Genomic DNA, 122,004 nt, shown 5'->3' with positions numbered 1-122,004 from the left:
ATGTGAGGAGAGATTAATAAGACTGGGACTTTTCACCTTGGAAAAGAGAGGACTAGGGGGATTTGATAGAGGTCTATAAAATCATGACTGGTGTGGAGAAAGTAAATAAGGAAGTGTTATTTACTCCAAATAACACAAAAGCTAGGGGGCACCAAATGAAATGAACAGGCAGCAGTTTTAAAATGAACGCAAGGACGTATTTTTCACACAGTGCACAGTCAACCTGTGGAACTCCTTGCCAGAGGATGTTGTGAAGGCCAAGACTATAACAGGGTTCAAAAAAGAATTAGATAAGTTCATAGAGGACAGGTCCATCAAAGGCTATTAGCCATGATGGGCAGGGATTGCTGTTTGCCAGAAGCTGGAAATGGGTGGTGGGATGGATCACTTGATGTTTACCTGTGTTGTTCATTCCCTTTGAAGCATCTGGGATTGGTCACTGTTGGAAGATAGGATACTAAGCTAGATGGACTATTGGTCTGACCCACTATGCTCGTTCTTATGTTCTATATACACTGGTGGACATGGACCTGAGCTAGATTGCCATCAGGGGGTCCAGATCCATGCTTTTCAGCCTTGGCTTATATGTGCGCATTTGAGACTTAAGATGAGGCACAGAATATCCTCATAGGGGAGGGACCAGCTTTCCTCCTCGGCCTCCAGCTCTAATTTCCTTGGTTCTATGAGAGGGAATATTCTGTTCAGACTCTGTAGGCGGTACCTAAAGCAAAATGCAGCGCTTGGGCTCTGTTGTGTTAGGCAATGCTCATTGTACACTCAGGTTGGGGCAAACTGTGTTTAAACACCTTTGGGTTGCCACTGAGCTTAATCATGTGGCATATATGTGGGTAGGGTTTTGTTCTTTGTGTGTCTCTGTGACCCCCCCCCCCCCCCCGCCCCACTTTGTGAGGCCAGTTTTCTGTGACCGGCCTAGCTTCTGGGGCAATCGGATGAAATAACGGCCTCCCCCGTTGTTTCATTGAAAGCTCAGATACCATTATGCCTCGGACTGCGAGTCTGACACTGATTTAACCATCCAGCTCCATGTTCCATGGAGCCTAAACATCAGTGCAAAAGATTAGGGAATCTCTCTGCCAAGGTTTGTTTATGGTGTACTCCATCTCTTTCTCTGTGTATCTGGTATCCTGGTATCTGGCACTGACTGGGGTCACACATCTTTATCGGGAGCAGCCCCAGGCAGTGTTACCAGCAGCAGTGACCCATTACAGCTCAGCCCTCGCCACGTTTGGCTTGTTTAAAAAATGGTTAAAACTAAAGATAGATTCAATTTCTAGCCAACAGGACAAAGCCTTGAAAATGTAACCAAAGAGGGAGGGAGCTTGGAAAATGATCTGACCAACCTGTTGCACCATGGGCCACTCAGACTTCGAGGACAGCTGAGGACTTAAATCTTCCAGCACCAAAAGGACAGACCCTTCCCACTGGAGCTAATGGAGGAGCTCATAAGAATCTAAGAAAGGCTATACTGAGTCAGAGCAATGGTCCATCTAGCCCAGTGTCCTGTCTTCTAACAGTGGACAGTGCAAGATGCTTCAGAGGGAATGAACAGAACAGGGTAATTTTGAGTGATCCATCCCATCGCCCAGTCTCAGCTTCTGGCAGTCAGAGGGTTGGGGACATCTGGTGCATGGGGTTGCATCTCAGATCATCTTGGCTAATAGCCATTGATGGATCGATCCTCCATGAAGATATCTAATTCTTTTTTTTTTAAAACCCAGTTCTACTTTTGGCCGTCACAACATCCCCTGGCAATGAGTTCCACAGGCTGACTGTGCATTGTGTGAAGAAGTCCTTCCTATGTTTGTTTTAAACCTACTCCTTATCCATTTCATTCGGTGACCCGTGGTTCGTGTGCTATCTCCGTTAGCCATTAGCAGTATAAGCCATATGACATGCAGTTGAACAGTTCTCTTTGCATCCAGTATTACACACGGTCGTTCCTCAGTGCACTGAATCGTTTATGGAAGGGCACCTGAGCGATCAGGTTTTTTCCAGCTGTAGTTTGCATTCTGCAATACAATCTGGACCATGAAAATCTGTTTCACTGTGAAATGAGGGGGAGGGCACCAGATGCATAATTAGCAGAAACTATCTGTGCCAAATCCCCAGAGCTACTTATCAGTTTAACAGAGAATTCTCCTAAGGCCTAATTAGGTTTCCCAAAAAGAAATTCACTGTTTATTTTAAAAATGTGCTTAATTGGGTATTAGCATTAGCAACAGGCTGAAGCATATGTGTGCGTGTGTGTGTCATTTACTTCCCTGGAAGTTTTTTTTTCCTTATTTTTGTAAAGCAAATATTTGCCAGAGCATATGTTCCCTTTTCTACTGTAAACACCAATGGGCCATAAAACGAAACCTGACATTTCAGCAAATACCGAATAGGGCTATGGGTGCAAATGCAGAGGCCGTTTTGGTTTATGCAAATTGTCATTGAGTGTTTTTTGGATGCCCCTGAGTTCTGTGGCTGAATGGGGCTGGTTTGGACCCTTTACTGTAAAACCAAAAAGCTATGATTTCTTGCTGAACCCATCAGTTAGTGGTTGACTTATGCTCTAGAGCAGGAAAGTTTAGATCCCTATTCTAAATGGTTTATTTCTTAATCTTATCACATATTTATAGATGTCCTTATTATCTATATGAATGTTTTACAGTCTACTAAGCTCTTGGTCTCAATTCTGTCTTGTAGCAGTATGTTCCATAGGCTAATTAGTTTTTGAAAAGTGTTTTCTTTTGCCTTTGTCTTGCATTGAGTGTCCACATCTTCTTCTATTGAGAAAGGGTAAACAGAAGTATCTAATTTACCATCTGCCCATTTCACTATCTTGTATACCTCTAATATGTTCACCCTTATTTAATCTCTTTTCTACACTAAACAATTCTAGAGCTGCTTATCCAGATGTCATTGGCCTGATATGTTAACCAATGGAGATTTCTTTACTTCCAGTAATAGGGGCTTATAATTTTGGAGTACAAATAGTTTTGCTTTTTTGAGGGCTATAAATCTTACTTCTTTTTAAAATTAAATGAACAAAAATAGACATTAGATTATCTTTGAAACTGACAAAAATGCCATTCTAAACAAAGTTTGTGAATCTCAGATGACACATGCCATGTGCCCCTGCTTAATGTCTTTGCTTAGTGTTGCATTCTGTCCACTGTCTGTCCATCTACCTGGACAATAGGATTATGCATTGGCACTGAAGTGAAGCATATCTGCAGGATCAGGAGCTTTAAACCATTAACTCTATTAGGTGGGGATCTTCTTTTCATGCTTTTTTTTTTCTTTTGCAAAGCACCTGCCTTTTTGTGCCTAGTAGCTACATAATGCCTCCTCTGTGAAGATGCTGAGTGGCAGCAGAGTGTAACCTTCTGAGTCTTCCTGGATATGTGTATAGTGAAAAATACCCCTTGCAAAATGAAGCTGGGAAATGTCACCATTTCATAAAGCTGCTCCAGTTTTGCACAGAGGAAAACAAGTTAGTTCTGCTGAGTTTCATAAACAAGACATGCTCATGACGAGTATCCAGTTCTAATATCTGTGCCAGCACGGGGCCGGGAACGAGTCACGCCTGGGGAGTTTATCGTTTCCACATGGGCCAAAGCTTTGTACGTCACAACTAATTAGGATTGTTTCCTAGCAGTCAGCTATTAGAGGGGAACAGTCTCTCAAATGAAGCAGTGGAAACCCCATCACTTGAACACGTAATGTGGAGAGGCAGCCTCTGAGGTGGGCTAAATATGTCCTGATTTGTCTCTAATGTCTCTGGTGGCTCTCAGGCCGGCTTCCCACGATGCAGGGGGCACAGTCAATGGCTCCAGCATAGAACACGTTGCCTCCATTAAAAGACTGTACTTGTTCCCTCTGTGCTTCTGGACGTGCTGCTTCTGATCTGCAAAGCCCCGTGTGGGTTGGGCCTTGGTTAGCTGGCGCTTTCCCCGCATGCCAACATGGCAGCCTCGGTCATCTGGAATGTGTCCGCTCACCATCCCAGATCAAATGTCTGGGGCTGGAGACAATTTGTTTAGTGGAGGGCCATTGCTCTGGAACTTGCTTCCCCAGCTAGTTCACCAGCAGCTGTGTCAGTTAGCCTTCAGGGCACGGTGTACCGTCCTGAGGAGTGTGTGTGGGTGGAACCTGCAATAGTTTATCGGCAAGCGTCTTCCAATAGACATGAGGACATCCATGGCTGTCTATTTTCATGGCTTTTAGCTCTGAGACTACGTGATGAGTACATTTATAAATGAACTAAAACTAACTATCTGCAGTGCAACACGCCGTAGCCTCTTCATATGCAGTGCAAGCCAACCTGGTTAGCAGAGTCAAATAGTTACAAAAGAAAAGCACAGGGCGTGGAAATGAAGAGGGACAGGCGAAGAAGGGAGGGTTGTGGTGGTTTGTGAGATGTGAAGAAAGACGGGCTTGATGATGATACAGGAAGGCAGTTCCAGGTGGCAGAAAGAAGGCACTTGCACTAACTACTGGAGAGAAAGGAGGAGAAATCCATGTGTAGTAATAGCCTGGGAGGTAACTATGATCTGGTTAGCACAGGCAAGGATCTCCAGGTTGGTATTTACAGTAGGGGTCCTTGTGTGACTTAGGTCTAAAGCATTCATGAAGAAATTCTGAGGCTTTATCTACACTACAAAGTTTTGCCAGCATAGCTCTGTCGGTGAGGATTGTGAAAAAACCACATTCCCCCTAGCTGACATAGCTAGTCCAGCAAACCCCCCAGTGCAGATGCAACTATGCAGATAGAAGAGTCCTTCTATGGGCTTAGCTAATGTAAATGGTGGAGCTATGATGGCAGACCTCCTTCTGTCGGCTTAGTTGCATATTGACTAGGAGTCTCTGCTGGCATATCTATACCGGCCAGCGCTCCATAGTGTGGACAAGTGATGTGCTACAGCTAAGTAGACTGCCCCCTTAAAGTACTGCTCCCCCTGAAGGGAATTCTCTCAAGGATCCCAGTCCTCTTTGGAAAGTCACAGCCAAACTCCAGGCTTTTATACTTTGCCCACTGCCTGAAATCTGAGCACCTAGGGAATGAATTGAGGCGGAACCTGAGACACAGTGATTAGGTGTTGCACATCATCACCTGGGTAAGTGGCAGGCCTGGGAAGAGAGCCCTGGTCTTCTGAGTGCCAGCCCTGTGGTCAGTGCATTGTGCCATGCTGCTTCCTATTGAATGGAGTTTCTTGTTTACATTTAATTACGCCGTCAAAACAGCGGTAGTAATCACACCATTTTTTTCTCCCTATCCCACTGGCTGCAAATTAGCTCTGTAAAGCCAGGCTGACGTTTCTCCCAGATGCCCTAAATTTAGCAGTTGTTTCCAGACAGTCCCTTAGGAGCATTTCCAGCAGTGTGAGGGCGTGAAATCCCTACCGAAGGTTTACCTTACAGCACGGCTCCTCTTCCCAACTACCCCTGATCTTACCTGATCCAAGATACCCAGAGCAGACAAACAAACCTACAGACTCCCCCAGACAGGCACTCATTACTGAACCAAACAGTGGAGGAAGATGGGGCATGATGGCTTTGATCACTGGCAATCTCCCAGCAGCCCCCACTTACAGAGAAATCATTAGGGAAAGCGCTCGCTTACTCGCCAACTCAGAAGAGCAACACAAGTCAGAGCTGAGCCTCCAATGGCTGTTGACTGTCAGCATCCCAGCTGGTATATAGTGATGATGAAAGCGGACCTAAAAAATGACAGGAACCGATCCGGGCAGCTGTACTGCTGTTTGATATGTCACTGGTCAGTGGAAGCATCCCACGCCTACATTTCACCAGATCTGCAGCAGGCAGAGCTGATAAATTTAAGCACACCCCTGGTGATGAATGTGTCTGGCCTCTGCGGGGTGGGGGGTGGGAATACGTGGTGCACCCGATTGTTGGTTCATTCTACTGGCCGAAGAGGAGACTTGCTGTTTGAGCTCCATAGCGAGATGTAGTTTGGGTTCTGACGGTATCAAGACGGTCCCAAGCCACCAAGTCTGGCTCTGGATCCAAATTGCCTCAAAGTTCAGTGGTGCTAGGAGCCGGGGCATTGGTTGCGTCGGTGGTGTGCGTCCTCACCAGGAGCGCGTGTGTCGATTGTGTTGTCAGTGTGGACAGTTGCAAGCCAGCAACAGTCGATGTAAGCAACGCAGCATCCACACTGAGACTGCATCGACCCAACTACATCGACCGTGCCTCTGCGCCGTGTGGGGAGGCGGTGTTGCTAAATCGGCGTAGAGGGGCACTGACGTTGGCAGGAGCCATATTTAAGTGGACACACTTCCACAGCAAGGGCGCCGCACGGCAGTTCACAGCGACCTAACCGTGGCGTGTAGACCAGGCCCATGTACAGCGTTCAGGGTAAGTACCCTCTGGACCTAACCAGTTCCGTTAGACATGGGAAATACGGCTTGGTTTGCTGCCATGTCTTGGTGATGCAGGTGTCATTTTGTGTGTGTGTGTGCGTGTGAGTGTGAGAGGAAGGGATATTACAGAGTGCCTGACTTAGCAGGAGGAGAAACACTTTAACTCTGGTCTTGATTTCCTTTTAAATCTATTTGCTCTTTTGCTTCGTGCTGTATCTCCTCAGGAAATTTCTCCTGGGCATTACAAGCGCGACCGCAGCACAGCTCTGGCGCGGCAGCTGCGCCGTTGTAGTGCAGGCACTCAACAGCGAGGGAAGGGGAGGATCTGGCCGGGCTGCAGGGACGCGTGGCAGGGCTGCCAGGTGTGTGAGCATCACGTGCGATGCCTGACACTCAGCAGCCCCGCCCTGTGCCAGCTAACACGACCTCAGCATGTCACGGCATACTCCATGGGCCCGCCTGGCTGCTGCTGTTGCTGCTCCTTCCTTGCCCTGCTGCTTCTAATCCCTCCCCAACCCCACTGTCCAATTCCCAATGCCTCCTCCTGGCTTCTCACCCCCCTCCCTCCTCCTTGCTCAGAAAAACGTCTTCGTGCCCTGAGGATATCTCTCCTGCCGCAGACAAGCACACCATGAATACTCAGATAAATGTCCGGCAGTGAAAGGGTAAATATTGCGGGCTTCCAATCTCTTGCCCTAAGGACTGATTAATGCCAAGGTTGTTGCATTAAAGCTGTCGCTATTTCCCCTTAACGTTGCACGGCGGAAGAGTCTCCCACGCTGTGATCTGCGCGGCCTGTCATACGCTCTGCAAAACAGACTGGGCCCAGAGAGCAGGGCCGGATTTATGGGCAGGTGCCCCAGGCGACTGGGCCCAGGTGCAGGGCATGGGGGACGCCGGGCTCAGGGTGCTGTTTTTGTTGTTAGTGACAAAAGGGAAAATAGAAGGTTTGAAGTAAAACATTTCAGGCATTCCCTATGTGGATTCATTTTTCACCAGCTGTCTAGAACGTTCTGGACCTTTGTGGAATTTTGTGGAACCTTCCAGACTTTCTGAGAAGTACATTTTCCTCGAACCTCCTAGCATGTTGTCACCCGTGCCCCCACGGGTATATAAGGGGTGGGGACGTCACCAATCAGTCTGTGAGATATAACAGTGAAATGAAGTGACGTGAGATCCCAGCTGTGATAGCGTGGACCTTGTTTCACTGTGTAATTGTGAAAGTGTACTTGTGTGTTTGCGAGGGCAAAGGTGAGCAAAAGCAACTTTTTGAACTAAAGGACTAGGGTTCATATTCTGAGGCTGTCACTGACTGTAACACCATTTAATACTGGTCCATCCAATGTTGGTGCACAGCTCCATTTCGTGATGTTAGTACATTTCAGATATTCTTAAAATTAAAAAGTTTCTATAGGCTTAGAGGAAATTAATTTTTTTATTTGCATACATTATACATAAGGCATGACTAAATATAGCTTTACAGATCCTAGCGTGCACATTTATCATCTTGTATGACAGGGATAAATCATGTATGCAAATTGTGCATAAACGTTGTGCAATGGGCTACAAATGCAATAAAAATAAGGTATTCTAAAGTTCAACAAAAAAGGGAGGGGGCTCCACAGAAGACACTCCTTGCCCGGAGCACCATTTGATGTAGGGTTGGCCCTGCCAGAGACTTTGCTCTTCCAGACGGTGAGCAACCTGGGAGCTCAGACATTGGCTTTCGGAACATAAGAACGGCCAGACTGGGTCAGACCAATGGTCCATCTAGCCCAGTCTCTTGTCTTCCGACAATGGCCAATGCCAGGGGCTTCAGAGGGAATGAACAGAACAGGGAATCATCAAGTGATCCCTCCCGTCACCCATTCCCAGCTCCTGGCAAACAGCAATCCCTGCCCGTCCTGGCTAATAGCCATTGATAGACCTATCCTCCATGAACTTACCTGGTTCTTTTTTTGAACCCCCTTACACTCTGGCAAGGAGTTCCACAGGCTGACTGTGCATTCTGTGAAGAAATACTTCCTTCTGTTCGTTTTCAACTTGCTGCCGGTTAATTTCATTTGGTGACCCCTGGTTCTTGTGTTGTGAGAAGGAGTCTATAACTCTTCCTTGTTGTCTTTCTCCACGCCCGTCATGATTTTATAGCCCACTCTCAGACCCCCCTTAGTCGTCTCTGTTCCAACTTGAAAAGTCCCAGGCTTATTAATGTCTCCCCATATGGAAGCTTTTCCATGCCCCTAATCATTTTTGTTGCCCTTTTCTGTACTTTTTTCAATTCCGATATATCTTTTTTTGAGGTGGGGGTGACCAGATCTGCACGCAGTATTTAAGATGTGGGCATACCGTGGATTTATAAAGAGGCAATACGATAGTTTCTGTCTGATTATCTATCCCTTTCCTAATGATTCCCAACATTCTGGGGTGCTGGGCAATCACAGCACCCACCGACTTCATCCAGAGTGCGGGGGCTGCTCAGCATCTCTGCAGACCAGGCTGCTGGCGGGGGGGGAGGGGGTGAATGCCGGGGCATCTTTTCTGTTCCTGGGTCCTTTGGTTCTAACTGGCCCTGTTGCAGGGATGCTGCGCCACAGGCTTTGCTCTCCAGAAGGGTTCTTAGTAGGGATGGGCCCAAGCTGCACAAGGACCCAAACTTCAGGAGTCCTGGGATCTGAGTGATGGGTTTTCCCTAATGTGGCTTTAGTTACATCCCCTCTCGGGACGGGGGAGGGGTTCTATGTCTGCGGCTCCCTTCCCCCGCATCCCGCCCCGGACTGCTCACTCTCTATAGCCCATAGTCTATGCCCTCACCTTCCATGAGTGTGTACTGGTATGGCTGACACACTGGTCTCCCCCAGGGCATGGCATCCTCTCAGAGGTGTGGGGTCCCCAAGACGGGCCCTGCGGCTGGAGGTGAGCTCCTGGTGTTGGCGAGGTGTCTCTGCACCCAGTGAATGAGGGGGTAGAAGTGGTGTGTAAGCCTGCCGTCTGCCACCCCCGGGTCTCCCCAGCACAGCCAGGCCTCAGAAGCCAGAGCTTCTCCTGGCCTGTGCTGACTCTCGCTGTTCTTATGGGGGCTAATCTCCTTGACTGGGTTGCAAGCCTCATTGGCTGGCAACGCTAGGGGACTCCCGCAGCCCATGCCCCAGGCCAGCACCTCTCTGGGGTTAGCCATGGACTCAGCCCCCTCCCCCGATCCTTCTGTTCTCGGGGGCATTGCTAGCTCCTCTGCATGGTCCAGTCGAGGACTTTCAGCAGGCCAATAGATCTGCTGAGAGATTTGTACCATGCAGCTAATCTGTGGGTCAGTCTCTGGGCTCTCGGATCACAGCAGGGGTGTCTCTTACTCTGCAGAGAAACTCTTGCTGCCTACCCCCGCTCCTGGCCACCCGAAGCAGGGGGCCTACAAAGAACAGCTTGTTTCATGCGCCGTCTCTTATCCGGCCCATTTCATTTCTTCCCCATGGTTCGATCATCAGCTGGAGCCCACATGAGTGCCGCTTTCCTGGCATTCCACATCCTCAGTGCCTTCGCTCGGCAAAGCAGTCCCTGAGCACCATCTTTTGGAGAGCGTTATGTAGTGCAGCTGAGAGGATCTTCAACCAATGTATTGAATTAGTTGCACTAATGCAATTGATAAATGAAACATTGGGGAAATACTTCATACTGCATGTAGGTCGCACTAACAAGCTGGGGGAGCTGTAAGGAACAAGCTGACACTGGCTGTGAGAGGACTTTCATGACTGACTAGGTCTCTTACACGGCTAACTTCTAGAGCAGAGGTTCTCAAACTTGTTTTGTTGACGGACCCCCCCCTTTTCAAACGCAGTGTTAATCACGGACCCCCCAACTGAGAAAGTGATTAACAAAAGTATATGTGTACTTCATATAAACGTTCTTGTAGTAATACTTTTTAAGAAAAAGAGTACTTACAGATGTCAGTTGAGATGGGTGTGCCATCTTCTTATTGCAGAGTCTATCTACCCTTGGTCTGATGGTTGACGAGCACACGCGTAAATCATTCTCCACTTCCAGTTGGGACCTGAACTTTGTCTTCATAGGTGTCATGGCAGAGAATGATGCTTCACATGTGTATATTTTGTTGGGAAAGGTAGCAACACGTTCATTGCTTCTGTAACTAGAACTGGATACGCCGCAGAAACTGTTGGCCAAAACCGGCGTGGTGTCTGAAACTTTATTTTCAGTATGCAGTCACAGAATAGTTCGAGCAACTTCTGTTCTGCTTTTCCACTCAAATGGCAAGATGACATAGCAAAAGTTGAGAACGGATCCCAGATCCAATTGTATTCCTCCGTGTCTTTAATTTTAAAGTAAACACTCTGCCAAAGTTGAAAGGTGAGCAACAATCCCGTCTCTCGCACCGTCAATTGTCATGCTGTTTGTATCCAGAAATTCTGTACGTAGCAGAAACATATATGAGATGCCACTGCTCAATCTAGCGTTCCAAATCGCTGCGTTCTTCTGAAATGCTGCCATCTTGTCACTCATCTCAAGTATGGCTGTATTGCCTCCTTGTGTGGACAGGTTCAGCGCATACACCGAGTTAAAAACGGTCTGCGAGGTATGCAAGCTTCGCCATCCATATCGGGTCAGAAACGTTTGCGGCGATCTTGGGATTGTGCACAGAAAGAAAACCCAGCAGCTTTTTGCAAAGCTCAGAAACTCTTTCCAGTACGCTGCCACGAGACAGCCAATGCACTTCAGTATGAAACAATAATTTTGTCATGTCCTGCACCCATTTCTAAACACAGCTTTGCAAACAGGCGTGAATTCAAAGGCCAGGACTTTACAGAATTCGCAAAAGTCACAGCTGCATTTAGCACATCATGTAATTCGGGTTCCATTTGCCTTGATGCAACGGCCTAGTGATGCAATGTACAGTGTGTTACAATTGCCTGTGGGTTTATAGCTCATATTCTTGCTACAACATCACTCCTATTGCTTGTCATAGCAGCAGCACCATCCATGCAAACAACACCACGCTGCTCCCACTTCAGCGATTCAGCTTTCATGAAATCATCCAATAATTTGAACGTTTCCTGATCTGTGGTCCGTTCTGCTAACTCCTGACAAAAGAGAAAATCTTCCAAAATTTTCCCCCAGCCAAACATAACAAACAAAAACTAATAATTGTGCTGCATTACAGTTGTCTCACCAAAGATGAATTACAAACTGTTCACAGGTACGTAGCCTTTCAGTTAGTTGGCATTTTACTTCATTTGATGAAAGCTCTTCAATTCTCCTACTAACTGTGTTGTTAGAAATTGACATGGCTTTAAGTTTCTTTGCTGCATCTTCACTTACCATCACTTGGCCTATTTCTATAGCAGCTGGAAGAATCAGTTCTTCTCCAATGGTATGGGATTTTTTATTCTCTGCACTCTGAAGCGCTGTTAAGAGAATTTTTCAGAGCCTTTTCTGGAACCAGTGCTATGTTTGTCATTTGAGTTTTCTGTCAATTGTCTTCTTCTTTCTTTCATCAAAAAAAGTCACTGAATTTATCTTTATACTCCAAACGCCTTGTTAGATGTCGTTTCAGTTTTGCAGGTTTCATTGCTTTGTTTGATAGGATTTGTAAGCACACAACACATTGTGGTTGTCCATCATTAAATTCCATAAAAACCAAAATCAATATAACTTTCATCAAACTTTCTGTTCTTCATTCATTTCTTACTACTTGACTCTGCATTGTCCATGGGTTCAGCACAACTAGCAGTACTAGTATTACGACGTTTTCAATGTAATTTGCTCACACACTGCAAAAAAATATTCCACTCCCACCTACCAAATACATCTCAGTTGTTAAAAAAACAGATGTCACTTCTGATTTGCTTTCATGAAGCAGTGTGATATTTTACGTTGACGCTTATGCAATCTGAGTATTACAGCATTGTTCATGCACCGTGGAATATGTTGTGTAAACAGAAATAGTAGATTTGTCAGTTTTAACTGTTAGGCAATGCAGATGTGCAGTGAGATTACTTTAAAAAAATTGTGTAATATTTTGCAGACCCCCTGCGCAGTTTCTAAGGACCCCTTAAGACTCCCCAATTTGAGAACCGCTGTTAAATCTAAAGAGGCTCCCACAGGTACCTATTACAGCCATGTTAATTGGATTAAAGTGACTGAATACTGCCATCTTGTGGCAAATTTATACTGCCGTGAGATCTGGTTACAAAAATGCAAAAAAACGTAGGGTCAAGTCAGGCATGAATTCCACAGGATTTGGATCAAGCTTTTTATTTGCAAAGAAATGATTCTCGTGCTATGTGCTGTTATTCACCGTCTCATCTTGCGCATTATTGCATAATAGTCAGGTAGTGCTGGGCATGTTCATGATTCTGGATGGTTTCACTTATTTGTTCTGGAAGCAAGTTGTTCACTCTTTCCCTCTCACCATTTGTTATTATCCTCTTCATACATTGCAATCACCAGGTCGTGTCCCCAGTCCTGCAGTGAGAGTCATGGGGCTGCCTTGTGCTTGTGCAGAGCCCTGTAGACATTAATGGGATTTCACGTAGGTTCAGGGAACCGACCTCATGGCACTATAGTAACATCAGGACCATGTGAACCAAACAAATGCCATGAATAACTGCAAACAGTTTGCAGGCTGGGGGCTGGGAATGGTTCAGTCAGTCTATTCGGTGCATACCCACCAATAATGACTCCATTCGCGGTAATGGGGAAAGGTTCATATCCCAAGTGAGCCTGGTGCCAATGGAAAGTTCCTCATTCATCACATCTTTGGCTCAGTGAAGGCTATGCAAATAACCCAGCTAGAGATGGGAAGCAAAGCAGCTGACTTCATACATAAAGTGACACTATGAACGCAAATCTGGCACCAACTTGAAATTCTGGAAAGAAGAAACTTTTGTAAAAGCAAAGACCAGTAGAAACGTTTCCACTATCTATCTATCTATCTATCTATCTTGTTGATTTAGATTGTGTTCCGGGCAGGAACTGCCTCTTACTATATGTGTGTGTACTGCAACAAACTCAGTGGGACCCTCATATTTATTGGGGCCTCCAAGGCCGCTGTCATAGAAATACCAATCATCAATCAGGGACAGCTCACTAGGGACCAACCACCTTATCCTGAAAGATGCAATGCACTTGACTCTTCCACTGGAGTCACTGGGAGAGAGGGGTTGTAGTGATCTTGGGGCAACAAACCAGTGAAAGCGAAAGGAAGTAAACTTTTAATAAAACAAACTAGAGAGCGTCAGCAGTGAACTGCCATGTACAGCTACACCGTGCTCTCAACCCCGCCTTCCAGGACACATCTCTAAATTCCTATATTCATAATACTGTCCCTGAGGAGGGAGCGTCTCTAAATTATAATCTTCCACACACATACCTCTGCACAGGTGCTCGGTTCGCGCTGTTGCAATAACTTTGTCTACAAATTTACCTTAACTTCGAGCTCGACTGTGAAAAGACCCTGTGGAGCTAAACTTTACAGGAAGTACCACCTTGGAAGGCTGGACTGAAATCTTCTCTCATGGCACCTGATTGGTCCAGGCACCCTATTTAAACCCAAGAGACATTCCAAGAAGTGTCCATGAAACAAGGTGGACTCCTCTCCTCTTCCCCATAGAGATAGACCTGCCTTTTCACTCAGACTTGTGACCTTGGCTCTGACTCCTTGAATGGAAACATGGAGACTATTTTTCATCTATATGTCTCATCTGGGCTTCCTTAAGCCTCTGACTCCTGGTTCCGGACCCTGGCTTTGACCTTTGGTACTGTTCCTGGCCTCTGACTGCCACTGTTCCAACCATTATGCATGATTGCCAATGCTCTGACCATTGGCCACGACTGTCCAAGCCCTGGTCGTGACAGCAACTTTTTGAAACAGAGGAACTATTTTAAGTATTACTGCTCTACAAAGCAGCAAGGATTTCCTGGAGAGATTTGAAGCCATAAAGCTCTATATGTCGTGGAATGACATCGCACCATCCGTCTATTGGGATGATCCTGCTAGCCCTTCTCCGAAACATCTTGCGTGGCTCACGGTTGGAGATTGGACCCCAGCCTAGCTGGAAGATTGGTCTGTCCTAGAGTGGCAATTTCTATACCCTTGCAAACTGAGACAGGCAAAAGAAGAGTGATAAACATAGGCATGTCCTTAACAGAAGAACTCACTAAGGGATTAATACATTCAGATGAGGCGTGTGGCTGGGGGGAAAAAATCTTTGAAACCTATTGCCGAACACCCTGGGAAGTTGATGCTATTTCTGAAGGGGAAAAAAAAAGCTTTTAAAAATAGAAAGCAATTTCCAAAGACATTTATAGCGAAGAGAACCAGGGGGAGCAAATTCAGGTCAAGTGCATACCGCGTGTTGGCTTTTCAATGAAAAAAAGAAGTTTATGAAAAAATACACACACTGGTGCCCAGGTTGAGGACGTTACTTTGGTTTTTAATCTGTCTCTTCAAGCTTCTTAGGTACCACAGTGATGGGCACAACAAGGATGCTGAGCAATGCACGGACACAAGCAGACCACTTCATAGGCTCCGAGCCTGTCTCTTGTCGCATTGCCTCCTTGTCCCTTCTGCTTGACCAGTGAGGCCAGCTTTGATTACCCTTTAGTATATATCTCCCGCAGCTTTCTTTGTGTTCTCTTCCACTGTTTCCTGCCTTTCATATGGGGATTGCTGTTCCTGGACTGATCCATAAAGCCACTCCCCACCTTCTCTTTCACATCTTTACTCCAGTGTTAAATAAATACAGCAGCATGAGCTGGATCACTGGAAATGTACATTTTTGCTTTGCCTCTGGAAAAATGGGTAAGAACTCTTAACAACTGAAATCATTTTGGCTCAGTGTCCCCATGGGTCTAGCTAGTTGTCTTCCTTCTTGGTGCATCCCTTGAGACACATTTTAGCCACCGTATTATGCAGCAACTCTGCTCACAATGTTTGTTACAATTTTTGTTAGAGGGAAGCTCTCTAATCTCATGTATATTTTATACTCAGATATGATCTCTTTCCCTGAAGTTTCTTTTCAGACAAAGAATGCTTGATAAGGTATTATAACTACTGCCCCGTCTGCTAGCACTGTGCCTGGAGGAATGCCTTCAAAGTATATTGTGCATGGGGATGGAGTCAAGTTGTCTTAAGATAGAACCTAACTTCTGCTGACACTAGCACCCACTGATATTTATTTCCAGTTTCAGGCCTCCCACAAGCAGAGACCAACAATGAAATTATAACCGTAGCCAATTCCATGACTATGGGGATTGTGACCCATCCCTGCCTAGGGAAGCCCACCTGAAAATGCCAAGGTCAGGCTGCAGAAACAGAGCAGATTGTCCCAAACTGGTGGCTAACACTGTAGTTAGATTCACCAGCCAGTCACCAACAGTGCGTCTGATCCCCCACACTGGTTATCAAGAAGTTAAAAACAAGAAGTTACACAGTCCCCTTTATTGTATTTCAGTCTCTGGCCCCCAATTCACAACTAGGTGTAGTAAAGAGACAAGTTATTTAAATTCTATTCTCTCTACCAAAATGTCCTCCTGACCCCCAAGAGTCAGCCACATTGCCAGATGTTTGGATCTTACCCAGCAAATCTTTTAGTAACTAAACTAAAGGTTTACTATAACTACACCGTCCAGATGTGCAGAAAGAATAGCAAATATGGCAGGCGACCAGCTTGGCTTAACAAAGAAATCTTCCGTGAACTTAAACATAAAAAGAAAGCTTACAAGAAGTGGAAGCTTGGCAGATGACCAAGGAGGAGTATAAAAATACTGCTTGAGCATGCAGGAGTGAAATCAGGAAGGCCAAAGCAGAATTGGAGCTGCAGCTAGCAAGGGATGTGAAGGGGAACAAGAAGGGTTTCTACAGGTATATTAGCAACAAGAAGAAGGTCAGGGAAAGTGTGGGCTTCTTACTGAATGGGGGCGGCAATCTAGCAACACATGATGTGGAAAAAGCTAGAGTACTCAAAGTTTTCTTTGCCTCTGTCTTCACAGACAAGGTCAGCTCCCAGACTAGATGATCTCCTGAGGACCCTTCCAACCCTAATCTTCTATGAGTCTATGATTGGGACTCACAGGCATATATCCTCTGGTGCTTTACTGTCAGATTCCCCTATGATCAAGCACAGACTCCTGTTGACTTCAGTGGGCACTGGATGAGGCCTTTCCTGCAGACTCATTTTGACTAATGTACAGCATTATTTTTTAAAAGGCTAAATAGATGAGCTTCTTTCATTCCCTTCAGATCATGCTCTCAAGAACAGAGCCCAAATTCGGCACTGACTTGGATTCCTGGCAAACCCATTGACATCAGTGAGAGAGCATGGAGCTGCGGTTGTGTGTGTCGACGCGGCACAGATTTCGTCCCTTGGAGTGTGCTGAACACCTTCAGCTCCCACTGAAATCAATGGGAACTTTTACCTCAGTGGGAATGGCAGGATCAGGCCGGTCATTCTGGCAGTCCCCCAGGAAGCTGCTCAGATGTGTCCTTGACAACTGTAAAATGGGAACAATAAAATGGGACTGAGTGTGGCTGACACCTGTGGCTAAGCTTTGTTACCAAGAAAGTAGATGAACGTTGTTCCTAGACGTTGAAGTAGCTATGAGTCAAACAGGACATTCCACAGCTGAAGCATTACCAAAAGTTCAGTGTTGTTTTTTGGAATAACCAGCCGCGGAGCGACATTGTTTTAACAGACGGTCGCTAGACTTCGGTTTGTTTTCCCTGCACTATGTGTACGCAGTTGATGTCACGTTGCTGAATGACTTTAGGAGTGTTATTTTAGACAGGGATAAAGAGTCTTGTAATTAATTCCCCACCCCCACTTTTGATTACTAATAAAAATAGAACAGAATTCTGAATCCTGACACCCACACTAGATGGGATAAAACACTGAGCTAATTTAGAAGGGCTCACTTCTTTTACTTGCCGGAACTGGCAATCTAAAGAACTTCGAAGGGAGCTGCTCCTATCCTTCCTGGAAAGTATGGGGTTTGCTCCCCGCTCCATGGGATTCTGACGGGATGTAATTCAGGGCAGGAACTGGCTCTTGGAGTGAGGCCTCTCTTTGTCAGGACTCCATGTTCTGTAGTGGGATGGGATTGCAGAACAGAGGCAGGATGGTGCACGAAGGATGAGAGGACAGTCTTGTGGGTGTCACCAAGGGTTAAACCAAGTGACAAGACAGAGGCCTGGTACGTGCAGTTTCCCCCCCCCTGCAGGGTACAAGTAACTCCAGATGGCTCCTCTCTTTGCTTTATTGCACATCAGAGTAGCGAATGTTGTCAGCCTTTGTTGCTCAAAACCCTCTAATTAAACTAAAATGAAAAAGATTTCTAGATAAGCAGCATGTGGGGAAACCTCTGCATTTCAGTGACTGCTGGAGTCAAAATTTACATCAGGGACCAGCTCATCAGCTGGTGTAAATCTGCATAGATCCATTGACTTCAGTGTAGCTACACTCATTTCCACCAGTCTCACGTCTTGTTACCGGAGGAGACAATTACAGTGTTGTAGTCTTTATGCTAGGGATCCTCACGTTTGTTCTCCAACATCAAATTAAGTAGCCTGGAAAAGTGTCAGAGTCTCAGTATTCTGGAGAATATTTGTGACCACTACAAATAAAAAGCCAGTATTTTAGGCTAGGAACCTCCTGTCATCATGTAAGGCTTGATAAAAAAAACCCATTGAAGTCAATGGGACAACTCCCATTGACTTAAATAGGTTTTGGATTAGCCACGTAATGTGGATGTGATTCATTTTACTGAGCTGTTCCACAGAGGACGAGTTAGAAAGATGCATGTGCGGAGGGGATTCTGTATGATGGGATATTGTAAACAAAGGGATTATTTAGCCTAGCGATGAGTTGATTTGGAGGGACTATTTAATTGCTTTGAATACTCTGGACAAGTTCCTCAACCCCACTGTGCCTCAGTTTCCCCAATGTGTAAAACAGGGATGATTAGTCTTTGAATAGTGCTGTTAAAAAGAGAGGTGTAATATTATTTTTAATCCTGGTACTCTTGCTTTTAAGAGATTGTAAAGACATGGAAATTACTAAAACTGAGCAAACACAAATGGACGCAGGGAACCCTCCCAGGTAACTGATCAGCAAAGGGATTTAGATTCTATATGAGTTTAAGGAGCAAGTTTTAATGAGTCCTTGTTTTATCTGAACTAATACACTTATTGCTACGTGGTCCGGCATTGTGGATATAACTGCTGAACCTCTAGCAGAGATGGCACGAATTCAACAGGGAGCACGCACTTCGGTAGATATTATTTGTGATACGGTAGCACCTACAGGCTGCAGCCAAGATTGGGGTCCCACAGTGCTAGGTGCTGTACAAACACAGAGTCCTTGCCTCTAGTTTACAATCTAGACAAGACAGACTAGAGGTGGGAGAAAGGATTTTCATACTGTTTTACACATGGGGAACTGAAGCACAGACGGATGACAGGTTTGCTACACCCAGAAGGGTTTGCTGGTATAGATATACTGGTGTAGCTATACTGGCAATTCCCCAATGAAGACACAGCTTCTACTGGCAAGAGAGTTCTTTCTTATGGAATAATTTAAACTTTGTTCCCCCAGCAGAGTAAACTAGCTCAGCAAAAGGGGGCGTGGGGTGGGTGCTCTGCATGGAGCGCGAGGGTAGCTACAGAGACTCCTAGACTTTAAGGTCAGAAGGGGTCATTGTGATCATCGAGTCTGACCTCCTGAACATTGCAGGCCACAGAACCTTACCCACCCTCTCCTGTCATAGACCTCTAACCTCTGGCTGAGTTACTGAAGTCCTCAAATCATCATTTAAAGACTTCAAATTACAGAGCATCCACATTTACACTAGTTGAAACCTGCAAGCGACCCATGCCTCATGCTGCAGAGGAAGGCGAAAAACCCCAGGGTCTCTGGCAATCTGACCTGGGGGAAAATTCCTTCCCGACCCCAAATATGGCAATCGCTTAGACCCTGAGCATGTGGGCAAGACCCACCAGGCAGATACCTAGGAAAGAATTCTCTGTAGTAACTCAGAGCCCTCCCCATCCATTGTCCCATCTCCAGCCGTTGGGGGTATGTGCTACTGGCAGTTGTGGATGGGCCACCTGCCATTGTAGGCAGTCCCATCGTACCATCCCTCCATAAACTTATGAAGCTCAGACTTGAAGCTAGTTAGGTTTTTTTGCCCCCACTTCAGCACTTCACTGCTCAGATAGTTAGAAACCTTTGCCTAATTTCGAGCCCAAATTTGTTGATGGCCAGTTAATATCCATTTGGTCTCGGGTCCACATTGGTGCTTAACTTAAATAATTCCTCCCCCTCCCTGGTATTTATCCCTCTGATGTAGTTATAAAGAGAAATCATGTCTCCCCTCAGCCTTCTTTCATTTAGGCTAAAGAGCCATGAGTATCCTTTCATAAGGTGTGTTTCCCATTCCTCAGATCATCCTCGTAGCCTTTTTCTGTACCTGTTCCAGTTTGAATTCATCTTTCTTAAACGTGGGAGACCAGAATTGCACACAGTAGCCCAGATGAGGTCTCCCCAGTGCCTTGTATAATGGCGTTAACACTTCCCTGTCTCGACTGGAAATACCTTGCCTGATGCATCCTAGGACCGCATTAGCCTTTTTTCATCGCATCACATCGATGGCTCATAGTCATCCTGTGATCAACCAAAACACTCAGATCTTTTCTTCCTCTGTCACTTCCAACTGATGCGTCCCCATCTCACAGCAAAAATTCTTGTTGTTAGTCCCTAAATGCATGACCTTGCACTTTGCACTATTAAATTTCATCCCATTTCTATTACTCCAATTTACAAGGTCCTCCAGATCTTCTTGTATGATATTCCAGTCCTCCTCCTATTGGCAGTATAACTTTGTGTCATCCACAAACTTTATTGGCACACTCCCACTTTTTGTGCCAAGGTCAGTAATGAAAATGTTCAGTAAGATTGGTCCCAAGATCCCTGAGGAACTCCACTAGTAATTTCCCTCCAGCCTGACAGTTCACCTTTCAGTATGACCCATTGTAGTCTCCCCTTTAATCAGTTCCTTATCCACTTTTCAACTCTCATATTAATCCCCAGCTTCTCCAATGTAATTAATAATTCCCCATGTGGAATTGTATCAAATGCCTTACTGAAATCCAGATAGATTAGATCTACTGCATTTCCTTTGTCTAAAAAACCAGTTAGCTTCTCAAAAAAGAAGATCAGATTGATGTGGCATGGTCTACCTTTTGTAAAACCATGTTGTATTTTATCCCAATTACCATTAACCTCTATGTCCTTAACTACTTTCTTTTTCAAAATTTGTTCCAAGACCTTGCGTACAGTTGAGGTCAAACTAACAGGCCTGTCGTTTTCTGGATCACTTTCTTCCTCTTTCTTAAAAATCGGACCTATATTAGCAATTCTCTAGTCAGGGGATATGATCCCCAAGTTTACAGATTCATTAAAAATCCTTGCTATTGGGCTTGCAATTTCATGTGCCAGTTCCTTTAATATTCTAGGATGGAGAATATTTGGGCCTTCTGATTTAATCCCATTAAGATGTTTGAGTTTGACTTCCACCTAGGATGTGATAATTTCTACCTCGATATTCTTGTTGTCATTAGCTACCCTGCCACTACTCCTAAGATCTTCATTAGCCTCTTTAAAAACTGAGGCAAAATATCTGGTTAGGTGCTGGGCCATGCCTAGATAATCTTTAATCTCCACCCATCTTCAGTGGTTAGTGATCCCACTTATTCTTTCCTTCTTATTTATATGGCTATAGAACCTTTTACTATTAGTTTTAATTTCCTTTGAAAGGTCCAACTCTGCTTGGCTTTTGGCGGTTCTCACTTTATCCTTACACTTTCTGACCTTCCAGAGGGAGCTTTTCTTGCTGATCCCTCCCTTTTTCCATTCCTTGTGGGCTTTCTGCTTTCCCTTAATAACCTGTTTGAGATGCTTGCTCATCCAGCGTGGTCTGCAGCCCTTCCCTATTACTTTTTAGCACTTGTTTTAGCCCTTGTTTCAGATAGCTTCTGCAGCTTGACTTAGAGGAATTCCAAGCCTCCTCCACATTCGTATCCTTGAGTTCTTCAGTCCAGTCCAGTCCACTTCCCCAACTAATGCCCTTAATTTTTTTTAAATTCACTCTTTTGAAATCAAGGACCCTTGATGATCTATTTTTGTTTCTCCTTCCATTTAGTTTAAACTGAATTAGCTCATGATCATGCAAACCAAGGTTATTCCCTACAACCAGTTTTTCTATGAGGTCCTTATGACTCACCACTATCAAATCTAAATTGGCATCACCTCTTGTGTGTTCAGTGACTATGTGGCGAAGAAATCTGTCAGCTATCACATCCAGGAAAATCTTGGCCCTTCTATTATTAGTAGCACTTGTCCTTCAAGCTATATCTAGGAAGTTAAAGTCTCCCATCATCACAGAGCTCCCAGTAGTATTTATTACATTAAAAACATTAAAGAGGTCTCTATCCATATCAAAATCAGATCCTGGTGGTCTGTAACACTCCCAGGTACTATAGCGGGGAACCTCTAGTAGCTTTCTTCCCCAACATGATTTTGGCCCAAACAGACTCTGTCTTATCCATTCCATCACTTCTAATTACCATCTACTTAATAATTAATATTCAGTGCTACTCCACCACCTTTACCTTTATTTCTGTGTTTCCGGACCAGCACATACCCTTCAGTACTGGTGCTCCAGTCATGACTACTAGTCCACCATATTTTGTTCTCTCTAGAATACCTGGTTTCACGTCCTGCACCAGTAGTTCTAGCTCCTCCATTTTGTTACCCAGGCAGGGGGTGGGGTTTCTGACCTGTCCTAGTAGAAAGTGCGAGCCTGAGACGTGTGGCCTAGTATCACAGGCCGGGTATAAGGCCTGAGCTAAAGTCATAGTTGGGTCTTGCTGTTATAAAGCGAAGCGAGCAGAAGTCAGTCCGTGAACCTGCTGGTAAGTTCACAGAGTCTGGCAAGAACAGAGCTGGCATTGCAAAAACACACACATTCCTAAAGAAGTGCTAGGCACAGCAAGCACCTTCCAGACAGGCGACACCACAGCACCACAATACTAAGCATGGTATAGGCACACTCCCCAAAGATAACCAGAACACATTGACGCCTCTTTTAGACAAGGTCAGGAGGAGCATATGATGGATAGAGATGTTTGGATGTCCAAGGTGAAAGGTGGTATCGGACCACGACAGAGGGATAGTACGTAACTTGTTTGTATAAAAGAGGGTCTCAGAGGGAGTGTCTTTGTCCAGCTGAGTGGGGAATTCCATTGTCACGGGCATACACATCCTAGTGTAACTGTGGAGTCTCAGGGGAGACTGTGCTTCATCAGCAATAAACCTGGCCTGGTGCCTTTGCTACTGAAACAGATCTCTGGTCTTATTGGGCAATTCAGTCATGGTCTGCTGTGTCAGCTATCTGTACAGAGCAGGGACAATATACACACAAAAAGAATACACACACACAGCCAACACCTGACAACACATGGGATGGAGCAGCTGCCGTGGCCCTCTGGGTCCTGCATTTGCCTCCATTGCCCCTGCTTCCTTCCCCACTGGTTCTGCTGCCCTGGAGGAGACTGGAAGTCATCAAAGGACCAGGTCTGCTCAGAGAAGCTCTCTGTGACCAGAATGAGAAAAGAAGCATGTGCTGAAGGAGTGAAGCCCAGGAAAGGGGATCTGGAATCCGGAAAGGACACTGCCCACATCCCAAGGAATGCTTGAGAATGGTGAGGAAACTGAGGCAGGGAATGGGATACAGGTTTTTCTTATTTTGTATGGATCTGTGTATCTCTTGTCCTGTCTAAAATTAGAATCACTGGTATAGAAATCCCTGTGCAAGGCCTGTGTCTTATTGGCTTCAACTTTCACATGGTCCCGAAGGGTTAAACTGTAAACCAGCTAAATCACAGCATGATCTACCTAGGGAGGTGCTCTGGGGAAGATGTGGTTAAGCTACTGGGGAGCCTGGAGTGCAGTTGTGGGGGAGTTCAGTGCTGGTGTGGGGGCCTAAGGCAGCTGGGCTGTGGGGTCCCACTTCTAAAAAGGGGTGCCAGGCAGACTATGCCCAGGGATTGAGACTACCGGCCAAAGAAAGAGACAGTGCCTGGTGCTTACTCAGGCTCAGAGGAACTTAAAGGAAACAGATACTAGGGCATTCAGTATTCCCTGTCACTGTCTTCTGCCAGTTCTTCCCTGGCCTTCCTCGCTTTCTCGCTACTCCCTCAGGTTCCCAGTTCAATGCTTGCTTAGCACGTCTTTCATCTTCCATATGGTGTGGGTATCCCAACAACCTGGGCCTTTCTTCCTGCGTGATATCTTCTCGCATGTCCTACTCTGTCAGCTCCCTTAGTTTCTCATTTGTTATTTTGTCTTTCCATTAAGTGTGTGGTATTCTCCTCCACAATCTGTGCTGGCCAGCCTCCAGTCTCTTTCTGTGGGCTACCGTCAGCACCTAAGGTTCTGCTCCAGACAGTAGCATGCTCAATGCAATCACAGAGCAAATCTCACCTTTAATTTGGTGTGGAGACCTCTGTCAGACCAGATGATGTTGATTCCATGTTAAACTGTCCAGAGCCAACAATCACAGGTGCAGGTTCAGGAAAAAATCCAGTGCCAAGTTAGAAATGGAAGAGGGACCAACAACACCCAATGAAACTAAAGCAGCCATCAAAGGCCTCGAACAGGGGAAAGCTCCTGCGGTTGACAGAAGTAATTAAGTGAATTTCCAGCTGAGTAGCTAACTAAAGTCTGCAATGAAATGTGAGTGAGGAGGATTAATGGGTTACAGATTGTTGTAATTAACCATTAATCCAGTGTCTTTATTCAGTCCATGATTTTTTGGTATATAGCAGAATTATGAATATAAGCTCCCAGGCTCATCTTCTGATGGGGTTGAGCAGGGGTCCTTTGAGGGCTAAGTGGGCAGATATGGAGTGATCATTTTGTGAAAAATGTTCGCCCACGGGTGATTGTTTCTTTTCCTTTTTTTCCTGTGTGAGTTCATTCAGGAGCACAGTGATTGTGGGTGAAACCAGACCTAGTTGCTATTGGGGCATTTAGTGCCCTGGATGATGTGCATGTGTGGGACCCCTGGATCCTGAATGGTGTGTTGTGGGGGATATTGATCATCGCAGCAGTGGAAATATGTCTGCAGGTTTTGCATCTGTTGTTATGGCAGGGTCTGGTGCCACTTTGAGTTGGTGTGTCCTTGTCTATGGGGAGCCATCCTAGTACCCATGGCGGTTTCCATGCTTTGGACAAAGTGTTTGTTTGTTTGAATGTAAATTGTTATGGGTGAGGATGAAATGGATGAGTTGGTTGATGTGTTTGGGGTGTATTTCTGAGCAGCTTGTAGATAGTTGAGGCAGGCAGTGATTCTGTCATTGTGAGAGTTCTTGGTGTATAGGGAATAATATCCCTAGTGGCAAGGATGGTGTTCTGAGGGAAGCTGTTAGTTTTGCAGAGTTTCTAGAGAAAGCTGGTTGTGTCCTGGTGGAAACTGGCCTGTTGTGTGGTGACTGGTTTGAGGACGGTTCCTGTGAGTCCCCATATCGCTGTTCAGTAAAAGTGCTGTGGCCAGATACAGTGGGTCTGCCTTGTTTGTGTATCTTGGGAAGCATGTAGAGGTCCCTGGGCTGGGTTTGTGGGGGATGAGTTTGTAAAGTTTCTCTTGGAGTCATTTGGGGAAAGATTTGATGACACTATACATATGACTAAGTGCAAGAAACCCATAGATCTCCACGCTTGCTTTCACAGATCTAATAACCACCCTTCTAATGGGAAAACCCAGAGGAGGGGGCTTGGGGAAGGAAATCTCTGGGAGGATCCTCATTAGTAGTCAGTGGTACTGGGGCTAAAATTGAGTGTGTACAATAGCTTGCCAGGAACCCAAATGTCATCACATAAATTGCATGAAATGGAGAAGATCATAGATGGAACAATACATGCTCGGACGTGTAGTCTCCTCAGGCTCCATCCTCATATTAAAGATTACAGCAGTTGTGGGTTTAAGAACTACAGGGACTACAAGTTGGTCACTCCCCTTTCTAGCCCATCGACTGGATAGTGAGCTAATAACTCTGGAGCTGGGCTGAGTCTGTGCACAGTGGTAATGTGGCGCATGTCAACATGTGGGTACGTTGCCCTCTGGGGGAAAATGAAACTGCTCCTGCTCTTGGAAGGTGTCTTTCTGAGGCCTTGTGCCAATAGCCTGTGTCTTGCTGAATACAGTGATCTGTCCATGAGGCTGCAAAATCATCCCGTGTGTCCATTTCCGTGCTCGTCATCTAAAAATACCACAAGTGCTGACAGTGGCGCCTTTTGCAGCTCTCTGTTGACCGAGGAGCTGGTGTCTGACGTCTCAAAGTGCAGCAGAGCCATAAAAGTGCCTCGCAAAAGGCCGTAGAGCATTTTGTTAAGACACTTTGTCCTAAACATTGGCCCTTTTCCAGCATAGTAAACCCTTTGGTAATAAGAGAAAGGCTGGTCAGTTTCCCTGCATTTTTGGCATTGTCCATATCACAAGCCTCGCTAAGTCTATTTTCAGACTCTCTGTTGACGTAGGTCCCCCTTGGGACTGAATGGCTGTGGTGGATCCATAGTGATGCGGGTTTTTTTCAGTCCGCAGGCCACTTCATTAGGAATATTTGTTCCTCATTACATCTTTGCTGCCAGCAATAAGCTCTGTGGCGAGCAAGACGCCAAGGTAAAATCAGTACTGCCCACAATGGGAAAAACCCTCCTGGCCGAACCCACCAATAACCCTGTTGCTTGATCCTCGTTTCATTTTGCGGCCCACAAGGAAGGGGTTAAGCACCCACGGCTCACAGGCACAGTCTGAGAAGCACTGGTTTAGGGGATGCGTAGCAAGCCAGGAAATCCCATTACCTCTAGGCTAATGGCTTGAAGCCTGGAAAACTCAGCAGAGTGGGAATCCTTGTCAGCAGTCTGGGTGACCTATGTGAACTGAGCTTGTTGGTCTCAGCCTAATGCTTAAGACCCCTTCCAGCTCCCCTTGAAGTCAACGGGTGTCTTCAATTGACCTCAGAGGGAGTCGGATTTGACCTTAAAGCTGGGATTTCCTAAGGAACCGAGGTGCCCATCACCCATTGCCTTTCAATGGCAGAGGGGGTCCTAGCCTCCCCTTAGCTGCTTTTGAATAATCCCAGCCTGAGTGAATAAGTGCCCCCATCGTAAAGCCGAGGAGCACAGCTGGCACTCATTGGCCTCTTGGTGGGCAATCTCAGCATGGATGAAAGCTGAATGGGCCATGAAGACTGAGCTGGTGTCACAGCCTGCGAGGTGATCTGCTCTAGGATGCAGTTAAATGGCATAGTGGCAGGTGAGGCAGCACAAGCAGGCCTCCATTGTGATGGTACGTGCCAAATCTGTTTTTTAAGGGGGGAGAGGGGAAGAGAGGCCTCCAGGGCGGTCATTGTGGCACCTTTCATTGGCAATAAATCACTCTGAAAACTATATACATAAATAAAATGACTAAAACCAGCTTTTCCTAACCCCGTGGCCAGTTCCCAGGAGCAAAAATAGCTGCAGTGGCCCTCGATGGATGGACTGTAAACCACAAAACGCAGAATGTAAATATAAATAAACAAATGACTGAAATTCTGTCCAAAACACACAAAAGTGTAGTTGTCCCTGGAGCTTCAGCATGGCAGCAGGTCACTCACCTGGCCAGGTAGGTCTGCTGTGTTCAGCAAAGCAGGCGTGCTCTCCTGGGCATTGCTTCCTGTGTGCAATAAGATGCACTGTCCATCCCTTATGTCAGTTATAGACTCATAGATTGCTTAGGCCAGAAGGGACCACCATCATCTAGTCTGGCCTCCTGCATAGCACAGCCCAGAGAAATTCACCCAATAATTCCTGCGTCCTCTGTTTGAGCTAGTGCATGTATATTTTAAAAGACATCATGTCTTGACTTAGACTTCAAGTGGTGGAGAATCTGCACCTACTGCATAGGTAATTTGTTCCAGGGGTTAATAACCCTCACTATTAGAAATTGTGCCTTATTTCTAGTTTAAATTGGTCAAGCTTCAGCTTCCAGCTGCTGGAGCTCATTATGTCTTTTCAGCTAAAGAGCTGTCAGTCAGAAATCTCTTCCCAGATACTAAGAAGTAGCCTTTTTAAAGAGTAGTCTGTGAAGAGACACACTCAATAGACACATGTAACCATCCCACATAAATAGCGGTGTGCTAAAAGATGGATTGTGTTCTAGAAGTCACTGGACAGCTGGGTTCCTGGGTTCTGTTACTGCAGTGACTCTGCCGTTGATGTTACAAGTCCAGAATGGGCTCTTCAATCTGCAGAGAAAGGTATAACACGGTCCATTGACTGGAAGCTGAATTCAGACTGGAAATAAGATGTACATTTTTAACAGTGAGGGTACTTAGCCATGGGAGCAATTTGCCAAAGGTTGTGCTGGGTTCTCCATCAGTAATGATTTTTAAATCAATATTGGATGTTTTTCTAAAAACTATGCCCTAGAAATTATTTTGGGGGAAGTTCTCTGTGATAGACAGGATGTCAGACTAGATGATCACAATGGTCCCTTCTGGCCTTGAAATATATTAATGATAAATTAAACACACATCTGCCATTAAAATAGGTGTGTTTAAATCTCCTAGACTGCTTTGAAAATATCTGCCTTGGCTGCTGGCATTATTGCTAATTCCATTTCACGGAGGTCACCGAACAACTGTTGGATAAGTATAACAGGCTGAGGTTACTGTTAACCAGAGCAGGATTCAAACCAGTGACCTACCTAGAAAAGGCTTTGTAACCTATTACCCACCCTTGAGCGATGGAGCTCAAGCATTGGTTTAGACACATGCTTATCACAATTTTTTTTGCAGAACAGGTTTCCGTCGGAAAATGCAGTTTTGTTGAAACTGAAGCATTTTGTGAGAATGTATTCATTTTGGCAAAAATTTTTATGGGAAAGTATTGAACCAATTCCTTTCGACTTTCTCACTTTGTTTAAAAAAAAGAAGTCAAAACATTTCGTTTTTGACCTAATTGTTCCATTTCATTTCATTTAGACTTTTGCATTATAATATTATTTTAAATATTTTCTTGTGTGTATATATTTAATTAATATTAAGAATTATGACAATGTTTTGACATTATTAAAGCAAAACAGAGTTACCTTAGTGAAATAAAATGTTTTGACGTTGGTGAAATCAATTGATTCTCTGTTATGAGTGTGAAATGAATCGATGTTTCCAAACTGCAAACTTGGAATTTCTATTCCACGGGGACACTGACTTTTTGTCCTGATTTGAGGTGAAAATTATTGGAATTTGCCATGGAAAAGAAATTCCATTTTCCAACCAGCTCTAGTGTAGACAGAATTGTATTTAAAAAAGAAATGAATAATGACGTTGGTCGAATAGCTACCATCAGCTCTTCATTGATGCCACTTAACATTAGAGGTTTTATATCTCTTAGCTGGCAATCAAAAGTCATTTGGAAGGTGAAGATGCTCATCATTTTGGTCTGCTAACACCCAGGATCTGTCCTTTGGACCTTAGTGAGGTAAGACGTCTTTCAGCTATTGCTAGCAGTGGCCAGCAATGAAAAGATGCTTCCCAGTTTCCCTGCCACATTGTGTCACTCCTCAAATGGCAAAAGAACATGATATGTGCTATATGGCCCAATCCTCTGAAGTGCTGATTATCTCTGACGCCTCATTGACATCCGTGGAAGCTGCAGGAGTTTTGCTCTTCACACAGTCAGGCCAACATTTACTAATTTGGCTGACCAATTTACCTGGTTCCATGGCCATTGAAGGCATTAGGAGTCATAGCACTGACTTCCGCAGGCTCTTGGGAACTGAGTGAATTTTGTCTTGTTTTTACCATGTGCAAGCCATGCAACATGTTCAAAGGATAGCCACGAGCCAGCCGCCTTGAGCCCTGACTGAGCAGCTAACAGTATGTAGCCTTCCCAATGGATCAGGTAAAGGAAGTGTTGCACAAATTCTCTAGCAAGGGAAGGTAAAGGGAGCGTGTGAAAGCTGAGATGGGGACATTTTATCTAGGCAAATTCTATGGTACAGAATGATCATTAAGTACATGTGACAATGACAACGTCCTTTATTTTTTTTCAGGACTCTGCAACATTACAAATATTTAACCGAGGGAATAAAAGGGTGTTCCCCTGCTCCCGTTGCATCTAAAATTTCACCCCAAAAGTGGGTAGTAAAATATAGGCTGAATATTAGAAGAAGCCTCTTTAAAAAGGTTGCACCTCTTAATCTTTTTCATCCCTAAAAGCTGTGATTTTTGAACAGCTAAAGCAACGTGGGACCCACTCAGGCTGCGGTTTATCAGTTGCATTGTAAGGACATATTTCTGTCTCACTGGGACAGTGGCTCTCTCTAGAGCTGGTTGGCATATTTGGTTTCCTCCCCCACCTCTCACCTCACACAGAAGAATTCAACTTTTTGGCAAAATGCTTTGACCCAAATCTGAAATATTTCAGTTGTAAAATGCTGCTGTGGTGACTCATGAGTTATAGTTTGGTTGCCCCATGTTTCCATTCTCTCTTATAGGCCAGGCCTCAAGCTGAACTTCATCTCCCATGATGCACTACTGCCATATGACCGCCATGATGTACTACCGTCCTTTACCAAGAGGGGAGATCGTGAGGCTTCATGGGAGATGTAGTCCAGCCACGGAGCCTGATGCATAAACGAGAGTGGGATAATGAACCACCCAAACTACAAGTCCTGTGAAGCACTGTGGTGGCGCGTCACGGTGCATTTCAGTTTTCATACCTTTTCAAGAAAAAATAGAAAATTTCCAAGGAAAGCAGACATTTTCCAAGAAACATTTCATTAACCCAACCCCCTAATTTCCCATCAAACAACAGTTTCAATGGAAAATTTTTCTATCAGACCTAATTCTTAACCTTTATCATACTAAGGTTCCCCTTTTCCACACCAGAACCCCTTCCCCATCCCAGGACCCACATGCCCTCCCGTATTCAACAATATGGGAAGAGCAGGGCTGTCACGGCCCCGGACACCTGTTGGTGATCCTTGGGCTGCATATTCCTGAGTTTAGATCATTTCAGGGTGAAATGTCTTCTTTTCAAACTCCCATCGTATATACCAGCTGGCCAAACTTGTATTGTCTTTTTAGACCATTCTTATGTGGGTGAAAGTATACGAATTAAAAATGTGAACTTAATCACAACCCTTCCTCCCATATTTCAAAAATCATATAAAGCGATGATATTCCACCTTGACAATAACAATGCACCTTTTTATACAGCATTGTGCGTGTATTTGGTACAAAACAAAATATGTGCATTCAATTTTGTAGATCTCACATCAATCCAACGTACCTCGAATAATGGCACAGAAATACTTTGACTAATAAATACATCTGAGGATGAAAAATAGAAATCTATACATTAAAAAAATCCATATGTTGCTAAAGGAAATATACACTTATATACACACTGTAAACAATAGAAATGTAACCAAACGTCAGTCCAGCTTAATGGTGGATAACACCTGGGAGTTTCTGCTGACATAAGTACTGTGGCCGGTCAGTCTTAGCATGAGTTCATCGAAGCAACAAAATACAACAATGCTAAAAGTGACACCAGAAAGCCAGCATAATCAAGGGGAGCTCTTGGACACCAGTGATGCACATGCTTTATGGGCCCGAAGATTGGAAGATTTGGAGATGTTGGGACAGATCGTCACCTGGGCTAACTCAGCATGGCTCCACGGAAGGCAATGGAGCTATGTCGATGGTGTCAGCTGAGTATCTGATCCATTTCCTCACACTGGCAAAGTTAAGAGGAAGGAGGAAAGGTCTCCTCTAAAAGTTCTGCACTTTAGAGAGTCCCCTGCTGATGTCCATTGGTAATGGGATCACAGGGTAATGCACGGGCTCTAGATACCCAGATCACAAGCGTTCTGTCTAGATATCCCTCTCTCCCTGCAAATTGATAGGACGCAGTTCAGGATCTCAGTTCACCATGAGAGGAAGGAAGCTTGGGGTGGTGGACTGTGGTTAGGGGGATGGCTCCGATGCAGCTCCAGGGGCTGCAGGAAGAGGGAGGGCAGGAGGTAATGCAAAGCGAGGTTTCACCTTTCAGGGTAGCCACTTGCAGCTGGAAGATCACAAGTTCTGCAGGTTTCTATCTGTTTAGGTATTTATATGGCCCGCATCACCATAGTTAAGATCTGAGTGCTTTGGGAAGGGGGAGGAGGCCGGAGTAGGGCCAGCTGCAGCTTGTGCTTGGCTCTGTATGTGGGTGTGGGAGGAGGGGTGTCTCCTTGACAGAAAGAGATAGAAGCCATGTGAATTTCAGCTGGTGGAGTCACCCTTCCCCTAGGGGAGTGAGAATGGAGCCCTTACTGCACACAGCATGAGAAGGAGCAGGGGCAGTGGAGGGAGTGGGGTAGTTTGTCTGGGAGGAGGTTAGGCCAGAGCCATATGCTCCTTTTAATCCAAGCACCTAATAACATTTTCCCCTGATCTTAGTGCAAAGGGTTGGGAGCTAGTGTCCTTAGGCTTCACCAACTAATATTTACAGTGCCCTTTGAAAATCGTGAGCTGGGCGTGAACTAAAACCCCTACATCCTAACATGGGGGATGTTCAAATTTGAAGGAAGTGGTTTTTTTTTTAAACTGCATTCAGAGCTACATGTTGCAGTGCAGGCCCATCTCTAGCTTGGATAACGATGATCAGCTGTCATGCTTCAGGGCATAATTACCTGATGGGGTCAGGAAGGACTTTTTTTTCCTGATAGACAATATTACACAGTTGGCTATGTGTATTAAGAGTTATTTTCTCTTTCCTTTTCAACATCAGGTATTGGCCACCACATGGAGACCAGGCTGCGTGGATCATGGGCTTCTATATGGGTTTCTATAGTTTATTGGATAAAATATCCATTTATTACGGGGGACTAAACCTGTGTTGTTTTTTTGTTTGTTTGTTTTGTTTTTTTAACTGGATACATTATAACCCTTCAGAATTCCCACGAGTGTTTTTTCACTCTTCATGATATTTATATGAGCCAAGATATTGGTTGCCTTGGTAGACTGGGATGGTCTCTAGAGAAATTTTGGACTCTAACTATCTGTAAGAAACATTCCAGCCCATTTTCTACCACTGATATAATGCATGTCAATATCAACGGGAGCTTTGTGTGACCATTATGGCTGGACTATGACTCAGTGGGCCTGACTCTGATCTCACTGACTGGTATCCCTCTAATGCAATTCCACTGAATTCACTGGAGTGACTCTAGATTTACACCAGTGCAACCAAGATCGAAATCAGACTCCGAGCAGGTATAAATCAGCATAGCTCCAGGGGACTCCGACTTCAGTGAAGTATGTTGATTTATACCAGAAGAAGATCTGGCTTTTTTTGTTTTATAGATGCTTATTTTCTATTTAGCTAAAATAGTTGGACAAAATCCCCCAAATCATTTAAAGTTTTCTGCATCAATATTTAACCAATGCTAAAATTTGATCTCCAGACTGACCAGGAAGATAGAACTAAATCACCCAAACATGGTCAGCTACAGTTTATTATGTCCCTGCCTGTCCTGAATGTTGTTATAACTTCAATATGTGCTTAGTTAATATGCACACCAATCTTGAATGCAACCAGAACTGCTTCACAGAAGGGCATAATTTAGCAAGACACTGTAAAAGTATTGCACAATGGCCAGTGGTGGAATCCTTTCCTCTGATGGATTCAGCCTGTCTGTACAAAATCAAGCCATCCTTGTTAGTGGAAACTTGCATCCCTGGTTTATATGATGAGCAAAAATGCTGTCTAAATGCACTAGACTGCAGCAAATGGAAGGAATCATCGACCAGCTTTATAGTGAGTGCCCCCATATAATTCTTCTTTATGCTCTATGGCATGTCTAGATATCTAAATTAAAACACCAGGACAGTTTAACAAAACAAAGGAGAGTTGTGGATTTGTTTGCTTGTTTAAGCCTACTTTTGTCTCATCTGCTTCCCTGCAGCTCTGAATAGAAGACAGACGGAGGGAGAATCGGTGAAACTCCCAAGGATTAGGCATTGTAGGCATTCAAGTGATCAGAGGTTCTAAATTCAGATATATGAAATGAGCAAAATGAAACAGAAGAAGCTAATTTAAAAGGTCAGGCAGAAGTGTTAGCAACAAGCTCAGCTCCTTGGGAGGAATATTGAATCAAATGCTTGCCAGGAATGGCTAGACAGCACTGGAAAATCTTCAGTTTATGAGAAAATGTTACAATTTGGGAAATGACAGGATGTGTGTGTGTGTATATATATGTGTGTATGTATTTGTGTGCAAAATATAAATCTACACACACACACACACAGATGGATGTATTCTCATCTCACTGTGTGGGAAGTTACCTGCATAAATTCATTAATATTATCTGAGATTGCCATTAAAGACCACATTTCCATCCTGCCCTTGACTATTTTGGGGAGTGCCATTGATGTCACAGTCCGATTGCACCTGGAGGTCAAGCATTTAGAAGATTAAATGTCCACAATTACCACAACTACTAACTTGGGCACATGATTATAAGCACCTTTTGCCCACTGCTGTCTCTTTCCTCCGCATACAGCAGATCTGGACCAGCTAGCTGTTTCCATACAGCGCCCCACCTGTCCAATGGTTTAGTCCCCCCTTGATGTCAGTGCAGATCTCCCTTTAACATCAACGGAATACCTGCACATGTTGTCTGCAGTAGGAGGAGAAGGGCAGGGTGAATGGACTCTTTACATGCCAATGTCTCTCTGGTATATTTTAGCACAGGCTTTACTGCTATTAGCACAGTGCATCCATTCATGCATGCAAGATCCTTCCCCTTCAATGTATGCCAGAAGCCCTCCCGCTTCTCCTTCCAGAGCTCCTGACAAGCCACCTGCCCTGGATGGATTCCTGCGCCGGTGACCACGCGCCGCTCTGGCTTCGCCTACCTGGCGCTTTCTCATGTGGCTCTGAGCCCAGCTGTGCCCTTAGCCTGGAGGCTCCTGGGCTTGGGGGCTCTGGTCTTTGAATGGCTGCATTGCCCCAGGCGTGCAGGCATGGTTCCCCGATGCTTAGAAAGGCCCGCTCCAACTCATCATCAAAACGTGGCAGTGGGATTCGGCCCCAAACAATTAGCATAAATACTAATTGCAAATTAAAAAGCACCCATCAACTGCAGTGGGAATTCTGAGGGGCACATTGGATCCTGTGCCAAACTTTCAATGTTAACCATTTGCAGGCACTCCTCTTACACTGTTAGAAGACTATTTATTTGATCATTCTCAGCTCTCCCTTTATTTATTGTTACTGCCAGACTCCTACAAGCCAGAAAAAAGAATGCTTTTCCCATTGAGCAGGCCCAATTGGGATCCCCTGGGGAATTTTGCCATGTGGCTTGGCCAGATCGGGCCCAGAATGCTGTCTGCCCCTTGGGATTTCTGAGTGGTATTTGGCAAGCACCTTAGCACGCTCTGAGCACACACTGTAAGGAACCAGACATGGTTCAACAAGAGTGCAGCACTTGATATTGTTGGCTTCCTGCAGGGAAATATTTTGACACACACCAGAACCGGCTGAGCAATCATTCATTGCGTTCCGTGTCAGCTTGACAAGGGTATTGCAATAGTTCAGCTACGACCCGTTCCATACACCGCATCTTGGCATCCAATATATTAGTTTCTTTTTTCTTTTCTTTTTTTTTTACATTTTGTATATTGACTTTCCATTTAAAAACAAAGAGAAAGGAGGACAAAACATAACACCCTATTTTCCTACCACTGCGAGTCGGGCAGCTTGGATTCCCTTCCTGCAAAAGCTTGGATGGAGAAACTGGGTAAACATACTTCAGGCCCCAGCAATGAAAGGCATGTTAGTCTTAATGGGCCAAATTTGCCCCAGGTGGGACTGCGCTGACCTTGGCGGGATTACACCTGGGATGAATTTGGCAACATGCCTCCGCCGTGGAGCGTCTGTTTCCCCGTATCATTATTTGCGCTGGAGAACAGGCCTGAGATGAGACTTTTAGACTCAGATCCAAGCTTTGCCCAAGTCCCCAGGGCGTTTGGATGTAGGCATTGTGGGCCGAGCCCATTTCTAATCTTACCGCAGGTTCTCTGTGGCACCTCCCGGGCTCATCAGCTGCCCGCAATTCAACAGAATAAACACAGGACATACACAGCTGGAGGGGGAAGGGGTTGGCCAACTAATTGGCTGCGTGCAAATATATTACAAAGCATAACACACAGCTCTGTGCTTGGCCACACTGGGTAGCTGCTACTGATAGTGCCCTTTTGGAGGGTCACACATCTTCCTCCACGTAGTCTAGGCCAGTGGTTCTCACCTTTTTGGGCTCAGGACCCACTTGTTAATGTTTATGGCCATTCGTGACGCAGTAAAGAGTTTGGGGGTGGAGGCCCTGGGGTGGTTTTGATCGGATCCTGCCCCCTGGAGGGGGTTGGGTCCTGCCCAGCACTCACCCCACAATGGCGGCTCCTGCTGGTCCTGTGTTGCGGAGCTGGCTGGCCTTGGCTCTCTGCTCCGGGCGTTGTGACCTCTGGGGGTTGCAGCACTGCTCAGGTTTGGCCCCGTCCCCCCACGACTGGACCAAATGTGTGGGAGTGGCGTTGTGCCGTGGCTCACGGCGTTGCAGTGCCACTCACTCAAATTTGGCCGACCCGGATTCCCGTCGTCATGACGACTGGGCCAAACCGGCGTGGTGCTGGAGCCCCGGAGCTTGCAGTGCCTGGAGCAGGGAGGTGAGCCCGGCCAGCCCCGGGGGACAGGAGACACAGAAGCTGCCCCGCCACCCTTTGAGACATACTGGCGCCCCAATTTTGGGTCCCGACCCATGGGTTGAGAAACCCTGCGTTAGGGCCCTGAAGGCCATTGCATCCTCTTGGATGAGGGCTCAATCTGGATGTGTGCATGATGGGAAAAAAAGTCATTGTTACACTTTAGGCCACCTCAAGAGCAAACAAAACAGCAGATTACTGAGGGCCACTGAATGTGACAAGCGGGAACTCCAACCACCATGGACACATTAATCTCAGAGATGGGCCCGAAGGAAACCCTTCATCCCTAACGATGGGGACGTTTGAGACTTGGGCTGAACTTTGCTGCCACCATTTCTCTCTTCTTGTTTGAGAGAGAGAGAGTGAGAGAGGGAGGGAGGAAGAAAACAAGTGCTGGGAGGAGGTGGTGGCAGAAGAACTGTGCATGCCCCATAGCAAAAAGCACAGAGTCATAGAATCATGGAAGATGAGGGTTGGAAGGGACCTCAGGAGGTCATCTAGTCCAACCCCTGCTCAAAGCAGGACTAACCTCAGTTAAATCATCCCAGCCAGGGCTTTGTCAAGCCGGGCCTTCAAAATCTCTAAGGATGGAGATTCCACCACCTCCCTAGGTAACCCATTCCAGTGCTTCATCACCCTCCTAGGGAAACGTGTCTGGCAATGTTTCCTCACTGCTGACACAGAACAACATGGGCTCGGCTAAGGGAGGCTGGCCCTGGCAGTGGGTGCTGGGCAAGGTTCAGGGAGCTTTTCAAAATCAAAGTAAAAGGAGAAGTATATCTCAGATTTGGAGTAGAAAAAAGACCTGCACTTCTCTTTGCTTCAGTGTGTAAGTGAGGATGACCCCCATAGGGGACAGCAGGAATCAGACCCTGGGACCTTCACCATGAGCCCCTACCTTTGAGCTACCAGAACAGCTCTGTCGGCTGTCACTAAGCAGCAGCTGGGGACAGCCTCTGGACGGAGACACGGTCACATGCACCGAGACAGGAGAATTACACTCAGCTTTGGTGCCTTCATGGTGTTGAGCTTTCCAGCTTTGTTTTTAAGGGCAAAAGATTCATTCATGAATTGCACAGCAGTTAGGAGACACCGTCACCCCACTGAAAAACCAGACCTGTTCCCTAGACCTGCCGACCCAGTGCCTCCTTCACCTGGCGATACAGCGGATAAGACTCTGACATTCCTTTGGAGCATTAGTGTTTTCCTTATACTAAGCCCTTATTCCTAGCGCACCCTGCAACCTGAGGGGATGGTGATCACAGACCCTTCTGGTGGCTCATTTTACACCTGGTCCCTCTTTCCAGTCTGCCTGATTAACACACCGATTGTGTCCCACTTGTGTCCCCTCTAGCCACATGTAATGCACATTTAAAAACAAACAAACAGCTGTCCCGGGGCTTTAAATATCCGTTTCTCTGAGCCCGCAGCAGTCTGGTAAATCGTACATTGGATAGTCAATAGCCTCCATGAAGTCGTTAGGGATCCCTATCGAAACGGACTCCACCTCTGTTTTGTAATCTGCCATCACACCCCCTTTGCTGGAGCCGCCCCTTATTTTGTTGGAGAGGTTGTTCATCGTTTCTTTCAGCTGGGTGGAGGATGGTTTTTGGAAAGCCGTGAGCATTTTCCACCCTTTGACGCTTAGCGTTCGCCTCTTAGGGGTTCTTTCCTGGGGGGTGGAGTTCAATATGAACGAGCTATTGAGGGTGGTGATTCTGGGGCCCATGTCCATGTCGGAATCCCGCCCCGAGCTGCTCATGGAGGCGCCTCGCCAGTGGTTGTCGTATACCCTCCAGATGGGCCGCCGCTGTCGGCGGCACTGACACTTCAGCAGCCTGATGAAAGCTCTCTTGAACTCTTTGCTGGAGCAGGGGTAGATGAGGGGGTTCACGCAGCTGTTGAAGTACCCCAGCCAGAAGATGACCTTGAAGACCATGTCGGAGGGCTTCAGGGAAGGGAAGAAGGAACCTTGGAGGAAATTGGAACAAACAAGGTTAGACGAAGGCAATGGGGGACTTGTCCTGCAGGGCGGGATATGAAGCTCCGCAAAGAAGGGCAGACCTGTTTGCAACCCTCCATCAAGCAGGCGTTGCACCATAGACAACAGTTGAGGGTCTGCCTCTCTGTTTCTAGGCCCCATGTTGAGCCGAGACACTGACATCAGTGAGGGATTGCTGAGCATAGGCGGAGCTGGCAGGGCCGGACCCTAGGTGCTGGTACCAGTGCAGTCTAACTGTGCAGGGGATGGGAGCTACGGCATCCACTGCACACCGAGACAGCTCAGCTGAGTGGGAAATGTCTATCTTCCCGGCCCCCCACATGCCTGCCCAACGCCCAACCTGACTGCTCGAGTTGGAGTCTGGGGACAGGACTTGGGCCTAAACCGTTCTTCGCCTAGTTCCATCATTCAACAGGAGACAGGATTAGAAGCCATAAACCAGAGCACGAGGAAACGTTTCCTTACTTAGCTGTAAGTGTGTAAAGCCTAAGCCTCGTCTGGTGTCAAACAGCACAGCTCCGCTGAAGTCAACGACAGCCATGCCCATTTGCGCCAGCTGAGGATTTGGCCCCCAGGATACCATCTTTGAGTGAATGAGGTGTTTCTGGAAAGTATCTGATTGAACAGGCCTGGAATCTGTGTCTTCTAAAGAGAACAGATCTGGCAGCACATCAAACCACCCATTTCCTTGACGCCACCACAGGAGAGCCTCCAAACTCAGGCATAGCTAGAGACTCCTAAACAGTGGGGCAGCTGGGCTGTGAGGGAACTTTATGTGATGCAGACACTTGTTTACTTGGAAGCAAGCTGAGGCCGGCAACCCAGCCCAACCAGGCCACTTGACCACTGCCTTTTGCCCAACGCTGGCAGGGGCTGGATGTGGACTAGTCTCCGGGGGCCGAGCTACCAATCTCCTGAACCAGCCAGTTCCCCAGTGCAGAGTCTTTATTCACACACCTTGGAGGATATCACTCATTTGACCACTTTAACTGCTGAGCTATTGATATCGATGGAAGGACAGTGATCCAGGGCCCAGAACGAGTACTGAGACACTAGGCTATTGCCACGCTAAGTGTGGCGTATGAACCCAGATAGAGACATAGCACAGCTGTGTGACATTGATGGTTTTCCCAATGTTAGAGCAAACCAGAGAGCTAGCCCCCAATGGGACAGCTGATGGCAGTCACCAAAGAGCATTGCAGTGTGCTTGCAAACCATATAAGAGAGCAATTGAAGAAGCAACACTGCAAGGCTTATGGAAGACCCAGTGAAACCAGTGCAGTCAGTTATCAACATGAAGGCAGTTCCCATTTCAAGGCAGATGCAATGCTCATCAATTCTGAGGAAAGACTACTCCGTACCCAGTGTGCATCTATAGGATCTTGCTGACTTTGATGGAGAGCTCTGTCTGGGCTGCTGCTCTTCTCCTGTTTGGAGCGCAGAGACACATGGCTCGTTTATACAATCCTCAGGGTCCTTGCCGCTTGGCGTCTAGCAGCTAGACTGGAAAACAAGTTTTATGAACTATAAATGCATAACTATGTGAGGGAAGTGGGAGAGCGGGTGGTGGTGAGGCGGACTCCTGGCTGCAGATCTGCTACTGACTCATCAGGCCTTTAGGGACCCAGATGAACCCTCTGGATAGAAACTTACCTCACAGGAGTTTGATGAGGCTTAGTTCATTCATGTTTCTAAAGTGCTTTCGGCTCCTTAGATGAATAATGCATTATTAATGCACACGGTTTATTACTACTCCAGAAACCTAGAAAAAGACGTAACTAAGTGCGCAGTTTAGATGTACATAGCCAAAGCCTGAAGTTTTAAATTTTTTTTAAAGTCACGCATGCTCCTTTTTTAACTCTAAGAAGCGATTTACAATAGATGGTGTACTGGGATAATAATTTTGTCCTTCTGTGGGGAGTGGCATAACCCCACCAAATAACTCAAGGAGCTATCGTGTGTGGCTAGTGATACATAACCAAGATGGACTGACCTTCAAAATGCCTATCATATCTGTAAACCGCTGAACTTACTGAAAAAGAAGAGGCAGTCCTACCAGCTAGGAAGTTTATCAGGGAATGAAATTCAAGGTCTACTTGTGAAGTGATGCTAAAACCAATATGATTTAACAGAGAATGAAATCTTTAATACAGAACTTTGAAACCATCCTATAGAGCTGAATGGGGAATAATCAGACTGGACTGGTTTAAAAGCCCACAAAGAGATAGGTTGTCATTATATTCACTTTTCCTTAACAGGCAAGTGCCAGATGCTACCATTAACCAGGCTGTGAGCAGCCGTGCATGCTGCACAGCCAGAAGTGATCTCTCCTGCCCTCCCATCTTTTAGACATCCCAACATCCTAGGCTGCAGACTCCCCATTCGACTGCCATATCCCAGCATGCACCGTACTGTGACATCACAGCTTGGAGTTGACTGTGTGGTTAGGTAATTCCCATGATTACCAAGCCCAAAATTTCAAAAATCATGAATTGGGCCCACAAAATCATGAGATTTAAAAAAACCAAACCAATACATTCAGAGTCCTTTTTATTCACCATCTGACATTTGAGCCCATCGGGTTCCTTTTTCAAATTTTTCTCTCCAACTTGGAGGGCTAGAAGCTTCCTTTTTATTTTGAATGAAAGCTGAGATTCTCACATGATCACGTGACTCCAGAAACTGAGACTTTAAGAAAAACAGTTAATAGTATGAGACCTGGGACCACTGTTTTAACTGCAAATTTATACCTTTGATGTGTGTGTCCCCTTCTGGGATAGGAAAAGGAATTGGGGCACCAAAGTTATCATAGAATCATAGAATCATAGAGTTGGAAGGGAACTCAGGAGGTCATCTAGTCCAACCCCCTGCTCAAAGCAGGACTAACCTCAGCTAAATAATCCTAGCGAGGGTTTTGTCAAGCTGCATCTTAAAAACCTCTAAGGATGGAGATTCCACCACCTCCCTAGGTAACCCATTCCAGTGCTTCACCACCCTCCTAGTGAAAAACTTTTTCCTAATATCCAACCTAGACCTCCCCCCTGCAACTTGAGACCATTGCTCCTTGTTCTGTCATCTACTACCATTGAGAACAGCCTAGCTCCATCCTCCCTGGAACCCCCTTTCAGGTAGTTAAAGGCTGCTATCAAATCCCCCCTCATTCTTCTCTTTTGCAGACTAAACAAGCCTAGTTCCTTCAGCCTCTCCTCATAAGTCTTGTGCTCTAGCCCCCTAATCATTTTTGTTGCCCTCCGCTGGACTATCTCCAACTTCTCCACATCCTTTTTGTAGTGGGGGGCCCAAAACTGGACACAATACTCCAAATGTGGCCTCACCAATGCCGAATAGAGGGGAATAATCACTTCCCGCGATCTGCTGGCAATGCTCCTGCTAATGCAGCCCAATATGCTATTAGCCTTCTTGGCAACCAGGGCACACTGCTGGCTCATATCCAGCTTCTTATCCACTGTTACCCCCAGGTCCTTTTCTGCAGAACTGCTGCCTAGCTCGTCGGTCCCCAGTCTGTAGCTGTGCATGGGATTCTTCTGTCCTAAGTGCAGGACTCTGCACTTGTCCTTGTTGAACCTCATCAGATTTCTTTTGGCCCAATCCTCCAGTTTGTTTAGGTCCTTCTGTATCCTATCCCTACCTTCCAGGGTATCTACCACTCCCCTTAGCTTAGTGTCATCTGCAAACTTGGTGAGGGTGCAATCTTCCCCATCTTCCAGATCATTAATGAAGTTGTTGAACAAAACCGGCCCCAGGACCGACCCCTGGGGCACTCTGCTTGTGACCGGCTGCCAGCTAGACATGGAGCCATTGATCACTACTCGTTGAGCCCTATACTCTAGCCAGTTCTCGATCCATTTTATAGTCCATTCATCCAACCCATACTTTTTTAACTTGCTGATAAGAATACTGTGAGAAACCGTATCAAAAGCTTTGCTAAAGTCAAGGTATATCACGTCCACTGCTTTCCCCATATCCACAGAGCCAGTCACCTCGTCATAGAAAGCAATCAGGTTGGTCAGGCATGACTTTCCCTTTGTGAATCCATGTTGACTGTTCCTGATCACCTTCCTCTCCTCCTCTAATTATGTCTTCTTTACCGTGCCCATTTTATTAAATGGCTGCTTTTATAGGTATCGTGGGCCAGATGTAGACAAGGATGTACACTGGCTTACCAGTGTATACCCTGTACAGAGGCCCTGGAGGTGGAGAGTCCACCAAAAAGAGAATGCAGTGGCACATCACAGCCACAACTTCCCTCCCACTGTGGGGACCAGATGAGGATACAGTCCAGCCTGAAAAGCCTTAGGCGTTGGCTCAGGAGTGGGGCAGGACTTGAAGAGATGCTGATGCAGCACACGGCATCAGAAGCCTTCCTCAGCACAAACTCTGCACAAACAGACCAGGGGTGCAGTCTCGGGGCTGGCATGATTCAGAGAGATGTAATTCCCTGCACCAGCTGCTGTGATTCTGGGCTTCCATCACAGCAGCGCCACTATTTTCTTTTGAATGAGATAGTAATGAAACTTATTGGAGTGATTTTTGGACCTGGAAGGAGTGTGGTACCTGCTCTTGGTTTCCGTTCCCAGCTCTGGCACTGTTCTTGCACAACTCAGTTTACCTTTCGGTGCCTCAGTTTCCCCGTTTGTGAAAGGGACAAAATGGTACGGCCTTTTCTTTGCAGAGTGCGTGGAGATTGAAAGCTATAAAATTGTAACTTGAGTGCTGACTCTTATTCACTCTTTAGCTTTTAAATTTTTTTTCCCAACAAAATATTACCTCTCAGATCTTCCCAGTTATTTTTTGCTCTATTAACTTTAAAAGAAAAGCATTAGCACAAATAAAAAAAATACAGTGCGATGAGCAAGAGACTTAGGATGGCATTGTCACAAGTGCCAAAGGGATTTAGGAACATGAGTTTCATTGCCTTTCAATCCCAACTCAGGTATGCGCTTGTGAGAACCCCACTCTGAATTCATGTAATTAAATTAACCATGAATTTAAAATGAATGGGGTTAGTGTAACATAATCATCCATTTAGACGGATTCAATGAAGCATTAGGCCAGCATCACGCTAATAAATGCAAACAGCCATACCTATTACGGTACGCTTTGTACCTTTGGTTACTAATGGTTTGCTGGACACAAAAGCCCAGGACTTCCCAGCCGTAGCCAGCAGGTGGCGCTGTTGCACACGCAGAGTTCTGCGGCCCACCATTACCCAGAAAAAGCCTGAAATAACTTTCTGACTCAGCCATAATTTCTTTTAATTTTAGCTCTGGATGACAAATCACGACGCTGTGTGACTGAGCGTTAATTTGTATTTGAGTAAATAGCATTAGCTCTAGGTATCATCATTATTTTATCTGCACACATAACCCTGGTGTCACAACTTGGCATGACGCCACAACAATCCAGACACCCAGTGTGGAGGAGAAAACCATCCGTGGCCCAGTGAGGGGCTTCCAGAAACTTTTGCTCAAGGAAAACATCATCGGTAAAACCCAGGGCCCTAATTCAGCAAAGCTCGTAGGCACATGCCTCATTTTAAGCATGTTCTTAAATCCAGCCCTGTTCTGCCCAGAACTTAAGCATACGCTGAAACTGGAAGGATGTGCTTAAATCCCGTTGAAGTCCATGGGAGTTAGGTGCATATGATGTGATGTGATAGGTAAGGTTGGAAGTAAGCCTGCTCTTAAAGTGAAATATGCGCTTAAGATGCAGTTCAGGAAAACACGCCAGCCACATGTTTAAATCTGAGCATGGTTTGATGTCCCCTTGCCCGCAGTGGAACTTACGCATGTGCTTAAAGTTAAGCGTGTGCTTAAGTGATGGCCTGAATAGTGACACTTTCCAGGCCTGGGGCCAAAATGCTGTGCTCAATCTGAGTGAGTGGCATTGTGATCTGGCGCGCGGGGTTGCACTGAGACTCACTTGGATTTGGAGGGGGGTGGGTGTAGAGGTTCATGGGCCGGAGGGGTGGGCTGGTGGTGGTGATGGGGTACCTGAGAGGGGAAGAGGAGGGTCAGGAGGTGAGGGGACAAAACTACGTTTCCTCCCATATACTTTAAAGGGGGCCCAGTCGCCCTGTGAGACACGTTACGGAGACAGAACCTGCAAGCCGTAGACACGGCCTGGATGTGAGGTCCTGGAGAGAGGCCCGAGTGGAAGATAACGCCCAGGTCACAGAGTCCTGAGTGGCAGGCAGGACTGCGGCATTGCCCACAGTGCTGACAGAGAAAAGAGGCAGCAGTCAGGGCTTAGGGGGAAGATTAAGAGCTCCGTTTTAGTCACGTTTAGCTTGAGCTGGTGGCTAGGAGATGTCAGAGAGACAGGCTGAGATTGTAGTTGGGACCGAAGGAGGCAGGCCTGGAGTAGAGGGGTAGAGCTACCCATCATCTGCATTGAGATGGGAGTTGAATCTGTACCTGCAGATGAGATGAGGCGTAGAGGGAGAAGAGAAGGGGACCAAGGACCGAGCCCGGTGAACCCTCCCAGGAAGCTGGAAGAGGACCGAGGAAGAGCCTCTGACGGGCTCGCTGGAGGAATGATTAGCGAGCGCAGAGTCACCAAAGCCCAAGGAAGACAAGGTCTCAAGAGGAAGAGCATGGCCGATGATGTTGAAAGGGGCCGGCAGGCGAAGGAGGGAGTACCGGTTCTGAGCTTTGGCTAGGAAGTGGTCGTTGGTGAGAGCAGGGGCAGTGGAGTGCAAGGAGCCGCAGCCAGACTGGGGAGGGTCTCGGGTGGGACTGGAGGAGAAGAACTCCAGGCAGTGATTGCAGACAGCCCGTTCAATGAGCTTAGAGATGAAAGGCAGAAGGAAGCTGGGGGAAGGAGGGGGTAGCTGATGGCAAGTGAGGCAAGGGTGTTTTGTTCCAAGATGGGGGGGACGTATCTTACGCCTCTGTTGTGAGGAGACCGAGCAAGAGGGCAGTGAGCGGTTAAAGAGAAGGAAGAGTCAAGGAGGGGATGAGAGTGGGCGTGAGGAGATCAGGAGATGGGAAGGGATTAGAGAGAAGAGGACCGCAGATGTGAACCTTCTGTGTTGCTGGCCGGGGAGGAGGAGGAGGGAGTTGTAGGAGGGGGAGGGAAGGCAAACTGGGGGGGAGGGGCGGGGCAGGGCAGGTCACATCATATTTTGTTAATTTTCTCTTGAAAGGAATCAGGGATATCCTGTGCCAAGAGAGAATCAGAGGCAGGAGGAGGGGAAGGTTTGAGGAATGAGTCAAGAGTGGCAAAAAGGCAGCTGGGATCACAGGTGTGAGATTGCTGAGATCATCTACTAGAAATAGGTTCTCCTGCACTTAGCCCGTGTATTTTAAATACATCGTTGGGGGGAGGGGGCACTGGAATCCAAATCCGATCTGAATTTCACAACTGCTTCTCGTCAGGATCGTGCGTGGAAACAAACCGCAGATCTGGACACTCCTAAACTTTGGACGGTTCAAATTCTCGATCGAGACCTACATTTTCCAGCTCAGACCCGGTTCTAATTTTAACATGATTCTGTAGGAGTGGGTTTGTGTGTTTGTCTTTTCAGTACAAAGAGTGGGAGGGCAGCCCAATGCTGAGGCCTGTGTGCTATATGTTGTGGGGTCTATTCCTGACTGTCCCATTGACTTGCCGTGTGACGCTAGGCAGATCACCTGATACCTCCGTGCCTGTTTTCCCACATGCAAAATGGGGATAACAACCTTTATCTACTTCACGGTGGTGTTGTGAAGCTTAATTCAGTGCCGGTGATAAAGTGCAGTGAGCTCTGGAGATGAATGGTGCTGTAGAAGTGCAGAGTGTTCTTATTTAAAAGGAAAAAAAGGAAAAGGAAAAAAAAAAATAAAGCTATGACAAGAAAGAAAAAAGGAGCAGCGCTTTAAAAATGAATTGTGTAACTACTTCTTGAGTCATGCCAGCTAAAAGATCAACTGACGCTTACAATAGCGCATTTTAGAACAAAAATACATACCTATACATTTATCACATATTGGTCTACCGTGGCTACTGCAGCTTATCCTGGGTTTCTGTAGCTGTCTGAAAAGCTGTGCATTTTAAAAGCAGTGTGCGTGTACAATGAAATTTAACACTGGTTTTTTTTTTTAATCCTAGTAGAACTTTGTGTACATATCAAGCCAAGGCGCTCATTAGCATCCCTATTAGTATGCAGATATGCATGCCCCGTAAAGAGATGCATATTAAGTGCATCCATAATTCATCCCACCACTTGCAGTGTGATTACAGAGCTCATATTTTACATCCTTGGCTAGCAAATGTATATACATTTAAGCATTCATCAGTCTTTACATAAATATGGGGAGGCTGTTAGTGAGAAATAATGCAGAGCCTTAGATAAGGCAGAAATATCATGAGTAAGAAAGAACGAGCTCTCTCTAGCTCTCACCCACATAGCCACATGTAGGAGGAGGGCAATCAGGATTGGGTCTATGTTATATAATAGTTACACTGCAGATGCTATTCAGGCATGGTGTGAAAACACTGAATATTGAACACACTCAGGAGCCAGGGTAAACTTTTCATAAGCACTTAAGTGAGTTAAGAGCAATAATCCCATTTTCAAAATGTATTTAAACACTTAAAAGCCAGAATCCCAGCCCATTTCAGTGAACTTTAGTCTCCCAAGCAGCTAATGGCCACTAGCTACCATTGGAGTGAATAAATATCTTTAAAAATTCTGGCCCTTAACTGCCTAAGTCATTTAGGTATTTTTGACATTTTTGCCCCACATCTTGCAATCCTTATACAGTCCTTCAGTTGGAGTTTTGCATGAGTAAGAACTTCAGGATGGGATCCCATTACAACTATGCATCATTATCCCATCCTCCAGTAGCACCCGCCATAAATAAAACTGCAGAACAATTTCCATTAACCCCCCTTGTTTTTATGTGCTCCTAAATCTCTGAGCCATTCTCCTTTGGGGCTAGCATTGTCCATGCTTGGATTGAGCCTGTGGGTGAATTTGGAGCACAAATCCCAGGAGGTGTTTTGGGGGTCAGGAGCGGGTGAGAAAACACATTTGTGTGTGTGTGTAAGTGCACGAGTGCGCCAGCTCCAGGTACATTTCCTACCTGACCTGGGTGCAAGGCCTGTCCTGAGTACGTGCTTTGGGGAGTCTGCGAACATGTGGGCGCAGAACATGGAAGTAACAAATGTTTGAAAATACCCCGTGGTGCATGTGCTGCATTCAGGTATTTGGGCTGATCTGACACAATGGCTGTGATGCACGGCTGTGGGATGGCTACATAGTGAAATGCCCAGAGAAAGGAACTGATTTGAACGTGTAATGGCTTTAAAACCCACAGCACCAACATCCTGTCTCCAAAAGGTGACAGCCCAGCTCCATTCCTTTCCCCAGGTGTGTGGCCTCAGGCATTGGGGCAGTGTGCTCCATAGGACTGCAATGGGACAAATGCGCTCTAGAGAAACTGGGGGGTGCTGCAGTCTGATGGGTTAAAGGGGAAAATATGAGCCAGGGGCTCCAGTCTCATCATCAGCTTTCCTTCTGGCTCCTGGGGGCAGACCCTCGCCTTCTGCTGATCATGGGCTTTTGAGGACACATCATTTGGTCATTCCCAGCCAGGGTACCCCGACTTTCTCACAGGCTGTCTTGTGAGAAACTCAGCTAGTTCTAAACCACAGTTTCCCCCACCCTGTACGGGGAACGCGCCAGCCACTGAATCAGCATGTAGACCCTGCACGGAGGTCTCCCATCCACACACTCACCAGCCCTGCCCCTTCCTATTCTGACTCAATCCCATGGCCTTTGCTCATCCCTCCTCCCTGCCCTCAGTGACTCAGCATGAGGCGCTACCACTGGGTTGTTTTGTGAGTTGCCAGTCCCGGGTTTCAGCGGAAATGACAAATGCACAAATGAAAATGGACTGACTCCAATCCAATTCTGGCCTCCGCTCTGTGGACGCAGCCAGCATCCCTGAGCGGCATTATTCCTCATGCGGTTGGTGAAGGGATGGTCCTTTCAGAAGGACGCTGGTGACAGCACGTCCTGAATAACTGTGGAAGAGAAAGGACACAGTGTCTACGGGCTCAGACACGTGGCGACTGGGGTTCAGAAATGGGTGTTAGCCCCAAACCCAGGGATATTAAAGACATCAAAGAAGGTATCTATCACTGCGTGACTGTGGGCAAATCAGCTCTACCTATCCACCCAGCCCACACCCTTCACCGTGGGATCAAGATGCTCAGATAACGCAGTGATGGGCACAGAATCTAGAGCGGCAGGTCTGAGTACCTGAACTCTCTCTCTATGCCTCAGTTTCCCCAGTGGGGATAATGGCACTTTACCATGCACAGGGGCTTTGTAAAGCAAAGGATGCCCGGGTGGCCAGCACTCTGTATGCTGATGTAGAACCAGTCTATGTGACCCTGCCAGCACAGAGGTGAGATAATGGTCTGGAGGGACTTTAAAGGGACTCTCTTTTCCTTCTGATCTCTCCTCATAAGAGAACAAAGGGACTCTCACGTCTACTAACCCCCTCCAGTTTCCAAGGAGTCTCTCACTCCCTCCCCATCCACCCCACTTTGTCCTGCTGGTCCCTAGTGGACCTGAGCTCCAGACCAGCCTGCATGACATTCGAGTCAAGAATTGGGAGCAGGGGCTGGGAATTGATGAGGGTTTCTGGCGGGGTGGGTGGGTCAAGGGGCCTGACGCTCTGCCTCCTAATTGTCGGGAAACCCTGACTGACCAGGGTCAAGGCTTCACTGCCCACAGGGATGGCAGCATGTACTGGGGTGGTTGTGGTGGTCACTCCTCTGTCATGATGGTGGTAGGGAGCTGCCTTGTCTAGGGCAGCGAGGAACATGTGACGCTGCAGCTGACAGCATGTTTACAGTGATGAGAGCCACGGCTCCGTGGAGCTGGCATCTGAAGTGGCCCAGCACAGGAATTCCTTAAAGACTGTAAATGTCCCAGACACAACTCAGCCCCATAAACAATCTAACAATAACAAACGGCTTCTCTCCTGCCACCAAAAACCCAAGCAAACCATGGCCTTTGCTAGAGGTTTGTAGGAGGTACTTTGCCCGAATTCAGCGCTGTGGTCAGGAGCGAAAACAAGGACAACGTAAATCTTCTCCAGTTACTGTAAGTCCAGAGCCACGGCTAGCTGTTTGTCAATGACCATCATCAGCAGCAATCATCAGCTTTGATCCGCGGATCTCACAGCACTCTGTCAAGGTCAGGAAGCAACTTTATCCCCATTTCACAGATGGGTAGGATGAGTTCAAGCAGACGCTACCACAGCAGCTCAGTGGCAGAGGCCGTAACAGAATTCCAATCTCCTGATTCCCTGATCTTTTCCCTGACCGCTAGCCCACGTTATCCCTGAAGGCAATCCTTTGTGATCTGCAGATTTAGAATATGCCTTGGAACCGTGGGTTCCAACTGCAGCTGGGTCACTGGAAAGCCCTTCATTGCCATATGATTTCCGAGCAGCTTAGCAGGTGTCTTGTTTCCAGATGACACCGTAAAAAAAGAGGGCACGTCAGCTCTGCATGACCATCATAGGATACTCACTGCATGGTAAAAGCAGGGGTTTGCCCCAATATCCTCAGCCAGACTGTCACTTTGCTCTGCTTGTCTTCCACCGGCTGTTAGCATAAAAGCTTTCTCCACTGCAGCTCCTGACGGCCGAAGAGCTGGGTTCAAATCTGCTGCCAGTCACCGATAACAGGGGCAGAGCAGATTCATTTAGCTCCCTGCTGATGCCTGTCCACCACATAAATCCACTGGATGACTGTCCTTCTCTTGGTGTCAGTGGGCGTTGATGGTGCACAACACTTCCCAGGAGGCACTCAGTATCTTGCAGGACTGGGCTTCGAAATCTCTCCATGCCTCAGTTTCCCCATCTATAAAATGGGACTAAGCAGACACACAGGCCTCACAGGTGGAAGCTAAGGCTAAACTGATGAATGCTTCTAAAGCCTGCTGAACTCCTCAGCTGGACAGCATGACAGGTGTGTTCAGGGTCACCATTAGCTCCTCCACAGAGCTGGGCTGTTCCCTGTAGTCCATGTCCTTACACTTCACCCAGCTCATGGGTGATCCTGTTCTTTGACCCTGCACCAACCCAGAACAGTGGCCAGAGATCTCTAGAGTCCTTACTATATGGGCAGAACGATCTGTACAGCGAAGGGGCTTCCAGCAAACTGGACCCCTGTGTAATGGACTGCAGACAGTAGACGGGACAGGCCACGTAAGCTGTGACCGATGCACTGTGGGAGGATAGTGGGAGAACCATACTCCCTGTTGGAGCTGTTCCACCAAGGTCTTCATCCACAGTGGCACTGTGCTGGTGGGGTGGGCCTGGCCCAGTGGAGGACAACTCAGTGGTTAGCCTTGTTCTGAACCCAATGTTGTGATGGATGGTCCACAACTGGGAGCGTGTGTGTGTGTGTGATATATTAGACAGGTACTAGGAGGGCCAAACAGGGTTCAACGTGTCAAATTCCTTTTGGGGAGACAAGGCCATAATGATGGAATAGCACCACCTAGTGATACATCAGTTCCCAGGGCAATGGATGCTGCGGTCACAAATGGGATGAGGTTCAAGTGGAAGAAATTGGTCCGTGAGGACAATGCGCTCCAGAGCTCTTACTCGGGGACAAAGATCTGAAAGGAGCAGCAGATGGGGCCTGGAAAGTTACTGCACCAATAATACCAGGCACTTCTGCAGCACATGCCATCCGAGGGTCTCAAAGCAATATGCTGGCATAACACATTAAGCTTCATTACATCTCTGTGCGTGGAATTAAAGTATTACCCTGATTTTAGCAATGGAAATCCTAATCCACGGAGAAGATGAATGACTCACCCAAGCAAACACAGGAAGAGCCAATTTCACCCCCCACTGTAATGCCATTGACTACATGATGAATGTGCATGTCAATGATGATATGGCCCTAGGTCTGTAAAAGAGCCAGAAATAGAACCAACATTTCTTGGTTTCCAGCTCTGTGGTGTGACCACAAATGCCATCCTTCCTCCTACGAGACATGTCCTTAATCCGCAAGCTTTATCATTCACACACAGAGAAATGACAGTCTTTCACCACATTTTACGATGGACTAGCAAGTGGTAAAAGTGTACTTTTACTAGTGGTAAAAGGGCTCACGTTACAAAGAACAACAGTACATTTACTGGGCCAGCATGAAAAACAGTCATAAATACTGAGAATGAAACTCTAGCTGGCAAAAGCAATTGTGTGATGCCTTGTCCTTGTCTTTATTTGTACACGTGAGTCACTCCGGGTACGGCTACACAACAAAAAAAACCCAAACCTTATGGCAGGGAGTCTCAGAGCCCAGGTCAATTGACTCAGGTTCATAGGGCTCAGGCTGAGGGGCTAAAAATAGCAGCCTAGATGTTTGGACTCAGGCTGGAGCCCAGGCTCTGAGACCTTCCCCCCTCCCGGTGAGTTTCAGAACTCAGGCTCCAGCCTAAGCATGAACGTCTGCACTACCACACTTCTCCCGCAAGCTTGAGTTAGTTGACCCGGGCTCAGATTCGCTGCCATAAGTTGTTTGGGTTTTTTTTTGCTATGTAGACATACCGGAATTGACTAGGTCAGTGTTTCTCAATTAAATTTGGCCACGGAACCCTTTTGAACTCCATAAATAATTGCGGAACCCCCCAAACTCTTAGCAGTCTTCAAATGTTGAAATAAGCAAAGGTCAGCATTTCTCACTTAAATTACACTTACACTGGATACCCTCCGCCGGAAAATCCGAGACATCTTCCCTTTTTCGGCGGCGCGGAGAACAGCTGATCGCGGAACCCTAACAGTGTTCCCGTGGAACCCCAGGGTTCCGCGGAACACCAATTGAGAAACACTGGACTAGGTTAAGTAAGTCACAAGGTATCTGCAAATTGTTAGAGTGGATCTGACGATAGTGGTGAATTAGCCGTTCCCAGAACATAGATTACAATGCCAAAAGGGACCAGCAGCTCATCTAACTTGACCTCTGGTACAAGACAAGACACAGAATTTCAAGCTGTTACTTCTAACTTGAGCCCAATAACTTGCGTTTGGCTAAAGCATCTCTTCCAGAAAGACATCCAGTCTTGATCTGAAGACCTCAAGAGATGGAGAATCAATCATTTCCCTTGTCAGTTGTTCCTGTTGTTAATTGCCCTGACTGGTAAAAACTGGCATTTCCCATTTGAATTTGTCTGATTTTAACTCCCAGGCATTGATTCTTGTTATGCCTTTCTTCCGTAGGTTAAAATGCCCATTAGCATCTGGTGTAGTGCCCCTTTTCTCTACTATGTAGAACCTTGGGGGTCTCATATTGGTACAGCACCTTTCATCCAGCAGGTTCTGCAAACACTTTACTAACGGAGGCCTTTAGAGAGAGACCTGCTGCATGGCCACTAGTAAGAGCTGCACTGCAGACAGGAAGCCATTTGCAGTGCGGAACAGCAACAACTTTATAGACAAACTTATGAACGATACAACACATGCTGTTATTCACATGCCACTAGACAGCAATCCTTGCATATGCTGACTCTATGTACACAGACAGACAGATCCTGCTTTTTGTATGCAACTCTTCTAACAGCCATCAAAGCACTCCGCTGAGCGAGTGACAGCTAAGACGGCAAAGCTGAGCACCTCATTAGCGGGGTGATGACTGTGTTTTGACTCCTGTCTCTCCACATCTCTTGTCTAGCTTGCTCCATGTACCCTGGGCTGGGTAATGACACGCGAGGACTCCGTTCTCATTAAACCCACCTGGCTCGTCTATGAAAGCAACCGTTTACACAGCTACGTCAGCTGCAGGTTAGCACTGCCAGCTCTGTGCACACAGCCTGACTTCCCGTCAGCTCCTTCAACGTCCGCGTCTCCTTCCAAGTTTCATGCAGGTTGCTACATACTCTGTTTTCTCCTGAGTAAGGGGGCAGGCATTTGGAGGCCTTGAGACCTGCTCAGCACAAAGGGCTAAACCTGTCACGTAACCTTGCTTGGTATTCAGACCACGTGAAATTCTGTCGTTTGGACAGTGGGGTGATCAATTTTAGAAATGCCAATATCTTGGCTAGATGAGACCAGTGACGGGCCTCAGTGTGGGGCAATGCTCCCGCAGTGCAGAGTTGTGGTCCCCTGTGCTGTTACGCCATCTTAGCGCTACTTACCTTGTGCATATACATGCAACACCGGCCCTGTGCTGGGTAGGAAGAAGCCTTTAATGAATCATTACTCTGCAGCTGCTGGGTTACTTTTACTTAATGTAGCAACTGGCATGGAATTGGGAGGGAGGAGCCCAGGTTGCAGGAGGGAATAGTTCGGAGGAGGCACTGGGCGGTCAGTCTGTGTGCAGGTGGCTAGATTGCTAGCTGCAATCACTGTAGCATCACTGTAAATGGCTCTCTTAATAAAAAAGCCAGTTTAGTTTACAGTCATGGAGTCCTCTCATGTTCTTACCCAGTATGTGGTATGAGAAACAATGAATAGCAGGAGTCATGCCCAGGAAGACAGTGTACAGCTGAGTGCCTCATATGCATGCTGAGGATCTCCACAGACACGAGCATTGTTTAATGGAGCCAGCCTGCCAGGGACTTGCTATTTTCTTCAACTCTGTGCAGCGGGCCCCGGCTAGCACTTAATCTTAGTTGTGCACACCTGTCCCCCGTGCTCCGACATGCACTGGAGCGCAACCGCCTTGCTGTGAACTGTGTCAACAATTAAAAAGTGTTAAGGCCAAAATGAAAAAAGAATACACGCGGTGCCTGATGCCACACTGCCTTGCCCCTTGTGTTGGCATTGATACTAGGACAAAGGGGGTGCAGAATGCTACAAAGTCAGGATCATCAACCCACTCACTCACAGCAGGGGGAGCCTTTTATACCCACTTGCCATGCATAGTCAGTCACAGATGGTACGTTCTTTCAGGGCAGAGACTGTGCATGGGCAGCTCCTAGCACATTGTGGGTACATACACAATACAAACAACACACAATAACAATAACTTTATGGAACAGTCACAACTGCGTGCAGTAGGGCAGCAGTAGTAATGGCCACGGCCAACTGCAGTATCGCCAACCCCAAAGCATCAAAAAACCATATCAGCCTCCTCCCCCCAAATGATGAGATTGACGGAAAAATCATGAGGTTTAAAAAAAAAAAAAAGTTCTTTTATTTGAGTTCTGATTCTGGGGCATTTTAAGGGTCACATTTTCAAACTTCTCCTCATGCCCAGGAGGATTAGAAACTTTCTTTTTAACTGAAATCCGAGACTCACAGGAAACAGCCTGAGTCAAGGGCCAGATGGGCCTTTAAGAACAATCCTCCGGTCACTAGACTTGTGACAAAATCGTGAGAACTGGCCACCCTGGAAATCTGTGCAAAGGCCTCAGGGCGACTGTTAATCGTGCAGAAAAAACTGGGGCCTCCAAACGAAAACATACTGTGTCTCTTGAGAGCAGAGAACACGCAAGACGACTGCGTTTAGATCCTCTTGTGTTTACAGCTTGCTAAAAGCCGAAGGACTAAAAGAGCGGAAGCCATTGGATGGAACTAGTGCAAGGTAAATATGCACTAGAGAGATTATTATACATTTTTTTGTTTGGATGGTTCATAATTCACCTGCTTGGATGACACTGGGTGAAACCAAAGAGCTTTGAGATTCAAGCACTCAATGGGCTTTACTAACAGGGGGCTTGGGAGATAGGAGCTTCCACCTGCATTCGGGGCTGAATGAACACAAATGATGCATGGTATTCCTAGGAGCCCTTAAGGATGATTCAGAATAAATGAGCCATGCAGGATCTATGCCATCGCAGATGATAGACTGCAGAAAAACAAGAGCCATGGTTTCTGGGATCTGAGTCAATTACCTGATTACTTTGATGTGGTAAACAGCTACAAAATGTCCATATTTCATGCATTTATTACACTGTGTGCCTCTGGCTGGGTATGCATTGTCCCTTTGGATGTGACTTTGTCCACACCTTAGTGGAGGTAGACTGTAATTTGTTTCTCTTGTCTGGGAGTTCTCTCTCCTTCCTTAGGGGTTTTATGATAATGACCTTTACTACTCAAGCATCTGTGTATAGCTTCTAAGCTAGCTTCAGGTTTCTCATGTTGCTCCTGCCTTTTGTTCTGTTGTTTGACTAATACTGACTGCTTTGCTATCTATATAGGTGTGGCTAAGGTTAAATCGCTATTCAGTTGTAGCTGCTGTGAGAGATTTTTATTTGTTAACCCAGTAACCAGCCTATCTTTGACATTTTCATGTTTTGTATTCCTTCAATCACAGTTTTCAGCCAATCTAGGCAGAGCTCTTATAAACTATTCAACCCTTTCCCCTAGTTCTTGAATTCCCTGGTGAAAACATGCTCTTTCATAAACCATATTTCTCTGCGGTATACAGTATGCATCCAATATAGCCCGAACCCTTTCATAGTCATCTTGACTATGTGACTGTTTTCAGTAAAGTGAAAGGATTTAAAGCTATGCTCTGCTTGCTTCCCCATAGCATAAATTAAAGAAGATAGCTGTATATCTCCAGTTTCTTTGTGGCATTTGTGTGCACAGTGAAATCTTGCAAAATACTGCTTCCAGTCTGTCCATTCTGAAAGTTTCTCAGAGCTGAAGTTCTCTGGGGCAATGGTATGATAATGAGATCCTACAACCTTTGTTGCTTTATTTCATCTGCCTGCTCTCTTTGTTGCTGTTTTCCTTCTGTTTCTGTTCTTAGTTTGCTCCTGATACCACGTCATGTTCCTGTACCAGATATGGACTGGTCACAGAGCTTGCTTATACACACCAGATGTGTTCATCAGAAGATCCTTTAATGTTCTGCCAGGAATGGCTGAGGTTAGTTTAAATTAGGTATTTTACATGACATGGCTGAACCGTATAATATAGTTTAACATTCTATTACAACTCAGGAGGATTGACATGGGGTGAGCTCTGGAATCTGACTCGCAGCATCTGACCACAGAATCTGTGTGCACAGGACCGTCTAATATTTTGCAACAACATCTTGGGAGGCTGTAGCTAACTCTAGCGGGAAAGGCAGCATATAGAATCATAAAATCATAGAAGATGAGGGTTGGAAGGGACCTCAAGAGGTCATTTAGTCCAACCCCCTGCTCAAAGCAGGACCAACCCCAACTAAATCATTCCAGCCAGGGCTTTGTCAAGCCTCAGCTTAAAAACCTCTAAGGATGGAGATTCCACCACCTCCCCAGGTAACCCATTCCAGTGCTTCCCCACCCTCCAAATTCAAAGCTGATCAGCAGCAGCAGATGATCAGAATGCAGGGGTTGGGATATGAAATGCACCATGGGGGAATCCACCTTTATGCAGAGGGCCAGCAAAAGGCCCATGAGCCAGTTAAGTCCCATTTAAGCTCAGCTGTGATTCCAATGGTGCATAAACCCTGTTCTGTCTCTCTGCATAGGGGTGAATTTCCCCCCCTGTGATTTGTCAGAACACAGAATAACTTTACCCTTGACAACTGGACTGTTTGCTGCCATGCCGCAGAAAGCGACTTCCATTTCACATATTGCTCTCAGAATTGGTGGGCGAGAGGAAAGAAGGGGTTAAATAGTCTGCCAGCTAGAGCAGCTTCTGCAAAAATAGCCTCTTTTTTTGGCTTCCTTTATCCTCCCCCTGTGCTGGGCGGCTGGGAGTTCCTGATGCTTGTATCGGCTCCCAGTGGCTGACCTTCGCGGCAGCGCCAGATCTAGTTCAGCCAAATCGGCCACGCAATTGGCAGTTGATTGGCAGCTGTACTGCCTTGTGCTGTGATCCTCTTCTATTTCCCAAGCTACACAGCGTGGCGTCAGGGCAGCGCTGGGACCAGCAGTTTAATTCCCCAGATCCTTACTACCCGAGTAGTCAGTCAGCCACACTGGCCTCTTCCAGCTGTTTAGGGGCTTGGGAGAGGAGTGGTCCACCAGCATGAAGCCCTCCCCCACACCATGGTCTTGCTGGCAGTGATCTCTCTCTAGAGATCCCCTACCATTGTATGGGGGAGAAGGTCCATAACCCCTGCTTTCTGTTCCTCTTTTGGGCTCCCAACTTGCTTCCATTGGGCCTTGGACCTGATCTTCAAAGTCATCAGCCCAGCGACATCAGCGACTGCATCATCTTCATCCATGACACCCCCGTAGGCAGCCACATTCCTTGGGGTCATGCTGTTGGCAAAGCCCAGTGAAACAGGAGGAAGCTAGAGATAGAGTGTGCTTGGCTGAGGGGGTCAGACTCAGAGAAGGGCAGACTGATCCAGAGCCTAACCAGCGTTAGGGCCTTTTGCCTGATCCTCCTCTCTGATGAAACAATCCCAACACAACAGGGCCAATGCGGAATTTGAAAAATAATTGAACAAACAATAATAAATAAATACCAGGATGGAAGAAAGTGTGTGTGTATAGGCTGGTGGAGGGGAAACTAGGCTGAATATATATTTAACCAAGCAGAGCCTTTCTTAAACTAGGAAGAGAGAGGAGCAGAAGACCCCATGAGGTCCACTAGAGGCACACCATGCTATCTAAATCACTTGAGAAACGCTTGGATACTCTGATAACAGTTGCAATGGAAAGACTATGAAGCATAGCACTTGGTTTTGTAGGACCAATAAAACGTTGTGCTGTGCCCTGTCAATGGCTTCCTTTGTGCAGCTCCTAACACACTCTACTACCTCCTTCCACATATAACCACTGCTTCTCCGAGAAGACCAGAAGAATCCTGGTTTCAACCGACCTCCATGATAAAATATCACTTGCAATGAAGTTCTCACTCAGCTGCTGCTAGAAATACTGAGAACATTTTCCTTTTAAAGAGAGAGCTTGGGAAATCCTGGGGAAAAGGAAATAAAAGATTCTCAAGCAAGTCATAGAAAAACCTCTGTGTTTACTGGGCCCATCCCAAGACGACTCTTTGTTTTTCCAACTCAGAAGTTCTTTTCTCCTCTCTTGGTTTTCTAAGAATGTGAACTTGGAGAACCCACCCCACCCCCTCTCCTGGCCTGTTTAAATACTTGTAAATATGCAGATTCGATTTGGCTGTAGGAGCGGAGTGTCTGAATCCCACTGGGAACACATGCATTTTTATACACTCTAGGGCCAGATTCTAGCGTCACAAGAGAAGGGTGAGTTCCACCCCCCTCGCCTGCTGGAATGGCTTTCCTGGATGAAATTCACTCAGTGTACATGACCCTATGCCGCACTTCAGCCCTTCACACGGGCTTTCCAGATGTGTAGAGCCTTATGCATGATCTCTGCTCTAGGGTGAATGTTTCCAGAGTACAAAAACAGGTGGAACTATTGAGGCCAGACAATTGCACCTCTGAAACCTATCTCTGGGCTGGGTGTGGGCATGACTGTGGCTCTGAGGCCCGCAGACTGGCTAGCGGCCAGAGACCAGCATCTATAAAAGGACGCATGAGAGGTCACTATAAGCACGTTTCCATCATACCGCCACCAGGGGCTCTCCGTCTACATCAGAATTCAAATGTCGTAACGTCACCACCAGCCACTGTTCCGGGAGCTGTTCAATTCCCCAGCCCCTGCGCCCTCACCATGGCTCTGACTGTAAAAGCCACAGAAGAGCACAAAAATTCTCACCGATGCGGTTGGAGGAAGAGGTATGGGCATTGTGACGTCACAAAGGAAGGCGGAAGCGGGGAGGAGGATCTTTTAGGCTCTGCTAAACCTCTTAGCGGATCCCTGCTGCGTGTGTCCAGGAGTGGTTATTTAGAACCAGCCAAGCAATTCCTCCTTTCTTTACAAACATGGACATGAGCATTCTCCAAAGTGAGCATTAGCTAGTCGCCAAGGTTAAAAGTTCAGCCCTTCCCAAGTTATTCTGTGTGAAAAAATGTATAGCGTTTCCAATCATTTTTTGCGGTGGGAAAAATGTTGGTGGGTTGGTTCCATCCATCCACCCCCACCTTTGCCAACCTTATATAATTCAGAAAAGACAGCACGACTCTTTCCCAAACTGTCAAAAAATATTTGGCTGAGAAAAAGAACTGAAAATGACAGTCCCAGAAGAGAGACAAGGTGATTGAGGTAATATCTTTTATTGGATGAACTTTTGTTGGTGAGACAGACAAGTTTTCGAGCCACACAGAGCTCTTCTTCACGTCTAGGAAGGGAACTTCCAGCGTTGTTGGAGGCCCAGTACAATTTGAGTTGCTTGACCACTGTCCTACAGGTCTAGCATAGCTTCAGTTGCTTGCTTGGCTATTCTGACTCCTGTAGCATGACAGCTTCCAGTTGGCAGAGATGACTAGGACTACTGCGTAACCTTATAGATGTCTCAGTTTCTGCATACCACGGCACATAAGACAAAATACAGATACTGTCTGCTTGCAGCTGCACAGAGATAACGGTGATGGGAACAAGTTATCCTTGAACGTCTGGGGGTACACTGTTTCATTGCCAAGGGGCATACTTTTACACTGCCCCTCCTATCACCAAATGTTGTTTTGATGACCCCAATTATCATGGTGAGAATGGAATATAGTTAAGGGTGAAAACCCAATGTAGGTAATTAGCATATATGATAATGAGTGGAGAGGTAATTAGGTGAAAGCTGTTTATGGAAGGGTATATAAAATCACTACTTAGACAAAGGGGCACACTCCATCAACACCTGACAGGAGGTGCTGCCTGTCGGACCACAGGCCACTGGCTCCCTGGTGGGGCCCCTGAAGAAAGCCGTTCCTGTATACAGCCTTCTGAGTAACTGCTTAGCTCTCCAGGCTTAGTGAGTCTGATATATTGTAGTTCATTTTAGGCTTTGTATTTAACTAGTATGTTTATAGAAAACCTTGCACATTAAACCTTATTGATCTGCAAATTGGATGTACCATGTCTCACTGGTATTCACACTGAACACTAAGCGTCCAGTATCAACAAACATTACAGCAAAATGCAAGGTGGAACAGATTGTCTAGCATAAGTAGTTAGCACGTATTGTAAGGGACCATTCAACATAGACTGGTCCATTAATGCCTCTGCAGTCACAGGACAACAAAGAGGGAGTTAGTGGGTTACACATTGTTGTAATAATCCATAAATCCAGTGTCTCTGTTCAGTTGATGATATTCAGTGTCTAGCAGAGTAATGGATTTAAGATTTCGGGCTTTTACTTTTGAAAGTGTGGTGCTGGTTTCCTTTGAGGATGAGGTCAGATATAGAGTGATCGTTTTGTCAGAAATTATAGACTGACCAGAGACACTGAATTTATGGCTTAGTACAACAATTTACAACAAGGAAACAATGAGACAATATCGATCATCATGATCAGCGATGGTTGCAGTGCACCAGCAGCCTCTCCGTTGTCAAGTTTTTTGTACAGATCTGAAGGAGGATAACAAGGAAGCCTGGAGCTCTGGGGTAAATGGCTCTACAAGGTACAGGGCAACGGGATGCTGTGTCAAGGAGAGTGGTGTTTGGCGGCTGCCATGTGAATCCAGCTGAGGAGCAAGTCTCAGGCCCAAGAGCAAAGTGGAGCTATGTGCCTCGTCAGGCTACAGTCTATTTCTTCCCAGGCACATTAATTTTCAGTCCATGCCCCACCCTTCTGTGCTCTTGAAGAGAAGGGGGTCTAAGCTGCAACAATATTTCTTGGCATGGGCCCATCTCTAATTTAAATGCTTCCTATGTGGTATCTGCCTTCCTCACTCTTGCTTTTCAAGCTGGATAAGCAGGATTTCTTGCCTACTGTGTTCATCAATTAACTATCCTCAGGGTTAGCTAAGGCACCTGTGTTACACTTTCATGTCACTAAGTGTCCTCAATTGTTAATTACTGTTCAAATACTCAAAAAGACTGTCCCCAGACTCTTGAGTCATCAATATTAAATGCCAGATGAATGTGACAATACTTATATTGCAGATAATAAATTAAACATCATATTCTCAGGAAACTACTACTGCCCTTTCTTCTGAAAACAGTCTCCTGTTGCCTCCTTGGTGAGTGACAGCAGAATTCTGTGGCCTTGTAGGTTGGCTTCCCAGAGGAGGAAGATCCATTACATGGAGATTTGCTTTATTTACACACATACACCAGACCTGGAACAGAGGCAGTCACAAATGGCATGCAGGAAATCCCCTCTTTGAGAAATCCCAGCCCATACTCCAGTGCCTGGTTCCCAGGAAGCTAGTCTGTCCCCAAGAATTGTCTCCAGAGATAGAGAAATAACAAACTCTCTGCTATTTGCCACAGCTTCTCTCAAAGGACCATTGCCTAACAAAACTAACAGATCATTTCTTCAAAGACTAAAAACTTGCTTGCACAAGAAGAAAATGAACCTGGAAGACTATGTGTAACAGCACCTGGGGACGCCTGCCATAAAGACTACATTACTAACATATCTGTCCCAATATCACCAATATCACCTCTGTGGTTAGTTTTGTGGAACAATACTTGTATCCTCTAAAACTGCAGGATACTGCAACACCTGGCAAAATGGTATTTCAGGGAAATGCCTTTCAATGCTGGTTCTGTTGACGGACGGATGCTATGACTATTGTTAACTACCTCACAGGAGGATAGAGACTAGAGCAGATTGGGAATTTTCCAACAAAAGATCTTTTGTTAGAAAATTCTGACTTGTCAAAACCAAAACTGTGTGTGGGAAAGGGTGGATTCTGAAAAATCTCCCAAGTCAAAAACAATTTTGGAAGCAAAAAGAGTCAAAATTGCTGAAATTTGATGTTTTGACATTTACAACATGAAGGGTTTCATTTTTTGACCCTTTTTCATTTTGTTTTGACATGTTAGTTAATTTATTCTTTAAAAATGATAAAAAATAAAAAAGGTCAAAAGCAAAATAAAATGTTTCAAAATGATTGAAATGAAATGTTTTGATGGACCCTATCTGACTTTTTTTTCAGATTACTGGTTCATGAAAATTTTTGACTTTTTGTTCCATTTTGGGATAGGAAAAAAATTTGAAATCTCAAAAACCCTTGTGGTATGGGAAAATCCTTTCTTGCCCAGCTCTAGTGGTGATGTTTAAGTAACTAATGTTTGTAAAAGCTTTTTGACATCCACATATGAAAGGCAATACAGATAAAAGGCTAATAGCAACAACCAAAGCATAGAATAATATGTAACAGGTCAAGAATGGGAACAGATGAATAGGCCCAATGAAGAGGACAAACGGAAACTGTTCACCTGGAATACGATGTCCAATTTCAGTGTCCACACTTCAAAAAGGAGGTTAAACAACTGGAATCAATTCAGAAAAGAGCTACAAGATTGAGTCATATGTTGGAAAACCTGTCTTATAGTGACAGACTAAAGAAGCTTGATCTATTTAGCTTATCTAAGAGAAGGTTAAGAGGTAACTTGATCCTGGGCTACGAGTACCTACAAGGACAAAAGATTTCTGAGAGTAGATGGCTTTTTAACATACAACATATATTGAGATACAATGGCTGGAAGTTGAAGCTAGACTGGAAATAAAGCACGCATTTCTAACAGTATGAGTAAATAACCATTGGAACAACTTATCAAGGGATGTGGTACATATAGGATTGCTTGACGTCTTTAAGTCAAGACTGTATAGATGTCTTTCTAAAAGATATGCAACAGCTCATATCACCGGTGCCAGAACTGGGTGGGCCAGGGGGCCATAACCCCCCCACTTTTTAACAAAAGGAACATAAGCGCAGAATTCATGTGTCCTACAGATTCTGTCCCCTGCTCCCGCAGAATAATAAATTCTGATGGGGAGGCACTGCAATTACAGCTTTCGCCCACCAGGGGCTTCTGTGGCACCAGAAGAGAGGGCATCTGGCTCACTGCTAGAGAAGCCAGCTGTAGAGAGGAAGGGGGCCCTTTGGCCTTACCCCCCCCTACTTCTACATACGTTCCGGTGCCCTTGGCTCACACAGAAGTTATGGACTTGGTGTGGAAATTATTGAGTGAAGCTCTTTGGCCTGTGTTATGCAGAAGGTCAGACTAGATGATCAGAATGGTCCCTCCAGGTCTGAAAATACCCGAATGAATCTGGCTTTGGCTGGGGCACTCTCTTTTGCCAGAATTAGCAGAACTGGTACAAATAAGACTTGGAAATTCAAAGAGCTGTTAAAGGTACTTGAGGCAAATAGCAAGGTAGTACAAATCACGCCAGTGCAGGAAACAACTGACGAAATTACTGAAACCTCTATAATTATATATAGCACTACAGCCTCCCACCCGAAGGTCATTCACTTTGTTCTCTTCACAGTACCTACTCTAGAGCGTATTCTGTGTGAGCAAGAAATGCCAATGAATCAAGAGGTTTAATTGCATATAATGAAGGTTTCGGTTGTTGGGGATCATATGAACACTTAGTTAATTAGAATGAGATCTAATATTGGCTTTTGAAATTATGAACTCTGCACTCTCATGTTGAGAGCAAGCAAATATCCTTTGGTTTGCTAAAAATTACCAGCAGTGAACAAACCAAACACCGGAGACATTCTCATGTTCTTCCCCACAAAGCCAACTACTGGATGGATTTTTGTCCATCTTACTTATTCATTCCTCTCAATGCCCACATGCCCTAGATCAAACAGATTTGTACCTCGCCATTGCACTGTGATAATGATCCCCAGGGATGTTTGTCTGGGGCCCGTTTAAGTGTCAGCACTGGGTCACTGACCTTCCTGACTACTCCTGTGTGGCACTATAGACCTGGTGCCGTATCCATGTTCAGGTAAAATTCACCATCGACGTCAATAGGAATTTTGCCTGAATAAGGACAGCAGGACCAGGCTCAATGTGGCATGTAGGGAAGCTGGTGGGAATGTGAGAGCTGAGCATGGTAGGCTGCAGACATCAAGTAGCAGCATCAAGGCTGGGTTACAACTTGATGGGCCTCAGTGGAGAGTAAGGGTCATGCTGCTGGAATGGGGGAAACCAGGCCTTGAGTTGCCTCCCCTCTCCTGTACCATTCCCACAGGGACTTACGGGAGCCTAGCACAGTTTCCTCTCTCTGTGCTCCTGCTTCTGAGGTAGAAGGTGAGGGCTGGTGTGGGAGCTGAAAGGGTTGCAGTGCCCTCATCAGAATGGGCACCCAAGCAGTCACTTATTTTACTTGTGCCGTAGGCCTGTCCTGCGCCCAGGGCCAAGGCAGGAGAGGTGGCTGGGCTACTGAAGCTGTTGACGGGTCCTGAAATCAGTGGAAGATTTGCCTGAGTTAGGATTGCTGAACAGAGCCTTCATGAATTATGTCCTACCCAGTCCATCTCCTCCCTCATCTACTCAGACATGAGCTCTGCCGGTCTGGCCTTACAGCCGATAATGGGAACAAGAATGAACAGCTCATAAATGTCCTCCTCTATCCTTTGGGGCTCACACAATATTTTTCGGCCTCTGTCTCAGAGGGGCCGAGCTTGTGGAATCTGTGCTTGGATCCTGAGGGGAATAGGCTGTTCCCTGCCGTAGCAAGAGACAGAGAGTTCTCCGCCTGCGTCCTTCTCAGGCGGCCTCTTGAGCCTTTGCTGTCGGTCCGCTCCTTGCTGCTGGTGCCGATCGCACACACTAGACAGAGGGGGCAAAGGACACACGCTAGCTCCTGGCCATGGTCAGGTAAGGGAACTCCATCCCAGGCAGCACTGTTGGTGCAAGTATTGGCAAACCCAGCCCATTGCTCAGCAGAGCCGCAACTCTGAACAGGATGGGCTTTGTGGGGTCTTCCCCACACCTCGCCTTCTGATTCTTCTGCTGGAGGAGGGGAATAGGCCTGAAAACAGCCTCCTTCTCTGTTCCCACTTGCAGAGTGGGTCCTTTAAGGTCTTCCCATCTGGTTCCCCTTACCAAACATGGCCTCCCGCTCCTCGCCTCCTGCCAGAAGTGTGTGTGGTGGGGGTGTGAATTGGGCCTTGTGCTGCTCCCTTCTTCACTTCAGCTGCTGATGAAGGCTGGCCGTGGCTGAGGCTACCTCAGGGTCTCAGAGAGCAGTGGCCTGTGCTGAAAGCCAGGCTAGGAATCATATTAACGGAAGTGGGGCTGGAGTAAGATTGTGTGCTGCATTAATAACCTGGGACATGTTGAGATAGGACACTCAGGCCCTGCGGGAGAAGAAGGTCCTAGCATCATTGCTGAGGCACTGGACGTGCCCCCAGCAGGTGGGACAAAGGGCAGGCAGCTGTCAAACGCCGTGGCCCATATTTCTGAACAATATTAAACTCCACGGGCCTGATCCAAAGCCCACTGAAGTCAATGGGAAGCTTTCCTTTGATATCAGTGGTCTCTGGATCAGCCAAACGTGCCTGAACATCCACAATCTCGTCTTTCTCCTTGCTGTGCACCCCATTTTGGAGGAGACGAGATCATATCTAGGGGCGGAATTCATCCATAACATAACTGCACTGGCCTCCGTGGCGTTATGCCGGGGACGTGTTCGGCCCAGCGTCTCACCCTGCCTGCCAAGTAGCTGTGGCTGATGAATGCTTTAATAAACGCGTTCTATTCCAGGCAACCCTGACTACATTGCTTTCCGTGCTGTGGTGCTATTTACAGTGATGTCACACAAAGTGGCCTGCTGACATTTGCATCCGGAAGGAGCGAGACATTCCCTGCTCTCCAAATACTGATAGGGTATCCGTTACAGCATCATTTGTGTGTAACTGGAAGGCAATCAGGGAGTTTGGTCCTTTTGCTGTTTGTGTCTGGCTGATAGAGGGCATGACCCGAGACAGCAGACACAGTGCAGTAATTACACGCTGCAGTCAGACAGTTCTTCTGACTTTTAAAAATTGTTTTTCTAACAGAGGAATGACCTTTTAAAATCACCCAAATGTCTGGGGGCTTCAGACGAACATTGGTTGGACCAAGCCACAGAAGGCACAGGCCAGTCTAGACTTTTCTAAACTTCCAGAGGATATTTGGAACAGCCCGTTAGAGTCAGAGGGACCAGACATAAAGTCCCTATCCGGATGTGAAATTTCCCAAAGTCTGGGTGGTGTTCAGCGCTGAGGAGTTATTTCAGGCTCATTCTCTCAATTTCTTCTTACTTGTTAGCACTATTTAAATACCACCACTCAATGAGGGTCTCTCCACATAGGGAAACTGAGTCACAGAGCTGTTAAGCAACCGACCCAAGTTGATTGAGGGAGTCAGTGTTAAGAATGAGAACTAAAATACAGGTGCTTGTAGTTCCCATCCATGTGCACATATCACTAGAGCACATCTACTACCTAGAAAAAACCTCTACACTTGTCTGCTCACCCTTTATGGAAACCAAATCATCCAGCCTCATCCTTGAGGCTTTTTATTGCATCCTGTCTACGTTGACATGGTGGGCTCTTTTGACGTTTTGGTCACATATTTGGGTGCCCAGATGGGAGCTGAACTCTTTGGGAAATGGCCTTCCTTCCTCTCACTCTTTGTCCATCTTCTCTATTTAAACTGTCAGCAATCCAGATAAACCACCCTCCCAATGAGTTTCCAGTCCCATTTGGATCCTCTCATTGCCACAGTAACACATACAATAATAATAAAATGTGAGGATAGGATATTGCCCTAAATTTGAAGGTAAAATGAATTAATCATAATGTTCCTAAAGGACATGGAGCTGCTTGGAAAATGGAATTTCCATTCTGTGGGATATTTTGACATTTCAAAATTTGTTTTAGCTCTGAATCGGAATGAAAAGGCAAAATTTTTTGCAGAACAGAAATTCCAAAAAATGTTTGATTTGGAAATATCTAATCATTTTGTTTTGATAAGGTAAAATTGTTTGGTTTGTTTTATATTATAACTTTGACATGAAACATTAAATACAAAATATATATTATTAAATATATAAATGTAACGTATTATTAAAAATCAACAATTTAATATAAAATAATACTCAAATCTAAATAATTGAAATGATAAATGATAAAACTGAAATAAAATTGAAACATTACAAATAATTATAGATTCAAACCGAATCACTGAAAATCACTTTGTCCAATTCCTGGAAAGAAAATAGATCTTCTCTGAAAATGGAAAACAGGATTAAAACAAAAAACCCCAAACCTTTCTTTTTACAGTACGAATCTGAGATCATTCCTAACACACAGCCTTAGGTTCTGTTACCACGACTGGAAACCAGAAAGAAAGGCTCCAATAGAAGAAATTGTACAGAAAACCCTTACTGCCCCTTGTGTCAATAGTTTTAAACAGGGTACAAATTACAGACGTAGGGTTGTAATAACCCAGCTCAGAGGTTTGGGTTTGCAGCAGAGCATCTGTAGGTATTCTGTGGAAGAGCCTTGTTTTCCTCAATCAGACACGAGGAACAACTCAACTGCAATAAAGTGATATGGAGACTGGGTGGAGAGGGTCAACCCTTTCTGTATAATCCATCCATCCATGGCTTCAAGAAGCGAATGAGTATTGGTCTCATCCCGTTTAGAGACCAGCTCTGTGAGAAGCCCTGAATTGTCTTGCACCACAAAGGATCAGCTCCCAGAGCCCCATACCAGCCATGCTCCTTTTTTGAAGGCTTTCCCCGGATATATCACTGAGGCCAAGAGCTTAGCAGGATTAAAAAATGAGTTAGACATGCTATGGATAACAAGAATATCCTTTCTCCCCCCCCCCACCCAGCTGTGTCGTGGGAGTGCTTCTTATAGCTGGGATGGGGGCTTAGGACACAAACATCTCCCTCCCACCTCCCTGATCCTGAGCTGGCTGGTCATTGGCATAAACTAGAGCAGCCTGAGAGTTGCTCTAATTTATGTCAGCTGCTGCTAGAGAGAATTCCCCAGGTATTCCAGTAATTGGGGACTGGCTAGGTGTCCAGACATCCCAGCTCTGATCCTTTCCTTGTTTCCTCTTAAGCCAGGCCTCCTATGTCAATGGTTGAAGGGGGAATGGCGAAAGAGCAGCTGTAGTGGCACTATGAAGGGGGAGTCTCCAGTGGCCAGCTAAGCCAGCCCTAGGGCTGCTTTGTGATGCTAGAAGTGCACTGTAGCACTCCATGGGCCAGATGGAGTTTGATGGGGGCAGGTGACAAAAGCCCACAAGTAAGTCAGAAACATGGAGACCTGGGAGAAGGGTTGGAATCTGGGGGGCAGCAAGGGCCATTGCAGTAGGAATAACGGAGAGACAAGAGAGAACATACGGGGGAAATCAAATCAGTATCTTAGATGTCTGTACACTAATGTGAGAAGTATGGGGAATAAGCAGGAAGAACCTGAAATGCTAGTTAATAAACACAACCATGACATAGTTGGCATCATAAAGACTTGGTGGGATAATACACAAGACTGGAATATCGGTAAAGAAGGGTACAGCTTGCTCAGGAAGGACAGGCACATTAAAAAGGGAGGAGATGTTGCCTTACATATTAAAAATACATACACTTGGACGGAGGTTGACATGGAAATAGGAGACAAACTTTCTGAAAGTCTCTGGGTTAGGACAAAACGGGTGAAGAACAAGAGTGATGTCATGGTAGGAGTCTACCTCAGACCCTCTAACCAGGAAGAAGAGGTGGATGTGGCTTTTTTTAAACAACTAACAAAATCATCCAAAGCACAAGACTTGGCGGTGATGGGGGATTTCAACTACCCAGACATCTGTTGGGAAAATAACACAGCTGGGCCCAGATTATCCAACTAGTTCTTGGAATTATTGGAGACAATTTTTTGGAGAAAGGTGGAGAAAGCTGTTAGGGGAGAGGCTGTTCTAGATTTGATTTTGACAAATAGGGAGGAACTGGTTGAAAATTTGAAAGGGGAAGGTACTTTAGGTGAAAATGATCATGAAATGGTAGAGTTCATGATTCTAAGAAATGGTAGGAGTGAAAACAGCACAATAAAGATAATGGATTTCAAGAAGGCAGACTTTAGTAAACTCAGGGAATTGGTAGGTAACATCCCATGGGAAGCAAGTCTAAGGGGAAAACAGTTCAAGAGAGTTGGCAGTTTGTCAAAGAGACATTATTAAGGGCACAAGAGCAAACTATCCTACTGGGTAGGAAAGATAGGAAGTATGGCAAGAGACCACCGTGTCTTAATCAGCAGATCTGCAATGACCTGAAACTCAGAAAAGAGTCCTACAAAAAGTGGAAACTAGGTCAAATTACAAAGGATGAATATAAACGAATAACACAAGTATGTAGGGACAAAATTAGAAAGGCCAGGGCACAAAATGAGATTAAATTAGCTAGAGACTTAAAGGGTAACAAGAAAACATTCTACAAATACATTAGAAGCAAGAGGAAGACCCAGGGGATGGGGTAGGCCCATTACTCAATGAGGGGGGGAAATAACAGAAAATGTGGAAATAGCAGAAGTGCTAAATGACATTTTCGTTTCAGTTTTCACTGATAAGGTTAATAGCAATTGGATGTTTAACATAGTGAATGCCAGCAAAAATGAGGTTGGATATGAGGCTAAAATAGGGAAAGAACAAGTTAAAAATTACTTAGACAAGTTAGATGTCTTCAAGTCACAAGGGCCTGATGGAATACATCCCGTAATACTCAGGGAGCTGACTGAGGAGATACCTGAGCCATTATTAGAAATTTATCTTTGAAAAGTCATGAAAGACGGGAGAGATTCCAGAGGACTGGAAAAGGGCAAATATAGTGCCCATCTAGAAGAAGGGGAATAAGGACAACTCAGGAAATTATAGACCAGTCAGTTGAACTTCAGTCCACAGAAAGATAATGGAACAAATAATTAAGCAATCAATTTGCAAACACATAGAAGATAATAAAGTGGACAGTAACGGTCAGCATGGATTTGTCAAGAACAAATGGTGTCACACCAATCTTATAGCTTTCTTTGACAGGGTGACAAGTCTTGTGGATAGGTCAGAAGTGGTAGATGTGGCATATCTTGACTTTAGCAAGGCTTTTGATACTGTCTTACATGATCTTCTCATAAACAAACTAGGGAGATATAATCTAGATGAAGCTACTATAAGGTGGGTGCAAACTGGCTGGAAAAATTGTTCCCAGAGAGTAGTTATGAGTGGTTCACAGTCAAGTTGGAAGGGCATATTGAGTAGGGTCCCGTAGGGTTCAGTTCTGGGTCCAGTTCTGTTCGATATCTTCATCAATGATTTAGACAATGGCACAGAGAGTACACATAAAGTTTGTGGACTATGCCAAGCTGGGAGGGTTGTAAGTACTTTGGAGGATAGGATTAAAATTCAAAATGATCTGGACAAACTGGAGAAATGGTCTGAAGTAACTGGGATGAAATTCAATAAGGGACAAATGCAAAGTATTCCAGTTAGGAAGGAACCATCAGTTGCACATATACAAAATGGGAACTGACTGCCTAGGAAGGAGTACTGCGGAAAGGGATCTGGGGGTCATAGTGAATCACAAACTAAATATGAGTCAATATTGTCACACTGTTGTAAAAAAAGCAAACATTATTCTGGGATGTATTAGGGAGGTTGTGGCATCTCTCTCACTGGAGATTTTGAAGAGCAGATTAGACAAACACCTGTCAGGGATGGTCTATATAAGGTTTGGTCCTGCCATAAGTGCAGGGGACTGGACTAGATGACCTCGCGAGGTCCCTTCCAGTCCTACGATCCTATGATTCTATTCTATGCTGCACAGGGGTAAATGTATGTAGCTCCATTGATTTCAGCCATGTGCACAAAACCGAGGATCTAGCCCCATCTCTCTCTGTCCCGCGTGTGTGAGGCTGAGGCAGATATCTTGGAATCCCGTGTAGCCAGAGAACGCAGCTAGCACTGCGCCTTTGCTGTTACTGCTGCAGCACTTGCTGCCGTTGCTTTTCTTGGCATTTCTCATGGGTCTTACAGCCAAGACTGCGAGTACATCACAGGCCAAGAACGTCAAACTGACCCCTCCAAACTGGATTTCAGGATGGCTCAAGGATTTCACTTTAAAAGCTGGGTGACCCTCCCGAGATTGTCCACGACCCTCCTTCAGTGGTGGCCAATCAGCATGGGATAGGCTCAAGTCATCTGTTTCCCCCATTATTTCCTAACAAGAGTTTCTGAGTCTGCAGATCTTATCAACTTGTTCTGTAGCCCTGAGCGGTTCTGAGCGTGGGGGCTGCTCCCCAGCCTGATGAATGGGAAAGAACTTTTAAAATTTTACAACAACACTGCATCACAGGCTTGTTGTTAATAAGACTAACATGTGTTGTAGATGGGTCAATTGAATTGTTTAGTGTGGACCAGGCCTCAGATTGTAAACTCGTTCAGGCAGCAACTAACTTTCTGCTCTGCGTTTGTACAGCCCCTTGCACGTAATGGTGGCTGGTCAATGACTGGGATTTCTGGACACTACCATAATACATGTAAATAATAACAATAATACTCTCAAATGATCAGACTTTTCACACTCTCCATTTTCTTGATATTAAATGATCATTGCTAAATTCCTTTTCCTTCTTTCACCTGCTTAGATCATTTTACAATAAATGGTTTGCCACCATTCCAATGCTTGGCTCAACTGTTGGCCTACAGGGCCAAACTGTGCTCTCAGTGACACCAGCGCTGAATGGAGTAAAGTCAATGGAGACACTCCAGATTTACACGGATGTCACAGACAGCAGGATCTGGCAAAATGGGCCGAATCCAAATTCTCATGTTGGTGCAAAAGCTGTAAAGGGACAGCAGCTTGGTCTGCAATGGGGATTAAGTTAAGGAAATGAAATTAAATAATTAAAAAGAAAATCAGGGAAAAACTTCCTAACTGTGAAATTTTCTAAACTGCAGAATAGTCTCCCATGGGAAGTAGTGTAAACCCCATTGCTCGGGATGCATAAAACTGGAAGGAGAATGTAGGGTTAAGAACAAGCCTATGCTGGCAGGATGAGATGGCCTAATCGGTCTTTTCCGTCACTGTTTCTGCAGTTAGAATTTCAACACTTATCGTTATGTTTTAATGAATGAAAAAGAAATACCTGTACTGTAAATACTGTATCACTTTAAGCTACAGTTGGGCTGTGTAAACTAGGCCCAGATCCAGTCAAGTTCAGGGTTCAGGCCAGATCAGGACTTGGATTGTATGGCTCTGAAATCTTGCAGTTTGCTCTTGCAACACTTCCACCACCTTGAATAGCGGAGCTGTCATGAAATCAGCTGTTTGCTTGAGATTTCTCCTTTCTTGGGTTGAAAAGATGCTGGCTGAATTTGAACCAGAACTGGAAAAGGGCGCCGTAGGCGTGTAAGAGTGCATGTGCATCAGCAAATGCATTTTCAAAATGGATTAAACACACCTCAGTCCTTGGTAGATTTGACGTCCCCTGGGCCCGGGTTGCTCCCAAGGGGAAGAGAAAGAAAAGAGATGCAGAAGGGGCACTAAATAAAAAAACAAATCAGGAGAAAAGAAAATTGACTTTCCCAGCTTATATTTCCAACCCACTTGACCCAGTCACCATGGTGACTGTACCCATGAGGTTTGGAGACAAGATGACGCCCATCTGGCAGCTTTCTGATGCGGCGTCAGAAGGCAAAAGTAGAGAAGTATTCACCTGCCATCCCCCTCATGAAATGCACGTCAGCTTTGGCTGCTGTTGAGTCGGAAGACTTTTAAAAGCCCCCGACATGTGTTTTCATGTTTGTGATTTGCAGAGCTATTTTAAGCCAGGCTTTGGGGGGAGGCAGAATGCTGCTGACTGGACAAGCCTCTGCCCCAGTAAGCAGATAGACTCCAAGAGGGAGAGGCAATCCTAGGAAACAAACAATCTGGAGCCCTCTAAGCACATATTTTAGGGGTAGGCGGTTGCATGTTTTTTTGGATAGACTCTACCCTGGGATTTTGCACAGGCTTTGTGTGTGAGCTGATTAAACTCACAGGAGCCAGAAGCTGGTGTTGGCGTCGTGATCTAAGCATCAAGCTTGAAATATTGAATTGTGGGGAATTGTCCATTCCTCACAGCTGGCTCGGTGCCATAATTCACTTCCCTCTCCAGGAGAGCAAATGTAGTCCTGTCTCTAATAACAACAGCACAATGGATTGTTGTCCCATACAGCCACCGGTTTCAGAGGTCCTCAAATCACTGCGGCTGAACAGATTCCTAGAGTTTAAAGCTGGAAGGGACCATTATGAGCATCCAGTCTGACCCCTGGCGGAACGCAGAACACAGAACCCCACCCAGTGAGTCCTGCAGTGGAGGGAATTCTCCTTCCTTACTACATACATGAGTGAGAATGAGCCCCCAAAATGGGTGGTTGGCCGACAGCATCCCTCTTACAAAGGCTCAGTGGAAAGATTTCCAGTGATACCTGTATACCAGGCCCGTGGTGGCCTGCTGATTAGCATTTGGAAAAGAAAGGATCTGTGTGGAAAATGAGGGGCTGGCGGGTTAACAGGTGAGAGGCTGGATCTTAGAAAGTGGGATGCAGAATGAAAATGAATGACAAGCACTGTGTCAGAGGGAAAAACATAGCTGGTGATGTCTCTATCCACTTTGACCACTAGGAGGATAATATCTGGCTTCGTCATTAGGCCTTTCATTTGGAGTGATCCCAAAGCACGCACTCTACAAGCTAGTTATAAAGGAATCATTCACGCAGCACTGAAACGCAGCCACCTTTGGGGTGGAAGGCTACCACTTTTTAACAATGCCCAGTGTAACATATGGCTAGTGTGTGTACATGTCTCCACTCGCTGTCCTCTACTTAGTGGAATATCAGACCTGACCAAGCGTTTGTGATTGTGTTAGCTTCTAGGGGCTAGTCTTAATACTACTACAATTGAAAGAGCTTGTCTCTTAGATGAAGTGGCAGATGCCTGGATGTTTTTGTCTCTCATGCTCCAAGTTAGTGATTTAGTTGGTCTTTAAATATGTGGCCTCACATCCACTACAACAGCAATGCTACACAACAGTGCAGGAGAGAACAGGTGGACGAAAACCTTTTCCAGTTCAAAATGCAGAATAATTCTTTAAGAAATGAATGGCATCTTAAATATTGTAGTGAGAGATTTCAATTAACTCCCCTTCTCTCCCCCAGTCCAAACAGCACTAAACACTGGGGAAGTTCTGAACTGAACACACATTTTGTCTCTCTCCCCGATCGCTATGATCGGCTGAACAAACCCCCCAAATTTCAGCACTCCTGAGCTTTGCGGATGTTCAGACCAGGAGCTCGCCTGAGCCCATCTAGAGAAACACGTCGCAACCAAGCAGGAATCATCGGAGTGATTTGCCTCGTGTGTCAGGCATGCAGTGAGGCTAATGAAACCAGAGAAGCACTCATGCGTCTCATTTTGCTGCCTCTGGTTCGTGGCCCAGTTTCCACATCTCAGTGCTATCAGGTGCAGAGCACAATAAAACTGTAAATGAGGCAAGTTAGTTGGACTCCATGGAATACCATCTGATTTCAATGGATGTGCACTTGCTACTGTTGTGCGCCAGTATCATGTCTCAGCAAAGAAAACATCGCTAAACACAAGGCCAGTAACTCAACTCAGCTCCACTGGAACTCCACTACCTGAGGATCTCACCCACAGAATTCAAGTTCCAGGGAAATTATCATGCATGTCAGTCAGGAATTGGATGCTTTTCTCTTCCTTTCTTATTCCACCCCCCATCTGTATCTTCAAGCAAAGATGAAAGCATACTGACAAAGACTCTTTCATCTCATTGTATTTGCAGCCGTGCTGCTAAGTACATCAAGACATTAGTCCTAATGCTTTTTCCTTTCACATCAGTACAAGTGTAACTATTTAAGCAGCACCAGTCTGACAGGAAGGCAGCAGTTCAAGACTTCGCTCCAAAATTAACCTGTGGGACTCATTGTCACAGGCTATTGTTGAGGTACCAAGATCTCCTGCTTTAGGGCACAAACAACCTGGAACTGATGGGAGATTTGAGAGAAACTTTGTCTGTAGGAAAGCAATCCCATAAATGCCTCTTGGACGGCATCTGGTCTCCCTTGAAATTATCCTGGAGTTACTCCTGATTTATAGGTGTGCCCGTGAGAGAAGACGCAAGCCCTCTCTTTCAATTGTCTGATTTCCACACCTGTTTCACTAGATCCTTTGGGAATCTTGCACCGTGAGTGGAAGTTGGGACATGGAAGAGCCCAGAGAGGAAAGGTACAGGTGGGGGTCTCAAAAGATTTGGGGCCACATGGCTGGCTCTGGTACAGGCTTCCTGTAGGACCTTGGGAAAGTCATCTAGTCCCTCTGTGCACCTGTAAAATGGGGATATCAGTAATACATCTCTACCTTGTGGGAGTGTATGAGGATGAAAATTTGAGATGCTCAGATACTATGGTAACCAGAGCACATCAGTAGGTAGCTAGAACTTTTTGCTCTGCTCTGAAAACGAGTGCCCCAAAATTGTGAAAATTTTCAAAACAAGGGGGCAATTTTGCATTCATAATGAAGTCCCAGTATTATTTTGAAGTACATTCCATCTTGTTGCAAATATTTCACACACCTCTGCTGCTCATGTACTAGAACAGTGGTTCTCAAACTTATTTGATCATGCCCCCCCCCCCCCTTTTGGTGTCTATAGTCATTTACGCCCCTCCCCCCACCACACAAATACATATACGGATAAAAATAAAATCCACATGCAACTCTCACTAAATATTAAAAACAGTGAAGCATTGATTCAAACTGAGGCAATGATCCATTGTAATAAGTGCAAAATCAAAACTACAGTTGTGGTCGATGCTTACAAAATACGTGCACACGGCGTCATAGCAAATGGATTAACGTACAGATGGCAACGACTTTGTATAATGCTATGTAAACTTAACAGAAATCCATCAAAATGCACAGCACCATCTAGAGTCAAATGCACAGCGCCATCTGAGGACCTGATATGTCTGGAGGAATCAGATTTGCTAGTCATTGATTGCTGTGGATAGAATGCGAGCAGTAAGCTTTTTTCCCCCTAAAGTTTCTCACACCCCCCCAGAATACATTCCGTGCCCTCCGGGGGGCACACACTCCAGTTTCAGAACCTCTGTGCTAAAGAGATTATGGTCTATATTCTTTGGGGTAGGGCTATCTCTCACTGAGTGTATATATAGGGCCTACTGCAGTGGGACCCCAGTTTTGGGTGCATTCTTTAGGTCAGTGGTTTTCAACCTTTTTCCATCTGTGGACCCCTAAAAAATTTCAAATGGAGGTGCAGACCCTTTGGAAATCTTACACATAGTCTGTGTACCCATAGGGGTCCTCGGATCACAGGTTGAAACCACTGCTCTGGGTGCTGTTGTCATATAAAGTATTAGCAATAATAACAATCATAAATATTTAGTCTTGTTTAACATCAGGCGATTTCAGAGCAAAAGGCGTGTCACCCAGCTCACTATTCAGGATCTGCTCTTTGCAGATGCTGCTGCACTCGTCTGTAATTCACCTGATAAACTGCAGCTCATGGTGAATAAGTTCTCGGATGCATGTATCAAGTTCGGCATAGTAATCAGTATTAAGAAAACAGTTGTCATGTCACAGGGCACTAACATCCTATCTAAAGTCTATGTCAATAATGAAGTTCTGTACAACAGGGATCATTTCTGCTACCTTGGCTCAACCTTAACCAGCTCACTTAGCCTTGATACGTGCAAGATAATGCAAGAATCGGAAAAGCTTCTGTCACCTTTGGCAAACTTACTTCACGTGTCTGGAACAACAAGCTGCTAACCCTGAATACGAGGGTGTCCATTTATCAGGCTTGTGTCCTCAGTTCCCTCTTTTACAGCTGTGAAAGCTGGGTCAGGTACTCCAAGCAGGAGTGGACATTGAACAGCTTCCGCCTTTGCTGTCTCAGAAAAGTCCTCGGAGTGACTTGGGACCAACAGATCGCTAACAGTGAGATCCTTGAGAGAACTGACCTACAGTCTATGCTGGCCGCTCACAGGCATGACTAGCTGGGACACGTGGAGCACTCGCCCCAAAATCGTCTGCTGAAGGCAGTGCTCTATGGCCAACTCAAGAACTACCCATGACGCAGAAGAAGGCCAAAGCCCCAGTATAGCAAGAAGGTCAAGCAGGGTCTCAAGAAATTCAGCATTTCCACTGACAACGGGGAGACCCCTGCCCGCGACTGCTCAGTCAGGAGAAGCCAGGTCAAGGCTGGTGCCGTCATCGTGGAGAGTCATCAGAGGACCCAGGCTGAGGCCCGTAGTTGAGCCAGGAAGCAGAGTGGGCTCCAGCCTCCATCTGGCAAGTGGGCCTGTGGGCACTGGGGGAAGGCCGGCCGCTTGCGCACTGAGCTCTTCTCCCACACCGCTGCCATGCATTATTGACTGACTGACTTCATCATCTTTCCTTTCATCTGGCAAGATGCTGGATGGCCATACACAGATAATTAGCCCACTGACTTTGACTCCCATTCACTTCAGTGGGAGCTAGCACTGCTGAGGAATCAAAGATGCGTCAGTGGTTGGCATGGGCTTGCAGGGCCAAAGGGGATCTGGGTTCAAGTCCCTGCTCTGCCACAGATCTCTGAGGTGACCTTGGCTAAGTCACCTTAGAGCCCATTTTACAAATGGGGCACTGGGGAGAACTGCCCTGCCCTGCCCTGCCTCACGGAGATGTTGTGAGGACAAATACACTAAAAAGTGCGTGGCGCACAGGTACTTCAGTCATGTGGGTCCTATATGTACCTGAGATAGATGGATCAGGCCGCCAGGCAGTAAGGGCTGCTCACGTAAAGGTGTGCAAGACGTGGTGCTAAAGTAGTGCAGTGTATGTTGAAACGAGGCACTGTGTCTGACTGACTTTCCAATATTCTGGCTTTTACAGGACAGAGAGGTGGCAGAGAGAAGCCAGCAGATTTGATGTGACTCATGATCAACTCCGTCCCACAGCCTCAGCATATTCTAGTCTCAGCAACGAGCCCGCTGAAGGCAAACACTGTAACTTAACGGATTTTATTTCCCAAATCCACCGTCCAATCTTGCTCTCAAAGAAGGCAGGCAAGCCGGTGGCGACGTGCCAGCCCGAATTCACAACACAGCTGGCAGGCGTCAAGATCATTCCTCCAGGCAGGACCCCCCCGAACAGAAATAGCAAGAGCGTGGAGAACGTTCCTGGTGCATATTGTAAATGTGGCTCCTAATTAATTAAACTTTAAAAACATAGATTCTTCGGCAGACGCCTGCCGGGGTTTGAACCCAGGCCCTCCACAGTCTGGGAGCCGCAAGGCCAAGACGTCAGCTCAAGCAGTTAACAATCTTCTAGGGTGTCTTTTTTTTTTTGGGGGGGGGGGGGCCTTTGCACTCCATGTCTAACCCCGCTCTGCTTCTCTAGGCATAAAGGAGGCCATGAGGCCTAGTGGATAAGCCAGGAATTTAGGTGTCTAATCTCAACTCTGCTGCCAAATTATTGTGTGACGTGGACAAATCACTGAACCTGTCTGAGCCTCAGTCATCCCCATGGGGTAGCAATGAGAGCGTGGGGACTGAAAGCCGACAGAAACCAAATGTAGTCCTTTCCACGGACTTCAGTGGGTTTGGGATCAGGCTCCAGCAGCCTGGATGAATAGCTGGGGCTGTGGAGAACTAAACCACTGACGTCGATGAATAGACTCCCCTTGACTTCGGTTGGCTCTGAATATCAACTGATGGACGGAGCTGGGGATGAATCAGAGCCTCTCTTTGGTGCACCGGTCACACCCCTTCTCCAGCCTGCCCCGCCTACTTTTTGGGCTGCAATGGCTGATTCTAGACCCCCTGGCGGAGTGGGGGCTGCAGGTGCCTTGTACCATTGCACTCCTCCTTCCAGTGGCCTCATTGCCCCGAGAATATGCCTCAGTCAGCATGGAGTGAACCCCCTGATGTCTTGGCTTCCCCGCCCGTAAAACAGGAATAGGAATGCACTTGCCTCACAGGGGTGTTGTGGGAATCAGGCTGACTGTGTGTGAAGGCACGAGATCCTAGTAACACACGCAGAGGGAAGACACCACGCATGCACAAAGGACGGTCACTCAGAACGAAGCACAGGCTGATTTTTGATGTGAGCCCACGGTAGCTGCATGGATCTGCAGTAGCAGGGTCTCTTTTCCTTTACAGGAAAGCAGATACTGCCGCAAACGCTGAAATGGAATCTCATGCCACAGAACCACGCGGCAGCTTTGGGTTTCCAATCAACCCGCACCAACAGGAGTGCTAAAATCACATAGGAAGTTTGTCAAACTGTCCATAACTATCCATCTATCTAAATAGGTACCTACATGGCCCCTGTCACAGCTCAGCCTGGTCCCTCTCTTTGGACAGACACTCGTCTGTTGTGAGTGGGCTGGATCTCACATGCATCTAAGCCGCTGGCTCTGGGCAGTGACTGGTTACTGTTATAGAGCCAAAGACACAACCAATCCTGCATCGTGGCGGGGGGTTAGACTAGAGATCCCTTGCCGTCCCTTCTAATTCTAACCGTTCCTTGCTCTGGGTCTCTCAGGTGTACTGCAAGGTACAGGCCCCAGACCCGACACCCTCCGTGGGCAGCAGGATCCTACAGTCCAGCCATCTAGATCCCATTGCCACAGTCCTCTGGAGCCCCCAGTTACTCATGCACACTTCCCCAGAGACCACCCACCTGGGGGAATGCTGGTTTCTCAAGTTATCCCTTCAGGGACAAGATGGCAGGAAAGCAAGGGGTATGAGCCTAGCAAAGGAGTTTGTTAGCCACAGACTGGTCACGCTTAAAGAAGCCTGCTAGAGAGTCACAGATCTTTGGAAAACAACGACGTCTGTGTGGCAGGGCAGTGGTATTGCCTCCCCTCCCCGGTGACAGACGGGGAAGTCAGGGGTCAGAAAGACTAAGTGACTTGCCCAAAACCACTCACAGAATGTCTGTGGCAAAGCAAGACTTGAACCGAGGTCTGCCCCAGCCAAGCCGAGTGCTCTATGCACTGGACTCCATCACAAGCGGCAGCAACGAGCCCTGAGCCATGAAATTAACCCCTGCTGCCCTGTGACTGTCATAGCGACGCCTGGCACTAGCCAGTAGGGGCATCTCTTTGCCTGAGAGCTGATAACCCACAGGCAACGGTTTGCATCCATTCCTGAAATGAGTCAGATTAATTTTCCTCAATGGCTTACACTGCATTGAGATGATAGCCTACATTTACAATGCACCTGTCATCTCCCCATCCAGAGCCTTTGTACAGTACTTTATTATATTACTATGATGATGTATGACTTGTATTCCTTGGGTGCCCATCACTGTTGTATCGGGATCCCTTTACACAAAGGATCAGGCCATCTAGCAACTTTGGGGGGCAAACTCCATGCCTAGACTCGCCCCACCACCACACACTCTCTCTCTTTGGGTTATTTTTACTACCGCTGTTAGTACTAGAACCCCCCAGACCCTGGATTACAGAAGCACAAAGCCTAAGATTGCATCAACTAGGAGCAAATTGCCACAGGGAGAAAGTTAGAATTACCTCATTGCTTCCTCGTGCTCCCTTGTCAGTCTGTCTGTCTCCACATGTTGCCTCTTGCCTTATATTTACATTGTAAGCCCCTTGGGGGCAGGGACCATTTTTTGTTCTGTTTATATAGTTTAGCACAATGGGAACTTGATCCATGACTGAGGTTCCTAGGCACTATTACAATACATATAATAATAATAATAATCATAATCATAGAAGATACTATTCAATATTTTCATTAATGACTTGGATAAGGAGTGGAGTGTAAGTTTATAAAATTGGTGGATGACACCAGTCTGGGAGGGGATCCTAGCAATATCGAGGACAGAACTAGAATTCAAAATGACCTTGAAAAATTGGAGAATTGGTCTGAAATCAACAAGATGAAATTCAATAAAGATAAGTGGCAAAGTCCTGCACTTAGGAAGGAAAAATCTAATGCACAACTTCAAAATGGGGAATAACTGGCTAGGTGATGGTACTGCTGAAAAGGAACAGGAGGTTACAGTAGATCACAAATTGAATATGAGTCAATCGTGTGACGCAGTTGCAAAAAAGGCTAAAGATGTATTAACAGGAGAATTGTATGTAAGACATGAGAGGTAATCGTCCAACTCTAGTCAGGACTAGTGAGGCCACTGGAATATTGTGTCCAGTTTGGGGAGCGCTGCTTTAATAAAGATGTGGACAAATTGGAGAGTGTCCAGAGGAGAGCAACAAAAATGATAAAAGGTTTAGAAAAACCTAATCTATGAGGAAAGCTAAAAAAAGCTGGGCCCGTTTAGTCTTGAAAAGAAGACTGAGGGGGGTATCCAATAACAGTGTTCAGATATGTCTAGGGCTGTTATAAAGAGGACTGAGCAGTTGTTCTCCATGTCCACTGAAGGCAGGACAAGACATAATGGGCTTAATCTGCAGCAAGGAAGCTTTAGGTTAGAGGTTAGGAAAATATTTCTAACTCTAAAGATGGTCAAACACTGGAACAGGCTTCCAAGGGAGGTTGGGGAATCCCCATCATAGGTCGACACACACCAGTTAGGGATGGTCTAGGTTTACTGGGTCCTGCTTCAGTGTAGGGGGCTGAACTAGGTGACCTCCGAAGGTCCCTCCCAGCACTACGTTTCTGACTCTGTGATTCTAAGATTTTAGCTCAGTTCCTTTACAGAGCTGACTGCATGTCTCAGGCCATAGCCGCATTCATACATTATATATTTAAACAATATCACTACATTTTAATGAGGGAATAACATTCAATTAGCCTCCAGGACCTCTCTCCTACCTTTCCCTATATCATTGGTACCTGCCTGTACCATGACCGCCAGGTCCTCCGCAACCCTGCACATGAGCCTGTCTAGATGTCTCCAGAGATCCGCAACCTTCGCCCCCAGCAAGTAATTCACCATGTGGTTCTCTCGGTCATCACAAACCCAACTATCTATATTTCTAATAATTGAATCCCTCGTTACTGTTACCTCTCTCTTCCTAATAACAGGGGTCCGCTCCCCCAGAGGGGTATCCTCTGTGCAAAAGGATACCATGACATCTTCTGGAAAGAAGGTCCCAACTATGCAATCGTTTCCCTCCACTCCAGCTTGAGGTTCTCCTTTTCCGAGATGTTCATCCTCCTCAACAGCACAGAGGCTGTCTGACTGGAGCTGGGAATACTCTACTGTGTGCTGGAAAGTCTCATCTATGTACCTCTCTTCTCCTTTAGCTCCTTCAGTTCAGCCACTCTGGTCTCCAGAGCCTGGTACTTGGTCTCTGAGGGTTGCTTGCACCGAATGCACACATACGCTACACAAGGCAGATAATCATACATGCTACCTTCAGTGCAAGAAACTCCAGAGCCTCCACTCTGCAGCTGGACTTCTGCCTGCATTAGTTTTACTCTCGCAGGGTTTTGTGTGTATGTGTGTTTGTTTGTTCTTTGTGTGTGGGGGGCTCTCTTGTCTGTGGGTGGTTATTGGCATAAGTTTAGAGGATGTGTTTTAGGTATAGCTGGCTCTCATGTTCCCTCACAAAACTCCCCTGTTTTCAGATCCTGTTTGCTAGTTCCTCTGGTCTCTGAGGAACTGCCTTTGTAAACCCCTGTTCTCCCTGAGTTAGAGCCTAGTTCGGAAGTGCTCAGCCTTTCCTAGCCAGCTGCTAGGCTCGGCACAACACCCCCTAAACAGACCACACTATAAACGTCCATCAAGCAGGCACCTGGCAAGCCAAGAAGAACCCAACAACAAACAACTAGCAGACAACAAACTCACCCCAAGGGGCACGTTCTCCTCCTTTACCTGGAGAACTGCCTCGCAAAACTCTCTTGTTCACTGCTCTTGTTCGTGGCCCTCACAGCGCTTTACAAAGGCGAATAGCATGATCTGCATTTTATATGGGGGGGAAACTGAGGCACGGGGCAGCAAAATGACTTGCTCAACAGCACGTGAGTGGAAGTGCTAGGACTAGACCCCTTGCTGCCTGACTCCCAGGCCTGTATCCTACCATCCCATTCTTTAAGAGGTAGATTTTGAAAGGCAACGGGAGTTGGCTCCCTACTTGCTCATTGTGCTTTTGTAAATCTTCCCCCCCAAATGCTGTAAAAGCAGCTGGATTTTTTCTCACAGTGAGAAAAGGATCAGGTCACGCCCCTAATGCCTCAGCTGTGACAGGCAGCCCACTTAGGACAACACAGGCATCAGAAATGAACTCTCTTCTGTGAGCTGGCAGAGGAATTTTTGCTATGGGAGCCTACGGCTTTCTGGCTTCATACCAAATGCATTAGCAAAGGACCCTATCAACAAAAAGCGATCCTTGAGGATTAGCTAAAGCGCTATATCCTCCAGCCACTCCAGTAATTCCACTGTTGCACTAACCATGCCAATAAATACTGGACATCAAGAAATACAGCATTCTGTGTCAGCAGGGCAATTTTTATCTGGGAATGGCTTTGTAGTTAAAGCATGGAAATGGGAGGTAGCTGATCTGTGTGCTAGCCTCAGTTCTGCTGCAGACAGCTTCAGTGACCTAATAATCTTGCGGTGCCTCAGTTTCCCCAGCTGCAAACTAAGTATAGTAAAAGCTGTAATGAACTGGTTGGTTCGCATATATACTTCTTCATTATACTGCAAACTTTTAATCATAGAACCGGGGCCACTAGCAGAAGTTCTTCAATGCAAACAATAAAGCGCCATGCTTTGTGAGCAGGAAGATGTGAGTTCTAGCCCCATGAAGTTGAGAACAGCCTGACATCATCCCTGAAAGATAGAGAAGGTCGGTGAGATAATATTTTTTATTGGACCAACTTCTGTGGGTGAAAGAGACAAGATTTCGAAGAGCTCTGTGCAAGCTCGAAAACTAGTGTCTTTCACCCACAGAAGTTAGTGCAATAAAAGATATTACCTCACCCACCTTGCCTCGCTAATATCCTGGGACCACCACCACTACAACAACATCCCTGCAGGGCACTTAAATGTTACAACAAATCCATGACCATCTAAGGACTTCATGTTGTGACATGTGACAACAGTGAAGTTTCACAGGGTGTCTGAGAAGCTTAATAATTCATTAATATCTGTTAAGGGCATGGAGATCTTAATATGGAAGGTGTTAAATAAATGCAACAATTTTAAAAAAATCACCTGATAAGTTAATGCCCGTAAAGGCAATTTTATATTATCAGCCAACAATAATACTCAGAGCTTATTCCAGTGTAGTGCTTCATGTCCTGAAAACGCTGCAAACATGAACCAATTAATCCCCCCGACACACTGCTAAAGAGGTGTTTTGGTATCCTCATCCCTGTTTTCCAAATGTGGACACTGAGACAGAACAGACCTGATTCTCCACCGCTTTTGTACCTTGTGTACCATCTATGCAAAGTGAACACAAAACACCACCTAGTGAGAACTCTCCACTCAGAAAACACCACCCTGTCTGGAGTGGCGCACGACCATGCATGTCAACCTCAGGGCAGGCTGTCAGGGCGGGGTAGAAACCCCAAACTGGTTGTATGTTCTATAATTAGATTTCACCAACCCAGTGACAAATGTGAACTCCTACAGCCCTCTAACAGCCTTACCATCAAGTCACAGACAATACCCTTGGGCGTTCCAGACTATCTTGCCACCACGGCAAGCTGGACTATGTGATAGGTCAGTGGTTCCCAACCTTTTTTGCTCGAGGGCCACAGATATCATTTTTACAACCCTGAAGGGCCACCAGTGTCCACTAGCAGCCCCTTCCTACTGCCTCCTTGCTGATCTCCCATCCCCCTTGCTTCAGCAGGAAAACCGCACGCGTCCTGTAGTCCCACGCGCTCCACCCGGGTGCCTAGGCAGTGGCTCCCTTCTGCAGCCAGTGGGATGGGAGATCAGTGCTCCCCTCCCTCTGGCTCCAGCAGGACCAAGGACCTAGGGACCCCGGTTGAGCGCTTTGCTGTGCTGCCTGCTGCAGCCAGGGGGAAGGGAGCACTGATCTCCGATCCCCTTGGCTGCAGCAAGGAGCTTGCACTGGTCTTGTAGCCCCATGGCAACGTGCTCTGCCTGGGTCCTTATGCAGTGGCTCCCTTCTGCAGCCAGCAGGAGGGGAGTGGCAGGTCACTTTGAAGGACCCCGTGGACCACTTTTGGCCTGTGGGCCACAGGTTAGGAACCATTGTGATAGGTGGTCATTTTCCTCCAAAATCACAACAATCCCGAAGGACCAGTCACTTACCCCAGGTCATTTGTACTCAGATCTCAAACCAAAGATGACACCTGTAGCCAATCCTGTAATAAACTAACTAAAGATTTGTTAACTAAGAAAAGAAATGAGAGCTATTTAGAATATTAAAACAGGAAACATACACACACATGAATGAGTTACACAGCTTTAGAGTAAAAAAGATCATACAGGTTTCTTATGTTCAGGAATCATTGTGTCTCAGAGTCCAGATGGCATAAAGATCCCAGTTTCTCCTTGTCAGGCATTTTTAATCCCCTTCATCCCAGAATCCAAGCTGGTGGGATGAATTCATGCACAGATCTCCCCTTCCTGGAAGGAGTGCAGAATGCAGTCAACAAGGTCTCCGTCCTTTGATGCTACACAATGCCTCTTTTGCCTACAATGTGCCATTTTGTGTGCAGGACGAGCACTTTACCTTAATCAATGCACCTTTTCCTGTTTGGTGAGTTACTGGTTTCCAGCAATGTATTTGTCAGTGTTCAGTGCAGCTGGGGCCTTGGCATGAGTTGGCACCTGCTCTGCCAGCATTACACACCAAATGAGATTCTCCACTCACTTACAATGACGGGAACATTTTGCACTTCCGGGTATAAGTGGGGACACCAGATGCCAGGCAAGGGAGAATCAAGCAGCCTTGTTTTCCCAGAAATCATATTAATCACAACTCACCCCTTATGGGCCCTGATTCAGCAAGGTTCTTTAGCACATTCCCAACTTTCAGCACACAAGTAGCCCTCCTGAAGTGAAGACAAGGTTACTTGCCTTGCTGAATTGTGGCCTCTGTCAGTTGCTGCAGCTTACCACGGTAGTCGGTGACTGAATTTTGCATGAAAGAGGTGGAGAGGGGAATGCTGGGACATGCTTACTAGAGCTGGTCAGAAACTCTCCATTTAAACTTGTATTTGACAGAAAATTGGGTTTTGTCTAAAGTGAAATCTTGCATGAAAAGTGTCCACTTTCTGCAGAAAATGTTGATTTTTATTTTGCCAAACACCTTCAAACCTGAAACGTTTGAATTTGGAAATGCTGCCATGGTGCCTCATGAGAGCTGTAGTTTGGATGCCACAGGCATCTCATTCTCCTCTATAGAATGGGCTCCACAACTGGACTACACCTCCCAAGATGCACCACAACCAGAGACTTCCATGATGCACCGCCTCCCCTTTCCAAGATTGCTTGGGCAACCTTAATTCTGACATGTCCTAACTTTTGAGTGCTTGATTTTGCAACCTTAATAATGTTCTTTTAACGTAGCTTTTTGTGTGTGTAATTTCCTAGGTGTTTGAAAAACCAAACCGATGCCCACATGGTTCAACAGCAAGGTGGCAACCTTTAGATCTACTTCACAGACATCTGCCACTTGAGCTTAGGGAGTAACTGATAGCAGGAGTAAGTTGTTATCCTCTATGTGGACCAGCACTAGAGGGGGATGAGACACACACTTCCAGTAGGTTTCACAGATAATTGCTGAGAGCAGAGGAATGGTGAGACTCAGGAATCTTGGATTCCATTCTAGGCTCTAGAGGGAATATTCTCTATTGGGCACAACCTCTTCTGCTCCTTCACCCAAACTTGGCCCCTGCTTTTGTGTCCCCTCCAACCTGCCCTGTGAGAGTCTTGTATCTTCCCCACCCCTTGCTCCTCATCCCACTTCCATTCTCTTCACCCAGCCCTTCCCTACTCCTCAACTTTCCTAGCCCTGTCCCAGTCTCTTTGCCCAGCCAGTCCTAGTCTCCCTCTCCTGACAAGTTGTCCAAGGCTCAGTTTCTCCCCTGGTATCCCAGACTTCCCCTTTCACACACTCAGTCCCAGTCTAGTCCCAGTTTCCCACCTCTCAGCTCCTCATCTGATCTGTCTCTCTGCTTTCCCCAGGGCCTCCACCTGTGCCCCACCCACACTTCCCAGTCACATTGGTTCCCACTCCCAGTCTCCCTACCTGGCTTCCTTGTCCAGCCTTTAGTGTCCCCTCCTCCCCTCAGTTCCTGGTCCCAATTCATTCCATCTGCCCCATCAGTCTGTCTCTTCTCCACCCTGCAGTCAAATCAGGCAGCTTCCTTCTCCATGCTGCCTGGGCCCAGCAAGGGGGTCATTAAAAGCAAAGGAGAGAAAGGCTCCCTGCCTTGAATTCTGGTGCCTGGACCTCAATCCAGCACAGCCCACCACATACCAGATGAACAACTGCTGGGAAAGTCCTGCTCACCCCCGGGAATATGCTTAGTGCAGATGGACTCGTCAGAGATTTTAGCTCTGAGAAGTCTTTACTGAAGAAGTGCAAACTGTGACACTCTGTACCTCAGAGTACCACCCTGGACCCCCCATACTCACCTAGGGTGACCAGATGTCCCGATTTTATAGAGGCAGTCCCGATATTGGGGGCTTTTTCTTATATAGGCGCCTATTACGCCCCACCCCCGTCCTGGTTTTTCACACCTGCTATCTGGTCAACCTATACTCACCACTATCATGTAATGATGATACGTTTTGTACAAAGTATACCCTGTGAGGTACCATTTTGAAAGTTTTAGTCTGTTGAACATTAATATCATTTTGGATGGTAGACGCTATCATTGTATGTGAAGTGATGAAGTATTGCAATAGGTGTTCCTGAAATGTATTGTGAGGTTGGGAGACGCCCACAGCCAACCTTTCAGTGGAACCAAAGGACCAGTCAGAGACGGGCTGATGGTCCATTAAAGGGAATCCGCTCTCCCAACGGCCATCCCAGAGACTTCTCAGAGAGAGCACGCAGCCAGTGGAGACTGCCTGACCAATGGCGGCTGTCTGACCCACGTCACAGCAAGGGTCTTTCTAGAAACCGGAAGAAGGTATAAAAAGAAAGATAGTGACATCATCACTTGGCCTACCCCTCCCCCCCATCTCAACACCTGGAAGAATGTCGGGCGGACAAAGACTTTGAAGTGGGGGAGAGTGGTCCCAGACTGGAAGGTAGTCCCAGCATGTGTATTGAGGAACTGTAACCTGTTTGTACCATCTGTCAGGGTGAGAAAAGCTGTTTGATTGAACTCTTGCTTAGACTAACAGTTTACGATTTACAATGTGTATTTACTTTTATTTTCCCTCTGACCTTTATGCCTACCACTTATAATCACTTAAAATCTATCTTTCTGTAGTTAATAAATCTGTTTTATATTTCACCTAAAACCGTGTGTTTTGGTTGAAGTGTTGGGAAATCTCAGCTCAGGATAACAAGGGCTGTTGCACGTCCACTACCATATTGTCGGTGTGGCGAACCAGGTGATGAGCTTACACTGGCCAGGGTTCTGACCAGTGCAAGACGGTATGGTTCTGGAGTGCAAGGCTGGGGAGCTGCAGGGAACTGGCAGGAGCCTCTCTATTGATGGCTCATGAGTGACTGGGAAATCATTCATAGAACTCAGCTGGGTGTGTCGCTGCCTGTGGATGTCTGTGTGAGTGCAGTGTCTAGGTTCAGAGCTTGACATCAGCATCACAGTGTCAGAGCAGACCAGGCTGGTGCATTTGAAGGGCTCACCAGCCCCACAGTCCAGGTTGCACCCCAGGGACCCCATCACACACACTGCAATTTTTCAAAGGCTTGTAAACAGGCGACATTTGTGTGATTTTCCTGGAGATGGCAAAAGGCACATCCCTGACATAACAGCGAACCCTCTGCAAAATGTCAAGTCCCTGCCACAAAGCATGGTGGCACTGGAGTTTTTCAAAGAAAAAGTCACCAGAATTTAACATGGGCAACACAACGTATTTTTTCCTAGCCTCATTCCCCAAAAGGGCTGATCCATTTTAGCCATTTTTAGCTGAATTCTTCCAAAATTACACCTCTGTAGGCAGCACTGCTTTCCAAGCTTGATGCATTTATAACTTGGCTGGTTATCATCACAAACTTGTTAGTTGCTGTAGATAATTCTATTTGTTCTGGCAGAATCAATTAAAAACAAGCTGCTAAAAGATGATTCAGTAGCCACACTGCAAGATCATTCAGAACTGCATCCACACCAGCCTTAACTTCGAATCAGGCTTATATAATGTCTCATTAACCACATTGCTAGATGTGATCAGCACATATTTGGGTTAATGGAGAAGAAACAGGTCATTAAATGCTCCATTCTAGAACTCTGGGACAAAACGATAAGCATTCCAATGTAACAAAGACATGGGACCCGTTTAAAAAAATCTATTTATTATTCAGTACAGTTTGGTTTTAATTTTAATTGATCAGTTTTTGCCCCTAATAAGTAATCCAAAATATTTAGGGTGAGAGATCAGGAACAAAGTGGTGGAATCAAAGAAATGTTAAGTGTCAAAGCAATTCCCCTGCAAAATGTCAAACTATCTTGGGTATAATTCTCTGTGGCTGTAAACTGTCATTACTACCTGTACGTCAGCAGAGCGTGTGGCCCAATAATAGCAACCCTCATTTTCGAAGCACATGACAAGCATTAATCCACAAATCACTCCTGGGAAGGTTAGCTGAGGTGTTGGAGTCTGAATGAGAATTTGTCACTTCCAATGCAGCGCTCAGTTCACTCAACTATGGGTCTGATTCTCAGGCCCACTCCAGCGCCTCGGCAATACCCTGTCAGCCAAAAGCAGCCAGTAAGCCAGCGTCAGTGGGTCCCTTGTGACTCTCTGCCACCCTCTTCCAGATGCCTGTGCATGGGGATTTCCCAGGAGAAAGGCAACGTTGACAGGGTATTCATACAGCAGCAGTCCACAAGGCAGCTGGACATAATTTAGAGCAACCTGATACAGTCTGAGGCAGCTCTAGGTTATAAAGGAAGCAGACTGGTTCCTGGATAGCCCCAGAATCTGAGCAATGTAAAAGAGACTTAAAACCACCTTTACCCATCTCCCCTCCGATGGGCTGTTAATATGCACAGCTCGTTAATGTTTCAGCCTCATGTCTCGCTCTTACTTCATATTATTTATGAGTTAGCCCTTGATACTATTACATGTGATACTGTTAACCAGTATAACCTGCTGAAACAAACATACCGCTTATCACAACTGGGTATTTATTACCTGACGTTATAGACTCTAACGCTGAAATGAATTAGACTATGTGCCTATATCATCCTATATACTGCAAAACCTGCCTACTGATGCTTGCTGAGTCCAGAATGCCACGTAACACAGGCTTAAGATAGCTTTAGTTAACATGATGCATTTTTTACATGGTTTCAGAGCCTTTGTCTAGAGATTTATGGGATTTTGCTCACTGAATGTTCCCACTCAGGCAGTCATGTTAAATCTTTCAGGTTCTATTTTTTGTCTTGTTTGTATCCCATTTCCCATGACAGAAATTGTATTCAGCATCGGCAACAGGAATCAACCTAAAACAGGCATTTGGCTTTAACTATCTCTGTTTTGGATGGTTTGACAACCGGTAACTCGGTGTAAAGGGCTGGGTCCAATGCCCAGCTCTGTCACGGCCTCAGCGCCGAGCCAGTGTTCAAACTTGAGTGCCTAAACTTGAGATTTGGGAGAGGAAGACAATCCACCTCCCCAGTCCTTCTACTTCTGCTCTTCCATCCACTGGGCTACAATGGGGGAGGGGACCCCAGCTGATGCCATCTGATGGGAGTTTAGAGCATTGCCAACTCTTGCAATTTCCTCACAACTCTAGCAATTTTGTGGCGTTTTTTTTTATCTGTCTCATGAAAACATGATTGAAAGGTGCCAACTCACAAATTTTCCCAAATTCAAGATGGCCGCCATCTCCTTTTACTGTCAATGGGGCTCAAGCCAGCAAGATGGCCGCCATTTCCCTACAGTCTATCTGCATGTGGAAGTGAGGCTGCCCTTAATAAAGTTGGCTTCTACCTCCCACTGTTTTCAATGAGATCAAAGCCATGACCTCAGGCAAAATGGCTACCACTCTATTGTTCAGGGGGCTAGAAAGGCACAGGGACTATAAACAATTAATAGCCCTGGATTCATGTTATTAGGGTCCCCAACCCAGCCTAGTTCCAACTAGAGTTGGGCAAAATTATAAATTTCCATTTTAGGCACCTAAATGCCGAGCCACTTATGCAGAATCAGAAGACATAAAAACCACTAGGACCCTTGCTGTATCTTTGCTCTCTACACCAGTGGTTCTGAACCTGTGGTCCACGGACCCCTGGGGGTCCTTTGACTATGTCAAAGGAGTCCGCGAAAGACTTAGACTGAAAACTGACTGAATAGAATTCAACTATCTATACAGACAATGGATGTCCAAAGGGGTCCGCCGCACCTTCATTTGAAATTTACACAGGGGTCCGCACCTCCATTCAAAATATTTTAGAGGTCAGGAAATGAAAAAAGGTTGAGAACCCCCTACACAACATTACGATTAGGAGGAAACCACATGGATACAGCTGGTTTCCAATATATCATTTTTACTAACCATACACAAACATGCAAAACCTAGCTACATATATATACACTACCGCTCTGTTGGATTCTGGTGACGGAGGTGACAGAAGACAAGGAAAGATTACTAGATGGATACAAAATTATTTAAAGAGATGAAACCCAATTCTTATGCACTATATACTTCTCCCATCTAAAAGGAAATTAAAAAAAAAATTACCAACACCTTATTGTCAAAACGAGTATGATTAAATATATGAGAACCCTTTTGTTTTCTAATACTAACAGGGAATTTTCCCAAGAGAAATGTATCCCAGACTATTTTAACTCAAGCAAGAACATCTGGTGCTCTTTCTTTCCCAACCTTCAGCCAGGAGATGTGAAAGAAGGCTGGTGATTTTCCGTGGGTTGGTTCTTTATATGGGAAGGCAAAAATGAGCCACTAAACTTTGCAGTTTCAAAAATGAAGTGTAAGACATACTGGCAAGGCCAATCCTCAGATTCAGCCTAGGAGAACACACTGAAACTGAAAGCAAGGGGGGGGATTGTGCTGTAGTTTTCAAACACCTTAAAGTTTGTAGGAGTTTAGGTATGGAATTAATAGGTCTATTTGCATCATTGAGTTTAGGTTTCAAGCACTGGATAAATATGTTCAGATCCAAGGTTTTAGGGTTTGGTTATATCTTTTTTAGGAACTGATCCTACATAGTGTCAAGTACCCTCAATTAGAGCGAGGTGAAATATTTTGGCCTAAACTTTTTTCTGGCAAAAAATGCCTATCCAGGTTTGCTTAAACTTTTTGTGACTTTCTGTTGATTTTGCCAACTTGTTTTGACTGAAAAAAAAAAAAAAAATTTTTAAAAATTCTGAAAAAAAAAATTTAATTATGACATTTTTAAAATGCAACATTTTGTTTAAAATGACTTTTTGTTTAGAAATTTATTTCAATTTTATGTAAAATTTTTTTAAACAATAAAAAAATACCCCAGCTCAGATCAAAACAGATCAATTTGTATCAGGTCAAATGAAAGGTTTAATTCGACCCAAAACTATTTTATTTTTTTTAAATCTTTTTGATTTTTCCAAAAATTTTGAAAATAAATCATTCTCATGTTGACCCAAAAACGGTTGTTTTCAATTTTTCGGATTTGTCAGTGAACTGAACAATCAGTTATTCACCCAGTTCTGCTCTCAGTTCCCATTGAAGTCAATGGGAACCAAGGAGGTTCAATATCTTATAGCTGCAGGCCCTTGCTGTGGGACAAACATGCAAGAAGTTTGCAAGGTCTTGAAGGGGTTGGTTCAGACACGATTGCAAAAGACTGGAGCTGCGCCGTACTATCTGAGCCTCCTGCTTCTGAAATATGGAGCAGGAAAAACCATGAGAAAGGCCTTCTTGGCATTTCCTCTTCCGTTTCCAGGCAGCAATACCATGAGAATCAATGGCTGTTCCCATGATATGTCAATAGAATATGAATTCAGTTCTGACTAGAACTAAATAGAGGTCCAGTGATCGGGTGTAACAAACATCATCTCAGTCCTCATCAGGGACTGAACCCAGAGCTAATGTATGATCTTCAACGGCATGAGCTAAAGGACTGAGGGTCTGTCTACACTGCAAAATAATAATATTAAAAAAAACTGCAGCAGTGAGTCCCAGAGGTTGGGTCAACTGATTTGGGCTCATGGAACTCAAGCTTCAGGGATAAAAATAGCAGTGTAGATGTTCCAACTCGGGCTGGAGTCCTGGCTTTGAAATCCTCCCCACCTTTCCTGAGCAGGAACATCTATACTGTTATTCCTAGCCCCATCTTGTGAGCCCAAGTCAGCTGAGCCAGGCTCTGAGATTCACTGCGTGGGGGTCTTTATTTTTTTTTGCAGTATAGATGTACCCTAAGTCCCCCTTCTGGCATCTCTAGCAGACTTATATCCTCCATCGCTCAGGCATGGAGGGGGTCATATAGAGGACTTAACTGTAGGTTACAATAGCGCCCATAAAATGGTTTGATTCTAGTTCGGCCAAAGGATCAGTCCAAATTCTTACCAAGTATAAGCCCAATTCAGCCAATGGAGTTACAGCACTGATGTATTTGGCCCAGTTGATTTACACCAGGGTTCAGTTTAGTGCATTGCGTTTTCCATACCAGTTCTGCCACCTCTAGCACTGAGGATCACCTTATTTAAAAAGGAATAAAATCAGAGTAATACTTAATATACGTCCTTTCACACAGCCCTCCTACACCCCATTTTAAAAAAAATCCTCCAGGTACCCAATATGGAATTACATTCACCCTTCACGACAGAAATGACTGCAGTTCCTTCTCAGATTAGCTACAAAACAAATACCCTTTCCCTGCCCTGCTGTAATCGCTGAAGTCACAGCCACAAGTGTGGTGCCATAAGCCTGAATTTTCTTCAAAACCCCTTGGGAAAGGGCTTCCTTTGCCTTGTGAAAAGATAGATAGATAGATAGATACGGAGTTTTAATCCATTAGGAGCAACCCAAAGAACACAAATCTGAAACCTGACTTGGACTGAGATGATTTAAAAGGTAGGGCTAGACGGTGGCTTTAGGCACAGTCTGGAGCAATGCCGAGTGCATAATTTGCATCATGCTCGAGGCACGTCTACACCCATGGCGGTGTGTAGGGGACCGACACTGGGATCAATAGCAGTGCAGACAATGAGGCACAGCTTAGGGGAGTAGAGTCGAGTGCCCGAATGCCCAGGGTATCTGCCCTACATGGATTGTCTATGCACCCAAGCACAGCATCCCTCTTCTACAGCTGTCCTGCTGCTTCCCCTGCTGCTGGAGCCTCTCACCACAGTGTGAAGCTCCAGGTGTAGTGTCTGTAGTCTATACGCTGCTGTAAGTGTAGACGTAGTCTTGGAGTAGCACCTGGAAGCTTTGTGACTCTGATTCCTAACCCGCTCCCTCCTGGCACCCAGGAGGTAGCAATTTACTGCTGGCAGAATACCCGTGCTGGGTCAGCCAGTCTACCCAGCCAGCAGGGGACAAGGCTCCGCCCATTCCCTCCCTCCCTGCGCATGTGCTCTGGGGGGGGGACTAAGCCAGTGAGTGGCCCCACTCACACCTATGCACCGAGACCCAAGGTCCAGGTAGAGCAGGGGTGTAAGGAAGCAGGGTTGTTCTTACTCCCCCGGATCCCTCTGAATGAGTACATAGTCTGAATCAGAATCTAGCCCTTTCCTGGTAAAAGCCGTGGGGACATTCTGTCCTGGATTGGAAGAGGGGGCGGCGGGACGGACAACTGGATGCAGTGTTCAGTGTGGTCCCATCTCTAACCTCTACCCTGCAAGTGACTTTGGGGGAAAACAAATGCAGCAGGAACTGGCTCCCCACACATGAGGACCAAGGGAGTGGGCTGCGTTGCCTTTTAAGGAGGATAATTAATGTAAGCCTGATACATTATTGTGATATTCCATGGGGATCCCCAGGGTTGGGACCTATCACCTGCCCTTTAGGAGTCTTGTCTTTTCTTCTGACCTGGGGTCAGCTCCCTGACTCCCCTGCCACTGTCAACAGAAGCATCCCCCTCGCAGCCCAGGCTGGTCCCAGGGTCCCTCTGCAGGTGAGCAATAGACATGCACACCAGGGGAACGCTGGAGGGCTGGGATGGAAGCAGTGGAGTGTATCTGCCACTTATCAGCAGAGAGTCCTGCTTGTGCTGCCTCTGACCCCTACCTTCAAAAGGCATTCAGCTGGATCCCTGTGAAGGGGAAAGATGCTATGACATATCCAGCCCGGATATAAGTTTAACTCTATTGCTCTGCTTCAGGGAGTCCAGACATTCTCCTCCCTACTGAAGCGTAGAAGTCCTCTTACTGTCAGTGGGATCTGCATATGCCTACAAAGGGAAACATACCCCTCCTAATCGGGCATCGGGTGTGATTAGGGTTTCATGCCTTGTTAAGCCAACAGCTTCCTAATGCCTTATTAGCCATGCAAACATATTCTTATTCATTGCACCAACACTCTTGATGATTGCATCCTATGCTTGGGGATATGTAGCATCACCCCAGGAAGGGTCTGGGCTATGCAGCTGATAAAACCCCACGGAGGTACTAGGGACTACATTTAGATTTCAAGCAATATTTTTGCAGATTGTTCTAGGACCAAACTTATCAAAGATCTTGCAGTGCATAAAAACATTAATTAGTTAAGCTCCCCAGCCCTGACAAAGTAAGTAACTATTATCTCTATTTCACTGATGGGTAAGCAGATGGGACAAGTGATTTGTCCAGAGTTACACAGGAAGTCAAGAGTAGAACCTCAGATTCCTAATTTCTAGGTCCCTGCTAATTACTAATGCTGTTCCTTTCCACAGAGGACCAGATCCTCAGCTCATGGACAAAGGGATAGCTGCACTGATTGCAATGAAGCGCTACTGATTTATATCAGCTGACGAGCTGTGCTTGTGTCTGTAAAGTCACATACTATATTTGTAAAAACTGTCCTGCTAAGCACTGTGTGGTCATTCACACGTTTGAAATGGTGCAATGCAATTAAAAACAAATCAAAGGTAGCATGTTTTTTTTGAGAGTCAAACCATAAATGAACTTGTGCATTTTAGAGAAAAAAAATCTAAAAGCCACTGGGAAGCTAAAATCAAAGTCATTTTTATACAGAAACTGTCAAGTTGCACAAGCGGAGACAGAAAAATGTGGTTAGGAAATAGGCTTCAAGGAGAAGGGCCAGAATTTAAGCAGGTGTAAATCGGCATTACACTATTGATTTCAATGGCACTACACTGATTTAGATTAGCTGAGGTTCTTGCCCAACTTTCCAACTGTAAAAAGAAAACATGTTTATTACAAGAGATATAGTTGGGCAATATTTCTCCTCTGTTTCCTATTGAAAATAACTCTGCAGCAAAGCTTCCAAATTCCTAGGCTCATTAACAGCATGCAAAAGAGTTGGGGTAGAGTTTAAAGCTAAACTTTTGACCATCCTTGCCCTTCTAACGAGGCAGGCTTAGAGGTGTGACCACATGTCATATATAAAATGATGAAAGTGATTGAATTTATACCACTCGTTTCTATCATCAAACTTTTCATTTCCATAGTACCCTTAGTCCAATGATCTCAAATCACTTTTCAAAATATTAAGACTCATAATACTTCCCATGAGATAGGTCAATAATATTATATCCATTTTGTGCAACAGAAAACTGAGTCACAGAAAGATTAAGTGGCTTGTTTAAAGTCACATGGTGAATGAGCTGGGACTAAAGCGCATGAGAATCCTGGTTCCCAGTCCCCTGCTCTAATCAACACATAACTGTGACTAAGGGAGGGATATGATAGAGGTCTATAAAATCATGAATGGTGCAGAGAAAGTGAATAAGGAAGTGTTATTTACCCCTTCACATAACACAAGAACCAGTGGCTCCCTAATGAAATCAATAGGCAGCAGGTTTAAAATAAATAAAGGAGGTACTTCTTCACACATTGCACTGTCAACCTGTAGAACTCCTTGCTAAGGGACATTGTGAAGGACAAAAGTATAATGGGTTAAAAAAAGGAATGAGTTAAATTCATGGAGGATAGGTCCATCAATGGCTGTTAGCCAAGATGGTCAGGGACGCAACCCCATGCTCTGGATCTCCCTAAATCTCTGATTGCCAGAATCTGGGAGTGGACAACAGGGGATGGATCACTCGAATTATCCTGTTCTGTTCATTCCCTCTGAAGCATCTGGCACCAGCCACTGTTGGAAAACAGGATACTGGGCTAGATGGGCCATTGGTCTGACCCAATATGGCTGTTCTGATGTTCTTATACTGCCTCTTTTACTCAGGGTGTGAACTGGGCTCTTAAAAATAGTGAATTAATCCTTACAACATCCTGATGTGGTAGGGGAAATAGCACCATCATCATGAGAGAGAAACTGAGGCCAAGCAGATAAGTGACTTGGCCAAAGCCACATGGTCAGAGGCAGTAGTAGAACTCACAAGTTCTTGGCTCCCTTCTATGACCTTAGACCATGACTCCCTCAACTGAATCGCACATTTTCAAAGTGCTGCTAGTAACCCTGAGTCCAGATTTTTAAAAGGGACAAAAAACATCTTCCAAAAGTGTCCAGACAGAGCGGCTGTGTCCCTGAGATCCTGCGTGCTCTTTGTGATTGATTTTTTCCAATGGACTAAACAAATCTGGCTGTTACACCTCCTACATAAGCAATGACAACACTCCTAAAGGTGTTTCATGTAATCTAAAACTCACATATACAGCCTCTGATCACATGACACCTCCCTGAAGGCTCAGATGACAACAGCATGGGAAAATTGCCTGGCTAGTGTCAAGAGGATGCATTCTGACCCCACTGACACCCCCTCAACAATAACTAAGGGCATGAGAATTTCCCGTGTAAAACGGTTCTAAGATTTCCTGGACCATAGGACTTCCCTAAAGCTGTTTATTTAATGAGTTGTCTGTGACTGGAGAGAGATGTTTCAAGATGTGGGTCCAGATCTCAGCTGGTGTAGATAGTCTACGCTGACTTCCCGGAGCTATGTTGATTTACATCAGCTGAGTATCTGGCCCACTAGCTATATCTGGGGGGCCTGAAAGAGAATAAGGGATATTTAAATTCCCTTTTCTTTATGGACTAGCTATGCTGCTCCCAGGGGAAGATCTGCTGACATGAGCCAAGATGCCTCTGTCCTACCCTGAGAACGAGTACTTGTGTTTCTAACCAAGGTGATAAAACCTGGCTTTGGAGTTGGGGTTTGCCAGATCTTCTTCCCAAAGCTACAGAGGCTGCCTGCATGCCAGGGTAACATTGGCACAAAGATGTTAACCCTTAGAATAATGGCTGGCGCAATTCACTAAGGGGGAGGGTGTACTAATGGCATACCGCTTTGCATTTTACAGCACCTTTCATTAAAGGATCTCCAAGTGCTCCCCAGGCACTCAGAGTTAACCTTCTGTGTAAGGTGAGTGGGTCTATACTGTGTCCATTTCACAGATGGATAAACCGAGGCACTGCAAGGTGAAATAATTTGCCAAATACATCACAGCAAGCCAGACCCAGGAACAGAATCTATGAATTCCTACTACTGGGCTGGAGGATGAGCAACTCAGTAGCACCTGGTCACACTTTCTGATGGCCCATCATACAGTCTCAGCAAGTGAAGACAGAGCAGGAGTTTCATCTACCAGCAATCAGCCCAGAGACGGGCAGCGTCCTTCCATTCTAGAGAACCAAATACATGCCTGGTCTCACAGCCCATGGCAGTCACCGGCGTGACAGCAGACCCGGGGCGAGCCCCACACTTTTGCAGCCCTAGCCAGGACGCCACCTTCCACCCACGTCTTCCCTCTGCCTGTGCAAAGGTGGGGCCTGATCCAAAGCCCAGCAAAGGGAAGGAGCGTCTTTCCGTGGACCTCTGTGGACTTTGGGTCAGGCCCCTGAGTCTTTGGCAACTTATTGGGATGAGGGGGTGGTCTGCCAGGCAGGACCTGGAGTCCCGGGGAGCGGAGACAGGAGCGGGCAAACCTACAGCAAGAGCACGGCGCTTTAGACCAAAGTCACCAGGGATGCGCCCGACCGATGATGGTGACTAGCTGGATTCTGTCCCCTGTCTCGGGGGGGGGGGGGGGTCTCTTAGCGTCACTGTGTTTGCCCAAAATGACGGCGGGCAGTTTCAGTGCCGGGGGGGGGGGGGGGGGGGTTTTCCAAAGCACAGAGCCCAAAAAGCAGCGTGTTCCCCCCCCCCCACCATCCTACAGCGCTTTGGGATCCGGAGGGCACGGAAAGTTGCCTGGAGAGTCTCATCACGACTCCTCGCTTGGAAAGTGACCCCCCCAGCCCCCCTCTTTCATTGCAATCAGCCCTTGCACCCGAGCCGGGGACGTTCCCTCCCGGCAGAGAGGAGCTGGAGGGGTGCGTGCCCGCCCCGCGCAGGGGGAGCGGGGTGGGGGGTGGGGGGGCTGACTTACCGAAGGGCAGGACGAAGAAGAAAGGGAACCAGCAGAGAATGAAAACCCCGACGACGATGGCCAGGGTCTTGGCCGCTTTCTTCTCGCGGGAGAACTTCAGCAGGCGCACGGAGAGCGAGCTGCGGAAGTTGGGCCCCTTGCCGCGGGCGCCGGCGAGCGGCTCCTCCAGCACGCTCCGGCAGTGGATGCGCAGCACCACCTCCATGGACTTGCTCCGCTCCTTCTTCACCCCGGCCTCCAGGCTCTTGGTGGTCCGCCGGGCCACCACGTAGATCCTGAAGTACATCACCAGGATGACGGCCAGGGGCAGGTAGAAGGAGAAGAGGGACGAGAAGAGGGCATAGCCCGGCTCCTCGGTGATGCTGCAGATGCTCTCGTCCGGGGGGGGCGCCTCCTTCCAGCCCAGCAAGGGCCCGATGGAGATGACCATGGAGGAGAGCCAGACCAGCCCCAGGATGACCACCGCCTTCTTCTCGGTCATGATGGTGGGGTACTTGAGGGAGTGCTTGACCCCGATGTACCTGTCCACCGAGATGATGCACAGGCTCATGATGGAGGCGGAGCAGCAGAGGACGTCCACCGCTGCCCAGATGTCGCAGAAGAAGCGCCCGAAGGTCCAGAAGCCCAGCACCTCCAGGGTGGCCGAGAAGGGCAGCACCGTGGTGCTGAGCAGCAGGTCCGCGATGGCCAGGTTGACGATGAAGTAGTTGGTGACCGTCTGCAGGTGCCGGTTGCAGGCCACCGAGAGGATGACCAGGATGTTGCCCACGATGGCCGAGAGGATGAAGAAGGCCAGGAAGACCCCCACGCCCACCGCCTGCAGGTCCAGGGCCGAAGGCAGGGAGGTGCCATTGGTCTCCACTTCCTCCCCCTGCAGCCCCCACTCCCTCCAGGACCGGTTGGCGCTGCCCTGCCCCGTCTGGTTCCCATTCAGGCTGGCATTGAGCAGGTCAGGGAAAGTCATTTTAAAAAGGGGCCGGTGTCCATGGAGGACGGCTCCGCTGAGAAAGTGATGCTCAGGAGGGGAGAGCCAGGCATTCTCCCCCCCCCCTCCCGCCCCCAACCACCCCCGGACTGGCTTCTGCAAAGAGTTTCTTCCTCCCCTCCCCGGTCAAGTCCTGTATCTCAGCCACCCCCTTCCGGGCCACCCCACACAGGGAAGCGAGCCCCCCACCCCTCCCCAAAGAAACAAAAAGCCTGGGTACCCTGGCTCCCCTTCATCCAGGGAGATGCATTGGCTGAGGATGCAGTTGGCAGGACGGATGCAACCAGAGACCGCTTGTAAATTTCACGCCCACCCTCCTCCCTCCCTTCCCAGCCCAGGCTGCAGAGAGGGAAAATCCAGATCCAAGCGGGGAGCGGGGGGAGGAGACCCAGCTCCTCGGATGCTCAAACTTTGCATTCAGTTGGTGGCACTGCTGGGAGAGGGAGGGACAGAGAGAGAGAGAAATAAATCAGTGCCCGGCTGCACTAGGAGCGGCAGCAGCAAAGACGGGCAGCTCGGTCCCCCAAACTCCTCCTGAAGCTTCTGTTGCATCCCCTTGCTGATGGGGGGGGGGGTGTTGCTCAAGGAAAGGGAGGGAGTTGTGCTTTGGGAAAGAAAAGGGAGCCCAGAGCCTGGCACCGGCGAGGATCCGTCTCCGCTGCACGCCGGGAGGACGCCGACAGCGCCTGTCTCTGCAGGGGAAGCGCTCGGGGGCATGGTGTAAGGACAGCAGCGATCCCAGCCCAGGAGGTAGCGCCGGCCCCGGCTCCGGCGGCAGCGAGCCCGGGGGATGAGCCGACGGCTCGGCGCTCCCCGCGGCAGGCGCGAGACGCCCCCGCGGTCCAACGCTAGGGGGCAGCAAAAGGCAGGCATCCGCCTCGGCCGCCAGAGCCACGTGGGGGCGAACTCCAGGGGACGGAGTCGCGGGATCGAGCCCAGCGCCCGGCGCTTGTCTCTTGCAAGGAGCCGGGGAGGCCGCCCGGGCGCTGTTTGAAGACCCCGCCTCTCCAGACACCGCTGCTGCCGGTGGCGCGTTGCAGTCCCTCTGGAGCACCGCCCTACCCCTCCCCACAGCCCGGGGCGGACGGACAGACAGACAGACAGGCTGTGGGACACCCAGGCTCCAGCGAGCGCTGTCCGGCTGTGCGGCGGGGCAGGGGAGGGCGCAGGGCCAGGGTTCGCCAGGGCTGGGCCGGCTTCGCCGCTGCCCCCCTCCTCTGCAGCCCACGTGCCCCAGCAGCTGCTGCCTCACTTATCCCCCCTCCCGATTCTTCCCTTGCATCTGGAGCATCCTTCCCAGCCTCCATCCAGCAGCACCCTTCCTCCGCCCCGTGGCCCCCTGCACCAGGCCGCCCCCTTTCCTCCCTCACCCCCCTGCCTGGCATCTCCAGCACGCCGCCTCCCCAAACCTCCCCCTTCTCCCCTCTCTCACTCCTGCCGGGAGCGCCCATCACCCCCTCCCTCCCTCCCACCCACCCATCCCCTCTCCCAGCACCCCCAGTCACTGCCCTTCCTTCCTCTAGCCGCCCCCCAGGAGCGCCCTCCCTCCGCTCGCTCTCAGCGCAAGCCCGAGTCCGCAGCAGAGCTCCCAGGAGTCACTGCCTCAAAAGATCCAACTCCCCACGGTACAGGGCAAGAGAAATGCACATGGGCCGGGAGATTGTGCCATCAGCAAATCGCCCCCCAGCTTTCAGATCTTTGCAAACCTTAGTCACAACAGATTGTCATTCCAACGTCCAGGCATTGCTTGGTGGCTTATTTATACAGCCACTGATAAACTCAAGTCCTGTTTACAGTTATTTATTTCTAACTCGCCTTCCCCCTCCTGCCTCCATATATTCCGGTAGGGCAGTGACCTGTGTGTCACGCTGGAAGGGTTCCTAAGCTAGTTCCTACTGTACACAGGAAATATTTGGTTTCAATTCATGTTTATCTTGCAGTTTAACAACTATTTTCTTCCCCCCTTTGGCAACAAAAATTTGCAGCGAAATGATTTGACTGCCGAGTCTGTTGATTCATGTTATGATCAGCACTGGTCCAAAAAGGCTGTATATTTTCCTTGACGTTTTTCTGAAGGAAATGGGGGAAAAAAAAAATTCCTTCCAACTGAATTTTGCCTCTGTGTGTGTGTAAGTTTTATTTTTTAAATGGAGATTTTCATTCACCTTCCCTTTGTCTTCCCCCAATGGAGGAGAAGGGGGGAAAGGACAAACAGAAAAGCTGAAAAACCCTCAAAAATCCCCAAACTGATTTTTATGTAGTAAATTTTATTGGTAAGCCCGAAACATTTCAATCAAAATGACAATTTTCTGTTCCCATCAAAAAGCCATGTTCCTTAAAAGAAAATGTTTTGATGAAAACATTTCATCCACCCCTATTTACTATTGTGTTTTACTGGGAAACCAAGTTCATCTTACTATCATCTTAGCCCCACAGATATTGTAGCTATATCTATATAGCTTTAGATAGATCCCCCCTGTATCTCTGACTCTAGATAAATATAGCTAATCCAATCTAGCTGCACGCAGATAATAAAAACGTTCATTTCTGCATAGTTAAGGATGAGATTACTTTTTCATGTAAAGCAGTATTTAAATCTCCTTTTTAATGTGTGGACAGATTGCTTAATGGACAGGGTTCAGATGCTCTGGTGTGGTCTAAAAACCTAAACAGAACAGAATAGAATAGAATGTTGCTCACAATCAAAATTCCACTAACTCTTTATCCTTAGAGTATGTAATTTGTCGGGTGTTTGGGCCCAGAGCTACAAAGGCATGGGAGTTAAGAGTCTAAACACCACTGTGGATCTGGACCTTGGTGCTTGTTGTCATACAGAATTGCAGTTGTTTGATTTAAAACGAACGTAGCTAAACCGGTGCAAACGGTTATGTGGCTACTTATTTCAGTTTCAACTAGGATTATTTGGTTTAAACTGATTAACGACAGGTTTGAGCTAAAACAAAATAAGCCACTCTTTAACAGAGAAAAGAGTGTCCACTCGGAATTTTGCACTGGTTAAACTAAACTGGTTTAACCAAAGAGGTGCCACTTTGGCTACGTTTATACTGACGGTGACAAATTTGCCGCCACCAAATTGATCTTTCTGGATCTATTGAGCAGTCAGTGAGACCCGCTCGATTGATCAGGAAGTCGTCTGAGTAAGTCCACCACCTCAAGAAGCGTAGCGCTGCGTTGATGCGAACGCTGTTCCTGTCGGCTCAGCGCAGTGTAAACAGCACGCAGAAGGGAAGCAGAGCAGTCGACATGAGTTATGCAAATTACTCTGAGTAGTTTGCGTAACTCCCATCGACTGCCGCCGAATCGCGCGGTAAGTGTAAACCAGCCACTAGTGTGTAGACAAGACTGTGCAAGTCAATCTGTTCAGTTTAAGAATTTGAAGGAGTTACAACTACAGTGTATTGGAAATGTTTTGTTGAAACAGTTTTCTGTCAGAAAATGCTGTTGCAATTAACTGGTTTTTATGCAACATTGTACAGATATAATAACATTTCTTGCACCTAAATATTTTAAAATGTATGTTCTATATATGCTTTACATTCTAGAAGAGCAGTTGTTTTCATTATCTTAGAAAAAAAATGATTCCAGGCTAACACAAGGATCTTGAAAACAACTGCTCCACTAATTCGTACATTGAGTGCTTCTTATTTTCTTGCTGAAAGTATCAAATTGTTTCATTGTAACACAAATGGAAGATAATTTGATCTATAGAATAGTATATTTCAATCAGTACTAAATAGCTGCTGCCCTTAATGCTTATTTTTAAATAAAATACAAATAAAATATAAAATAAAATAAATAATATTTCAACTACTGGATCCTGTCATATTATGACATGGCTTGTCATGATCTGACATGTCATTTTCACTATTACTGGCATGGCATAAAATAATGAAAATAATGGAAAAATTAAAAAATACAATACAATTTGTAGCAAAAATTTTGAACTTTTTCCGAAACTAAATTTTCTAAACAAACTTTTTTTTGGCTTTTCTATTTTGCAGGAAATTTTGAAAATATGTGTTTGCATTTTGATTGGGAATGAAAACAAATTCTGAAATGTCAAAATGTCCTGGGAAAGAGAAATTCTGCGTTTTGACCAGTTCTAATGACAAATGCTTCCCCTTTTGACATTTTAGGTCTATTGTCTCACACTTCTGCAGTCTCCTCTAGCTTTCTGATGACTTGGTTGATAACACTTGGAACTTTCTGCAGATGTAGTGCTAAATACACTCTTCAGCATAGGGTAACTTTTAAAGTTAAAGTAAGAAATTTAAAACCACCACGTGGTCGGTATTATTTGCCATTCATGTTAATATGTGGTTACACCACCAGAGACAACAAAGTAGACAACTATTTTAAAAAGTGAATACAAATTTGTTTCTAACTAAAATACCAGGGCTGAACATGTTTTATGTAATGTTTCCAAAAACCACCATAGTAGCTTAACTCTGTGGCCAAACATATTATTTCAGAAAGGTTGAAAGGGCCACAACCAATACAGAGGGAATTCTGGGAAGGCACTGGAAAACCGAGGCGCTAAGATATACTAGCCTATGGACTTGTAGACTCAGTACAGCTAAGGAGTGGTACTAACTCAAGCTTTTACCAATGTCCCCTCTCATACCAGCCAACTGGAGTTAACAGCACCACCATACTCGAGAGAGGTTTTTGGGTGTGGACGTGAGTTTGAGTGCAAGGCAACACTCAAGCTATAATTCAAGTTATCTTGAAGACAGAATCCCTTTGTGCTGCTCAGACAATGCAAAGGGAGTGGTTGGAGTACGCTCTTTTTCTGAGCTGAAAGATGATCGTGTGGGTTTGAGTTTAATTCAGTAGCCACCGTAATATAAATTAAAAGTAAAAGCAGAAACTTGAGAAAAGGAAAGAAAAAAAGACAAAGAAATGATTAATAAGCATTGAGCTATTATACTTTCAAGCTGCATTTTTAGTGCAGATTGGTATTAAGCCAGCCCTTGATTAACAATTAAGTTAACAATAATTAAGACACTCTTGAGTAGGAATTAGTTTGGAATTATGGATAAAACAATCAGGAGAGCAAAATGATTGTGTGCCTCACAGGATTACATTTTGCACAGAGACTTCTGAATTTAGCTCGCCCAATAAGTAACATAAATCAAATTGAAGTGTGGCTCTGTTGGAAATCATCAGTTGTTGCTACAGATGGGATAGAGTCTAGTGTAGGGAAAAAACCCAACCCCAAGCCTAGAACTTTGAATATGTTCTAGAATGGATGAGAACCAACAAATCAAGATCTACTGGTGGGCTTTTAGGGTTTCTGTAAGGAGCTCACATAATGCAGGGAGGAGTGCAGTATGAATGCTGAGATAGATTAGACAGATTAGATAGAGCAAATTGATAAATAAAACAAATACAATTAATAGTAGTGCTGGTTGAGAATTTTTCCAATGGAAAAATGTTCTGTTTGAAAATGATGATTTGTTGAAATCGTAATGTCTCATAGGACCATGTTGTTTTTCACAAAACATCGTGTAGAATATAATAGAAATGAAGTGATAAGGTCAAAATGGAATGTTTTGACCTTGTTGGAATGGAACACTGAGATTTTTCATTTTGAAATGCTTTGTTTCAAAAATCATATCATATCATATATCATTTACAATACTAATTACTAAGTAGAATACCAATTGAGCAAACCAATTACCAATTAGGATACCATTTATCGAGTTCATATAGATAATATTTTTAGAGAGAGAGGAACAAAATATGTATGTGAAAACATCAAAATAGAAATGATTGACTAGAAACAATTATTTTGAGAAATTTTGTTTCACAGGAAATTTCAGAATGTTGATCATTTGTTTCAATTTAAAATGAGTTTTGTTTTGTTTTGTTTTTCAAAATGTTGACATTTCTATTCCTTGGGAAGTTTGGAGATCTGACCAGCTCTAATGGATAGACACTGTAAAAGCCTGGATCTGAACAGTCTTGGACTTTGGGAAGTTCTGGATCCAAACTTCATAGCTGGCCCTTCTACCGTTAAGTGTCTGCACTAAAAACCAGTGATATAGCCTCAGGCTTTGAGAACAGACACTGAATCAGAATCTGGCTCACAGATAGCAGTACTTATATTATGTCTCTGGAACAGTAATGGCATCATTGTTTCACAGCGTTCAACGTTCCAAAAAGCTTACCATTGAAATAAAGACATGAGACAGCAAATGGATACAATCCAAATATAAAGGGTAGGGAGGATGAAAGAAGAATAATGGTTATCAGACTGTGTAGGTTGTTAAGAGAAGAATGCAGACATCTGAATGGGCTTTGGACCCACGAAGTCATGAGCCCCTCCCATCAACCTCCTCATGGTGATGGCCAAAGTGGCCATCTACAAAACCAGGAGGAGGATATTGGATGAGGGGGTGCTCTGCAACTGTGGGGCCTATTTCCTTTCCTCCCTTCATTCATGAATCTGGGCAGAGTTCCTCTGGGCTGCATCTGCTGGCTCCCTAGACACCTTTGAGGAGCAATGGGTGCTGTCTGGGGTTCTCTGCTCAGTGTCCCCTTCAGGTTCCCTATTTTTGACCCTTTAAACCTCACTCCTGTTCCTGTTTCTTCATTTGTTGTCCCCCAACCATGTCATTATTTGAGTCCCGGGCTCAGTAGCTCCTCCCCTTAGGCTGCGGGAAGGGCCTTCATCCCAAAACCCAATAGGTGAATGGGCATTGGAGGTTGTGTGTCTTAGTTAATATGGTACATACGCTGTAGCCAATTGCATGTTTAGTTTTGGGGTTTTACAGATGAACATTTGCTGGGATTGAAGTGGGGGGGGATAGGGGGGGAAGGTATTGTGGGAGTAAGAAAATGAAAGGGAGAAGGAAATTGAAGGGAGAGAATTAGACAAGGGGAAAGTGGGATGGGAGCAGGGGGAGAAGCACAGTGAGCAGGAGGTGAGAGTGAGGTGGGGCGGTGGAGGGGTTGCATTGTTGGCAGAGGTGGGACAAAAGTGGACCAGTAACCAATGACAGTGGAGGAAAAGTGATATTACCCTCTTTCTTTACAGCTCCTGCCACTGAGAACAGCCTCTCTCTTTGCTTCTGCCTCTACATCTCATTTCAAGTCTTAGCTAAACCCCCTGTCTTCTCTCCCTTGCTTCCTTGTCTTCAACTCTTAAGTTCTTTTTCTCCATGCCATTATTTAAAGGGACAATGATCCTGATTCCATTAAAATCATGGGGAAAACTCCCATTGATTTTTTTAGCTCTTTAAGTCCCTGAATCAATTGGAGTCTTTTATGGACATTATGGGTTTTAGATTGGGCCGTAAGACATTTGGAGATACAGTTTGCATGATAGACATTACCTAAAATAAAACTGTCTCGTATGCATTTTACATGCTCCCTTAATTTATTTTCACTTCCTCATGAAGACATAAGGATATTTCAGATGGTGAATATTTAATGCAATGCACATTAGATGCAAACACATGTAAACAAATGGGATGAAAATGGGTGGCACAGACATAGGCTAAAATTAACTACCACAATCTGGATTCTGTACATTTGCTGTCCCGGCTCCTGCTAGAAGAAAGTGAAATTAACTCTACACTTATCCTATGATGGGTAAAAAATCTGATCAGTCCACCCTGGGAAAACAGATGTCTGGGTTTCCTTATTTGGTTTTACCTCTGTTGCAAAGGAAATATGCAGCTATTCAATGTAACTTGGCTAAAATATCAGTGACTTAGGGCCAAGTTCTGTGCTGATTTATAGCTGATGGAATCCCAGAGACGCTAATGCAGCCATAGAGCCCTTATGTACTAGGCAGTGCTGATGAAGATATTACTTCAATGGTCCTGTCCTTTGTGTGAACGAGACGGTGTCCCAAATATCTAAGGGCAGACGAGCTAGATGATGGAAAACGTACACAAGGACAGGGAAAGGAGAATGTTTTAAAGCTACTCACAGAGCTCCCACCAGAGCTTCATTAATAAAGAGCAGGCTGGCAATAACTAGGTGCAGGAAAGACAAAGCGCAGGCTGGGGGAAGTTCTAGCTGCTGATCAAATGAATTAGCAGCCAGCAGGAAAGAATGGAGTGAAACTGTTTGAAGGTAACTCTCAGCATGATCAACCCTCCTCCTCCTCCTCCGCTCCCAGCTCCTGTTGTGTCGTTAACCACAATTGCAAGCTATGCCATTGTGACGGGTTTCCTCAGGGTGCGACCTGGGACCGGGGTACCGCTGAGCCCTCTTAACCTCTCCAGCCTGGGTTGTCCTTCACAATATTTTGCTGGTGACAAGCGGCAAACCCCTTCAGGTGCTGTTATTGCTCAGCCCAACTCCAGGCCCCCAAGCAGCATCAAGATCCCAGCCTGTACGGAACCGATTGCGTCGGCCATAGGCATACTGCCTAGTGGCAAAGCCTGCTCTCTTGGTCACAAAGGGACAGCTTCAGTCCCGCTCACTCACTTACTTGGCAAATAGCTGCACAGATTTCTATGGGACACTCATGGAGCAAGGCAGTTCTCACTGTCAGTTTGGATCGGACCCAAAGTGGAAACGGTCCAGCATTAAAAGCACTATTCACCACTTTTGTTACCAGTTTCCCACTTCATCTCTGTCCTTTCCATTTAATGTCATGCCCATTAAAGAACAGTGTGTGTGACACTCTGTACCTCAAAGTAGCATCCTGGAACCTCCGTATTCACCACTGTGATATGATTGTGGTGTGTTGTGTACAAAGTCTGCCTTATGAGCTATCATTTTAAAAAACCTCGATCTGCTGAACATTAGTATCCTGTGGGATTGTATGTGCTATCACTGTATGTGAAGTATTGTAGCATGTGTTACTGAAATATGTTGGGAGGCTGAGAGTTGCCCAGAGCCAACCTTTCAGTGGCAACAAAAGACCAACCAGACATGTGCTGATGGCCCATTAAAGGGAATCCACTCTCCCAACAGCCATCCCATATACTTCTCAAGCACATAGGCAATAGAGACTGCCTGACCAACGGGGTCTGCCTGACCCCCCCCATGTCACAGCAAGGCTCTTTCTATCAAGCTGGAAGAAGGTATAAAAAGAGAGACAGTGACATCATCACTTAGCCTCTCCCCCTCCCCCCCCCCAACCCCACCTCAACACCTGGAAGCACATCTGGAAGACAAAGACTTTGAACTGAGAGAGTTTGGACCCAGGCTGGAAAAAGAGTCCAGTTTGTGTATTGAGGAACAATAACCTTCTTTGTACCATCTTTCAGGTGAGACATTGTTTGATTTGACTCCTTGGACTAAAATTTTAGGATTCAGAATGTGTGTTTACTTTTTATTTTCTTAAGGTAACCATCTCTGATCTTTATGCCTACCACTTATAACCACTTAAAATCTATCTTTCTGTAGTTAATAAATCTGTTTTATATTTTACCTAAAACAGTGTGTTTTGGTTGAAATGCTTGGGAAATCTCAGCTCAGGTTAACAAGGGCTGTTGCACATCCACTATCATTTTGTAGGAGTGGCGAACTACTTAATGAATTTGCACTGCCCGTGTGGGGTCTTGAGCAGTGTAAGACTATACAGTCCTGAGGTGTAGGGCTGGAGCTGAGAGGAACTGACTGGAGCCTTTCTATTGATGGCTCATGAGTGACTGGGAAATCATTCATGGAACTCAGTTGGATATATCCCTGCCCCTGGATGACTGTGTAAGTGCAGTGCCTATCAGAGGTTTGTAGCTTGACATCAGCACCAAAGTGTCAGAGGGAGCCCAGGTTTGTGCGTTTGGAGGGCTCAGCAGTACCACAGTCCAGGCTACATGCTGGGGACCCCGTCACAGTGTGGGCCAAATGTTTCCCTTGTGTGAGTTACCCTGGAGTTATCTGGATCTGTAGTTGTGCTTGAAAAGCAAAGCCATGGTAAAGCATTGTCTATTGCCCTTGTTGCTCATAATACCAACAGCAAGTGGCTATCCTTAATGGAAATCCCAGTAGACTCCGCTAAAATCCTTCAGACAGTTTCTACTGGCCTCTTTTAGGACCAGATTCTGCTGCCTTTACTCCTGTTGAAATCAATGGAGCTATGTTGATTTAGATCTGCTGAGGATCTGGCCCAATGTACTGTCTGTTTCTTGTACCACATGCTGGGTAGTGATAGAAAGGATTCTGTGCTTGTAAAACTAAACTGGCTCTTTATTAAGAGAACAATTTACAGAGATGCTGCAACTGTAACTAGCATTCTAGCCATGTGCCCACAGGCTGACGGCCCAGTGCCTCCTCCAAATTCTTCCCATCTGCAACCTCTGCTCTTCCCTCCAAGTTCCATGCTGGTTGCTATGCTAACAGTGTTTGTTTTTTACACATCTAAAAGAGCCTTAAGATATAAGGTATTCTTACCACTAATGACGACCCATAAACACAACCCAGTCTGTGTTTCTAGTTCACAGAGCTGCTTCTAATCCAAGCTATGGATATTTCAGTACAATGGCAGTGTTTTGCACTTCTATAGATCCTCTTATATTGAAGTCAATGGGAACAGGATTAGGCACTCCAGGCCTCTGTTTCAAAATCTCAAAGTGCTTTTCAAATATTAATGAAAAACTCCGTCACTGATGGATTGGGAGGCATGAGCAGTATCTGCTTTTATCCATTTTTACTGATGGGGAAACTGAGGTTCTGTGAGGTGATATGACTTGATTGAGGTCACAGAAGAAGTCTGGTAGAGCTGAGAATTGTACCCACATCCCCTCATTCCTATTTCAGTGCCTTAGCCACTACAGGAGCCTTTCTTCCCTTATACATAGAAAATGTATTTCTATTTTCTTCTCCTGGAATATTCTGATTGCTGAATTTAACCTGTCAGTTCTCCCTGTTGTTTACTCCAACTCATATAGTGATGTGTCCAGTGGCTGTATTTAGTTAGCAATTCTGTCTCCTAATCCCGCTCATGGTATTCCCACTAAAATCTCTATTAGCATTTGCCCTACAGTGTAACGGCAGGTTAATTAATTCTCATCACTTTTCTCAAGCCATTAAAAAAAAAGTGTAAAAAACCAAAGTTATTAAAAAAAGAATCGAGTCATATACAAACGTATTGGCCAGATATCCCTGGAGTAATCCTACTGAAGTTACACTGGTAATTAATTTAGCAGAGCGTGTTATAGACTCACAGATTGCTAGGCCAAAGGGGCTATTTTGATCATCTAGTCTGACCTCCTGTATAACTCAGGCTAAAGAGCTTCCCCAAGCAGATCTTTTAGAAAAACATCCTATTCTCATTTAAAAATTAACCAGTGCAGCCAATTAGTTCATTTTATTCATTTTCATTCATTTATTGTGTTGTGATAAGATGAATTGATATGCTATGGTATATAATTATTGTATGTTGAATAGATTTAAATTGTAGGATTATAGAAGTATAAATTGATCTGTAGTTAGAAGGGATAAGTACATATTTGGCATCGAAGTAGGTAGGGCTGAAATGCAAGTAGCAGAGGTGACTTTCACTTTGTTAAGTTTGAAACTGTATCCACCAGAGACAAACCCACGATTGTTTAATACAACTTTACTAAAGTCTCTTTAAATAATAAAAGGCCACACCCATGATGGAGAATTCATCACAACCCTTAGTAACCTGTTCTGTAAGCAGGGTCTGAATGGGCTCTCTCATGACACCTAGTGATGTGCTGAGGGGAAAAGATTTCAGGAACAGATCAGATTTGCATAAACACACCTATTCTGCCTAGATGTGCAGCGTGATTGAACTGCTTTGCCAAAGTGATCAATTCTGGCTGGTGTTGGGTTACAAATCACTTTAGCATTAAATGCAGGGTTAATGAAATGTTGTTATCCTTATTGCATGAGTAAAGGGCAGCAGAACTGTATTTAGTCTGCCCAGATTGAGGGAGTCACTGTAAACTGAACCTCATTTGCTAAGCAGGGACTGTAAGGATGCCAGATCTCACTGTAGGGAATTGAGGGGTCTTTCTGCGTGGTGGTGTGGAGTCTCAGTCCTGTTCCCAAGTCGGCCCATTATAAACTGATTTGGGCTTTTTTGCAACCTAGGCACTTGTCAGTGAGCGGTACAGATCGCTTTTTGGGGCCTGTTCCCAGCAGGCTTGCTGCGGCCCCAAGTCCAACTCGTCTCCCTGAGTTTTGGGCCCGGTCACTTCCGGTATTTCTGCTTCCGGCGCCACGTGACCGGAACTGGAAATGCATAATCTGCCATTTTTTTTGTGGGGCGCCGCAACTGGGAATGCAAAATCTGCCATCTTTGTTATGGTAAAAAAATTGGGTGGGGTCGGTCGCATTTTTGCTGGACGTGCTTCGCTCTCTCTTTGGGCGGGGCATGGCAACTTTTTGTTTTGTTCAATGAACACTAGAGCCGAAATGACTGATAACCAGGTACTGAGCCTTATACCTGCTGTGGGACAGCGTTGCAGTGACAGAGACCGCACAGCCTGCACTAGCATTGAAGTTCCCCACTCCGCACTGAAATCACAGAGCTGGGTGAAGGGGTGAAACCTCAGAAAGTGCTGTTGCAGCAGAGACAGTTGTAGCAGAGGACAACGGCCGTGGGACAGTGGCCAGAGGCTGCAGAAAGTGACAGGTGCAAGGGGCAGCGACAGCAGAATGATTGGCAATAATTGTGAGCCAGTTGCAGTGGTGCCTGCAGCAGCTGAGGCATTGCTCGACACCTTCCCCTCCCGCCCCCAGGGTGAGAGGGGAACTCACGTGAATGCACCTCCGAGCACTGGGTCTTCACTGGCCAAGGACAGCACCTGCAATGGGGTGCAGTGGAGGTAGAAGGGAGTGGCTTGTTAAAGGAACAGTTGATTGTTGGACTTTCACACTGCAAGTAAGAAACTGAGGTAAAGGACACTGCTACCATCCCATGCTCTGGGATGAGTGTTTGCTCACGGTCATATGCTTTTGAATCGTGGTTGTGGTGTTTTCCCAAATTAATACTGGGTTTCTTTTCCCTATTTATTAACAGTTTTCTTTGCTATACACAGACAGTGCTTTTGTGAGGGGAAGTATTGCCTTTTAGAAGTGCACCCCGGTGGTGTTTAATTTTCCCAGATTATTGGATGGGCTTTGAACTGTTTTGTATTGTTAAGAAGAAACCCTCAATACTGAGCACAGCCCTTGTTGCTGCTGGCTCCACCTGGCAGGGGTTTCCAGTAGTTAATTACCCTCACTGTTAAAAATGTATGCCTTTTTCCCAGTCTGAATTTGTCTTGTTCCAACTTCCACCCATTGAATCTGCTTTTCTCAGCTAGATAGAAGAGCCCATTATTAAATATTTGTTCCCCAAGTAGGTACATTTAGACTGTAATCAAGTCACCCTTTAACTTTCTCCTTGTTAAGCTAACTAGATGGAGCTCCTTGGGTTTATCACTATAAAGCATTTTTGCTAATCCTTGTGGTTCTTCTCTGAACCATCTCCACTTTATCAGCATCCTTCTTGAATTGTAGGCACCAGAACTGGACACAATATTCCAACAGTGGTTGCACCAGTGCCAAAAACAAAGGTAAAATTACTTATCTACTACTAGTCGAGATTCCCCAGTTTATGTATCCAAGGATCACATTAGCCCTTTTGCCCACAGTGTCATGCTGGGAGCTCATGTTCAGCTGATTATCCACCAGGACCCCAGAAGCTTTATCAGAATCACTGCTTCCCAGGATAGAGTCTCCCTGTTGTGCAAGAATGGCCGACACTCTTTGTTCCTAGACGAACACATTTATAGTTAGCTGTATTGAAAGACATTTTTGGTTGCTTGTGCCCAGCTTACCAAGCCATCCAGATCATTCTGTATCAGTGACCTGTCCTCTTCATTATTTACCACTTCCAATTTTTATGTCACCTGCAAACTTTTGTCAGTGATCCAGAGGGCAGGGAGGTACCTAACCATTTCCAGGGCCCAGATGATGAACTCCCTTCCTCCCACTGGCAAATAAATTATTCACACATTAGCCCCATTTATGTCCATGGAGCTAGTTTTGCAAATAACTGCTCACCAGAGAAAAGATGGGGTTAATGTTCTGGTCCAAAGTGTTTCATGAAGGTAAATCAGCATCATCATCTCTGTGTCACAGGTAGAGAAATTGGGATACAAAGAAATTAATCTCAGACCCAGACTAAGAACCCCAATCTCCTGACTGCTAAAACAGGGCCCTACCCTTGGACCACTCCACTTTCCTTGTAGCATCCCTCAACTCCCCCTTCAAACCATCACCATGGCTGCATAAACAGCATGAGGTCAGCTGAGCCCTAAATGTATCTCACTGACAGTCGCTGTGTAAATGGCTAACTCTTTTTAATAAGCTCGTTTTCCTGTGGCTCACACCTCATGGCCACGCTGTCCCTTTTCTAACTCACCTTTTCTTTTAAAGATGTTTGGGGACAAATGGTCTAGACAAGAGCAGCACTAAAAACTGGAGGGAAGTGGGGCTGCTAGTCACAATGCCAGCAAGGTATCAATTGAGGCAAGAAATGCATCAGCACACCTGCTGTGAGAATGTATGCAGCTGGGTTGCACCGCAAAGCGCTCCTGTGTGTTGCTGTCTTTCAGGAGAAAATCAGGGCTGACATGTAAGTCATTAATAACCACCTGAAAGGCATTATCTGACTCAATCTTTCTAATCTTGGCTAATAGGAATCTCAAGAGCTAATGAGTCAATCAGACACAATCCCTCATTCTAAATAACTCATGGAAACCATTTCTGAGAAGATAATTAATCTTCCTGCATTGGCATGAAATAGATCTCAGTTGGATCAACAAGAGCTCAGTTAATTACTACTATTATTACGGTTAGCGGAATCTAGAAACTCCAATGTGATAGGTACTGTACACACACGTAGTAAGATACACATGCCTTGCCCAGAAGACCTCACAGTGTAAACAGACAGTGGGAGAAAGAAGAACAGCCTATAAGCAGAAGGTTAGAAAGTGAGAATTTGCCGAAGATCCCCACAGAGTTTACGGCAGAAGTAAGAACTGAACTCTGACATTCCAAATCTGAGGCCAGCACCGGGGTCACTAGACTGTCCTTACCCCCAGGAGGAATTTGGATTTACTGTATGTTGTGTAGGGTTTGGAAAAGGACACATTCATAGCATCTTAATTTAGTTCTGGATAGGAAGCTTGTAGGAGGCATTTTCGATTGAGAAGCTATGGGACCTCCTGAAGTTGGCATTTGCTTGCTGCCCCACCCCCCGTTTTTTGTTGTGCTGATCGCAGTTTGTGTTGGAGTAGCAATCAGAGAACTACCATAATCCAATACAGGTGAATTAGCAGCAAATGACTCCTACATTTTGACAACAGTTTTTCAGCATACTGGAGATTATTGTGGTTAGAGATTAGTTTTTTCTTCTGCCGCTTTGCTACGGAAGGAAAATGTGGATTTCACAAACATCAGTCATGTAATTTTAAAAACATCAGTTAACAAAGTTCAAGGATTTTTTTTTTGCCACTTTAGTGGCTGGGAATGGTGGAGAAGGATGAGAGAAATAAATGCTGGTGTGTCTTATTGGGAATGCGCCCATTACTAAGCATATAATTGTCAGTGTGATGGGGAGACAAGGAAGCCCAAAGAACACCCAGGCACCGACACGACTTTGTATGGTATTTGTGTTCTCCATAGCAGCACAAGGTAAGTAAATCTAGTGTCTCAATCCAGAGCACAGCTAGCCTTGTAAATCCAGACAGCTCCATGGGATGAGAAAGCTCAATGGAAGTACCTTATCACAAGAAAGAAAGGACAGGAGAGTGGGATGAATGCTAACAAAGCTGGGATGTATGCTAGTAAATGCTTGCAGAACTATTAATCAAGGGGTATGGATCTTCTATATAAGGAGAGATTAAAAAGACTGGGACTGTTCATTTTAGAAATGAGATGGAGGTCTATAAAATTATGAATGGCTTGGAGAAAATGAACAGGAAAGTGTTATTTACCCTTTAATATAACACAAGAACCTGAGGTCACCCAATGAAGTTAATAGGCAGCAGGTTTACAACAAAGAAAAGGAAGTACTTCTTCACACAGCACACAATCAACCTGTGGAACTCGTTGCCAGGGGATATTGTGAAGGCCAAAAGTATAACTAGGTTCCAAAAAGAATTACAGAAGTTCATGGAGGCTAGATCTATCAATGACTCTTGGGCAAAATGGTCAGGGATGCAAACCCACATTCTGGGTGTCCCTAGCCTCTAACTGACAGAAGCTGAGACTGGATGACAGGAGGATGGATCACACAGTAATTACCCTGTTCTGCCCATTCCTTCTGGAGCATCTGGCACCAGCCACTGACATGACAAGATACTGAACCAGGTGGATCATTGGTCTGACCCAGTATGGCCATTCTTATGTTCATATGTTAGTAAGAGGAGGTTTTAGGACCCAATCCCATTGACTTCAATGGGCTTTTGGATCAGGCCCTTATTGAATAGAGAGGAGAGAACAAACTGCTCAAGTTCAGAGATCAAATTGTCCACGGCCCAAATAAAGTGGAGGTTGACCATGGAGTGTTTGATTATAAAAGTCAGCTTTGGCACATCCCCTGTGCCCAAACTTGGCTAGTTGCAGAGTCATTATTTCTAATAGATAATCACCAGAAATTGTAAGGGAATGTAGGAAAGCAGAGGGCAGACAGGGAATCCCCTGGGACTGGACCTAGACCATTAGTCCTAAATTCTCTCCTCTTTCAACTGCCTCCTCAAAGGCATCTCTTCCAAAAGGCCTAAGAACTCCCTGTATGTGAAGTACAGTTAAAAGTACTGAGGCCTCTAATGACTTGTGTGCATCTATTTTGACTGTAAACCAAACAATTTATTATGTATTTTTCTTTACAGCACCCAGTGTGCAAGGTGCTTGCTGCTTTGTACAGCAAAGTCCTTCCCCTGACCTCTTATTTTTGCAACCTTTCAGGCAGGTTTTATTGGTAGCAAAAGGGCTGGGTTCAAATTTCTAGGGGTTTCTTCCGAGAACTTAAAGAAATACGGCAGAGCTCCCAGCTAGAAGCCTGGGAAGCTGTATATACCATCCTGGGTGCTCTTGATGGGCAAGGCTTCGCCACTCACAAGCACTGAGTCCAGGGGTTTAAAACAAAGAACTTTTTCGGGGGGAAAGGGGACAACAGAATAAACTTGGGGAAGCTAACAATAAATTAACAGGATGTCTTAAAAATAGTCCCAACCTCAGTCCCAACCCCAACCCCAACTTGATTCTGCTTCTGTACTGAGGCCTGGTCTACACTGCTGGTGAAATTCGGTGGCAGTCGATGGGAGATACACAAGCTATGTAGAGTAGCTTGCGTATCGCCCATCAACTTCTTAACTTCTACCTAGCACGGCGTCCCCATCATGCTGCACCAACAAGAAATGTCCTCCTGTTGACTCAGCATTAATCTTTTTGTGGGGGTGGATTAATACTGTCAACTTCCAGATCAATTGAGCGGGTCTCCAGTGCTGCTCAACTGATCCCGCAGAATCAATCCAGTGGCACCAACAGTGCCACCGTCAATATAGATATATCTTGAGTGTCCAAAGAGACTGGTGGCATACAGAATTCCTCAAGGGAACTATCCCCTTCCCCCTAAAATAGGAACCTCTTTCCCCCTTTTTCTAGCCATGTCCAGGCTCCCCTATCCGGTTGTGTCTGACTGCAGTTTCAGACAGGGTGACTCTTTCATCCCAAGCATATTTGGTGCAGTTTCTGGCCCTTTCATTCTCCCAACAGAGACAATAGCATGTCATTGCCCCCAAACTTAAAATTTAACTGTATTTTAACCAAAATGTCCCAGATTGTCACATATGCAAATGAGGCCTAGTTCATTCAATCATTTCTCTTTGCTCACCACCAGATGCCAACAGTGAGCTCTCTCCTCAGGAATCAGTCTGGTGTTCTCAGGTAGCGCTGGGCCACTCTTCTCCTTATTCACCGATAGATGTCAATATCAGTCTATTCTCTAGACTTTTGGGCCATAGGGCTTACATTATTATTACCATGCAACTAGAGACTGCCACAGAAATTAAGACCCCATTGCGCTAGGCATTGTGCCATAGTCAGATAGAGTCCTCAAAGAGCTAACAATTTAAATAGACAAGACAGATGGTGTGGAAGGAAACAAAGGTAAAATGACTTGCCCAAGGTCCCAAAGCAAATCAGTGGCAGAACTAGGATTAGAACTCAGGTCTCCTGAGCCCCAAACAAATACCCACTCCAGTATAGCTCCTCACTTCATTTATAAGCTAAAATATGACACAAGTTACAGTAATATACCAAAAGAGGATGGGTGATGAATAAAGGTTACAATAATCAACCTTCATTGACATTCCTGGTGCACATCTTCGTGGTTGTGTTCTTGTGTGTGTACTGACTCTTTCTTTACAGGGCCAAACCAATTGCCGTTAAAGTCAGCTGCAAGACTTCAGTGGGAGTTGGATGAAGCCATATGTCTGTTTTTATACCTTATCTTTATCTTGGTCTGGAAAAGTGAGGCTGACTTGTGGTGTGAATGTCATGGTATACCTAGCTCAAATCCTAGTATTAAGTGTCTGTAGCTGGAGTAAAAGGACAGAGTGAATTCACAAGTAGAAACAAGTGCAAAGGAATTTAAATCGGCTCTGATGTTAGTAAAATTCTCAGGAAATAAAACTGTAAGAGATATTGATCTACAGGCAGCTGGCAAAGAGGGAAGATTGGACGAGGAGTGATTTAATGCTCTTATGATGCACTCATTTTACCAAATGTTTACTGAACCACACAGGCTGGGGGGGATTTCTCTTGCTGGACGATTTCCTAGAACAAGTTTCATGTCCTTCAAAGCTATGTATTCAGTACAGCATGCTTTAGTTAACTGGAGGACACTTAGCTGGGAAATTCACTCAACTGGAACATCGCCCCAGGAACAAATTAAGCCTAATGATAGTGAATGCCAATGATGGCGGCTTAGTCAGGACAGCATGAGCCAAACTTTTGCTTCCTGGGCACATTTGGCTGGTGCTGAGGGTGTCTCAGCATGTGTGACAAATACTCGAGCTTTTGAGTTGTTTATCCCAATGATCCTGCATCTCCTTCCCGGCTTGGTCCATCACTGACCTTTACGTTGTGTGTTTTGCGTGTTACGTTTGACGTTACGTATCTTGTGGTAGCAAGTGGGAGTCCCACTCATGGATCAAGACCCCACTGCTCTAGGTGCTGTATAAACACAAAACAAAAAGTTAGTGCCTGTCCCAAAGAGCTTACAATGTGAGCATAGAGACAAAAGATGAGAGATGGATACAGATAGACAGAGAGATTGGGGAGCACAAGTAGATAATGAGAGAGTTTTAGTTAGCTTGATGGGCTGTGGTATCAGCTGCTTAACTGTTGTCAAGTTATATATATGTTATCGTGTCCTTCCTTCCTCTAGCCTGTGTTACAACATGCATCCAGAGAGAGTCCAATATAAATGAAAGACATATTCAAGTGCAATCTGAAGTGGGAGAATTGGTTCAGGAGGAGGTGTAAAGGGAGAGAGAACCAGATCAGTAGCTGGGGGCAGCACTGCTGAAAGCATGGCCCAAATCCCTCCCCTGGGGCTGAAGATTTAAGGGCAGAGAATAAAGACAAGCTGGGTTTAGAGTGCTGACCCGAATGGCTGTGGTTGGGGGATACGTCTTTATTCAAATGTGTATGATGGTAAAGAAAAGGATCACCCATCCCAATGCTTCTGGGACAATGTTTAAAAATGACAGCTCCTAAAATATCCATGCTCCACTCATTAAACACAGATAATGCTACCTGGCGGCAACACAGATAAATCCAACGGTAATAAACCCCACTAAGAGAATCACTATCAGCGTACCCTGCCAACCACTCTCCTCTCCCTGCCTCCCGCAGGCCAGGAAGGAGGGATGAGCCTGCATCTGGAAGGCTAACACTCCTGAGGTGTGGCAGACCAAGTGGGGAAAGAAAGCTGGAAATCAGCAGCCCCTTCTCATACAGAAGATGGGCGCGAGGATCCAAAAATAGGTTGTGGTCATCAGTAATCGAGAATCTACCACAACTCTTGGTGAAATTTTCTAGTGTTAAATTACACTCACAGTTAAAAATGTAAGTCTTATTTCCAGTCTGAATTTGTCTAGTTTCAACTTCCAGCCATTGGATTGTATTATACCTTTCTCTGCTAGATTGTAAAGTCCATTATTAAATATTAAATATTATTATTTGATATTCCTCATGTAGGTACTTAGAGACTGTAATCAAGTCACCCCTTATCCTTCTCTTCATAAAGCTAAATAGGTTGAGCTCCCTGGAGTCTATCACTATAAGGCATGTTTTCTAATCATTCTCGTGGCTCTTCTGTGAACCCTCTTCAATTTATCAACATCCTTCTTAAATTGTGGGCACCGGAACTGGGTGCAGTATTCCAGCAGAGGTTGCACCAGTGCCAAATTCAGAGATAAAATACTCTACCATCTCCAGTTGGCTAGGAGATGCTATCCTATCCTGGTAGACAAGGCCTGGCCTCAGTTATCCACGTCTTAGTCACCTCCTGTCTGGACTATGGCAATGTGATATACCTGGGTGAAGCCTTCAGCGCTTAGGAAACTCCAACTCTGCCCAGCCACACAGGCTACTCTAAGCACATTACACCTGTCCTCCACTCTCTACACTGGCTTCCCATAAAAGTTTAAATCTTGTTCAAGGTCTTGTTCCTCCTCTTTAAGGTGCTCCATGGTCTGGATCTAGGATACCTAAAAGATCGACTCAAGCTCCAGGATGAATACGATGCTTGACAGACCCACTCTCCTGGCACAATGGAACACTCGATAGTGAGAGTAAAGCTAATCTTTTGGGGGCACAGAACTTTCTTGGGGGTCTGTGAATTGAACTCTTCCAGGAACTACAGACCATCACAGACCTCGCTCACCACCTTCTGTACCAAGTGCAAGGGGTGTTCCTGTGACCTTGCCTTCTCTAATAAAAACACAGAGCAACAGGTATAGTTAATAATAATTATTATAATAAATATTGTTAGTGTTCTACTGCACACGCTTGTCTCCCTTTGGAGTGGATGAAAGAAGAAACAACACGGAGATGTTAGTTATTCTGCTTAATGCACTGCTGGCCGGCTCTCTGATAGCGCTGTGATGAGCACTGTGTATGAGCCTATATACAAAAAGAATAGAATAGAAAAAAGAAGGCAAAATATAACCTATTGAACAAATAATGTTCATGTATTAAACCCACAAAGTACTATTCCTGTTACTGTTCCTTTGTCTATTGAGCATGTTGTCCAGAATGAAAAGATGCTGAGTATGAGAAAACATCTAACTGAAGCATTCAAAGACATTTCCCAGAGGACATTAAAAACACGCATAATCAGTGGCTAGAGGAAATATAATGCAGAGTGACTCAGGTGCCAATTAGGCAAAGTGAAAAAAACC

The 122,004-nt window shown here is 45.9% G+C and overlaps 1 protein-coding gene across 1 annotated transcript; it reads right to left on the bottom strand.

The window, feature by feature from the left end:
• Positions 1-37,648: 37,648 nt before the first annotated feature.
• Positions 37,649-100,561, bottom strand: ADRA1D (adrenoceptor alpha 1D). Its single transcript, XM_067533541.1, has 2 exons — positions 99,598-100,561; positions 37,649-38,217 (listed from the first exon to the last, which is right to left on the bottom strand). Exons 1-2 carry the CDS (start codon positions 100,559-100,561, stop codon positions 37,649-37,651), a joined length of 1,533 nt encoding a protein of 510 aa, XP_067389642.1.
• Positions 100,562-122,004: the final 21,443 nt, after the last annotated feature.

The sequence above is a fragment of the Emydura macquarii genome, unplaced genomic scaffold (genome assembly GCF_026122565.2).
Source record: "Emydura macquarii macquarii isolate MOO-44397 ecotype Brisbane River unplaced genomic scaffold, CSIRO-AGI_Emac_v2 contig_3345, whole genome shotgun sequence".
Taxonomy (NCBI): Eukaryota; Metazoa; Chordata; order Testudines; family Chelidae; genus Emydura; species Emydura macquarii.
The sequence above is the reverse complement of the archived record's forward strand: the minus strand, read 5'-3'. Positions and strand labels throughout refer to the sequence as shown.

Excerpts from the sequence above, each read along its gene's own strand:
- ADRA1D (XM_067533541.1), bottom strand. The coding sequence starts at position 100,561 with ATGACTTTCCCTGACCTGCTCAATGCCAGCCTGAATGGGAACCAGACG. Across the intron at positions 38,218-99,597 it reads CTTCTTCGTCCTGCCCTTCG|GTTCCTTCTTCCCTTCCCTG; the intron begins GTAAGTCAGCCC and ends ATTTCCTCCAAG.